This window comes from Pseudophryne corroboree, chromosome 2, assembly GCF_028390025.1.
Source record: "Pseudophryne corroboree isolate aPseCor3 chromosome 2, aPseCor3.hap2, whole genome shotgun sequence".
Classification (NCBI taxonomy): domain Eukaryota; kingdom Metazoa; phylum Chordata; class Amphibia; order Anura; family Myobatrachidae; genus Pseudophryne; species Pseudophryne corroboree.
In genome coordinates, this window is record NC_086445.1 from 386532757 (window position 1) to 386676935 (window position 144179).

The following is a 144179-nucleotide window of genomic DNA, read 5'->3' on the forward strand; positions in this document are numbered from 1 at the left end:
GTTGCTTTCACTAACTGGGACTGACGGCACCCAGCCAGATCCAGCGGCTCCATACCAATACACTGCTGTTACCGGTCTCCAGACAATATCTATCATCCACTGCAACTCAATAAAAAAGCGATTACATGCAGCTGGAGCATCCATTGCTTCTGGGATTTGCATTCCACTGCGGGATACAAAACTGGAAGCTGTCATCTGCTCCAGCTAGTGTGCACTACCTGGTGCTGCTAGCTGGGAGAAGCAGTGGTGCCAGCAGAGAGGACTGAATAGAGCTTGTGCTCCATCCTGGATTGGGGGAGCAGAGTGTGGTTATGTAAGCAGGGACAGGGGTGTACATGGCTGTAGGATGCAGTGTGTGCACGACTCAGGGGAGATATGTAGGTGTGCAGGCGCAGCAACAACTCTGTGCCTAGTAGAGTGAGCTGTTGGTAGTGCGAGACGTGTCATGCCTGTGCTGATGCAATTGCTGTGGATTCTGTATGTTGCTTCCAGCTAGTAGTGGATGGAGGAATAGGAAAAATAAGATTTTACTTACCGGTAAATCTATTTCTCGTAGTCCGTAGTGGATGCTGGGGACTCCGTAAGGACCATGGGGAAAGACGGGCTCCGCAGGAGACATGGGCACTTTAAGAAAGAATTTAGGTTCTGGTGTGCACTGGCTCCTCCCTCTATGCCCCTCCTCCAGACCTCAGTTAGAGAAACTGTGCCCAGAAGAGCCGACAGTGCAAGGAAACGATTTTGGTAATCCAGGGCAAGATTCATACCAGCCACACCAATCACACCGTATAACATGTGATAACAACCAGATAACAGTATGACAAATAACAGAGCATCAGGTCAAACCCTGATGCAACCATAACTTAACCCTTATTGAAGCAATAACTATATACAAGTATTGCAGAAGAAGTCCGCACTTGGGACGGGCGCCCAGCATCCACTACGGACTACGAGAAATAGATTTACCGGTAAGTAAAATCTTATTTTCTCTAACGTCCTAGTGGATGCTGGGGACTCCGTAAGGACCATGGGGATTATACCAAAGCTCCCAAACGGGCGGGAGAGTGCGGATGACTCTGCAGCACCGATTGAGCAAACACAAGGTCCTCCTCAGCCAGGGTATCAAACTTGTAGAACTTTGCAAAAGTGTTTGAACCTGACCAAGTAGCCGCTCGGCAAAGCTGTAATGCCGAGACCCCTCGGGCAGCCGCCCAAGAAGAGCCCACCTTCCTAGTGGAATGGGCCTTAACTGATTTTGGCAGCGGCAATCCAGCCGCAGAATGAGCCTGCTGAATCGTGTTACAGATCCAGCGAGCAATAGTCTGCTTTGAAGCAGGAGCACCCAGCTTGTTGGGTGCATACAGGATAAACAAAGACTCTGTTTTCCTGACCCTAGCCGTTCTGGCTACATAAACCTTCAAAGCCCTGACCACATCAAGTAACTCGGAATCCTCCAAGTCAGTAGTAGCCACAGGCACCACAATAGGTTGGTTTATATGAAAGGATGAAACCACTTTCAGCAGAAATTGTGGACGGGTCCGCAATTCTGCTCTATCCGCATAGAGAACCAGATAGGGGCTTTTATGTGACAAAGCCGCCAACTCTGACACACGCCTAGCCGAAGCCAAGGCTAATAGCATGACCACCTTCCACCTGAGATATTTCAACTCCACCGTTTTGAGTGGTTCAAACCAGTGGGATTTCAGGAAACTCAACACCACGTTAAGATCCCAAGGTGCCACTGGAGGCACAAAAGGGGGCTGAATATGCAGCACTCCCTTTACAAACGTCTGAACTTCAGGTAGAGAAGCCAACTCCTTTTGAAAGAAAATGGATAGGGCCGAAATCTGGACCTTAATGGAACCCAATTTTAGGCCCAAATTCACTCCGGACTGTAGGAAGTGAAGGAAACGGCCCAGCTGGAATACCTCCGTAGGAGCATTCCTGGCCTCACACCTAGCAACATATTTTCGCCATATACGGTGATAATGTTGAGATGTCACGTCCTTCCTAGCCTTTATCAGCGTAGGAATGACCTCATCTGGAATGCCTTTCTCTGCTAGGATCCGGCGTTCAACCGCCATGCCGTCAAACGCAGCCGCGGTAAGTCTTGGAACAGACAGGGCCCCTGTTGCAACAAGTCCTGTCTTAGAGGAAGAGGCCACGGGTCCTCTGTGAGCATTTCTTGCAGATCTGGATACCAAGTCCTTCGTGGCCAATCTGGAACAATGAGTATTGTTCTCACTCCTCTTTTTCTTATTATCCTCAGCACCTTGGGTATGAGAGGAAGAGGAGGAAATACATAGACCGACTGGAACACCCACGGTGTCACCAGGGCGTCTACAGCTATCGCCTGAGGGTCTCTTGACCTGGCGCAATACCTCTGTAGCTTTTTGTTGAGGCGGGATGCCATCATGTCCACCTGTGGCAGTTCCCACTGACTTGTAATCTGTGCGAAGACTTCCTAATGAAGTCCCCACTCTCCCGGGTGGAGGTCGTGTCTGCTGAGGAAGTCTGCTTCCCAGTTGTCCACTCCCGGAATGAACACTGCTGACAGTGCGCTTACGTGATTCTCCGCCCAGCGAAGAATTTTGGTGGCTTCCGCCATCGCCACTCTGCTCCTTGTGCCGCCTTGGCGGTTTACATGAGCCACTGCGGGGATGTTGTCTGACTGAATCAGAACCGGTTGGTCGCGAAGCAGGGTCTCCGCTTGACGTAGGGCGTTGTATATGGCCCTTAGTTCCAGGATGTTGATGTGAAGGCAAGTCTCTTGACTTGACCACAGACCTTGGAAATTTCTTCCCTGTGTGACTGCACCCCAACCTCGGAGGCTTGCGTCCGTGGTCACCAGGACCCAGTCCTGAATGCCGAATCTGCGGCCCTCGAGAAGGTGAGCGCTCTGCAGCCACCACAGGAGTGACACCCTGGCCCTGGGGGATAGGGTGATTAACCGATGCATCTGCAGATGTGATCCGGACCACTTGTCCAGTAAGTCCCATTGGAAAGTCCTCGCATGGAACCTGCCGAAGGGAATGGCCTCGTATGATGCCACCATCTTTCCCAGGACACGAGTGCAGTGATGCACTGACACCTGTTTTGGTATTAATAGGTTCCTGACCAGTGTCATGAGTTCCTGAGCTTTCTCCATCGGGAGATAAACCCTTTTCTGGTCTGTGTCTAGAATCATGCCCAGGAAAGGCAGACAAGTCGTAGGAACCAACTGCGACTTTGGAATATTTAGAATCCAGCCGTGTTGCCGTAACACTTCCAGAGAAAGTGCTACGCTGATCAGCAACTGCTCTCTTGATCTCGCTTTTATGAGGAGATCGTCCAAGTATGGGATAATTGTGACTCTTTGCTTCCACAGGAGTACCATCATTTCCGCCATTACCTTGGTAAATATTCTCGGTGCCGTGGAGAGACCAAACGGCAACGTCTGAAATTGGTAATGACAATCCTGTACCACAAATCTGAGGTACGCCGGATGAGGTGGATAAATGGGGACATGAAGGTATGCATCCTTTATGTCCAGAGACACCATAAAATCCCCCCCTTCCAGGCTTGCGATGACCGCTCTCAGCGATTCAATCTTGAACTTGAACCTTTTCAGGTATATGTTCAGGGATTTTAAATTCAATATGGGTCTGACCGAACCGGACCATGTTTGTGGTCCGGTTTCGGTACCACAAACATGGTCGAATAGTAACCCCTTCCATGTTGAAGGAGGGGAACCTTTTCCACCACCTGCTGAAGATACACTTTGTGAATTGCAGTTAACACTATTTCCCTCTCGTGGGGGGAAGCTGGCAGGGCCGATTTGAGGTATCGGTGAGGGGGCATCACCTCGAATTCCAGCTTGTATCCCTGAGACACAATATCTAGTGCCCAGGCTGAAATTTCAAAGACGTGCCCCCACCGGGCCTAGCTCCGCCTGTGGAGCCCCAGCGTCATGCGGTGGATTTTGTAGAGGCCGGGGAGGACTTATGTTCCTGGGAACTAGCTGTGTTGTGCAGCTTCTTTCCTCTGCCCCTGCCTCTGGCAAGAAAGGACGCACCTCGGACTTTCTTGTTTTTCTGTGATCGAAAGAACTGCATTTGATAATACGGTGCTCTCTTAGGCTGTGAGGAAACATATGGCAAAAAATTTGACTTTCCAGCAGTAGCTGTGGAGACCAGGTCCGAGAGACCCTCCCCAAACAATTCCTCACCCTTGTAAGGTAAAACCTCCATATGCCTTTTTGAGTCGGCATCACCTGTCCATTGCCGAGGCCACAGGACCCTTCTGGCAGAAATTGACATAGCATTTATTCTAGAACCCAGTAGACTAATGTCTCTTTGAGCATCTCTGATATATAGGACAGCGTCTTTAATATGCCCCAAGGTCAACAATATAGTATCCTTGTCTAAGGTATCAATTTCCTCAGACACGGTATCCGTCCATGCTGCTACAGCACTACACACCCAGGCCGACGCGATCGCCGGCCTCAGTAAGGTACCTGAATGTGTATAAATGGACTTCAGGGTAACCTCCTGTTTGCGATCCGCAGCATCTTTGAGGGTAGCCGTATCCTGTGACGGCAGGGCTACCTTCTTGGATAAGCGTGTTAAAGATTTGTCCACCTTAGGGGAGGATTCCCAGCGTAACTGTCCGTTGGCGGGAAAGGATACACCATAAGTATCCTTTTGGAAATCTGCAGTTTTTTATCTGGAGATTCCCAAGCCTTTTCACATAACTCATTTAGCTCGTGTGAGGGGGGAAAGGTTACCTCCGGCTTCTTTTCCCCATACATATGTACCCTCTTGTCAGGAACTGGGATTTTCTCTGTGATGTGCAACACATCCTTAATTGCTATAATCATATAACAGATGGATTTAGCCAATTTTGGCTGTAACTTTGCATCATCGTAATCGACACTGGAGTCAGAATCCATGTCGGTATCTGTGTCAACAATTTGGGATAGTGGGCGCTTCTGAGACCCTGACGGCCTCTGCGACATAGGATCAGGCACGGGTTGGGACCCTGACTGCCCTGAGGCTTCAGCTTTTTCTAACCTTTTATGCAAGGAATTAACATTATCATTTAAAACCTTCCACATATCCATCCAATCAGGTGTCGGCGCCATCGGCGGAGACACCACATTCATTTGCTCCCGCTCTGCTTCCACATAGCCTTCCTCATCAGACATGTCGACACAAGCGTACCGACACACCACACACACAGGGAATGTCCTTTTTGAAGACAGTTCCCCCACAAGGGGAGACAGAGAGAGAGTATGCCAGCACACACCCCAGCGCTATAAACCCAGGAATAACACAGTAACTTAATGTTAACCCAGTAGCTGCTGTTTATATATTGTTGGGTTTTTTTGCGCCTAATTATGTGCCCCCCCTCTCTTTTTACCCTCTTCTACCGTGTATCTGCAGGGGAGAGCCTGGGGAGCTTCCTCTCAGCGGAGCTGTGGAGAAAAAATGGCGCTGGTGAGTGCTGAGGAAGAAGCTCCGCCCCTTCGGTGGCGGGCTTCTGTCCCGCTTAAATATGCAATTTTTGGCGGGGGCTCATACATATATACAGTGCCCAGCTGTATATATGTTTAACTTTTGCCAAAAGAGGTCCCAAATGCTGCCCAGGGCGCCCCCCCTGCGCCCTTACAGTGACCGGAGTATGTGAGGTGTGTGGGAGCAATGGCGCACAGCTGCAGTGCTGTGCGTTACCTCAGTGAAGAACGGAGTCTTCTGCCGCCTGTGAAGTCTTCTTTGCTTCTCATACTCACCCGGCTTCTGTCTTACGGCTCTGCGAGGGGGACGGCGGCACGGCTCTGGGATCGGATGGCGAGATCCTGCGTACGATCCCTCTGGAGCTAATGGTGTCCAGTAGCCTAAGAAGCAGGACCTAGCTTCAGAGAGTAGGGCTGCTTCTCTCCCCTCAGTCCCACGACGCAGGGAGTCTGTTGCCAGCAGAGCTCCCTGAAAATAAAAAACCTAACAAAATACTTTCTCTCAGCAAACTCAGGAGAGCTCACTGAAAAGCACCCAGATCGTCTGGGCACAGTATGAAACTGAGGTCTGGAGGAAAGGCATAGAGGGAGGAGCCAGTTCACACCAGAAACTAAATTCTTTCTTAAAGTGCCCATGTCTCCTGCGGAGCCCGTCTATCCCCATGGTCCTCACGGAGTCCCCAGCATCCACTAGGACGTTAGACAAAGGCTGTATATGACAGCTTGGGATCCTAACTGAGCATCATCCCTGTTAATATAGCAACCCTTTGGATTGAGTGGTGGCAAGATACCCATGTCATCCTCCTCCGAGCTTTGCCTGAAGCTTGTGTGTGGACTCACTTGTATCATGTATTTAATTGCTACAGTGCATATGTGTATTAATGAATGTATGCTGTGTATGATTTATCATGCATGTCTTTTCTGTAGATACAAATATTTGTAAAATAATAAGATTTTACTTACCGATAAATCTATTTCTCGTAGTCCGTAGTGGATGCTGGGACTCCGTAAGGACCATGGGGAATAGCGGCTCCGCAGGAGACAGGGCACAAAATAAAAGCTTAAGGATCAGGTGGTGTGCACTGGCTCCTCCCCCTATGACCCTCCTCCAAGCCTCAGTTAGGATACTGTGCCCGGACGAGCGTACATAATAAGGAAGGATATTGAATCCCGGGTAAGACTCATACCAGCCACACCAATCACACCGTACAACTTGTGATCTGAACCCAGTTAACAGTATGATAAACGCAAAGGAGCCTCTGAAAAGATGGCTCACAACAATAATAACCCGAATCTTTGTAACAATAACTATATACAAGTATTGCAGACAATCCGCACTAGGGATGGGTGCCCAGCATCCACTACGGACTACGAGAAATAGATTTATCGGTAAGTAAAATCTTATTTTCTCTGACGTCCTAGTGGATGCTGGGACTCCGTAAGGACCATGGGGATTATACCAAAGCTCCCAAATGGGCGGGAGAGTGCGGATGACTCTGCAGCACCGAATGAGAGAACTCCAGGTCCTCCTCAGCCAGGGTATCAATTTTGTAGAATTTAGCAAACGTGTTTGCCCCTGACCAAGTAGCTGCTCGGCAAAGTTGTAAAGCCGAGACCCCTCGGGCAGCCGCCCAAGATGAGCCCACTTTCCTTGTGGAATGGGCTTTTACTGATTTTGGCTGTGGCAATCCTGCCACAGAATGTGCAAGCTGAATTGTACTACAAATCCAACGAGCAATCGTCTGCTTAGAAGCAGGAGCACCCAGCTTGTTGGGTGCATACAGGATAAACAGCGAGTCAGATTTTCTGACTCCAGCCGTCCTGGAAACATATATTTTCAAGGCCCTGACAACGTCAAGCAACTTAGAGTCCTCTAAGTCCCTGGTAGCCGCAGGTACCACAATAGGTTGGTTCATGTGAAATGCAGAAACCACCTTAGGTAGAAATTGAGGACGAGTCCTCAATTCCGCCCTGTCAGAATGAAAAATTAAGTAAGGGCTTTTATATGATAAAGCCGCCAATTCTGACACACGCCTGGCTGAAGCCAAGGCTAACAGCATCGACACCTTCCATGTGAGATATTTTAAGTCCACAGTGGAAAGTGGTTCAAACCAATGTGACTTTAGAAAACTCAACACCACATTGAGATCCCAAGGTGCCACTGGAGGCACAAAAGGAGGCTGTATGTGCAGCACCCCTTTTACAAATGTCTGAACTTCAGGTACTGAAGCCAGTTCTTTCTGGAAGAAAATCGACAGGGCCGAAATTTGAACCTTAATGGACCCTAATTTTAGGCCCATAGACAGTCCTGTTTGCAGGAAATGAAGGAAACGACCCAGTTGAAATTCCTCTGTAGGGGCCTTCTTGGCCTCACACCACGCAACATATTTACGCCAAATGCGGTGATAATGTTTTGCGGTTACGTCCTTCCTGGCTTTGACCAGAGTAGGGATGACTTCTTCTGGAATGCCTTTTTCCCTCAGGATCCGGCGTTCAACCGCCATGCCGTCAAACGCAGCCGCGGTAAGTCCTGGAACAGACAAGGCCCCTGCAGTAGCAGGTCCTTTCTTAGAGGTAGAGGCCCCGGTTCGTCCGTGAGCATCTCTTGAAGTTCCGGGTACCAAGTCCGTCTTGGCCAATCCGGAACCACGAGTATAGGCCCTCATTCCGAGTTGTTCGCTCGGTATTTTTCATCGCATCGCAGTGAAAATCCGCTTAGTACGCATGCGCAATGTTCGCACTGCGACTGCGCCAAGTAACTTTACTATGAAGAAAGTAATTTTACTCACGGCTTTTTCTTCGCTCCGGCGATCGTAATGTGATTGACAGGAAATGGGTGTTACTGGGCGGAAACACGGCGTTTCAGGGGCGTGTGGCTGAAAACGCTACCGTTTCCGGAAAAAACGCAGGAGTGGCCGGGGAAACGGTGGGAGTGCCTGGGCGAACGCTGGGTGTGTTTGTGACGTCAACCAGGAACGACAAGCACTGAACTGATCGCACAGGCAGAGTAAGTCTGGAGCTACTCTGAAACTGCTAAGTAGTTAGTAATCGCAATATTGCGCATACATCGGTCGCAATTTTAAGAAGCTAAGATTCACTCCCAGTAGGCGGCGGCTTAGCGTGTGTAACTCTGCTAAATTCGCCTTGCGACCGATCAACTCGGAATGAGGGCCATAGTTCTTACTCCTCTCCTTCTTATGATTCTCAGTACTCTTGGTATGAGAGGCAGAGGAGGAAACACATACACTGACTGGTACACCCACGGCGTTACCAGAGCGTCCACTGCTATTGCCTGAGGGTCCCTTGACCTGGCGCAATATCTGTCCAGTTTTTTGTTTAGATGTGACGCCATCATGTCCACCTTTGGTTTTTCCCAACGGTTTACAATCAGGTGGAAGACTTCTGGGTGAAGTCCCCACTCTCCCGGGTGAAGGTCGTGTCTGCTGAGGAAGTCTGCTTCCCAGTTGTCCACTCCCGGAATGAATACTGCTGACAGTGCTATCACATGATTTTCCGCCCAGCGAAGAATCCTTGCAGCTTCTGCCATTGCCCTCCTGCTTCTCGTGCCGCCCTGTCTGTTTACGTGGGCGACTGACGTGATGTTGTCCGATTGGATCAACACCGCCTGACCCTGAAGCAGAGGTTTTGCTTGACTTAGGGCATTGTAAATGGCCCTTAGTTCCAGAATGTTTATATGAAGAGACGTTTCCAAGCTTGACCACAGGCCCTGGAAATTCCTTCCCTGTGTGACTGCTCCCCAGCCTCTCAGGCTGGCATCCGTGGTTACCAGGATCCAATCCTGAATGCCAAATCTGCGGCCCTCTAGTAGATGAGCACTCTGCAGCCACCACAGGAGAGACACCCTTGTCCTTGGCGACAGGGTTATCCGCTGATGCATCTGCAGATGCGATCCGGACCATTTGTCCAGTAGATCCCACTGAAATGTTCTTGCATGGAATCTTCCGAATGGAATCGCTTCGTAAGAAGCCACCATTTTCCCCAGGACCCTCGTGCACTGATGCACTGAGACCTGTCCTGGTTTTAGGAGGTTCCTGACTAGCTCGGATAACTCCCCGGCCTTCTCCTCCGGGAGAAACACCTTCTTCTGGACTGTGTCCAGAATCATTCCTAGGAACAGTAGACGTGTCGTTGGAATCAGCTGCGATTTTGGAATATTTAGAATCCACCCGTGCTGACGTAACACTACCTGAGATAGTGCTACTCCGACTTTTAACTGTTCCCTGGATCTTGCCCTTATCAGGAGATCGTCCAAGTAAGGGATAATTAAAATGCCTTTTCTTCGTAGAAGAATCATCATTTCGGCCATTACCTTGGTAAAGACCCGAGGTGCCGTGGACAATCCAAACGGCAGCGTCTGAAACTGATAATGACAGTTTTGTACTACAAACCTGAGGTACCCTTGGTGAGAAGGGTATATCGGGACGTGGAGATAAGCATCTTTGATGTCCAGAGACACCATATAGTCCCCTTCTTCCAGGTTTGCTATCACTGCTCTGAGTGACTCCATCTTGAATTTGAACCTTTTTATGTAAGTGTTCAAGGATTTCAGATTTAAAATTGGTCTCACCGAGCCGTCCGGCTTCGGTACCACAAACAGCGTGGAATAATACCCCTTTCCTTGTTGCAGGAGGGGTACCTTGATTATCACCTGCTGGGAATACAGCTTGTGAATGGCTTCCAAAACTGCCTCCCTGTTGGAGGGAGACTTTGGTAAAGCAGACTTCAGGAAACGACGAGGGGGAAACGCCTCGAATTCCAGTTTGTACCCCTGCGATACTACCTGTAGAATCCAGGGATCCACTTGCGAGTGAGCCCACTGCGCGTTGAAATTCTTGAGACGGGCCCCCACCATATCTGAGTCTGCTTGTAAAGCCCCAGCGTCATGCTGAAGACTTGGCAGAAGCAGGGGAGGGCTTCTGCTCCTGTGAAGCGGCTGCATGGTGCAGTCTTTTTCCTCTTCCTCTGCCCCGGGGCAGAAAAGAATGGCCTTTTACTCGCTTGTACTTATGGGAACGAAAGGACTGAGTTTGAAAAGACGGTGTCTTTTTCTGCTGATGTGGAGTGACCTGGGGTAAAAAGGTGGATTTTCCAGCCGTTGCCGTGGCCACCAGGTCCGATAGACCAGCCCCAAATAACTCCTCCCCTTTATACGGCAATACTTCCATGTGCCGTTTGGAATCCGCATCCCCTGACCACTGTCGCGTCCATAACGCTCTTCTGGCAGAGATGGACATAGCACTTACTCTTGATGCCAGGGTGCAAATATCCCTCTGTGCATCACGCATATATAGTAATGCATCCTTTAAATGTTCTATAGTTAACAAAATATTGTCCCTATCCAGGGTATCAATATTCTCGGTCAGGGAATCCGACCATGCGACTCCAGCACTGCACATCCAGGCTGAGGCGATTGCTGGTCGCAGTATAACACCAGTATGTGTGTATATACTTTTTAGGATATTTTCCAGCCTTCTATCAGCTGGTTCTTTGAGGGTAGCCGTATCAGGAGACGGTAACGCTACTTGTTTTGATAAACGTGTGAGCGCCTTATCTACCCTAGGGGGTGTTTCCCAACGCGCCCTAACCTCTGGCGGGAAAGGATATAATGCTAATAATTTTTTAGAAATTAGCTGTTTTTTATCGGGGAAAACCCACGCTTTTTCACACACCTCATTTATTTCCTCTGACTCAGGAAAAAATATTGGTAGTTTTTTCTCACCCCACATAATACCCTTCTTTGTGGTACTTGTAGTGTCAGAAAGGTTCAATGCCTCTTTCATTGCCGTGATCATGTAACGTGTGGCCCTACTGGACATTACGTTTGTCTCGTCACCGTCGACACTAGACTCAGTATCTGTGTCAGGGTCTGTGTCGACCCACTGAGGTAACGGGCGTTTTAGCGCCCCTGACGGTGTCTGAGACGCCTGGACAGGCACTAATTGATTTGCCGGCTGTCTCATGTCGTCAACAGTTTTTTGCAAATTGCTGACATTATCACTTAATTGTTTAAATACAATCATCCAGTCAGGTGTCGACTCCCTAGGGGGTGACATCACCAACACAGGCAACTGCTCCGCCTCCACATAATTTTCCTCCTCATACATGTCGACACACGCGTACCGACACACAGCACACACACCGGGAATGCTCTGATAGAGGACAGGACCCCACTTAGCCCTTTGGAGAGACAGAGGGAGAGTCTGCCAGCACACACCCAGCGCTATATATATATACAGGGATAACCTTATATAAGTGTTACTCCCTTATAGCTGCTGTTAATATATTTATTTGCTGCCAAACGTGCCCCCCCTTCTCTTTTTTACCCTGATTCTGAAGCAGGACTGCAGGGGAGAGTCAGGGAGCCGTCCTTCCAGCGGAGCTGTGAGGGAAAATGGCGCTTGTGTGCTGAGGAGATAGGCTCCGCCCCTTCACGACGTCCTTATCTCCCGCTTTTTTGTGTAAAATGGCAGGGGATTAAAATACATCCATATAGCCCAGGAGCTATATGTGATGTATTCTGTTTTGCCACCTAAGGTATTCTGTTATATTGCGTCTCAGGGCGCTCCCCCCCCAGCGCCCTGCACCCTCAGTGACCGGAGTGTGAAGTGTGCTGAGAGCAATGGCGCACAGCTGCGGTGCTGTGCGCTACCTTAGTCTGAAGACAGGATGTCTTCTGCCGCCGATTTCACCGGACCTCTTCGTCTCTTCTGGCTCTGTAAGGGGGACGGCGGCGCGGCTCCGGTGACCCATCCAGGCTGAACCTGTGATCGTCCCTCTGGAGCTAGTGTCCAGTAGCCTAAGAAACCCGATCCACTCTGCACTCAGGTGAGTCCGTTTCTTCTCCCCTTAGTCCCACGATGCAGTGAGCCTGTTGCCAGCAGGACTCACTGAAAATAAAAAAACCTATTTAAACTTTTATTCTAAGCAGCTCAGGAGAGCCACCTAGATTGCACCCTTCTCGGCCGGGCACAAAAATCTAACTGAGGCTTGGAGGAGGGTCATAGGGGGAGGAGCCAGTGCACACCACCTGATCCTTAAGCTTTTATTTTGTGCCCTGTCTCCTGCGGAGCCGCTATTCCCCATGGTCCTTACGGAGTCCCAGCATCCACTAGGACGTCAGAGAAAAAACAAATATAGTAATTGCATGGCAACCAATGTGCAATTAGTGTTAATCAATGTAGAATTAGACAGCAAATGTCTGGTTACTGTACTTTTTTAGTGAACCTCCCTAAAATGTATGATTATTATTGTGTATAGGGGTGACTGAATGCTACGTTGTCAGTGGGTTGGGTGGATGTATCAGAGGAGAGTGGCCCCAGATTGGTATCTTTCCTAGGCCCCCATTGGGTTTCAACCTAGCTTTGGTGGGGGACGATAAGCTAACCAGGCCTATCCTCCGGTCTCACAGTACAGTTCCCATCCTAACCCTGACTACGGAACATACCCGTAACCCGCCCTACCCTTCCGGCCCCAGGAATATACCCTAATTCCCTGGCCCCTAGACATACAGTACCCCCACCCCCTCCTAGCACAGTTACATACATGTACTTGCTTGGGCATGTTGCTGAATGTGTTTGCATATAGATATGCTGGATCACTCACACTGTAGGTCATAATAGGGCTGGTGAAAGTTGCAATGGTGAGAACAATGGTGACATCTAAATATGCACAAAGCATGATTGCAGCATCTGTAGACACTGATAGTTAGTCCAGGCATATTTGGACGCATGGATGTACACCAGGGAAGGACACTGCAGCGGCATTAGCATAAAGTCTCAAAGACAGCTGCAGCAATAGATGAAAGAAGGCCGCTACTACATACAATGAGGCCCTATGAGAAGGGATTCTGCCCCCCTCATTAGACTCAACCCCCATTAGGGCTGCTTCCATAAATTTCCCGGGCTGGATTTCCACCCCAATCTGCCCCTGTACCAACACATACAATTGTTAATTTTGCAGAGAACTTACCTGAGCCCCATCAAATTGCCTAAATGTAGAAATGACAATGGCTCTTTATGGCACCTATTACGACAGTGATCGGTTATTCATTCTTTTTGGAGTCAGATCAAAAAATATCTTGGTGACTACTGGTATTCCCTCCGAAGTGCTCACACCCAAACTATTCTTGTTAGGGGCTGATGGGGAAGAGTCTCCTGGTGGCCCTGACTTACAGCATGTTATCAATTTATGTACCCTAGCCAAGGTTTGTATAGCCCGTTCATGGATGGCTCAGACAGGCCCTGCTCTTAAGACATGGTTAGCTTTAGTAAATTAATTTATAGACCATGAACGCTTTGTATACATGTCTCATGGGAACAGTTCTAAGTTTGAAAAAAATCTGGTCTAGATGGAACGATTCTTCTTTTCATACCCTGGATTATATTTAAAAAATGCACCACATGAGGCTGTATAATTCTTTAACATCCGTCCGCCCAGTCTTTTCTCTACTACCGTCCTATACAAGTGCACTATATTTGCGTGCTTCCGGTAATTTATTATTCTTGTTTATATGTGTCACAGATACTAACCTATATCAAGGTCATATCATATTATGTTTTGTTTTACATTAGAATTTATTAAGGAACATAAAAATGATAAAATTCAGAAATAATTACAACAGAATCAGTTTATATGCACAACATATTCTTTATTGTACTTATTTCAATGTACACAATATTAGATTGGGTGCTTTTATCTGAATATATGAATATTAATAAATTATGATACAATCTTAATACTGTGCATTGTATTCTATCGTTATGACATGTCTTCTTTATAGCATGTGATGTTGATCTGTAATGTACGATTTCTTTCTGTAATAATAAAAATACTTTATTTAAAAGATATACTGTACTAAGTTGTGGGTTTGCTTGGGTATTGAAACGGACAGCATTCACAGGGAATTGGTGGTGGAAATTCCAAGTGATCTCTATGCAATTCTGATGTGCCTCCTGGCAGTAACCATTGAGTCACATGTGCCATGCAACTAGAGTGCATGCACAGAAGTAAAACAGTTTTATTTGCATCAATCCCTGAATCATACCCTGTGTAACAGAATCCAGTCACTGGTGATCAGTCCCATCAATAGTTAGCAACCATCAATGGTTTGTTACCTGCTGCATTCATGTGCCCAATAGTAGTGATGCCCATTAATGGTTTTCCATTGATGGTTTCCAACCATTAATGTAAAGTACAAATGGCATCATCAATGGAGAACATTGATGGTAAACTATTTGATGGCATCCCTGCTGATAGACAAGTGTACACTACAAAAACGATTCCTTGGTGCCTACTGAAGAATGCAGACCTCATGCACTAGTGGTCTACACAGAGTAAAGACCAGTTCCCGACAACTCACTGTAAAATATATTGCCCAGTCTGTGGTGGCCAAATGTGTTTTACAGAGGAAGTCTTTGGTAGGCCACTGTACAATACATTCTCTGGTGGCTAGTGTCATTACTACACACATTCTCCATTGGGCTTCTTTTCCACTCCTTCACTAATCTCCAGATAGGCAATTTGAGTTCAGTATAGGACAGAAAACAGATCACTGTGAGTCACTAATACCGCTATCAGATTGCTAATGCCGGGTCGCACCTGGGAATTGGAAACGGGTCCTTCCCGGGTGCAACCCGGCATTGGACCCTGAGAACTGGTTTCCAGACCAGGCATAATCACATTAACCAAAATATTCATGCCATTACGGTAGTGTGTAGTAGATTTTGTCGCCATTCATAACCTCCCCCCGTAGCCTAAAACCCTAGTGCCTAACCCTGACCTCCCCTCCTGTAGGGTAACCCTAGTGCCTAACCCTGACCTCCCCTCCTGTAGGGTAACCCTAGTGCCTAACCCCGACCTCCCCTCCTGTAGGGTAACCCTAGTGCCTAACCCTGACCTCCCCTCCTGTAGCCTAATCCTAGGGTCTAACACTGACCTCCCCTCCCGTAGACTAACCCTCCACTGCCGGTCTGTGCAGAACAGTTGGCACTTAAGATGTTGACATTGTGAACATATTGACATTCTGTATATCCCAACATAGGCAAAGTTAACAATTCAACAATGTCGACATCATAACTGTCAACATTATAACTACATGCCCGCAGAATATATACTGTATAACATTCTGTTTTGATGCCCAGCTGTGCTCACGTAACTTGTGTGGGGATGCAGTCAATATATCGGTTGTCGGGATCCTTGCGTTCAGGATACCGACGCCGGAATTCCAACAGCCAGCCATTTACAGACAAATGGATTCCCAACACTCGCCCACTATTCCCACTTGATTGATGGGTCCACACCACCAACCAAGTGGGAACAGACCCAATCAGGCCTGATGCGTGGCGAACAGACTCGCTGCCGGGATTCCGCTGTTGGTATAGTAACAGCTAGCATCTCATCTGCCAGGATATCATATGCATCCCCTTGTGTAGGTGGGTACACACTAGGCGATGTGTCGATAAGCGACGTCGCCTAGTGTTTCCCCTCCTGGACCAGGCCGCCTGACAGCGGACATACACACTGTGCGATATCCCTAATAATATCAGTGCAGTACAGTGACATTATGCCGCGTCCGGCCAGAGCATGCAGTTTTGCACGATGAGTCCAAATTGAGCTGCATGCACGGCCGAGGGTCGTTAACGACCCGCAGTGCCGCTCTTCGGTGGCATACACACTTAGCGATAAACAACAGCGCTCAGGAAGGGTCAAAATGAGCAACGACTTTTACTTTATCGCCAAGTGTGTACCCACCTTACGTCATGTCTCTTGTTTTATTCCATTCATTTTTTGTCTGTATGGTGCAACAAAACTTTTGGTGCCTTATAAATAAACTTTGATGATGATGTTCTTCTAAAAACATAATGGTTTCAGCCAATAAAAAGCTAAGTTGCTATTGTCCAGTTACAAAAATACTGTATAAAGAAGTGGTTTAATATGTACAGTAAGTAGATAAAGCTTAGTTCTATATGTTATCTTTACAATGAGATTATCAGTGCAGGCTTATGGGTTACCTTCACCACCCCTTCAGCCACATAGCACATTCAATAAGATCTAACCTTGTGTGTATAAAAAGAGACACACAGTATAATTAGGTTGGTAAAGCATGCACATAATTTTCCTCATGTATATATTCATTAAGGTTTAATTGATTCTACATCAATGCAACCAATGCATATACTGTACAGTATACAATATATCTAAGTGAAGCATGGCAATGCTAATATGTTCTGCCTTGGATATAATTGACCAACGTCACTTAATAGAGAACGCTAAAAAAGTGAGAACCAGGGGCATTAACATGCATGCTAAGAGAATTAAAATCAAATTAACGTTAAACACATTTTGTTAGGAGCTTCTTCTGTTTCCATTCACAAGTTCAAAGCAATGGTGGCTATATTGCATTAGACAGCAGGGCCGTTGCTAGGGTAGGGCAGAAGGTACCTTGCACATATCGCAGTTTTAAAGCGGGTGCACCAAGATGGCAGCTCAAGCGCTGGTCGCTATGTGAGAGTAGGCAGCGCTGTTCGGTTAGTGTGTTTACCGGTGTGTGGTGCCAGTCTCCCCCCGGCATGTGTGGTGCAGTCCTTCCCCCTCCCAGCATGTGTGGTGCGCTCCTCCTCTGGCTAGGATGTGACGTATGTATGTTACCGGGTTGAGGAGCAGGTGAGACCCAGTGTGCTGCAGCGCTGCCTGTGGAGGAAGATGCTGTAAGTGAGAAACAATGCACACACACTCTCTCTCTCGGAATGATGTGTATAAGGGGCTCTACCTGGCATAATGAGCTTAAGGGGCTCTACCTGGCATAATGATCTTAAGGGGCTCTATCTGGCATAACATGTATAAGGAGCTCTTCCTGGAATAACGTGTATAAGGGGTTCTTTATTGTGCAGTATAATGTGAATAATGGACACTACTGTGTGGTGTAATTTTAATTGGTACTATTCTGTGGCCACGTCCCTTCCCCATGCTGCCACGCCCTTATATTTAGGCACACGCTGTCCTTTTTTAAATATGGTGAGGGGGACACCAATTCTCTTTCTTGCACAGGGCACCAAAATGTCTAGTCACGGATCTGTTGCGCAGATTTTTTTCTTTTTCTTCATTTTTATAACCAAGTCCTTCCACAACCTAAGGCCAAATGTAATTACCTCACTGAACCTAATCTTCATCCGCCCCTGCATCAATGAATATTTTGAGGTGGCGTTATTTTTCAATATGGTCAGTGTGTGCCTAAAACATCAGTTAAAGGTTTTTTATGATGACACAAAATTGTTTTACTAATTCAGACATATTCAACAGGAAAAAAACAGTCACCCCTGACTATTCTAGACAGAGGCAACTGCTTCTGAAAAACAAAAGTCACACTGTCACTCTTGTTAAATACTAAAACATGATATTTTGAGGTTATGATTTTTTTTTTTACATTTAAATTATCCCTTATTATGAGGATAATGGAGTGCTCTGATAAAGAGATGAAGTAGAAAAAGATTCCATATGGTATTTTATATATATATTGGAGGATTATGTGTTTTATGACATGCCAGGATGCAGTTGCAGATCAGCCCTCCTGATTTGCCAGCAAGCTAAGTGGATGCAATTCACTCTCCTTCTCCGAATGTACAATACAACATTACACACAAATATCCTATTTATTAAAAGTGCACTCCTATACCACAGTAATTTAAATAAATAGTTCTGTTTACCTGTCATACTGAATTAACATAATTTAATTTATCATTTCTGGGTTATCCACAGTCCAATGCAATTTTCAGGTACCTTTGTCCTATTTAAATGTTCACAGTTTTCCATTTTCTCCTGTAGTAACGGTTTGGGATACCACATATTAATAAGAGAAGACAACGAAAAGTGTTAATACAGAGTAGCTTTACATGTGTTACCTGAGTGCAAACAGAGCTTATTAGGACAAATATATTACAGTGGGAAAACCTGTCCTTTAAGCCTTATTCATATAGCAGATTGTATACCAGGATAGGCATCTGAATTTTACAGTACAAATTATATACATCCAGTATTGCTCATTCCATGTCAATAATCATTTGCAACCTGCTCTGCACAGTGAATGTTTAATAAAATATTATCATTTTTTTTAGGCCTGTTTGTTATTGGAGAGTGGAAGTTTTAAAAGAAATGCAAATCAACATAACTACTTACATTCTATTAAAGCTTCATTTGGTATCTTTGCTGGTATTAAATAATAATACATTTTTTTAAAAAGTAAATAATATTAGACAATCTCTGAATAGTGTTTGTTCCAGGACTAGTCCAATATAAATAGCATCTTAGTTGTATATTTTCCATATTGAAACCTTACTAGTTTCACTTATAATGGTGTCACTGGATCAAACATTGATAGTGATGTAATATTCAATGTGCTGTCAGTTGTAATACGTCCATACAACCACATTTGACTTGAATGATGTTTTACTGGATTGAATAAATTGTATTTATAACAAAAACTAAGGCAGGTGAAGTGTGCTACCAATTCTGTGTATTGGGAGCCTCTCTCTAATAATTACACATATACAGATACACATATATCAGAGCAGGTAAGAGTGAGCTAGGTTGCTTTGACATGGAATGGCCAATGGCCAGTCAATTTTTACTTTTTCATTCTTTCTTCTCCAGTGTCTTGTTCAGTTCCCGAAAGTTAATGTTTAACTCTTTAAACATCTGGATTAATATGACTCCAGTGGAGACCGTGATGAAACCACACAATATAGCCAAGAAGTCCACTGCTCCTACTTTGGTCCATTCTTGAAACAGTATTGCTGTTGCGAGCAGGACTGATGTTGTGAATATCACGTAATAGAGAGCACTAAATATACAAGAGTCAAAGTCTTCTAATGCCTTGTTAATATATCGAAATTGGATGAGGATGCTGCACCCCAATACTGCTAGGAGACACATGAAAATGGATGCTGCACCCGTGCTGCTTGGATTGTTGGTGAAGGCATCTTGAGCAACAAGGCCGATGCCTTTGGTGCAGGGCACAGTGAAAGTCCCTAACAGTGAGCACACCCCAATGTAAACCATGATATGTTTCTTTCCGTAAACTGGTGCTAACCAAAATATCAGCAACGTCAACATCAGTAGAACAACGCATAGGTAACTGAGGAATACTGAAAAAGAAAATAAGATATATGTTAGGATCTTAAAATGACTCCCAATAACGCTACACTGACACCTACAGTATAATTTTCCTAATGTGCTGCTCAATCCCAATTTGCGTAACATCTATATGCATCTGCTTTTTTTTCTATGATTTGCAAAAGGGGGGGGGAGTTGGTCTGCAGAGAAATTTACTTGTCTTTGTACAAAAACTCACGGGATAAGTTCCTGGATCGTTCTGTTTATTTATGTGATCGTAGCAACAACAAAAAAAAACGTCACTTACTGGGGATTATGTTTCCACTGCGCCAGGCAGGTGAAACAAAATCCCAGATAATGCCGGATAATGAGTCAATTGAATTACCCCCTTGGGGACCGAGTTAATTGAATTCCCCTAATAATCTACACACAAACGTAAAACACTATACAGGTATTTATTCAATAATCAAATACTGAACATAATTTACAAAAGTTCACAATTGTAGTGACAAAATAAATATCAAGCGCATAATTTCACGAAAAAAAAAAGTACTGTACATCAAATAAATTTTTTTTAGACATGGTTCATCCAGTCAACCTCATACATTTAAAGAATAATGTAACCCAATATCAACTACATTTAGAAATGGTTTATAAGAAAAATTAAATATAGTTAGATAATGCCATACAACATGAATTGATTACAACAGAATATTTCTGCTTTTGTCACATAACAGGTGCTATGCCCCAAATTTAAGACACCCTTGTTCCTAATAAATATAAAAAAAATAAAAAAAATGTTTTTCTGTACTACCAGTTGGTAGTATGAATGTGACCATTAAAAGGCCTTAAAACATGCTCATGACATTATTTTCTAATGTTAATAAGTAGGATTTTAATTACCTACCGGTAAATCCTTTTCTGGTAGTCCATAAGGGATATTGGGGAATCTAGTACAAAGTGTATAGACGGGGTCCAAAGGAGCCAGTGCACTTTACATTTCTTCAACTGGGTGAGCTGGCTCCTCCCCTCTATGCCCCCTCCCACAGGCAGTTATAGATAAAAACGTGATCGAAGGAGAAAGCACATATATGAGAGAAGGAAATATGATAACAAAGAGTGGTGAGATTTACATACCAGCACACCACTAACATAAAACAACCAGCAACGGCTGGTAACAACAACAGCAACAGCTGAACAGGTAACTACAGAACAAGAACCTGCAGAAAAGTCAACGCACTGAGGCGGGCGCCCAATGGGGGTCATTCCGAGTTGATCACTAGCTGCCGATGTTCGATGCGCACGCGTGGCGTACGGGTACAAAGAGCTTTGTTGTTTTGCACTGCTTATAGCGACGATTCCATTTGCACAGCCGATCGCAAGGAGATTGACAGGAAGTGGGAGTTTATGGGTGTCAACTGACCATTTTCAGGTAGTATTTGGAAAAACGCAGGCGTGTCCAGGCGTTTGTAGGGCGGGTATCTGACGTCAATTCCGTGACCTTCGTCGCTGCAATCATCGCACAGAATAAGTAACAACAGGGCTGGTCTTGTTCTGTACAAAATGTGTTTGTACCTGCTCGGCTGCACAGGCATTTGCACACTGGCAAAGTGAAAATACACTCCCACGTGGGCGGAGACTATGCGTTTGCACGGCTGCTAAAAGTAGCTAGAAAGCGATCAACTCGGAATGAGGGCCAATATCCCTTATGGACTACGAGAAAAGGATTTAAGAGTAATTAAAATCCTATTTTCTCTAGCATCCATAAGGGATATTGGGGAATCTAGTACGAAGGGGACGTCCCAAAGCTTCCAGAACAGGAGGGAACGTGTGGAGACTGCTGCAGCACCGCCTGCCCAAACTGGGTATCCTCTTTGGCCAGGGTATCAAACCTGTAAAACGTCACAAAAGTGTTACTCCCCGACCAGGTAGCAGCTCGGCAAAGTTGTAAAGCCGAGACTCCATGGGCAGCCGCCCAGGAAAAGCACACTGATCTTGTAGAGTGGGCCTTCAGAGGACTTAGGAACAGGTAAGGCTGCCGACACATAGGCCTGTTGGATAGTAAGTCTAAGCCAATGAGCAATGGACTGCTTTGAAGCAAGACAACCCTTTTTCTTTGCAGCATAGAGCACGAACAAAGAATCTGTCTTTCTGATCCGAGCCATTCTCTTGACATAGATCTTCAAGGCTCGCACATCATCCAATGCCTCCGGAGGAGCAGAAGCGCCAGAACCAGACGGATTCACAATAGGCTGATTCAAGTGAAACGCAGAGACAACCTTCAGCAGGAACTGCCGCCTAGCCCGGAGCGCTACTCTCTCCTCGTAAAAGATTAAGTATGGACTTTTACACGACGAGGCCCCCAATTCTGAGACACTTCGAGCAGAAGCCAGGGCCAGTAACATCAGCGTTTTGCACGTGAGGTACTTGTCTTCTACCATCATCAGAGGTTCAAACCAGGAGAACTGTAGAAAATCCAATACTACATTCAGATCCCAAGGTGCCGTAGGCGGCACAAAAGGAGGTTGGATATGGAGTACCCCTTGCAAGAATGTCTGAACTTCTGGCAACACTGCCAATTTCTTCTGGAAGAAAATAGAAAGGGTTGAAATCTGGACCTTAATCGAACCCAGACGTAAGCCCTTATCCACACCAGCCTGCAGGAAACGTAAGAAACGTCCCAACTGAAACTCAGCAGGCGGATACGTGCACTCCTCGCCCCAGGAGACATATCTTCTCCAGATATGATGATAGTGTTTTGACGTCACAGGTTTCCTGGCCTGAATCATGGTAGCAATAACCTTTTTGTAAAGGCCCTTATGAGCTAGGATGTTCCGCTCAACCTCCATGCCGTCAAACGAAGTCACCGTAAGTCCGGATAGATGAACAGTCCTTGTTGAAGAAAATCTCTTATTAGTGGTAGAGGCCATGGGTCTTCGACGGACACGTCCAGAAGATCCGCGTACCACACCCTCCGAGGCCAATCCGGGGCAATCAGAATTGCCTGGACACTTTGATTCCTGAAGCCATCATGTCTATCTGCGGGCAGCCCTACCGGTTGATGACCTGCTGGAACACCTGCTGGTGGAGATCGTGACAACTAAGGAAATCTGCTTCCCAGTTGTCCACACCCGGAATGAAGATTGCCGACAGAGCTCTTGCATTTCTTTCCGCCCAGAGGAGTATCTTTGACACCTCTCGCATGCAGATTCTGCTTCTTGTCCCTCCTTGTCGATTGATATACGCGACTGCCGTGGCGTTGTCCGACTGAACCTGGATTGTGTGTTTCCTGAGCAGAGGAGAGGCCTGAAGCAGAGCATTGTAGATCACCCGAAGTTCCAGAATGTTGATCTGAAGGAGGGCTTCGTGGGCTGACCACCTGCCCTGGAACTGCGCCCCCTGGGTAACAGCTCCCCATCCCCTCGCATCCGTCGTGAGGAGGGTCCAATCCTGAATCCTGAAACTCCGGCCTTCCAGGAGATTTGAGGACTGAAGCCACCACATGAGGGAAATCCTGGCCTGAGGTGACAGCCAAATCATCCTATGCATCTCTAGATGTGATCCGGACCACTTGCTTAGGAGATCCAACTGAAATGTTCTGGCATGGAACCTCCCATACTGGATCGCCTCGTATGAAACAACCATCTTTCCCAACAATCTTATGCAAAGATGGATGGATACTCGAGTAGGTCCGAGCACCGTGCGGATCATATCCTGAAGTGTTCTAGCCTTGTCCTCTGGTATGAACACCTTCTGGGCCACAGTATCCAGCAACATCCCCAGGAACCTCTGAGTTGGCTCCAGGTGGGACTTCTGTAAGTTGAGAATCCACCCATGGTCCGACAGAAGATGGATAGTGCGGTCGATATGAAGCAATAAAAGTTCCCTGGATCTTGCTTTTATCAGAAGATCGTCCAGGTAAGGGACAACATTGACCCCCTGGACCCGGAGTTGGAACATTATCTTCGCCATCACCTTCATGAATACCCTCGGGGCTGTGGACAGGTCAAAGAGCAGTGCCTGGAATTGGAAGTGATCGTCCAGCAGGGCAAACCGCAGGAACGCCTGATGAGGCGGCCAAATTGGAATATGGAGGTACTGTAGGCGTCCTTGATATCCAAGGAGACCGTGAATTCCTGTTCTTCCAGGCCTGCAATCACTGTTCGCAAGGATTCCATTTTGAACTTGAACACCTTCAAATAAGGATTCAAGGATTTTAGATTCAAAGTGGGTCTTACCGAACCGTCCGGTTTTAGTACCACAAATAGGTTGGAGTAAAACCCCTTACCGCAATGCAGTATTGGTACTGGAACAAAGACGTGAGACTGGACCAAATTTTGGATGGCCTGTTGCAACGTAACTTGCATATCCCCCAAAGCTGGAAAGCATGATTTGAAAAATCGTTGGGGAGGAGCACTGTCTAACTCCAGCTTGTAGTCCTGAGAAATGAGATTTCTGACCCATGTATCCTGGCAGGCGGTCTCCCAAACGTGGGTGAAGTGACCCACCTGGAGATCCCCTCGGGGTGGGTGGGCACCGTCATGCTAAGGCCTTAGTGGAAGCAGAACCGGTGGTTTGTTCCTGAGAGCTGGTGCTTACAGGCTTTCTGGACTTACCTCTGGTGCCTCTATTCGCAGTGGAGGCACCTCTGGCCTTAGATCGAAATCTGTGCGAGCGAAAGGACTGGACAGATGGCCCCAGGTAGGAGCGTCTCGCCGGCGGGGCCCCAGAGGGGCCCCAGAGGGGAGAAACGTGGATTTCCCAGCAGTAACTTTGGAAAACCATGTATCCAATTCAATCCCAAAGAGCCATTCCCATTCCCGGTTAGAAGTCGTGCATCTCCGTACCCTCATGCCGCCATAATGGCCGGCGCCCCGCTAACTGGGACGCCGGCTTAGTACTAGAGATGAGCGGGTTCGATTTTACTTGGATTTACCCGAATCTCCTTATTGGCTACTGGACGTCACGTGTTTTGGTTAGCGGGTCACTTGATACCGGGTCACTCGGGCCAGTATTTTCAGTAAGAAAAATCCAGAAAATAAGAAATGGCGATAATTCTGGCATAAAGAACCGAGTAAATCCGAACCCACTCATCTCTACTTAGTACTCACCACTCTTCTGGCTCTGTTAGGGGTGGCGGCATGCTGCGGGAATGTACGCTCACCATGGTCGGGCTTGCGAATAGTTCCCTCAGGAGCTCAGTGTCCTGTCAGCGGGGAACGGGACCATTAACCCTCAAGAGGTTGTGCCGTTCCCCCCCTAAGTCCCACGAAGCAGGCAGGCTGGTGCCATCCAGCCCTCCCTGAAAATAGCAAACATATAAAATAAATGCAAAAAACTCTTCAGGAGCTTCCATAAGCGTGACCGGCTCCGCACATTTTCTAAACTGAGTCTGGTAGGAGGGGCATAGAGGGGGGAGCCCATGGCTCCTAGTGGACCCGTCTATACCCCATGGTACTAAATGGGACCCCAGTATCCTCTAGGACATAAGAAAAAACTTTTACTGGCTCCCCCTTCTACAGCCCTGCCCACCCACCCACCCAGAAATGCCTCCCCAATATTAAAATATGTAATACCCCTTTCACAGTGACTGAAGCGGGTCACACCCACGAGTCTGAGGCGGGAGCTCCCAGGGTGCAACCCGCCTCAGGCACCTTTCACACCGCAGTCAGCAACTCGGCATATTGCCGGGTTGCTGACGTCAGCGGTGGCGTCGCTTGTCGATCACATGATCTCAAAGCGCCGCACGTACATAGAGAGTGGACGGGAAATGGGTCGCATCGACCCGGCTCCCGTTCACACCACACAGTGAGCCGGGTTGAACACGTGAGCAGGGTTGAAATACCGGGTCACTCGACCCGGTATTTTAACCCTGGACCCCTTTCACACTGCACATGAACACGGGTTTTGCGCGTTCATGTGCCAAAAACCCGTGTTCAGGGGTGCTGGTGTGAAAGGGGTATAAAAAAGATGCCAATTCCAAAGATATCTGTTGCCTTTCAAATTGTTTGAAAAGGGCCCTACACACTGGTAGATAAAACAGAACGATATGAACGTGCTCGTTCATTAATTAACGAGAACTCATTCATATCGTTCTGTGTGTAGGCACCAATGGTGAACGCTGCATGGCCCCGCGCTCATTCATCGTTGGTGCCCCGTCGCTTATGCATGCAGGCCAATATGGACAATCTCGTCCATATTAGCATGCAGTGCTATGGAGCCAGGTGACGGGGGAAGTGAAGAAACTTCACTCCCCCTGCCACCGAGTCGCCCGTTGGCCTGATCCGCCGCCGGGCAGCTCGGCGGTGGATCGATAAATGTGTAGGGCCCAGTAGTGTGTACACTCAATTTCGTTTGTCAGGGTTCTGGGGAGTTCAAGGGAAATTGCTCGTCTTCCACATTGTTCATCTTTCACATTGGTCATGTCTTCTAGTGTGCAGGGCCCTTTAGATTTGTCAGCATACTTTGGGACATGTAAATGCAGCTGTCTCTATTTCAATGATACTACAATAGTCAATCATATCAAACAAGATAAACCTGACAGCTTATGTTGCTGTGTTTTGCTCTGGTTTTCCCTGACATAAGTAATGGTTAGTTATTAGATTGTTTAGCCAGGTGTAAATGAAGAATAACAATTCCACAGTATTTATTGGTTCTACCTTCATTGGTTCAGCATGCCCATATATCCTTTGCCGTCGCATAAAATTGTCACCCTGGTGAGTTCAGATTGGATGCTAAATATGTTAAATCTCCTCTGTTGCATTTATTTTTACTTTTAAATTGACTGAATGTAACATTGACTCATTTTTCATTAATAGCACATATTTTCCTGATGACATAACAGGGATCTTGAGTGAAGGGACAATCATGTATTGCCACAATGAGTATTTGATTGTTTCAAATGTTGGATTTAGGATATATTGAAGAAATCATTAACTTTTGTTAAGGACTACATATTAGATGTATTTTTTTTAATCTTGAAGTTGCAAGCAAGATTTCAGCAATTATAAACTGAAAGCATGCATAATAAGGAATAGTGAAACAGAAAAAAGAAGTTAGGATTTTTAAACTACTTCCAATATCACAATAAAAAGTTGGTTAAACGTTAAAATACTTTTCATGTATAAGTAACGGACCACTAAACCTTGAATAAAAGTTGATCCAGTATGAAAAGGTATCTTGTAAAAATCCCAATTGCAACAGTTCCCGTAGCTCAGACCTGGCCAACCTGTGACTCTCCAGCTGTTGTGGAGCTATACATCCCAGGATGCCTAGCCACATTTTAGCATTCCCTAGCAGTAAAACTGTGGCAAGGCACGCTGGGACTTGTAGTTTCACAGCAGCTGGAGAGCCACAGGTTGGCCAGGTCTACTGTAGCTAAACAGCATTTGAGCTGTTTGACAGTTGAACTACTATAAATCTTTTTTTGCAGTCCATTGAGGAATACCGGATATCATGAGTCATGGAGTTAGTTGACAATAGCTTGAGTATTTTAAATTTACTGAAAATAAACTTCCCCTATATACCTCATTAGCTGCCTGGGATGGGATTCAGTGTCCTCAAATGGACTGAGAGAAAAGCACTTAAAATTAAGTACAAAAGCCCCATTTTTTTCTGGGATCCAACTGGGGGACACTGGATACAACAAGGGGAGTCCTGAAGCTGTCCTTAAGTAAAGGTAAACTCACCTTACATCCACAGGTAAACTATGATGGCCCTGACTTAAGATAGGTTTTGGAGGCAGACAACACCTAGGACTATGTTTAGGATTTCAGTGAACCAAGACCATTTTGGTCAGTCTGAGACTACCGGAATCACAGGAAGGCCCTCTATTTTAAGGACTCATGGAAACTTCGCCACCAAACAAAACAGGAAAATCAGATTGAAGCTCCAAGAAACCAATATGAAGCCTCCAGAAGAGCCAGTGAACACCCTGTCCGGGAGCAGAAGCACTTCAACTTGTGTATCAACCTAGATGGCACCATGTCAACATGTGGATAAAGGGATCACCATTCACCAGGGTGAAGGGTTTGTCTGTTGAGGAAATCGGTTTCATAGTTACATAGTTAGTGAGGTTGAAAAAAGGCAAAATGCCCATCGAGATCAACCTGTATACGTATTAAGCAGTGCATATTATAATGCACCAACCAAAATAGTGGTTTTGTACCTATTGACAACTATATTTCGTATCACTCCCATATACATAATGTCAATATGTTAAATGCTATAGCGTAGGATGCCTTTTACAGCTAGAAAACTGTCCAATCCGTTTTTAAATGCATTTACATTTTTCCAGTTAAAAATTTGTCCAGTCCGTTCTTAAATGCATTTACAGAGTCTGCCATTATTACCTTCTCCGGCAGGGAGTTCCAAATCCATATTGCCCTTACGGTGAAGAACCCTTTTTTACGTTGTGTATGGAATTTTCTCTCCTTTAGTCTCAGTGAGTGCCCACGTGTCCTATACAGAGTTCTTTTAATAAACAAATCCCCTGCTAACTCTTTGTATTGACCCTTTACATATTTGAAGATATTAATAATGTCTCCTCTTAGTCTCCTCTTTTCAAGGGGCTTCACAGTTTCCACAACCACGATTGATATTCACGGTGATAACTGGAACATTTTGCTCCAATCAAAGCATTAGGCTTCTGGTTTCTGTCATGGCCAGGGCACTTTTGGTGCCCCCTTGGTGATTTATGTAACAGTTGTGTCATTGTTGGATAGGACACTGATGGTCCTTCCTTGCAAGTACTGGTGTTGAAAATTACTCAGCGCTCCAGCACATATACTGAATTACTGAAGAGCAACGGCCCCCAGCCTGAAACACAAATCTGTTGATGCAGTTTTCCCTCCCATAATTAAAAATTTAATTATGCATCGCAGATGTTCACAGACACTCATCCTATTCTATACTGTTGAGGACTGTCCTCAAGGACACCATCTTGAACATGTCTTACCCTCAACAGAATGTTTTTTAGGTTCACAATAGATTAAAATGAACAGTCCTGTTTCTGGGCCAGAAAGAGATGTAAGTAAATATCCAAAACTTTCTGCTGTTTCAGTTAACCACTTGCCTGGCATGTCACATCAGATGCGACCACACAAGGCTGTGTTTCCCTGACATGGTTGAATCTGTTACGACATGTCAAAAAAGCTCCCTGTGCGCCTGCAGAAAGATAATCTTCCTGCAGTTGCCGCTCTCAGAGGAACCTCCAGTTCCTCTGCTTCCTTGCCCCGCCAGTACCTGCCATGCTACCGATCACTGCTAACGGTCAGCCCAGCATCACCCCCCACCCAGCAGTTGTAGACATTAGCAGCTGCTGGGAAAATATAAAAAAAAAGCAGGCCTCACCCTCCATGTGCAGCCCCCCGAGGCTGCAGAGAGGATCAAGCACCGGGGAACTGAAGCTGTGATGTTTCGACCATCGATGTTTGTATTGTATGTTTGTTTGTTTTTTAAATGGCTTTTTTTTTTTTTTTTTATAAAATTGTATTACACATACTTTACATAAATGTTCTTAACATAATACAATCATAAAGACAATTTCTGAGAGGTTTTTGGAAAAAAATATTAAGTGTTAAGGAGTAACTAAATATTAAGTGGTTAAGGAGTAACTAATCCTGTGGAAACAATGCCTCTCACTCAGGCATCTGTAGTGGAACTGAACCACTGATCCAAGAAGAATATGGGTATTCTTCCTGTCACGCTGTCTGCTTCTCCGAGGCTTGGGAGCTTGCTGCCTGGCTGTCCATACCTGCTCACTGCTCTGCAGCTCTCCATGGGGATGGGCCCTTGGAAGTCTTTCTGCTCACCTTTATGTATGGATGAAAGGAGCAAAACCATTGAGCATCGTGTCTAGGGTCTGTAGCCCGAGGCATTATACAGTTTTGGACTGGGTAGGACCACCCAGATTATGGAAAGAACTCCAGAGTACTCGTGGACTCAGCATTTGCCTGCTAAGTATAAATCCAGAGTGCACGCTGCGCAGAGACTGCCAAGTCTGAAACTCTAGCCCCAGTGAGTCTCACATCGATGGTGGAGTCCCCCAAATACTCAGAGGCATCACAGATTTGCTTCACCAGTGTTAGCACATCCAACTACTTCTCTCAACTGAAAAAAAAGGTAACAGAACTAATGCTGCAAGAATATGGGGATGGGCCCAATGCTCAGACCAAGCAATCGTATGACTCTGGCTGCAGAGGCATGCAACTAAATGTCACCATTTTAGCTGTTCTGTGCTCCCCATTCCCCATGAGGCTAAATTTGTGGGACTTGGTACACATTATCAAACGTTGGAAATCAAGTGCCATATTTTCTGCTAGTCCAGAATATCACCCAATATAGCCACAAATGGCTATATTGTGTCCATAAACAACCAAATTAGCTATACTTATCACTATATAATTGGACTGTTTAAAACAGCTGCATACTCCCACCTATCTATACTTGCAGAGATGTTTAAGCTTATGCACAGCTCCTCTCCTATCATTCCCTGATGATGAAAATCCTAGATACTGTAGTACCTGGGTTGGAAAGTTTCTCTTCAAACTCTGCTCGAGATGTTATATTTTCAGACTTCGGGGAATGGATAATCAGAATAATAGAGCCCACGCAGCTTAGTAGACATCCAAGTTTTCCTAGGAAGTTGAGCCTTTCTTTCAGTAGATACGAAGCTAAGACAGACCTTTCACATGTAAAACAAGAGAATACAGAACATCAATCTTTCACAAATAAGTGAGATGAGTTATTTTCAAATGCATGTTAATAAGAGTTTATGACCAAATGACATAATGGATTTTATGTGTACATGATTTTCAATAAAATGTTTATGACCAATGTAAATAAATATAGGTTATACACTGAACTGTATCCGGAGACTATACTTATGTCACCCAATAATGGGGCAGATGTATTAAGCCTGGAGGCAGCATAAGAAAGTCATAAACCAGTGATATGTGCAAGGTCACTGGTGCGTTTATCACCTTGCACATACACTGGTTTATCACTTCCTTATGCCTTCTCCAGGTTAATACATCTGCCCCAATATTCCTAATACTCAGTGAATATATAGTGGTTGGCCTTAGTAGTGAGAGCAGAAAGGGTTTTGTGATGGGATATATGAGCAGCAGGGTGGCATGGTGTTTGAGATTATTAGCACTGAAGCTGTGGGTTTTATTTTCGGGCACTATTGATGTGGAGTTTGTATATTCTCCATGTGTTTGCCTGAGTTTACTCTTAGCGCTATGGTTTCCTTGCACAGTCCTCCAAACATCAGCTTCTAAGTGAAACCATGTGTCTGTCTGTGTATAATGAACAGTTAAGACACTTCCTCAGTGACTGATCTGAGTGATTACATCTGCTGTGAAGTGTTACATGAAATCTGTGTGCTATATTATAAAGGTTGATCATAATAAATTGGCTTTACTAGGGAGACAGATGGCAAGTCAAGAAATTTATCATACCTATATCGTTAATCAAATCTTAATGAAATAATAAGATTTTACTTACCGGTAAATCTATTTCTCGTAGTCCGTAGTGGATGCTGGGGACTCCATAAGGACCATGGGGAATAGACGGGCTCCGCAGGAGACAGGGCACTTTAAGAAAGAATTTGGATACTGGTGTGCTCTGGCTCCTCCCTCTATGTCCCTCCTCCAGACCTCAGTTAAAGAAACTGTGCCCGGAAGAGCTGACAGTACAAGGAAAGGATTTTGGAATCCAGGGTAAGACTCATACCAGCCACACCAATCACACCTTATAACTTGTGATAAACTTACCCAGTTAACAGTATGAACAACAATAGAGCATCAGATCAACCCTGATGCAACTATAACATAACCCTTATGTAACCAATAACTATATACAAGCATTGCAGAAAAAGTCCGCACTTGGGACGGGCGCCCAGCATCCACTACGGACTACGAGAAATAGATTTACCGGTAAGTAAAATCTTATTTTCTCTAACGTCCTAGTGGATGCTGGGAACTCCGTAAGGACCATGGGGATTATACCAAAGCTCCCAAACGGGCGGGAGAGTGCGGATGACTCTGCAGCACCGAATGAGCAAACACAAGGTCCTCCTCAGCCAGGGTATCAAACTTGTAGAACTTTGCAAAAGTGTTTGAACCCGACCAGGTAGCTGCTTGGCAAAGCTGTAATGCCGAGACCCCTCGGGCAGCCGCCCAAGAAGAGCCCACCTTCCTTGTGGAATGGGCTTTTACTGATTTTGGCAGCGGCAATCCAGCCGCAGAATGAGCCTGCTGAATCGTGTTACAGATCCAGCGAGCAATAGTTTGCTTTGAAGCAGGGGCACCCAGCTTGTTGGGTGCATACAGGATAAACAGTGACTCAGTTTTCCTGACTCTAGCCGTCCTGGCTACATAAACCTTCAAAGCCCTGACCACATCTAGTAACTCGGAATCCTCCAAGTCACGAGTAGCCACAGGCACCACAATAGGTTGGTTCATATGAAAAGATAAAACCAATTTTTGGCAGAAATTGCGGACGGGTCCGCAATTCCGCCCTGTCCATATGGAAAACCAGAAAGGGGCTTTTATGTGACAAAGCCGCTAATTCTGACACACGCCTAGGTTGGACGATATGGATACCCTATTGTGAATGCACTGACTGGATTCCCTACTCAGCCTTCTAAAGACAAAAGCTTTTTGCGGTGGTGCCATCTGAACCACACTGGGAATTGATCGCTTTTTTGCTGAGAAAGCCATCTGCCCACCGCAAATTCATATAGAGGGTGAGAAATCTTTTTTGGGACTAGTGCAATATATATGTTCATTCTGTGACCCCGTCTATGCTTTCATGTTTATATTGTGTCAATAAAATTGTTTTTACACTACTCTCTCATCTTTGTTACAAAGGCGCCTATGCACACATAAACTTTTTTGTTTGCATTGTACCATAGGGATATGGTGTTCCCTTTTTCTGTGTGACGGCTGCCCACTGTAACATTTATTGCGCACTTTGGATCTACCTTTTTATCTTTGATACATGCCTAGCTGAAGCCAAGGCTAATAGCATGACCACCTACCACGTGAGAAATTTTAACTCCACGGTTTTAAGTGGCTCAAACCAGTGTGACTTCAGGAAAACCAACACCACGTTAAGATCCCAAGATGCCACTGGAGGCACAAAAGGGGGCTGAATATGCAGCACTCCCTTTACAAACGTCTGAACTTCAGGAAGAGAAGCCAGTTCTTTTTGGAAGAAAATGGATAGGGCCGAAATCTGGACCTTAATGGAACCCAATTTTAGGCCCAAAGTCACTCCCGACTGTAGGAAGTGAAGGAAACGGACCAGCTGGAATTCCTCTGTAGGGGCATTCCTGGCCTCACACCAAGCAACATATTTTCGCCATATACGGTGATAATGTTTAGCCGTCACGTCCTTCCTAGCCTTTATCAGCGTAGGAATAACCTCATCCGGAATGCCTTTTTCTGCTAGGATCCGGCGTTAAACCGCCATGCCGTCAAACGCAGCCGCGGTAAGTCTTGGAACAGACAGGGCCCCTGTTGCAACAAGTCCTGTCTTAGAGGCAGAGGCCATGGGTCCTCTGTGAGCATTTCTTGCAGCTCTGGATACCAAGTCCTTCTTGGCCAATCCGGAACAATGAGTATTGTTCTCACTCCTCTTCTTCTTATGATTCTCAGCACCTTGGGTATGAGAGGAAGGGGAGGAAATACATAGACCGACTGGAACACCCACGGTGTCACTAGTGCGTCTACAGCTATTGCCTGAGGGTCTCTTGACCTGGCGCAATACCTCTGTAGCTTTTTGTTGAGGCGGGATGCCATCATGTCTACTTGTGGCAGTTCCCACTGACTTGCAATCTGCGTGAAGACTTCTTGATGAAGTCCCCACTCTCCCGGGTGGAGGTCGTGCCTGCCGAGGAAGTCTGCTTCCCAGTTGTCCACTCCCGGAATGAACACTGCTGACAGTGCGCTTACGTGTTTCTCTGCCCAGCGAAGAATTCTGGTGGCTTCCGCCATCGCCACCCTCCTCCTTGTGCCGCCTTGGCGGTTTACATGAGCCACTGCGGTGATGTTGTCTGACTGAATCAGCACCGGTCGGTCGCGAAGCAGGGTCTCCGCTTGACGTAGGGCGTTGTATATTGCCCTTAGTTCCAGGATGTTGATGTGAAGGCAAGTCTCCTGACTTGACCACAGACCTTGGAAATTTCTTCCCTGTGTGACTGCTCCCCACCCTCGGAGGCTTGCGTCCGTGGTCACCAGGACCCAGTCCTGAATGCCGAATCTGCGGCCCTCGAGAAGGTGAGCACTCTGCAACCACCACAGGAGAGACACCCTGGCCCTGGGGGATAGGGTGATCAGCCGATGCATTTGAAGATGTGATCCGGACCACTTGTCCAACAGATCCCATTGAAAGGTCCTCGCATGGAACCTGCCGAAGGGAATGGCCTCGTATGATGCCACCATCTTTCCCAGGACTCGTGTGCAGTGATGCATCGACACCTGTTTTGGTTTTGATAGGTCTCTGACCAGTGTCATGAGCTCCTGAGCCTTCTCCATTGGGAGATAAACCCTCTTCTGGCCTGTGTCCAGAATCATGCCCAGGAAGGGCAGACGAGTCGTAGGAATCAACTGCGACTTTGGAATATTCAGAATCCAGCCGTGCTGTTGTAACACTTCCCAAGAGCGTGCCACGCTGATCAGCAACTGCTCTCTGGACCTCGCCTTTATGAGGAGATCGTCCAAGTATGGGATAATTGTGACTCCTTGCCGTCGCAGGAGCACCATCATTTCCGCCATTACCTTGGTAAATATTCTCGGTGCCGTGGAGAGACCAAACGGCAACGTCTGGAATTGGTAATGACAATCCTGTACCAAAAATCTGAGGTACTCCTGATGATGTGGATAAATGGGGACATGAAGGTAAGCATCCTTTATGTCCAGAGACACCATAAAATCCCCCTCCTCCAGGCTTGCGATGAACGCTCTGAGCGATTCCATCTTGAACTTGAACCTTTTCAGGTATATGTTCAGGGATTTTAAATTCAATATGGGTCTGACCGAACCGTCCGGTTTCGGTACCACAAACATGGTCGAATAGTAACCTGTTGAAGGAGGGGAACCTTTTCCACCACCTGCTGAAGATACAATTTGTGAATTTCAGCTAACACTATTTCCCTCTCTAAGGGGGAAGCTGGCAGGGCCGATTTGAGGTAACGGTGAGGGGGCATCTCTTCGAATTCCAGCTTGTATCCCTGAGACACAATCTCTATAGCCCAGGGATCCACCTGGGAGTGAACCCACTTGTGGCTGAAATTTCGGAGACGCGCCCCCACCGGGCCTAGCTCCGCCTGTGGAGCCCCAGCGTCATGCGGTGGATTTAGTGGAAGCCGGGGAGGACTTCTGTTCCTGGGAACTAGCTGTATTGTGCAGCTTCTTTCCTCTACCCCTGCCTCTGGCAAGAAAGGACGCACCTCGGACGTTCTTGCCTTTTTGTGATCGAAAGGACTGCATTTGGTAATACGGTGCTTTCTTAGGTTGTGAGGGAACATATGGCAAAAAATTTGACTTTCCAGCCGTAGCTGTGGAGACCAGGTCCGAGAGATCGTCCCCAAACAATTCATCACCCTTGTAAGGTAAAACCTCCATGTGCCTTTTTGAGTCGGCATCGCCTGTCCATTGCCGAGTCCACAGGACCCTTCTGGCAGAAATCGACATTGCATTTATTCTAGAGCCCAGTAGGCTAATGTCTCTTTGAGCATCTCTCATATATAGGACCGCGTCTTTTATATGCCCCAGGGTTAGTAATATAGTATCCTTGTCCAAGGTATCAAGTTCCTCAGATAAGGTATCTGTCCATGCTGCTACAGCACTACACATCCAGGCCTACGCAATCGCCGGCCTTAGTAAGGTACCTGAATGTGTATAAATGGACTTCAGGATACCCTCCTGCTTTCTATCCGCAGCATCTTTTAGGGTGGCCGTATCCTGTGACGGCAGGGCTACCCTCTTGGATAAGCGTGTTAAAGCTTTGTCTACCCTAGGGGAGGATTCCCAGCGCAACCTGTCCGTTGGCGGGAAAGGATACGCCATAAGCATCCGTTTGGAAATCTGCAGTTTTCTATCTGGAGATTCCCAAGCCTTTTCACATAACTTATTTAACTCATGTGAAGGGGGAAAGGTCACCTCTTGCCTTTTTTCCCCATACATATAAACCCTCTTGTCAGGGACTGGGGTTTCCTCTGTGATGTACAACACATCTTTCATTGCTATAATCATGTAACGGATGGCTTTAGCCATTTTAGGCTGTAACTTTGCATCATCACCATCGACCCTGGAGTCAGAATCCGTGTCGATATCTGTGTCAACAATTTGGGATAGTGGGCGCTTCTGAGACCCTGACGGCCTCTGCGACATAGGATCAGGCATGGTCCGAGACCCCGGCTGTCCCAAGGCTTCAGCTTTATCCAACCTTTTATGCAAGGAAGTAACATTATCATTTAAAACCTTCCACATATCCATCCAATCGGGTGTCGGCGGCGACCCCACATTCATTTGTTCCCGCTCTGTTTCCACATAGCCTTCCTCGTCAAACATGCCGACACAAGCGTACCGACACACCACACACACAGGGGATGCTCTATTTGAAGACAGTTCCCCCACAAGGCCTTTTGGAGAGACAGAGGGAGAGTATGCCTGCACACACCCCAGCGCTATATGTCCCAGGAATCACACAGTAACTTAGTGTTAACCCAGTAGCTGCTATATATACTGTTTTTGCGCCAAATTTATGTGCCCCCCCCTCTCTTTTTACCCTCTTCTTCCGTGATTCTGCAGGGGAGAGCCTGGGGAGCTTCCTCTCAGCGGAGATGTGGAGAGAAAATGGCGCTGGTGAGTGCTGAGGAAGAAGCCCCGCCCCCTCAGCGGCGGGCTTCTGTCCCGCGTTTCTGTGTAAAAATGTGGCGGGGGCCCATGCTTATATACAGTGCCCAACTGTATATATGCCCACTTTTGCCAAGTGGTCTCTAATTGCTGCCCAGGGCGCCCCCCCCTGCACCCTACAGTGACCGGAGTATGTGGGTTTAGTGTGGGAGCAATGGCGCACAGCTGCAGTGCTGTGCGCTACCTCATATGAAGACTGGAGTCTTCTGCCGCCGATTTCGAAGTCTTCTTGCTTCTGTCACCAGCTTCTGTCTTCCGGCTCTGCGAGGGGGATGGCGGCGCGCCTCCGGGATCGGACGACCAAGGGTGCGATCCTGTGTACGATACCTCTGGAGCTAATGGTGTCCAGTAGCCTAAGAAGCAGGACCTATCTTCAGTGAGTAGGGCTGCTTCACTCCCCTCAGTCCCACGTAGCAGAGAGTCTGTTGCCAGCAGATCTCTCTGAAAATAAAAAACCTAACAAAATACTTTCTTTTTAGCAAACTCAGGAGAGCTCACTAAGTAGCACCCAGCTCGTCCGGGCACAGATTCAAACTGAGGTCTGGAGGAGGGACATAGAGGGAGGAGCCAGAGCACACCAGTATCCAAATTCTTTCTTAAAGTGCCCTGTCTCCTGCGGAGCCCGTCTATTCCCCATGGTCCTTACGGAGTCCCCAGCATCCACTAGGACATTAGAGAAAGTACATTATAATAGACATATAATAACAAAGTATATTATTTTTATTGACAGAACAACAGCCAGACAAAATGAATAAAACAGGATTTTAATCTAACTGCATTTCTATTTTCAAGTTGCCTTTGTGCAACTTTGAGCTGAGCTGCAGTCTGTCAAAGAGCATTATAGCACACGTTATACTTGGTTTGTGTGTGAATTCAAAGTAACTATTACAGCAGACTTGCAAATACAGTAGGACAGACATGGCAATTACTGCTGCTAACTTAAGGCCCATACACACTGGGCGATTTTGAGCTCATAGTAGCTAACTTTTGGCATTTTGCGCTACTTTGAGCTCAAAATCTCCTAGTGTGTATAGGCGGGGGGTGAGCGCAGATGCACGCTCCCGCATCATCGCTGGCCGCCGCCGTCCATCGACTTGTTTTACATGCAGAGTGAACCACTTTCCATAGTCTCCTACTGTGGAAAGTGGGTCACCCCCGTGATCATCGCTGGGCCGGGGTGAAAATCGCTCAATGTGTATGCACTGAGCGATTTTCCGCCCAGCGATATTCACGTCATCGCTGTGCATACTCGCTGGGAAAAAACGCCCAGTGTGTATGCACCTTTAGAGGCTACAATAGGAGGGGATATTTATCTCATGCCTATCCACCACTGGTTTGTGTATGGCTGCCACATATATTTTTTAATTGTGTACAGTATGGTTTTTGTATACTGTGTTTCATTCAATATATTCAAATTCTATTTTATTAAAAAATATCCGGACTGCATAGTCGTCGTTTTCTATTGGTCTAATAATAACAACAACAACAACTACATAGCAATTCATATAACTGTTATACAAGCTCTGTCTCTCTTTGTTATTTGTTCAGAATCTCTTGTCTGCTTTATGTAGCTGATGGTAGGCTGCTCCTTTTGTCGAGGGGAGTTGGCCAAGATGAGGCATGGCTCCTTTACTAAATCCAAGGATCTTGGGGGATGGACAGATGCAGTTGGGATCCCTATGACGGGGTTTGGTTCAGAACCCCTTGGACACCCCCCTGAATGACTAATTAGACACTTAGAAGTTTTAATTAATTAATTCATTCATTATTTTGTCATTTTTGGGTTAAAAAAAATAAATGAAAAAGTGATGTAATTTGGGGTACAAGGTATGGGACAGGTAAATTGGGGTGCGCTATGAGTGGGACATGTGTTTTTAGACTTGCAGGTGGGCGTAATCGGTCTTTTTCCACTTTTTATTTTAAAGTCCCCTAAAATGACCCAAATATATACTTATACCAATTTTTATGTGCCCCAAATTTAATTAGACCACTTATTTTGCTGAAAAAAGCTCTTATTTTTTTCCCATTTTAAAAAAAAAATGCATATACCGTAACAGCCATTTGACCTAATTGATTACACCAAATAGTTATTTTATGGCCACTAATAGACTTCTATTATGTTTTCCTATTTTAGTTTGGCTTTTTGAGGGGGACAGGCAAATTTCCCCATTTTCTCCTATACTTATTACTGCTTTTGCCGGCTAGAATTATCATGCAAATCCCGTTTGAGCCATTTTGGAATAGGATAGGTGCGAAAAACGGAAGCACACAGTATGCGATAAGCAGATTTTTTGGGGAAGTAGGTGCCATAACATTAGTCGCGATCGAGTTATCGTGGCAAATTGGAAATTGTATTAAGATCTTTACTGTTACCCGAAGTCTGAGGGTTCATTTTTATTACTCTCAACACATTAAAAACACAAACATAAGACTAAAGCTTAAGCATGGTGACTGACTAATCGGGGCCCGTCCTCGCTGCTTGATTACCTAGTGTCTGAGGAGTTCCGGAACGCCCATTCCTAATTACATCTTGGGAGGGTAACTGCTGTGATGATGCCCCATCCACTCTAGTGGTTTTCTACATGCTTTCTATTTGTTTTTTATCATGAGCGGAATTTGAATACATTTTGTCCCTTTTTTACCTTGGTTGTATTGCACTGTGACTTTCCTTCTGTTTGAGATATTGAAAGATACTGAAAGTGTGGGTTTGATATACACCAGCAAGCATTGGAGTGCATCAAAGCCTTTGAAGGAACTATACTGCACATTGGATACTTTTACTTATAAGGATTTTTTTTGTGTGTTTGTGCCATTTATGGTATATTTTTTGTATTTGGTCTTCTGTATTGGACTGGTGAAGGGCCCATTTTTATCATAAGGGCTGCACCACAGGAGTGGTGCGATCATTTAAATCTAATTTCATTGCTATACCTGTTATTCTTTTCTAGGGGGAGGTTTTATCAAAACTTCTAAAGAGCACAGGTGGAGGTGTCATGCACAGCAACCAATGAGATTCCAGCTATCATTTTATAGACTGTACTAGATAAATGACGGCTAGAATCTGATTTGGTGTTATGAGCAACACCTACATTTGTTCTCGTAAAAAAGTGTTCTAAATCTCCTCAAGAACTTTCCAAGCAGCATCAGGGGTTGCTGGTATACACAACATATTGCAGGGGCTATTCCCAAGCCAGAAAATGCTGAGAAGCCCACAAAAACTTTTTTTTTCTGTAAGTACTTTATGCATCTATTATTGCACAGTGCCATGAGTTTGTATTTATATGCCTAAGGCAGTGGTTCCCAAACTTTTTGGAATCATGGCACCCTAGAGAATCAGCAGCTCATTCATGGCACCCCTAGGCCAAAAATTTCTTAGCGAGAAATGTTGTAATAAATATTAAATCAAAGATTGTGTTTATATGTCATCTTTAGGTTCCATTATGTGGTGAGGAACAAGATTTGCTTCTGTTTGTCCACATATTTTATGATTGGCAGCCACCAGTACTGGTTTTGCCTATCACATTGACCAGAAATAATTTTGATTGGTCCTGGACCACCAATCCAAGGCACCCCTGCAAGTGTTCTGAGGCACCCCAGGGTGCCTAGGCACACAGTTTGGGAACCACTGGCCTAAGGGTTAGCGTAGTAATATGGCGCTGATAATGGCTTTAGCATACTCTTGTATCTTAAGACTGAAGGAGCTCGGCTAACATGTATGTTCCGCACAGATTTGTGGAGAATATGTGATAACTGCACTAACGTGCCTACTTCTGTTCTCAAACAGATCATAGGACTTTCCGTTGCAATATAAAATATCCTAATAAACTTAAAAGTGGTAAATCAGATTACCATTATGTATTTTTGAGCAACATGACTTTTTTGAATTTTAGGCCATTTGCCAACATTAGCGATGTAGATTGTTATACCAACACATAGGCCTCACATGATCTGGACACAAAAGTGATCATCTTCTTCTCGGCAATGGTTATTGGGGCTAATTCAGACCTGATCAGTGCTGTCTTTAGCTAGCGATCGCCTCTGCCTGATAGACAGGGAGACGCGGTCGCTGGGCAGGACGGCGGTGTTTAGCCGCCATTTAAGGGGCGCAGTGCGGCCAAAACAGGCGTGGCTGGACTGTGTCGGGGGCAGGCCGCCACGGCAGCGACGAGTAGCTTCCTAAGGAGCTACTCCTGAAGTACAAAAGCATCGCCGCTGTGCAATGCTTTTGTCAGGGACTGACATGCGGGGTGGGCTAGCTCTGTGCTGGGCGTCCCCCCGCACGTCTGTGTTCCTGATCGTAGCTGTGGTACATTTAGCACAGCTATGATCAACCCTGAATCACCCCCTCTGACCACAATGTTTTCATTTCTAACAGTGACAGTCCTTGCCTGCCAGACGCATTAATAAGTCATGTTTTATTATCAATTGGTAAAAAGTGTAGATTAATTTTTAGTTTATACAATAACGTAAAATAAATATTTTGTAAACCACCTACCCAAAAGGAATGCCCAGAGCTCCCAAGGGAGTCACAAGTACAGCTGGAGCAGCATTATATGCTAGGAAATTTCCAATCTGCCCCAAAGCCACTAAGAAAAAGTCAAAATATCACATTGCATTTCAGTCACAGTTGTGCTACATAAATATTTAGTTTTAGATTAAAACCAAAGTATGGCCGACACAACCTATATAAAACCAGAGCCTTACATAAAAATAATATATTACTTATACACTTTGATTTGCAAACACCAAGTTTGCACAATATCATTTAATAAAAGCTACTTAGATTTTTGTAGAATAAAGAAAAATATTCATGAAGTCCTCAAAGTTCAATCAAACAAAGGCCCTCATTCCGAGTTGTTCGCTCGCAAGGCGATTTTAGCAGAGTTACACACGCTAAGCCGCCGCCTACTGGGAGTGAATCCTAGCTTCTTAAAATTGCGAACGATGTATTCGCAATATTGCGATTACAAACTACTTAGCAGTTTCAGAGTAGCTTCAGACTTACTCGGCATCTGCGATCAGTTCAGTGCTTGTCGTTCCTGGTTTGACGTCACAAACACACCCAGCGTTCGCCCAGACACTCCCCCGTTTCTCCAGCCACTCCCGCGTTTTTTCCGGAAACGGTAGCGTTTTTATCCACACGCCTATAAAACGCCGTGTTTCCGCCCAGTAACACCCATTTCCTGTCAATCACACTACGATCGCCGGAGCGAAGAAAAAGCCGTGAGTAAAAATACTATCTTCATAGCAAAATTGCTTGGCGCAGTCGCAGTGCGAACATTGCGCATGCGTACTAAGCAGAAAAACGCTGCGATGCAAAGATTATTTCCGAGCGAACGACTCGGAATGAGGGCCAATGTACATATTTTGTGTATAGGACTATGGAGTATGTGGTTTCCATTCACAAGTGTAAACTCTGATGTCTGATTATTCTTAACATATCTGGCATATCCGGAACCCTATGGTTAAACTAAAAATGTGTATGCCCAGTGTTAACGGCTACTATCCAGGTAGTCATCTGGAAGAGTGGAGAACTGTGGGATGGTTTCTCATGGCTAACCAATCACATTCTGTCTGCTACTCACTTGCTAAAATGTCTGGCTCACAATCTCTCATTGCCCATGTTTACGTGTATTCTGGTCCTATTGCCACCAAAGAGATTGTAAGTTTGTTTGGGCAGTAAAAAGTGCTTTACAAATAAAGGATAATAACAACACTATAGCAATCAGCTGTTTACACTGCCTGGTATACAACACATAAAGGGGGAGATTCAAATGTTTGAAAAGTCAGTTGGGTGTCTGTTTTTTCCTATCTAATAGACAGAAAAAAACAGACATTCAACCGACTTTTCAAACAATTAAATCGCCCCCATTATGCGTTTTACAAGAGATCCAGAGATGTAACCTTGGCCTCTTCACTCTTTTGCCAGATATATCAACTCTATCATTTACACTGGGACAAATAGGTGCATGATAAAATGAAATGATAAATCGGATTATGGATATTATTTATAAAGAATAATTAAACTTGTTACTTACTTGTGATGGTGCCAGCCCACCAAATCAAGTCTGTAAGGTAAGAAACACCTACAATAATGTAAAAAAAATTAGGATTTTAATTACCTACCGGTAAATCCTTTTCTCGTAGTCCATAAGGGATATTGGGGGAATCTAGAACGATGGGTGTAGACGAGGTCCAAAGGAGCCGGTGCACTTTAAATTTTTTCAACTGGGTGTGTTGGCTCCTCCCCCTCTATGCCCACTCCCACAGGAATTAATAGGTAAAACAGTGCCCGAAGGAGAAAGGACATACTTGAGAGAAGGAACATAACAACAAGTAGTGGTGAGATGTACACACCAGCACATCACTAACATAAAACAACCAGCAACGGCTGGTAACCAAACAGCAACAGCTGAACAGGTAACCATATAAAAGAGAACCTGCAGAAAGTCAACGCACTGAGGCGGGCATATCCCTTATGGCCTACGAAAAAAGGATTTACCGGTAGACAATTAAAATCCTATTTTCTCTAGCATCCATAAGGTATACTTGGGGAATCTAGTACGATGGGGATGTCCCAAAGCTTCCAGAACGGACGGGAACGTGCGGAGACTGCTGCAGCACCGCCTGTCCAAACTGGGAATCCTCTTTGGTCAGGGTATCAAACCTGTAAAACTTCACAAAAGCTGCTACCCGTCCAGGTAGCAGCTCGGCATAGTTGCAAGGCCGAGACTCCATGGGCAGCCGCCCACGAAGAGCCCACCGACCTTGTAGAGTGGGCCTTCAGAGACTTAGGAACAGGTAAGGCTGCCGACACATAGGCCTGTTGGATAGTAAGCCTAAGCTAACGAGCAATGGACTGCTTAGAAGCAGGGCAACCCTTTTTCTGCGCATCTTCCTGATCTGAGCCGTTCTCTTTACATAGATCTTCAAGGCTCGCACAGCATCCAGTGCCTCCGTAGGAGCAGAAGAGCCAGAACTTGACGGAACCACAATAGGCTGATTCAAGTGGAACGCAGAGACGACCTTCAGCTGGAACTGCTGCCTAGTCCTGAGCTCCGCTCTGTCCTCATAAAAGACCGAATAGGAGCTTTACACGATAAGGCCCTCAATTCTGAGACACGCCTAGCAGAAGCCAGGGCCAATAACATCACCGTCTTTCACGTGAGGTACTTGTCTTATACCGTCGACAGAGGTTCATACCAAGAGGACTGTAGAAATTTCAACACTACATTCAAGACCCAGGGTGCCGTGGGCGGCACAAAAGGAGGTTGAATGTGAAGGTCCCATTGCAAGAAGGTCTGAACTTCTGGCAATACTGCCAATTTCTTCTGGGAAAAAATGAAGAGAGCTGGAATCTGGACCTTAATGGTACCCAGACGCAAGCCCTTATCCACACCAGCCTGCAGGAAATGGAGGAACCATCCCAAGTCAAACTCCGCACCAAGAGACATATCTCCTCCAGATAGGATGATAGTGTTTTGATGTCACAGGTTTCCTGTCCTGCACCATGGAAGCAATAACCTTTTTGGAAAGGCCCTTGTGAACTAGGACGTTCCGCTCAACCTCCATGCCATCAAACGAAGCAGCTGTAAGCCCTGGTAGATGAACGGTCCTTGAGAAAATCTCTTCTCAGTGGCAGAGGCCAGGGGTCTCCAACGGACATGTCCAGAAGATCCGCGTACCAAGCACTCCGAGGCCAATCCGGGGCAATCAGAATTGCCTGGACCTCTTGATTCCTGATGTGCTTGAGCACCCGTGGGACCAATGGAATCGGAGGAAACAGGTAGACCAGCCGGTAAGGCCAAGGCGACGTCAGTGCATCTACTGCCCTTGCCTGAGGGTCCCTGGTTCATCAGCAATTGTAACGAAGCTTCTTGTTGAGTCGAGAATCCATCATGTCTGTGGGCAGCCCCATCGGTCGATGATCTGCTGAAACATCTGATGGTGAAGCCCCCAATCTCCCAGGTGGAGATGGTGACGACTCAGGAAGTCCACTTCCCAATTGTCTACCCCCGGAATGAAGATTGTGAACATTGCTCTTGCATTTCTTTCCGCCCAGAGGAGTATCTTTGACACCTCCCGCATGCAGGCCCTGCTTTTTGTCCCTCCTTGTAGATTGATGTATGCCATTGCTGTGGAGTTGTAAGACTGTAACTGGATCGCGTGATCCCTGAGCAGAGGATAGGCCTGAAGCAGAGCATTATAGATCGCCCGAAGTTCCAGAATGTTGATCGGAAGGAGGGCTTTGTGGGCTGACCACCTGCCCTGGAACTAAGTCCCCTGGGTGACAGCTCCCCATCCTCTCAGGCTCGCATAAGTCGTGAGGAGAATCCAATTCTAAATCCCGACACTTCGGCCTTCCAGTAGGTTGGAGGACTGTAGCCACCACAGGAGAGAAATCCTGGCCAGAGGTGACAGCCGAATTATCTGGTGCATCTGAAGATGTGATCCGGACCACTTGATCAGGAGATCCAATTGAAAAGTCCTGGCATGGAACCTTCCATACTGGATCGCCTCGTACGAGGCAACCATTTTCCCCAACAATCTTATGCAAAGATGTATGGATACCCAAGTAGGCCGGAGAACCATGAGGACCATCTCCTGAAGTATTCTCACCTTGTCCTCTGGGAGGAACACTTTTTCGGCCACAGTATCCAGTAACATTCCCAGGAACAGGAGCCTCTGAGTTGGCTCCAGGTGACAGAAGCTGGATAGTGTGGTGTATATATATATATATATATATATATATATATATATATATATATATATATATATATATATATATAGAGAGAGAGAGAGAGAGAGAGAGAGAGAGAGAGAGAGAGAGAGAGAGAGAGAAATAAAAGCTACCTGGATCTTGCTTTTATCAGGATATTGTCCAGGTAAGGGACAACATTGACCCCCTCGATCGTGAGTTGGAACATCATCTCCGCCATCACCTTCGTGAACACACTCGGAGCTGTGGGCAGGCCAAAGGTTAGCACCTGGAACTGGTAGTGATCGTTCAGCAGGGCAAATCTCAGGTTAGCCTGATGAGGTGGCCAAATCGGGATATGGAGATAGGCATCTCTGATATCCAGGGAGACCAGGAACTGCCATTCTTCAAGGCCAACAATCACTGCTCGCAAAGATTCCATCTTGAACTTGAAAACCTTTAGATAAGGGTCCAAGGATTTCAGATTCAAAATGGTTCTTACCGAACCATCCGGTTTCTATACCACGAACAGGTTGGAGTAGTAACCCCTTCCCTGTTGTTGCAGCGGCACCGGAAGAATGACTTGGGATTGGACCAACTTTAGACTGGCATGTTGCAGCATAACACGCGTATCCTCCAAAGCTGGTAAGCATGATTTGAAAAATCGCTGGGGAGGAGCACTGTCGAACTCCAGCTTCTAGCCCTGAGAAATTAGGTCCTTGACCCAGGTATCCTGGCAGGAATTTTCCCAGATGCGGCTGAAGTGACGCAGCCAAGCTCTCACCTCGAGATCCCCTCGGGGTGGGTGGGCACCGTCATGCTGAGGCCTTAGTGGAAGCTGTACCGGTGCTCTCCTAAGAACTGGCGATCGCTGGTTTTTCTTGTCTTACCTCTGGTGCCTCTACCTACGTTGGAGGCACCTCTGGCCCTAGATCTAAACCTGTTAGACCAAAAGGACTGAGTAGACGGCCCCAGGTATGAACGCCTAGCTGGCGAGGCCCCAGAGGGGAGAAACGTGGATTTTCCCGAAGTAACTTTAGAAATCCACGTATCCAATTCTACCCCAAAGAGCCATTCCCACGAAAAGGGAAGAGACTCGACACTGCGCTTAGATTCTGCGTCCGCTATCCATTGACGCAACAACAAAGCCCTGCGCGACACTGCCATAGCAGTGGTCCTAGCATTAATATTGCCCATCTCCTTGAGAGAGTCACACAGGACACGAGCAGTGTCCTGAATGTGTTTCAGGAGAGTCACTGTAGTGACCAGGGGCATATCCCCTGAGAGGCCCTCCTGAATCGGAGTAATCCAAGTATGAATGGCATGAGTCATCCAGTAACCTGCTATGACCGGTCTTTGAAACATACCTGCTGCTGTGTAAATAGATTTTAGTGTAGTCTCTATCTTCCTATCCCCATGGTGAAGGAGCCCGGGGCCGGCAACACCGCCTTCTTGGATAGGCGCGAGACTGAAACGTCCACAGCCGGGGGTTCTTCCCAAAATTTTCTGCCTTCAGAAGCAAATGGGAAAGTGTGTAAAAATAGCTACCGGTAAATCCTTTTCTCGTAGTCCGTAGAGGATGCTGGGGTTCCATTTAGTACCATGGGGTATAGACGGGTCCTTTGGGAGCCACTGGCACTTTAAGAGTTTAACAGTGTGGGCTGGCTCCTACCTCTATGCCCCTCCTACCAAACTCAGTCTAGAAACTGTGCCCGAGGAGACGGACATACTTTGTGAGAAGGAAATACAGATAGTGGTGAAAGTCACACCAGCTCACACCGAAATGAAAAAACCATGCCGACCAGCATGCAACATGGAGAAACCATGACAACCAGCATGCACCATGAAGAAATCATGCAAAACCGCATGAAACATGAAGAAACCATGTCAACCAGCAGGTAACATGAAGAAATCATGTTAACCAGCAGTCAACATGAAGAAATCATGTTAACCAGGATGAAACATGAAGAAATCATGCCAACCATCATGCAACACGAAGAAATCATGTTATCTAGCATGAAACAGGAAGCAACCATGCCAAACAGCATGTAACCTGAAGAAACCATGCCAACCATGCATGGAAGAGGAATTGCAACAGCTGAACCAATACTTAACCAAGTAGCAATGCAGGAAAACGAAGCATTGGGTGGGCGCCCAGCATCCTCTACGGACTACGAGAAAAGGATTTACCGGTAGGTAATTAAAATCCTATTTTCTCTTACGTCCTAGAGGATGCTGGGGTTCCATTTAGTACCATGGGGGATGTACCAAAGCTCCCAGTACGGGAGGGAGAGTGCTGAGGATCCTGCAGAACAGATTGACCAATCTTTAGGTCCTCAGATGCCAAAATTTCGAACTTGTAGAACTTCAGCAAATGTGTTCGACCCCGACCAAGCAACTGGTCGGCAAAGCTGTAAAGCCGAGACACCCCGGGCAGCTGCCCAGAAACAACCCACTGTACGAGTAGAGTGGGCTTTAACAGATCTTGGACACGGCAGGCCTGTCGTAGAATAATCATGCTGGATAGGAAACCTGATCCAGCGAGCCAATGTCTGCTTAGAAACAGGACACGCAACCATGTTGGGATCATCCAGGACAAACAGAGCGTCCGACTACCTGTGACGAGAAGTCCTTGTAACTGAAATTTTCCAAAGCCCTCACAACCTCCAAGGACTGTGAGGTAACTGAGGAGTTAGTAGCCACTGGCATCATAATAGGTTGTTGATATGAAAAACTGACACAACCTTTGAAAGAAATTGCTGACGTGTTCTGAGCTCAGCGCTAGCTTCATGGAAAAACAAATAGGGGCTCTTGCATGACAATGCACCAAATTTCGACACACGGCGATCAGATGCCAATGCCATCTTCCAAGTTAGAAACTTGACGTCCACCTCCTGTAAAAGCTCAAACTAATCCGACTGTAGGTACTGCAGCACCACATTAAGATCCCAAGGTGCAGTAGGAGGCACAAAGGGTGGCTGGATGTGCAGAACCCCTTTCAAAAAAGTCTGAACCTCAGGGAGAGCAGCCAATAGTTTCTGGAAGAAAATGGATAAGGCCGAAATCTGGACTTTATAGAGCACAAGCGTAGGCCCACATCCACACCAGCTTGCAGAGAGAGGAGAAAACCGTCCTAGTTGAAACTCCACCGTAGGAAACTTCTTGGATTCACACCAAGACCCATACTTTTTCCAAATCCGATGGTAATGTTTTGACGTTACTCCTTTCCTAGCCTGAATCATTGTAGGAATTACCTTTTTCGGAATGCCCTTCCGAGCTAAGATCTGGCGTTTAACCTCCCTGCCGCCAAACATAGCCGAAGTAAGTCTTGATAGGCGAACTGCCCCTGTTGTAGAAGGTTCTCGCGAAAAGGAAGAGGCCACTGATCCTCCAGTAGAAATCACAGAAGATTCGTGTACGAAGCCCTTCTTGGCCCGTCCGGAGCAATGAGGATCCCCTGAACTCTTGTTCTAACCATAAGTTGGAGAATCCTTGTGATGAGTGGAATATGAGGGAACACACACACCGACTGGAACATCCATGAAGTTACCGGTGCGTCTACCGCCACTGACTGTGGGTCTCTCGACCTGGAACAGTACCTCCGAAGCTTCTTGTTGAGGCGAGAGGCCATCATGTCTACTTGAGATACACTCTATCGGCTTGTCACCTCTACGAATACCTCCGGGTGGAGGTCCCATTCTCCTGGAAGGAGATCGTGTCTGTTGAGGAAGTCTGCTTCCCAGTTGTCCCTCCCGGAATGAAGATCACTGACAGCGCCCCGCCCATGCCACTCTGCACAAAGGATTATTGTTACCTCTGACATTGCAGCCCTGCTCTTCGTTCCGCCCTGCCTGTTTATGTAGGACACCGCTGTGACGTTGTCCGACTGAACCTGAACGGCTTGATCTCGCAGAAGATGTGCCGCTTGTAGAAGGTCGTTGTACACGGCCTTCAGATCCAGAATGTTTATTGGAAGAAGAGATTCCTGAACTGACCGGTTTCCTTGGAAATTTTCCCCCTGAGCGACTGCTTCCCAACCTCTGAGACTTGCATCCGTGGTTAGAAGAATCCAATTCTGAATCCCGAACCTGCACCCCCTCGAGTAGGTGAGAAATTAGCTGCCACCAGAGGAGTGAAATTCCGGCTTTCGGCGACAGGCATATCCGCTGGTGCATGTGAAGATGAGATCCTGACCATAAGACCAGGAGATCCAGTTGAAAGACCGTGCAAGGAATCTTCCGTACTGTCGAGCCTCTTAGGAGGCAACCATCTTCACCAGAAGGCGAATGCACAGATGAACCGATACCCGGGCTGGCAACAAGACATCCCGGACCATTGATTGGATCACCAACGCTTTCTCCAACTATAGCAACACTCTCTGCACTACAGTGTCGAGAATCATCTCCAAGAAGGAACGCATCCCTATCGGCTTCAAATGCAAAAGTGGAAGCTTCAGGATCCACCCAAGATCCCGGGACAGTTGATTTGAGAGAGCAACACTACGTAACAACATCTCCCTGGAGGATGTTAAGGTCACCCAGATATGAAATTATGTCCACTCCTGGTTTGTGGAGCAGGAGTATAAAGGCTGCCATGGCCCTGATGAACACCCCCGGTGCTGCGCAGAAGCCAAGTTCAGTGTTTGGAACTGGAAGTGACATAGTTGTAGTGCAACTTCAGATAGGCCTAGAGAGGCGGCCAGATTGGAATGTGAAGTACACACCCCTGATATCCCGGGAAACCAGGAATTCCTCTATATCTCGATCAGAGATCACCACTCCCAGACTCCATCCTGAATCGAACACCCACCAGTAAGGAATCAATGACCTTAAGTTTGAATAGTAACCCCTGTTACGTAAATTAGGTGGAACTGGAATAATGACATTTGTTTGACAAATGTTATGATAGATTCCAGCAGTAGTGCACTTTCTGCCTGAGAAGCTAGGAAGCCTGATTTGAATAATCTGTGAGGCGGGAATACTAGAAATTCTAGTCTGCACCCCTGGGCAACCCAACTGTTTCCAGGGGTCTAGGCAGGATATCGCCCAGATGTGTTACTGAATCTCTTTAGTCTCGCTCCCACCTGCCTGATCCCCAGGCAGTGAGGTCCGACAAACCGAAGGGTTTGAAAAAGGCCGAATCTGAAATCCGTTCCTGGGAACCTGGTGGTGCAGGTTTTCTGGATTTCCTCAACGTCCTCTAAAGGAAGTGGAGAAATATGTGGAATCATGTTTGAACTTTGCGGTTCAAAGGGATTGCAGTGTAGGTGTAGGAAGACATACCGACTTACCCGCAGTTGACATGGATAATCCCGTGCGTCCCAACAGGGTCTTACCTGTGAAGGGCGGACCTGTTATACCTTACTCGGATTCTGTATCCGCAGTCCTGTGGTGTAGCCACCGTCCCCTGCGTGTCAAAATTGCCAGAGCAGTAGTCCCTGCAATATGCAGGTCAATCTCCCTTCATGGCGTCTAGTCGTGAAGCCTGTAGAATCCTGTATGTGACATAGAAACAAGTACAATTCACTTCTACACCGGTGGTCTTCAGTATGCCGACTGACGGGATCCCGGCGCACAGTATACCGGCGCCGGGATCCCGACAGCCGGCATACCGACAATTGTTCTCCCTCGTGGGGGTCCACGACCCCCCTGGAGGGAGAATAAAATAGCGTGGCGCGCCACCGTGCCCGTAGCGTGGCGAGCGCAGCGAGCCTGCAAGGGGTACATTTGCGCTCGCCACACTGTCGGTAAGCCGGCGGTCGGGCTCCCGGCGCCGGTATGCTGGTCGCCGGGAGCCCGTCCGCCGGCATACCATAGTGAACCCCTTCTACACATACAATCTAAATCATCAAGTAAAGAGCCTGACCACGTTACAACAGCCCCAGAGATGTACGCAAAAGTGGGTCTCCGAGTCACACCTGCAGCAGTGTACAGTATTAGAGATTAGTCTCAATCTGCGATCAGCCTTTATGGAGGTTGTACCAGGTACAGGTAACACAACCCTTGACAATTTAGACACTCTTTAGGGATGTGGATAATAACTCCGGGTGTACTCAGGTTTTCCTAAATAAGGAGTTTAACGACCTTAACAGTGGGAAGGCATTTATTATAGATAAATAAAAATAATATTCCTCATCCCTAATAGCCTCAAACATATGTTGCCCCCCTCATATGTCATGCATTATATGGGTAAGTGTACACTTGTTAGGGTACGCAAGTGGGGCGAGAGGCACAGCTGTGGGATTTTAATCCACAGACTGCTCCAAAACTGCGGCTTCTTCCCAGTATAAATCAATCAAAGTACACTTTATGGAGGCCACCCCAGGGGAACTGCCGCCGAAGCCTGAGAATTTGTACAGTTTTGAGCATGGTATAGACTCCCCAGGAGAAGATATACATTCTGCAGTACAGGACAAAGGGGCAGATGTATTAACCTGGAGAAGGCATAAGGAAGTGATAAACCAGTGATAAATGCAAGGTGATAAACACACCAGCCAATCAGCTCTAATATGTAAATTAACAGTTAGAATCTGATTGGCTGCTGCCTTTATCACCTTGCACATATCACTGGTTTATCACTTCCTTATGCCTTCTCCAGGTTAATACATCTGCCCCAGAGTCCATTAAATATGGTAAATTGGTTTACACACACACACACACACACACACACACACACACACACACACACACACACACCATAGTTACCTACAACGCTGCCTCCTCCTCCGGGAGGAGGCAGCGTTGTAGGTGTATGGGGGGCGTGGCCGGCAGCAGGATGGGCGGTCCGGGGGCGTTACATCAGGGTCGCGTCATCGTGACTCTGCCCCCCGCTGTGCTGTGCCGAGAAAGGAGCCGCTGCATAGCGGGGGGCGGAGCTACGATGACGCGATTCAGCGCGAATCGCGTCATCGGACCCCCTCGGGCCGCCCGCTTGTTCTTTGCTGCGGACGGCCGAGGGGGAAAGCGGGAGGCTTGCCCACCTCTCCGGGGGGCCGGGAGGGTCACCCGATTTTCGGGAGCCTCCCGGCCATTCCGGGAGGGTAGGCAAGTATGACACACACACACACACACACACACACACACACACACACACACACACACACACGTCAGCACAGTTTCCCCCCAGAATACCTTCAGAGAGTCAGAGTATAAGGAAACCATCCACACAGCTGCCATGTGAGCAGTCACTATGGTAACAGCCCGACTCTGACTGAGTAACCTTAACAGGATAAACAGTTCATAAATTTACACTCCCCCTGTGTATAACCCTGGTACCTCAGAGGATAGCTGGAGTTATGTGTAGGGCAGCGCTCCCTGTTGCTTCTGCAGGGAGAAAATGGCACTGGTGAGTGCTGGATCCACTCTGAGGAGACGCTCCGCCCTCTGTAATGGCGCGTCTTCCCGCACTTAGAAATTATACTGGCCTGAGGTAATTTCTGCATCAAACAGTGGGTTAGACCTTGAAAGCTTTGTTTGACCAGTGTAGGGTATTGCACTGGCCCTGGACGCCCCTCACAGCGCCATACACAGTGTGCCGCTGAGCCTTCCGGAGCGCAGCCTGTCAGAGCTGCGTTCCCACACTTGTGCCGCCATTCTCGCCGGGGACCCGCATACCGGGACTCCGCCGTCAGATTCACCACTCTTCTTTCTTCTGGCTCTGTTAGGGGGTGGCGGCATGCTGCGGGAGTGAGCGGTCGCCTCGGGCGGCTAATGATCATCACAATCAGTGGCTCAGTGTCCTGTCAGCGGAGATAGGGGTCATTAACCTCAAGAGTTGGATCCTACTCCCCCCCCCTAAGTCCCACGAAGCAGGAAGGCTGTTGCCAGCAACCTTCCTGTAAAATAACAAACTCTAGAAAACAATAAAACTAAGAAAACTCCTAGTAGCTTGACTAGCTGTGGCTGGCTCCTCCGGGCATATTTTCTAAACTGAGTCTGGTAGGAGGGGCATAGAGGGAGGAGCCAGCCCACACTGTTAAACTCTTAAAGTGCCAGTGGCTCCCAAAGGACCCGTCTATACCCCATGGTACTAAATGGAACCACAGCATCCTCTAGGACGTAAGAGAAAATATGATTTTAATTACCTACCGGTAAATCCAGCTGAGGAAGTCCGCTTCCCTGTTGTTTACTCCCGAAATGAAGATTGCTGACATCGCTACAGCGTGCCTTTCTGCCCAGAGGAGGATTTTTGTCACCTCTGACATTGCAGCCCTGCTCTGCGTTCCGCCTTGTCGGTTTATGTAGGCCACTGTGGTCACGTTGTCCAACTGCACCTGAACAGCCCGATCCTGTAGAAGGTGTGCTGCTTGAAGAAGGCCGTTGTATACGGCTCTTAGCTCCAGGATGTTTATCGGAAGAAGGGACTCCTGACTCAACCACTTTCCTTGGAAGGTCTCCCCTTGAGCGACTGCTCCTCAACCTCTTAGACTTGCATCCGTGTTTAGAAGGGTCCAGTCCTGAACTCCGAACCTTCGGCCCTCCAGAAGGTGTGGTAGTTGTAGCCACCAGAGGAGCAAAATCCTGGCTTTCGGAGACAGACGTATCCTCTGGTGCATGTGTAGGTGAGATCCCGACCACTGGTCCAAGAGATCCAGTTGAAAGGATCGAGCATGAAACCTTCCGTACTGCAGAGCCTCGTTGGAGGCAACCATCTTCCCCAGAAGGCGGATGCACTGATGAACAGACATCCTGGCTGGCTTCAAGACATCCCGGACCATGGTTTGAATCACCAACTCTTTCGCCACCAGTAGAAACAACCTCTGCACCTCAGTGTCGAGGATCATCCCCAGAAAGGACAACCTCCTGGTTGGTTCCAAATGTGATTTTGGAAGATTCAGGATCTAACCATGTTCCCTGAGTAGATGGGTCGTGAGAACAATGGACTGTAACAGCTATTCGTTGGACGATTCCTTTATCAGCAGATCGTCCAGATATGGAATTATGTTCACCCAGTTTGCGGAGAAGAACCATAATTTCTGCCATCACCTCGGTGAATACCCTCGGTAATGTGGAGAGGCCGAATGGTAGGGCCTGGAATTGAAAATGACAGTCCAACAGTGCGAATCGGAGATAAGCTTGATGCGGCGGCCAAATCGGAATGTGGAGGTACGTATCCTTGATATCCTGGGATACCAGGAATTCCCCCTCCTTCAGATCTGATATCACCGCCCTTAGAGACTCCATTTTGAACTTGAACTACCTCAAGAAGGGGTTTAGTGATTTTAAGTTCAGAATGGGTCTGACCGAACCATCTGGTTTCGGTACCACGAAAAGGTTTGAATAGTAACCTTTGTTTTGCATATGGGGTGGAACTGGTACAATAACCTGTGCCTCCACCAACTTTTGGATGGCTTCAACTAGGATAGCCCTGTCTGCCAGCAAAGCTTGCAAGTCTGATTTGAAGAATCAGTGGGGAGGGAGATCTTGAAATTCCAGCCTGTACCCCTGGGACACAATATCTTGCACCCAGGGATCCAGGCCGGACGACACCCAGACGTGACTGAAATGCCTGAGTCTCGACCCCCCCTCCCCCCCCCCCCCCACCTCCAGGCCGCACTGTCCACCGTCATGCTGAGGACTTTGGAGTACTTGAAGTAGGTTTCTGTTCCTGGGAACCCGCAGCAGTAGGTAGTAGGTTTCTTGGATTTTGTCCGACCTCCTCGAAAGAAGGTGTTGGACGGCTTGGTCTTTCTTGCTTTGGCAGTCCGAAACGGCTGTGATGCAGCTGAGGAAAAGGGTTTCTTCATAGCAGGTGCAGCTGAGGGAAGAAAAGTAGACTTACCCGCTGTAGCTGTGGAAATCGACACATCCAACGCTTCCCCAAAGAGAGCCTGACCTGTGTAGGGTAGGGTCTCCACACCTCTCCTGGATTCCGCATCGGCAGACCACTGGCGCAACTAAAGTCCCCTATGAGCTGAGACAGACATTTAAGATATCCCTGCAGCCATGGAACCCAGGTCTTTCATGGATTCCACCATAAATCCTGCAGAATCCTGAATGTTACGTACAAACAATTCAACATCACTTTTATCCATTGTATCCAAATCCTCAAGTAACGTGCCTGACCGCTTTACCATAGCTTTGGAAATCCATGCACAGGCAATAGTGGGACGTAGTATCGCCCCTGAAGCCGTGTTTATGGATTTGAGCGAAGTGTCAATTTTGCAATCAGCCGGCTCTTTTAAGGCGGTAGATCCTGGAACAGGTGAAACCACCTTTTTTGAGAGTCTGGATACAGACGCGTCCACTATGGGTGGGTTTTCACATTTTTTCCTATCCTCCTCAGGGAAGGGGCTAAGCAACCAGAACCCTTCTAGGGATCTGGAATTTTTTCTCCGGGTTTTCCCATGCTTTCCCAAATATAGCATTTCATTCTTTGAACGCAGGGAAGGTTAGCGAGGCTTTCTTATTGTCCGTGAAATAAGCCATCCTCAACCTGCTCAGGTGTTGTATCAGCAATATTCAACACATCTCTAATAGCCTCTATCATCAACTGCACCCCAACTGCAAGAAATGCGGCCCCCCTCAGCACATCCCCATCACCGTCTGCCGTGTCAGAATCGGTATCCGTCTCATCTTGCATAATCTGGGCAAGAGCACATTTGTGGGAACCTACAGTGGGGGGCCCTGAGGTAACAGTACCGGACCAAACTGCCATAGAGTTCTATAAAACCTGAGTTGCAGATTCATTCTGTGCAATCCTAGTAGAAATCTGAGAAATCATAGATTTGATAGAGGATAACCATTCAGACTCCCTTGCTGGTATCTGCGCTAAAACAGTGCAATCCTGATTACATGGAATGGGATCATCCTGAGGAGGACATATCCTCTGCAGCATATGACACAGAGTCCCTGGACGTAGCTTAATGGAGACCACAGACACTCCACACACACACACACACACACACACACACACACACACACACACACACACACACACACACACACACACACACACGGGAGGACAGACAGAGTTTCACCCCCAAGAATAGCAAGAGAGACACAGAGATTGGAGCCAACCCACACACAGCGCTTTCAAGGTATAGGGAGCGCTGACTGTGCACCTTAATAGGTTACATAGTCTGTACACAGCCTCCCCCCCCTTCTACAACCCCCTGGTAGTAAGAGATAGCTGGAGTTGAATTGGAGGGACAGCTCTCACTGACAGCGCTTCTGCAGGCAGGAAAATAAACGTTATGGTAAGAACTTACCGTTGATAACGTGATTTCTCTTATGTCCACAGGTATCCACAGGATAACATTGGGATATTGTCGAGCGACAGCGAAAATGGCACCAACGCGGTCACGAGCTTTCTGGCCTCCCAGGATGCATTGGGGCCTCCACTATATAGTCCCGCCCACTGACTCAGTCAGATCAGTTCTTTCCACAGCGATTATAGGCAGGAACATTAGGTAGAGACCTGTACAGGCGATAAGAACACACATGCACACCCTTCCATACAAGAAGGAAGAGGTTTTTAGTGTTTGTCTAGATCCTCAAATCAGATGCGTCCGGGTGGGATCCCTGTGGATACCTGTGGACATAAGAGAAATCACGTTATCAACGGTAAGTTCTTACCATAACGTTTATTTCTCTGGCTGGGTCCACAGGATAACATTGGGATTCCCAAAGCCATTTTAGTGGTGGGGACGCTCCTGATTGCACAGGAGGACCTTTCGCCCGAAGTCTGCGTCATGAGAGGCAAAAGTATCCAAGGCATAATGTCTGATGAATGTGTTTATGGAAGACCATGTGGCTGCCTTACATATCTGTTCTGCTGATGCACCCTGTTGTGCTGCCCAAGAAGGACCTACCTTACGTGTAGAGTGTGCAGAGACATTAGCCGGAATAGGGAGATCTGCATGAGAATAAGCTTCAGATATTACCACTCGGAGCCATCTCGCCAGCGTCTGTTTACTAGCAGGCCAACCTCTCCTATGGAATCCGTAGAGGATGAAGAGGGAATCTGTTTTCCTGATGGCACTAGTACGATCTATATAGATTTTTAAAGACCGGACCACGTCCAGTGACGCTTCTCCCGCAGATAGCCCCGATACCTGAAAAGCTGGGACTACAATCTCTTCATTCAGGTGAAACTTTGACACCACCTTTGGAAGATAACTAGATCTCGTTCTGAGAACTGCTCTGTCTGGAAAAAAGCTTAGGAAAGGAGACTTACATGATAATGCTCCTAAATCTGACACTCTTCTGGCTGACGCCATTGCCAGTAAAAAAAGAACTTTAATCGTTAACCACTTAAGATCCGCTCTCTCAAGTGGTTCAAACAAAGGACCCTGGAGAAATTTAAGAACTAAATTCAAATCCCAGGGAGCTGCAGGAGGAACAAATGGAGGTTGAATATGTACTATTCCTTGGAAAAACGTACGTACATCCTGTAGGTCAGCAATCTTCTGCTGAAACCATACAGTCAACGCTGAGACTTGCACCCTCAAGGAAGCAACCTTCAACCCCTTATCCAATCCTGCCTGCAGAAAATCCAAAATTCTAGCTACTTTAAAGGCTCTTGGATTGTAATTTTTTCCAGAACACCAATGAATATAGGCTTGCCATATTCTATGATATACACGGGCCGAAGAAGGCTTTCTTGCTCTAAGCATGGTTTGGATTACTTGCTTTGAAAATCCTTTAGCCTCTAAAATAGAGGTTTCAACAGCCACGCCGTCAAAGACAGGCGATCCAGATGACTGTGACAACAAGGACACTGCATTAACAGATCTGGACGTTGAGGGAGCAGTATCGGTGCTTCCACGGACATTCTCCACAGATCTGTGTACCAATGCCTTCTTGGCCAAGCTGGAGCTATTAGAATGATTGCTCCTTTTGCCTGTTTTACCTTTCTCACTACTCTGGGTAACAGAGATATTGGAGGGAACAGATATGCCAGCTGAAACCTCCATTCTACTGACAGTGCGTCTACCAGGACTGCTCCTGGGTCCCTTGTTCTTGATCCGTACCTCGGAACTTTGTTGTTGAGACGAGACGCCATAAGGTCTATCTCCGGTAGACCCCATCTGTTCACCAGTGTCTGAGTGTAGTGCCCATTCGGTTTCCTGAATGGTGTGCCGACTGAGAAAATCCGCTTCCCAATTTAGTACACCCGGGACAAATACTGCTGACAATGCTGGGAGATGGAGTTCTGCCCACTTTAGAATGGGAGTTACTTCCTCCATCAGACTCTTGCTGTGAGTCCCTCCTTGATGATTTAGGTATGCTACTGCCGTCGCATTGTCTGAGCGGATCTGGACTGGTCTTCCTTGTAGATTGTCCTTTGCCTGAACTAGGGCCAAGTAAATGGCTCTTATTTCTAACAGATTTATCGGCAGGCGACTTTCCCTTGCGGTCCATTTTCCCTGGAACCATAGGCTTCCGAGTACCGCCCCCCAACCTTGCAGGCTGGCATCTGTCGTCAGGACTTGCCACTCTTTTATCCAAAAGGGTCTCCCCTTGTTTAAATGGTCTGTCTGTAGCCACCATGCTAGAGACCTTTTTACATTTACTGGAATCTTTATCATCCGCTTCTTTATTGTTTGATGATTTACGTTCCATTTTGTCAAAATGAGATGCTGCAATGGTCTGGAGTGGAATTGCGCATATTCCACCATGTCGAACGTTGATACCATCAGACCCAACAGTCGCATTGCTGCACGGACTGACATTGTCTGGGCTTGCAACGCTTCCTGAGCCATGACCTGCACCTTGACTATTTTCTTCTCTGGTAAGAGAACTCTCTGTAGGTCTGAATCCAATATGGCTCCCAAATGAACCATCCGCTGTGATGGATTCAGGGACGACTTCTCCCAATTTATGAGCCACCCGTGTCTCTGTAAACAAACTATCGTCTGTTGGAGATGGCTCAACAGTAAATCTTGCGACTGTGCTAAGATTAATAGGTCGTCTAGGTATGGGAATATCCTTATCCCTTGTTTGCGCAGACAAGCTGCCATAACCACCATGATCTTGGTAAACACCCTGGGTGCTGTAGCTAGCCCGAAGGGCAGAGCTTCTAACTGGAAGTGTTCCTTGAGGATGGCAAACCTGAGGTAACACTGATGTGATAGTGCTATAGGCACATGTAGGTAAGCATCCCGCACATCCAGAGATACCATATAGTCTCCCGGTTCCATAGCCAACATTATGGAGCGTAACGTCTCCATGTGGAACTTCGGGATCCATATGTAATTGTTCAACATCTTCAGATTTAGAATTGGTCGATATGACCCATTTGGTTTCTGGATTAGAAACAGATTGGAGTAATACCCCTGTCCCTTTTGTGATGGAGGTACTGGGACAATCACACCTGACTGCAGTAATTTTTGGACTGCTTCTTGCAGGGCATTGGCCTTCGACTCTATACGAGACGGGCTGGTGCAAAAAAATCTTTGAGGAGGCTGCCTCCTGAATGGGAACCCATACCCCTGAGATACTACCTTCTGCACCCAGGCATCTGTTGTTGACTGTTGCCATGTGGGTGCAAATTGCAGGAGTCGGCCCCCAACCCTGGAATCCTCCAGGCGGAGGCCCGTCTCTTCAGGCTGAGGACTTTTGTTCAGGTTTGGAAGCTGGCTTTTTGCTAGCCCACTGCTTCCTACCCCTGGATTTAAACTGGGGTTGTTTAGGCTCCTCTTTACCTTTCGCTTTGCTTTGCCAGCGAAATGAGCGAAATTTTAAACCCTTGGACTTAGGGTTGTAGGTAGCCGGAAATCTGACCTTCTTCGATTCAGCCTCTGACTTTAGGATATCCGATAAAGGTTTTCCAAATAATATATTACCCACGAAAGGCAATGCTTACAATTCCTTCTTGGACTCCGCATCTGCCTTCCAGGTCCGTAGCCAGACTGCTCTGCGAGCGACTACTGCCAGGGCTGAAGCTTTAGAAGCAACAGTGCCTACATCAATGGCTGCTTCTTCTAAATACTGGGCAGATTGTCTTAAACGGCAAAGACGATCCTCTTGCTCCCTAGTAGGAGAGGGGATGTCATTCTCTAGTTCCTCTATCCATTCGCCCATTGCCTTTGCTACCCAGGCCGAAGCCATAGCAGGTCTTACCACTGCACCCACAAGAGAAAAAATATTTTTCAATAGGCTCTCTACCCTCCTGTCTGTGACATCATTCAAAGAGGTAGATGACAGTGGCAAAGCAGATTTCTGCACTAGTCGCAGAACATGTGCATCTACTTTTGGAGGAACTTCTCTCTTCGAACAATCTCCAGCAGGAAATGGATAATAAGAATCCCATCTCCTAGGAATCTTATACTTTTTACCGGGCACTGCCCAAGACTCATCCATCATTTCCGTCAACTCCTCTGACGCTGGAAATTCAGCTTTCACTGACTTTGTTCGTTTGAATACAGGTGCTTTTGCTTTTAACGCTGTCTTGGCTGGTTCTTCCAGAGAAAGCACAGTTTTTACTGCATTAATGAGTTCAGCTACATCATCTGAACTAAAGCTCTGCGACTGATCATCATACGGAGTTGAATCTATTGTTTCCGCATCATCATCCGATGTATCCTCTTGTGTAGTCTGCCATACAGACGTATCTGTCTTAGTCTTACCTACCCCTTGGTTGCTTGTAGAGGCTACTGGAACCAAACCATAGGAAGGGAGCTGCATGTATGGGTTCATAGTGTAACCTAACCCTTGAGGTGGTGCTACTGGAGCTAACCTGTCCGCTATTGAAGACAGAGTCTTTGCGAACATATTCCATGGTGGCTCTACTGGAGGTTGAACTAACTCCTGTTTTTTACTTCGCTGAAAAGCGAAACAGTTTGCACACAAACCCTCATAAGTGACCAATTGAATCATATCAATTACCCCTGACTTACAAGATAAGCATGTTAGGGCTGTAGGAGTGCTTGACAAATTCTCCTCATCACTTTTGCCGCTCACAGACATTTTTTCTGATATTGACTACACAATTTTGTGACTGAACCACACCCTATAATCAGTATATAGAGGTGAAATCAATCTGACCACAGTGCACCTGATTTGAGGGTCAGAACAGGACTGACATTACACAGAAAAGTCAGCACACATACTAGCAGTCAGTCACATGTTAAAGCATTAGACATTGTCATATGAGAATACAACCTCCATAATAACTTATACATAAGTAGAAAAATTGTACTTCTGTTTAACTGGTTCTTTTTCAACAAACATGCAGAAAACACAGTAATATACAGGTCTCATATGCAATAGGTACTAAAAATTAACAGTGCACACTAAGAAGTAGAAGGAATTTTTAGTACTGTATACCCTGCCTCCAGGGAGCGGGATACAGGGAGACTCACCACACTTCCATATCCAAGCAAAGACGCTCGAAAGACGCTGAGTGGATTCAGACGCTACTGGTGTACACTGCCGCTCTTGGTAACTGATAACAGACACGGACGCTCACCAACGGACACGGACGCTGAGCGACTCCACGTGCATGCAGACACTAAAGGCCTGCGACTCGGTCTGGGCGGGTTTATATCCAGTGTACACAACCGCAGCGTCTAAGCTGCGACCGAGTACCCTCGTGGTAGCGTCTGAGCCGGAAGTGAGGTCATTCAGTTCATGAAACGAGAGACCCGCGGGAACTGGCCATGAACTCGGAGGAGGGACGGCCAGGAGAGCGTCTGAAACCCCCTGTTGACTTAAACTCCCAGGATCGCGGCCTCACCTAGTCCTGGCGCCTATGATCCCCGGAGCGTAGCGCTGTCACACTCGAGATGTTCGGCGCATCAACACGCTGTTTGTAGTCTCCACCAAATCAGCGTAGCTGTGTCCTGACCCCTCTAGTAAGAGGAAGTCCATATACTCACCGTCTCCCCATGCTCCGGCCACAGCCTGGTAACGTCTGCTGGACCTGCTAGAACATCCGACACAGACGCCCGTCGAGACAGCACTGTACCGCGAAGGTAAGCGTTGTTGCGACCAGGTGGGGAGTTGTTGGAGCGACTCTTTCTAATACACGTTTAAGACGCTGTTAAGAGAAGTCGCTCAAACCAAAACAGTAAGTCTATAAAAAATAAGATTTTACTTACCGATAAATCTATTTCTCGTAGTCCGTAGTGGATGCTGGGGACTCCGTCAGGACCATGGGGATTAGCGGCTCCGCAGGAGACAGGGCACAAAACTAAAGCTTTAGGATCAGGTGGTGTGTACTGGCTCCTCCCCCTATGACCCTCCTCCAAGCCTCAGTTAGGATACTGTGCCCGGACGAGCGTACACAATAAGGAAGGATATTGAATCCCGGGTAAGACTCATACCAGCCACACCAATCACACCGTATAACTTGTGATCTGAACCCAGTTAACAGTATGACAAACGTAGGAGCCTCTGAACAGACGGCTCACAACAATAACAACCCGATTTTTTTTGTAACAACAACTATGTACAAGTATTGCAGACAATCCGCACTTGGGATGGGCGCCCAGCATCCACTACGGACTACGAGAAATAGATTTATCGGTAAGTAAAATCTTATTTTCTCTGATGTCCTAAGTGGATGCTGGGGACTCCGTCAGGACCATGGGGATTATACCAAAGCTCCCAAACGGGCGGGAGAGTGCGGATGACTCTGCAGCACCGAGTGAGAGAACTCCAGGTCCTCCTCAGCCAGGGTGTGCCCCTGACCAAGTAGCAGCTCGGCAAAGTTGTAAAGCCGAGACCCCTCGGGCAGTCGCCCAAGATGAGCCCACCTTCCTTGTGGAATGGGCATTTATATATTTTGGCTGTGGCAGTCCTGCCACAGAATGTGCAAACTGAATTGTACTACACATTCAACTAGCAATCGTCTGCTTAGAAGCAAGAGCACCCAGTTTTTTGGGTGCATACAGGATAACAGCAAATCAGTTTTCCTGACTCCAGCCGTCCTGGAAATCTATATTTTCAGGGCCCTGACAACATCTAGCAACTTGGAGTCCTCCAAGTCTCTAGTAGCCGCAGGTACCACAATAAGCTGGTTCAGATGAAACGCTGACACCAACTTAGGGAGAAACTGGGGACGAGTCCGCAGCTCTGCCCTGTCCGAATGGACAATCAGATATGGGCTTTTGTGAGACAAAGCCGCCAATTCTGACACTCGCCTGGCCGAGGCCAGGGTCAACATCATGGTCACTTTCCATGTGAGATATTTCAAATCCACAGATTTGAGCGGTTTAAACCAACGTGATTTGAGGAATCCCAGGACTACGTTGAGATCCCACAGTGCCACTGGAGGCACAAAAGGGGTTGTATATGCAGTACTCCCTTGTCAAATTTCTGGACTCCAGGAACTGAAGCCAATTCTTTCTGGAAGAAAATCGACAGGGCCGAAATTTGAACCTTAATGGACCCCAATTTGAGGCCCATAGACACTCCTGTTTGCAGGAAATGCAGGAATCGACAGAGTTGAAATTTCTTCGTGGGGCCTTCCTGGCCTCACACCACGCAACATATTTTCGCCACATGTGGTGATAATGTTGTGCGGTCACCTCCTTCCTGGCTTTGACCAGGGTAGGAATGACCTCTTCCGGAATGCCTTTTTCCCTTAGGATCCGGCGTTCAACCGCCATGCCGTCAAACGCAGCCGCGGTAAGTCTTGGAACAGACATGGTACTTGCTGAAACAAGTCCCTTCTTATCGGCAGAGGCCCTGAGTCCTCTGTGAGCATCTCTTGAAGTTCCGGGTACCAAGTCCTTCTTGGCCCATCCGGAGCCACGAGTATAGTTCTTACTCCTCTACGTCTTATAATTCTCAGTACCTTTGGTATGAGAAGCAGAGGAGGGAACACATACACCGACTGGTACACCCCTGGTGTTACCAGAACGTCCACAGCTATTGCCTGAGGGTCTCTTGACCTGGCGCAATACCTGTCCAGTTTTTTGTTCAGGCGGGACGCCATCATGTCCACCTTTGGTCTTTCCCAACGGTGCACAATCATGTGGAAAAAACTTCTCGATGAAGTCCCCACTCTCCCGGGTGGAGGTCGTGCAGAGGAAGTCTGCTTCCCAGTTGTCCACTCCCGGAATGAAAACTGCTGACAGTGCTATCACATGATTTTCCGCCCAGCGAAGAATCCTTGCAGTTTCTGCCATTGTCCTCCTGCTTCTTGTGCCGCCCTGTCTGTTTATGTTGGCGACTGCCGTGATGTTGTCCCACTGGATCAATACCGGCTGACCTTGAAGCAGAGGTCTTGCTAAGCTTAGAGCATTGTAAATTGCTCTTAGCTCCAGTATATTTATGCGGAGAGAAGTCCCCAGACTTGATCACACTCCCTGGAAATTTTTTCCCTGTGTGACTGCTCCCCAGCCTTTCAAGCTGGAATCCGTGGTCACCAGGACCCAGTCCTGAATGCATAACTGTGGCCCTTTAGTAGATGAGCACTCTGCAGCCACCACAGAAGAGACACCCTTGTCCTTGGAGACAGGGTTATCCGCTGATGCATCTGAAGATGCGATCCGGACCATTTGTCCAGCAGATCCCACTGAAAAGTTCTTGCGTGAAATCTGCCGAATGGAATCGCTTCGTAAGAAGCCACCATTTTTCCCAGGACCCTTGTGCAATGATGCACTGACACTTTTCCTGGTTTTTGGAGGTTCCTGACTAGCTCGGATAACTCCCTGGCTTTCTCCTCCGGGAGAAACACCTTTTTCTGGACTGTGTCCAGAATCATCCCTAGGGACAGCAGACGTGTCGTCGGAGACAGCTGCGATTTTGGAATATTTAGAATCCACCCGTGCTGTCGTAGAACTACTTGAGATAGTGCTACTCAGACCTCCAACTGTTCTCTGGACCTTGCCCTTATCAGGAGATCGTCCAAGTAAGGGATAATTAAGACGCCTTTTCTTTGAAGAAGAATCATCATTTCGGCCATTACCTTGGTAAAGACCCGGGGTGCCGTGGACAATCCAAACGGCAGCGTCTGAAACTGATAGTGACAGTTTTGTACCACGAACCTGAGGTACCCTTTGTGAGAAGGGCAAATTTGGACATGGAGGTAAGCATCCTTGATGTCCAGGGACACCATATAGTCCCCTTCTTCCTGGTTCGCTATCACTGCTCTGAGTGACTCCATTTAGAATAGGTCTCACCGAGCCGTCTGGCTTCAGTACCACAATATAGTGTGGAATAATACCCCTTTACTTGTTGTAGGAGGGGTACTTTGATTATCACCTGCTGGGAATACAGCTTGTGAATTGTTTCCAATACTGCCTCCCTGTCGGAGGTAGACGTTGGTAAAGCAAACTTCAGGAACTTGCGAGGGAGAGACGTCTCGAATTTCCAATCTGTACCCCTGGGATACTACTTGTAGGATCCAGGGGTCCACTTGCGAGTGAGCCCACTGCGTGCTGAAACTCTTGAGACGACCCCCCACCGCACCTGTTTGTACGGCCCCAGCGTCATGCTGAGGACTTGGCAGAAGCGGTGGAAGGCTTCTGTTCCTGGGAATGGGCTGCCTGCTGCAGTCTTCTTCCCTTACCTCTATCCCTGGGCAGATATTATGGGGACGAAAGGACTGAGGCTGAAAAGACTATGTCTTTTTCTGCTGAGATGTGACTTGGGGTAAAAAAGGTGGATTTTCTAGCTGTTGCCGTGGCCACCAGGTCCGATGGACCGACCCCAAATAACTCCTCCCCTTTATACGGCAATACTTCCATGTGCCGTTTGGAATCTGCATCACCTGACCACTGTCGTGTCCATAAACATCGTCTGGCAGATATGGACATCGCACTTACTCTTGATGCCAGAGTTTCGCATATATAGAAATGCATCTTATAAATGCTCTATAGTCAATAAAATACTGTCCCTGTCAAGGGTATCAATATTTCCAGTCAGGGAATCCGACCAAGCCACCCCAGCGCTGCCCATCCAGGCTGAGGCGATCGCTGGTCGCAGTATAACACCAGTATGTGTGTATATACTTTTTAGGATATTTTCCAACCTCCTATCAGTTGGCTCCTTGAGGGCGTCCGTATCTGGAGACGGTAACGCCACTTTTTTTTTATAAGCGTGTGAGCACCTTATCCACCCTAAGGTGTGTTTCCCAACGCGCCATAACTTCTGGCGGGAAAGGGTATACCGCCAATAATTTTCTATCGGGGGAAACCCACGCATCATCACACACTTCATTTAATTTATCTGATTCAGGAAAAACCACATGTAGTTTTTTCACACTCCACATAATACCCTTTTTTGTGGTACTTGTAGTATCAGAAATATGTAACATCTCCTTCATTGCCCTTAACAAGTAACGTGTGGCCCTAAAGGAAAATACGTTTGTTTCTTCACCGTCGACACTGGAGTCAGTGTCCGTGTCTGTGTCGACCGACTGAGGTAAAAAGGACGTTTTAACGCCCCTGACGGTGTTTTAGACGCCTGGACAGGTACTAATTGGTTTGCCGGCCGTCTCATGTCGTCAACCGACCTTGCAGCGTGTTGACATTATCACGTAATTCCTTAAATAAGCCATCCATTCCGGTGTCGACTCCCTAGAGAGTGACATCACCATTACCGGCAATTGCTCCGCCTCCTCACCAACATCGTCCTCATACATGTCGACACACAAGTACCGACACAGCACACACACAGGGAATGCTCTGATAGAGGACAGGACCCCACTAGCCCTTTGGGGAGACAGAGGGAGAGTTTGCCAGCACACACCGAAAACGCTATATTATACAGGGACAACCTTTATATAAGTGTTTTTCCCTTATAGCATTTTAATATATATATACATATCGCCAAATAAGTGCCCCCCCTCTCTGTTTTAACCCTGTTTCTGTAGTGCAGTGCAGGGGAGAGCCTGGGAGCCTTCCCACCAGCATTTCTGTGAGGGAAAATGGCGCTGTGTGCTGAGGAGAATAGGCCCCGCCCCCTTTTCGGCGGGCTTCTTCTCCCGTTTTTCTGAGACCTGGCAGGGGTTAAATACATCCATATAGCCTCCAGGGGCTATATGTGATGTATTTTTAGCCAGAATAAGGTATTATACATTGCTGCCCAGGGCGCCCCCAGCAACGCCCTGCACCCTCCGTGACCGTTGGTGTGAAGTGTGTGACAACAATGGCGCACAGCTGCAGTGCTGTGCGCTACCTTCATGAAGACTGAAAAGCCTTCTGCCGCCGGTTTCTGGACCTTCAATCTTCAGCATCTGCAAGGGGGGTCGGCGGCGCGGCTCCGGGACGAACCCCAGGGTGAGACCTGTGTTCCGACTCCCTCTGGAGCTAATGGTGTCCAGTAGCCTAAGAAGCCAATCCATCCTGCACGCAGGTGAGTTGAACTTCTCTCCCCTAAGTCCCTCGATGCAGTGAGCCTGTTGTCAGCAAGACTCACTGAAAATAAGAAACCTAAAAACTTTTTCTAAGTAACTCTTTAAGAGAGCCACCTAGATTGCACCCTGCTCGGACGGGCACAAAAACCTAACTGAGGCTTGGAGGAGGGTCATAGGGGGAGGAGCCAGTACACACCACCTGATCCTAAAGCTTTAGTTTTGTGCCCTGTCTCCTGCGGAGCCGCTAATCCCCATGGTCCTGACGGAGTCCCCAGCATCCACTTAGGACATCAGAGAAATAAAGTAATGAAAACTTGAGGCTGCTTTCACAGCAGCCCTGTGACCATGCGGCTTCCTGCCGCACCAAGCAAAAAACTGATCTGACTGAGTCAGTGGGCGGGACTATATAGTGGAGGCCCCAATGCATCCTGGGAGGCCAGAAAGCTCGTGACCGTGTTGGTGCCATTTTCGCTGTCGCTCGACAATATCCCAATGTTATCCTGTGGATAATCCTGTGGACCCAGCCAGAGAAATGGCGCTGAACGCTGCTGGGTCCACTCTGAAGAGAAGCTCAGCCCCCTTAATGGCGCTGTCTTCCCGCTCTTCTGGAGATTATACTGGCCTGAGTAATTTTGCTGGCAGCGATCCTGGGACCCTGACAGGCTTGGAGGTCAGTGTAGGGTGTAGGAGCTGGCTCAGGGCGCCCCTCACAGCGCTGCACTATGTACCGCTGAGCCCGGTTGCAGCCAGTATATGATAGCAAGCCTGCCCTTACTGTATGTGAGAGGGAGACAGAGAAGAGACCAGCACACCCAAGCTAAACAGCCCCAGTGAGGCTGCAAGCCGATATACCACAGTGAAACACCGGTGTTTTGTCCTTTTCAGGACACAGATTAGTGTACAAAAGCATCTCTCCCCCTTTACTACACCCCTGTACCAGTTTTCCTGCATTGCCTGAGTATCTGGAGGAGCTATGTGAGCCTGCTGCTGCAAGCAGAGGAAGGCGCAAAAAAGCTGCAGGTCCCGCTCTGAGGAAGCTCCGCCTCCCTGTAAATGGCGCAAGAGTTTCTGCTATATTTATACTGGTAAAAGTATCCCCAAGAGTATAAAACATCACACAAGTGCTAATTTTACCCACTGCTGCCAGTGTACACAGGGGGGCTATAGCGGGGCCCCCGGTTTGTACTCACCACTGATGTCACCTTCAGGCTATCGTTAGGGGTGTGCGGCATGCTGTGATTGTGACCGCAAAGTCCCCACTGTACAACAACCTCTTAGGATGATGGTCCTGCGATGGGGGAGCGGCCCTGACACCTCAAAAGGCCATTGACCGCCTCCCCCCAACTCGTCCCCTGTCCAAACAGCATACCAAAAATAGCAAAGATTGAAAAGAAACTGAAAAAAACTCTCTGGAGCTTGCAGAGTGTTCATCCTCTCCTGAGGGCACTTTTTTCTAAACTGCCTGTGGGAGGGGGGCATAGAGGGGAGGAGCCAGCACACCCAGTTGAAGAAATTTAAAGTGCACTGGCTCCTTTGGACCCCGTCTATACCCATCGTACTAGATTCCCCCAATATCCATTATGGATGCTAGAAAAAAAGAAATGCTGAAGACATACACGTACAATAACATAAAAGATGAGTGAAACACTCATGTAACACTTTGTGGTCATGACTCTAAATTTAATATATGGCCGGAATGAATGTTCCTCCTTCTCATGGCAGTTAGAGAAAGCAGATCAATAGCCTCGTCTAATATTCAAAGATGCAAACGTGCATTAATAAACTTTAACTAGTAACATACACCTTACCTCCCAACATGACCCTCTCCAGGAGGGACACAATGCTCTGCTTCTGGACTTTGCTCTTAATTTATGATTGCCGGCACCTGTATTGAAACACCTTTCTTGTCCATTAACCCATTCAACACAGGTGCCGGCAATCATAAATTAAGAGAAAAGTCCAGAAGCAGAGCAGTGTGTCCCTCCTGGAGAGGGTCATGTTGGGAGGTATGATACACTAAGCTGATAAATACTATTGATGACTGGTTGCTATGACTTCAGTGCATATTTACACCTTTAAGCCATACTTGCCTACCTGACCCTCTCCATGAGGGAGAAAATAAGATTTTACTTACCGATAAATCTATTTCTCGGAGTCCGTAGTGGATGCTGGGGTTCCTGAAAGGACCATGGGGAATAGCGGCTCCGCAGGAGACAGGGCACAAAAAGTAAAGCTTTTCCAGATCAGGTGGTGTGCACTGGCTCCTCCCCCTATGACCCTCCTCCAGACTCCAGTTAGGTACTGTGCCCGGACGAGCGTACACAATAAGGGAGGATTTTGAATCCCGGGTAAGACTCATACCAGCCACACCAATCACACCGTACAACTTGTGATCTAAACCCAGGTAACAGTATGATAACAGCGGAGCCTCTGAAAGATGGCTTCCTTCAACAATAACCCGAATTAGTTAACAATAACTATGTACAATTATTGCAGATAATCCGCACTTGGGATGGGCGCCCAGCATCCACTACGGACTCCGAGAAATAGATTTATCGGTAAGTAAAATCTTATTTTCTCTATCGTCCTAGTGGATGCTGGGGTTCCTGAAAGGACCATGGGGATTATACCAAAGCTCCCAAACGGGCGGGAGAGTGCGGATGACTCTGCAGCACCGAATGAGAGAACTCCAGGTCCTCCTTAGCCAGAGTATCAAATTTGTAAAATTTTACAAACGTGTTCTCCCCTGACCACGTAGCTGCTCGGCAAAGTTGTAATGCCGAGACCCCTCGGGCAGCCGCCCAAGATGAACCCACCTTCCTTGTGGAGTGGGCCTTTACAGATTTAGGCTGTGGCAGGCCTGTCACAGAATGTGCAAGTTGGATTGTGCTACAGATCCAACGAGCAATCGTCTGCTTAGACGCAGGAGCACCCATCTTGTTGGGTGCATACAATATAAACAACGAGTCAGATTTTCTGACTCCAGCTGTCCTTGCAATATATATTTTTAATGCTCTGACAACGTCCAGTAACTTGGAGTCCTCCAAGTCACTTGTAGCCGCAGGCACTACAATAGGCTGGTTCAGATGAAATGCTGACACCACCTTAGGGAGAAAATGCGGACGAGTCCGCAGTTCTGCCCTGTCCGAATGGAAAATTAGATATGGGCTTTTGTAAGATAAAGCTGCCAGTTCTGACACTCTCCTGGCCGAAGCCAGGGCTAGAAGCATGGTCACTTTCCATGTGAGATATTTCAAATCCACCTTCTTTAGTGGTTCAAACCAATGAGATTTTAGAAAGTCCAAAACCACATTGAGATCCCACGGTGCCACTGGAGGCACCACAGGAGGCTGTATATGTAGCACTCCCTTAACAAAGGTCTGGACTTCAGGGACTGAAGCCAATTCTTTTTGAAAGAAAATCGACAGGGCCGAAATTTGAACCTTAATAGATCCCAATTTGAGACCCATAGACAATCCTGATTGCAGGAAATGTAGGAATCGACCCAGTTGAAATTCCTCCGTCGGAGCACTCCGATCTTCGCACCACGCAACATATTTTCGCCAAATTCGGTGATAATGTTGCACGGTTACTTCCTTCCTTGCTTTAATCAAAGTAGGAATGACTTCTTCCGGCATGCCTTTTTCCTTTAGGATCCGGCGTTCAACCGCCATGCCGTCAAACGCAGCCGCGGTAAGTCTTGAAACAGACAGGGACCCTGCTGAAGCAAGTCCCTCCTTAGAGGTAGAGGCCACGGATCTTCTGTGATCATCTCTTGAAGTTCCGGGTACCAAGTCCTTCTTGGCCAATCCGGAACCACTAGTATCGTCCTTACGCCTCTTTGCCGTATAATTCTCAATACTTTTGGTATGAGAGGCAGAGGAGGAAACACATACACCGACTGGTACCCCCAAGGCGTTACCAGCGCGTCCACAGCTATTGCCTGCGGATCTCTTGACCTGGCGCAATACCTGTCCAGTTTTTTGTTGAGGCGAGACGCCATCATGTCCACCATTGGTCTTTCCCAACGGGTTACCAGCAAGTGGAAGACTTCTGGATGAAGTCCCCACTCTCCCGGGTGAAGATCGTGTCTGCTGAGGAAGTCTGCCTCCCAGTTGTCCACTCCCGGGATGAACACTGCTGACAGTGCTATCACATGATTCTCTGCCCAGCGAAGAATCCTTGCAGCTTCTGCCATTGCACTCCTGCTTCTTGTGCCGCCCTGTCTGTTCACATGGGCGACTGCCGTGATGTTGTCCGACTGGATCAACACCGGTTTTCCCTGAAGCAGAGGTTCTGCCTGGCTTAGAGCATTGTATATTGCTCTTAGTTCCAGAATGTTTATGTGAAGAGACGTTTCCAGGCTCGTCCATACTCCCTGGAAGTTTCTTCCTTGTGTGACTGCTCCCCAGCCTCTCAGGCTGGCGTCCGTGGTCACCAGGATCCAATCCTGTATGCCGAATCTGCGGCCCTCCAATAGATGAGCACTCTGCAACCACCACAGAAGAGACACCCTTGTCCTTGGAGACAGGGTTATCCGCAGGTGCATCTGAAGATGCGACCCTGACCATTTGTCCAACAGATCCCTTTGGAAAATTCTTGCGTGGAATCTGCCGAATGGAATTGCTTCGTAAGAAGCCACCATTTTTCCCAGGACTCTTGTGCATTGATGTACAGACACCTTTCCTGGTTTTAGGAGGTTCCTGACAAGCTCGGATAACTCCTTGGCTTTTTCCTCCGGGAGAAAAACCTTTTTCTGAACCGTGTCCAGAATCATCCCTAGGAACAGCAGACGAGTTGTCGGCATTAACTGGGATTTTGGAATATTCAGAATCCACCCGTGCTGTTTTAGCACTTCTTGCGACAGTGCTAATCCCATCTCTAGTTGTTCTCTGGACCTTGCCCTTATTAGGAGATCGTCCAAGTATGGGATAATTAATATGCCTTTTCTTCGAAGAAGAATCATCATCTCGGCCATTACCTTTGTAAAGACCCGAGGTGCCGTGGACAATCCGAACGGCAGCGTCTGAAACTGATAGTGACAGTTTTGTACAACGAACCTGAGGTACCCCTGGTGTGAGGGGTAAATTGGAACGTGGAGATACGCATCCTTGATGTCCAAGGATACCATAAAGTCCCCCTCTTCCAGGTTCGCTATCACTGCTCTGAGTGACTCCATCTTGAACTTGAACTTCTTTATGTACAGGTTCAAGGACTTCAGATTTAGAATAGGCCTTACCGAGCCATCCGGCTTCGGTACCACAAAAAGAGTGGAATAATACCCCTTCCCTTGTTGTAGAAGAGGTACCTTGACTATCACCTGCTGAGAGTACAGCTTGTGAATGGCTTCCAAAACCGTCTCCCTTTCGGAGGGGGACGTTGGTAAAGCAGACTTCAGGAAACGGCGAGGTGGATCTGTCTCTAATTCCAACCTGTACCCCTGAGATATTATCTGCAGGATCCAGGGATCTACCTGCGAGTGAGCCCACTGCGCGCTGTAATTTTTGAGACGACCACCCACCGTCCCCGAGTCCGCTTGAGAAGCCCCAGCGTCATGCTGAGGCTTCTGTAGAAGCCGGGGAAGGCTTCTGTTCCTGGGAAGGAGCTGCCTGTTGCTGTCTCTTCCCTCGACCTCTGCCTCGTGGCAGATATGAATAGCCCTTTGCTCTCTTATTTTTAAAGGAACGAAAGGGCTGCGGTTGAAAAGTCGATGCCTTTTTCTGTTGGGGAGTGACTTGAGGTAGAAAGGTGGATTTCCCGGCTGTAGCCGTGGCCACCAAATCTGATAGACCGACTCCAAATAACTCCTCCCCTTTATACGGCAAAACTTCCATATGTCGTTTTGAATCCGCATCGCCTGTCCACTGTCGCGTCCATAAAGCTCTTCTGGCCGAAATGGACATAGCACTTACCCGTGATGCCAGTGTGCAGATATCCCTCTGTGCATCACGCATATAAAGAAATGCATCCTTTATTTGTTCTAACGACAGTAAAATATTGTCCCTGTCCAGGGTATCAATATTTTCAATCAGGGACTCTGACCAAACTACCCCAGCACTGCACATCCAGGCAGTCGCTATAGCTGGTCGTAGTATAACACCTGCATGTGTGTATATACTTTTTTGGATATTTTCCATCCTCCTATCTGATGGATCTTTAAGTGCGGCCGTCTCAGGAGAGGGTAACGCCACTTGTTTAGATAAGCGTGTTAGCGCCTTGTCCACCCTAGGAGGTGTTTCCCAGCGCTCCCTAACCTCTGGCGGGAAAGGGTATAATGCCAATAATTTCTTTGAAATTATCAGCTTTTTATCAGGGGCAACCCACGCTTCATTACACACGTCATTTAATTCTTCTGATTCAGGAAAAACTATAGGTAGTTTTTTCACACCCCACATAATACCCTGTTTAGTGGTACCTGTAGTATCAGCTAAATGTAACGCCTCCTTCATTGCCAAAATCATATAACGTGTGGCCCTACTGGAAAATACGGTTGATTCGTCACCGTCACCACTGGAGTCAGTGCCTGCGTCTGGGTCTGTGTCGACCGACTGAGGCAAAGGGCGTTTCACAGCCCCTGACGGTGTTTGAGTCGCCTGGACAGGCACTAATTGATTGTCCGGCCGTCTCATGTCGTCAAACGACTGCTTTAGCGTGTTGACACTATCCCGTAGTTCCATAAATAAAGGCATCCATTCTGGTGTCGACTCCCTAGGGGGTGACATCCTCATATTTGGCCATTGCTCCGCCTCCACACCAATATCGTCCTCATACATGTCGACACACACGTACCGACACACAGCAGACACACAGGGAATGCTCCTAACGAAGACAGGACCCACTAGCCCTTTGGGGAGACAGAGGGAGAGTTTGCCAGCACACACCAAAAGCGCTATATATAACAGGGATAGCCTTATAATAAGTGCTCCCTTATAGCTGCTTTATATATATCAAAATATCGCCATAAATTTGCCCCCCCTCTCTGTTTTACCCTGTTTCTGTAGTGCAGTGCAGGGGAGAGACCTGGGAGCCGTCCTGACCAGCGGAGCTGTGAGAGGAAATGGCGCCGTGTGCTGAGGAGATAGGCCCCGCCCCTTTTCCGGCGGGCTCGTCTCCCGCTATTTAGTGAATCCAGGCAGGGGTTAAATATCTCCATATAGCCTCTGGGGGCTATATGTGAGGTATTTTTAGCCTTTATATAGGTTACATTTGCCTCCCAGGGCGCCCCCCCCCAGCGCCCTGCACCCTCAGTGACTGCGTGTGAAGTGTGCTGAGAGGAAAATGGCGCACAGCTGCAGTGCTGTGCGCTACCTTTAGAAGACTGCAGGAGTCTTCAGCCGCCGATTCTGGACCTCTTCTGACTTCAGCATCTGCAAGGGGGCCGGCGGCGCGGCTCCGGTGACCATCCAGGCTGTACCTGTGATCGTCCCTCTGGAGCTGATGTCCAGTAGCCAAGAAGCCAATCCATCCTGCACGCAGGTGAGTTCACTTCTTCTCCCCTCAGTCCCTCGTTGCAGTGATCCTGTTGCCAGCAGGACTCACTGTAAAATAAAAAACCTAAGCTAAACTTTTTCTAAGCAGCTCTTTAGGAGAGCCACCTAGATTGCACCCTTCTCGGCCGGGCACAAAAATCTAACTGGAGTCTGGAGGAGGGTCATAGGGGGAGGAGCCAGTGCACACCACCTGATCTGGAAAAGCTTTACTTTTTGTGCCCTGTCTCCTGCGGAGCCGCTATTCCCCATGGTCCTTTCAGGAACCCCAGCATCCACTAGGACGATAGAGAAAATTCTCTGTTCCTGGACTTTCCTGGTAATGTATGATTGCCATCACCTGTGGTGAGCGAGTTAATTGATAAGAAAGGTGTTTCACCACAGGTGATGGCAATCATACATTACCAGGAAAGTCCAGGAACAGAGCATTTTCTCCCTCATGGAGAGGGTCAGGTAGGCAAGTATGCTTTAAGCAAATGCTAGAAAACAATTCTCTGTGTGTGCTTTTTTATTTATGCGGCTACAAACTGTAACTATAAACTACTGGCTGCTAGGAATTCAGTATATCCTTCTCCCAGCACTCCAGAGTTGTAATTCAGGATATACTGAGAGATTGTTTTGTAAATATAGTACAAGATGATATATGTATATATTCACAATGCACGGGAGATTGTCTTGTTTCGTGTATATAAACATATTTAAATCAAAACCAAAAATAATAAATAAATAGGGAAAACAAAACTGCAACTTTGAGGGGAGTTTCCAGCAAGTTGTTAAAGGAATGGGAGACAGCTACAGTAGTTTGGGTATCTGGATGATAGATCTACACTGTTTAGTTAGACAGTCGGGTGTGGTATGGAAGGTAGATAGTAACTAGGTCGACAGTGTCTAGGTCAGAGGTTCTCAAACTCGGCCCTCGGGGGCACACACAGTGCATGTTTTGCAGGTCTCCTCACAGAATCGCAAGTGAAATAATTAGCTCCACCTGTGGACCTTTTAAAATGTGTCAGTGAGTAATTAATACACCTGTGCACCTGCTGGGTTACCTGCAAAACATGCACTGTGTGTGCCCCCGAGGACCGAGTTTGAGAACCTCTGGTCTAGGTCGACCACTATTGGTCGACAGTAACTAGGTCGACAGGCTCTCTAGGTCGACAGGGTCTAGGTTGACATGTCAAAAGGTCGACGTGAGTTTTTTTATATATTTTTGTGTTGTTTTCTTTGTAGAGTGACCGGGAACCCTAATTAGTGCACCGTGCCCCTCGGGCAAGGTGCCTCGCTTCGCTCGGCACAGATTACCGCTCCAGTCGTAGTCCACGTGGATCGTTAAGTATGAATAGGTTAAAAAATAATTTAAAAAAAAAAAACCTCATGTCGACCTTTTGACCTGTCAACCTAGAACATGTCGACCTAGAGACCCTGTCGGCCTAGTTATTGTCGACCAATAGTGGTTGACCTATATAGTGTCGACCTAGTTACTGTCGACCTAGAGACCGGATCCCAGACAGTCAATAGGTTGATACCATATGGTCGACAGGTAAAAAAGGTTGTCAATGCTTAAGTTGACATGACAACGGTTGACACATTTTTTGGAACTGATGGGGAAAAAAAAAAACCATTCTGAACAACCTCTCCGCAGTTCTCTATCTTCCATACACCATGATCAAAATAAGAATTTACTTACCGATAATTCTATTTCTCGTAGTCCGTAGTGGATGCTGGGGACTCCGTAAGGACCATGGGGGATAGCGGCTCCGCAGGAGACAGGGCACAAAAGTAAAAGCTTTAGGATCAGGTGGTGTGCACTGGCTCCTCCCCCTATGACCCTCCTCCAAGCCTCAGTTAGGATACTGTGCCCGGACAAGCGTACACAATAAGGAAGGATTTTGAATCCCGGGTAAGACTCATACCAGCCACACCAATCACACTGTACAACCTGTGATCTGAACCCAGTTAACAGCATGATAACAGCGGAGCCTCTGAAAAGATGGCTCACAACAATAATAACCCGATTTTTGTAACAATAACTATGTACAAGTATTGCAGACAATCCGCACTTGGGATGGGCGCCCAGCATCCACTACGGACTATGAGAAATAGAATTATCGGTAAGTAAATTCTTATTTTCTCTGACGTCCTAAGTGGATGCTGGGGACTCCGTAAGGACCATGGGGATTATACCAAAGCTCCCAAACGGGCGGGAGAGTGCGGATGACTCTGCAGCACCGAATGAGAGAACTCCATGTCCTCCTCAGCCAGGGTATCAAATTTGTAGAATTTTGCAAACGTGTTTGCCCCTGACCAAGTAGCAGCTCGGCAAAGTTGTAAAGCCGAGACCCCTCGGGCAGCCGCCCAAGAAGAGCCCACCTTCCTTGTGGAATGGGCATTTACATATTTTGGCTGTGGCAGGCCTGCCACAGAATGTGCAAGCTGAATTGTACTACACATCCAAGTAGCAATCGTCTGCTTAGAAGCAAGAGCACCCCGTTTGTTGGGTGCATACAGGATAACAGCAAGTCAGTTTTCCTGACTCCAGCCGTCCTGGAAACATATATTTTCAGGGCCCTGACAACATCTAGCAACTTGGAGTCCTCCAAGTCCCTAGTAGCCGCAGGTACCACAATAAGCTGGTTAAGGTGAAACGCTGACACCACCTTAGGGAGAAACTGGGGACGAGTCCGCAGCTCTGCCCTGTCCGAATGGACAATCAGATATGGGCTTTTGTGAGACAAAGCCGCCAATTCTGACACTCGCCTGGCCGAGGCAAGGGCCAACAGCATGGTCACTTTCCATGTGAGATATTTCAAATCCACAGATTTGAGCGGTTTAAACCAATGTGATTTGAGGAATCCCAGAACTACGTTGAGATCCCACAGTGCCACTGGAGGCACAAAAGGGGGTTGTATATGCAGTACTCCCTTGACAAACTTCTGGACTTCAGGAACTGAAGCCAATTCTTTCTGGAAGAAAATCGACAGGGCCGAAATTTGAACCTTAATGGACCCTAATTTGAGGCCCATAGACAGTCCTGTTTGCAGGAAATGCAGGAATCGACCGAGTTGAAATTCCTCCGTGGGGGCCTTCCTGGCCTCACACCATGCAACATATTTTCGCCAAATGCGGTGATAATATTGTGCGGTCACCTCCTTCCTGGCTCTGACCAGGGTAGGGATGACCTCTTCCGGAATGCCTTTTTCCCTTAGGATCCGGCGTTCAACCGCGGTAAGTCTTGGAACAGACATGATCCTTGCTGAAGCAAGTCCCTTCTTAGTATCTCTTGAAGTTCCGGGTACCAAGTCCTTCTTGGCCAATCCGGAGCCACGAGTATAGTTCTTACTCCTCTCCGTCTTATAATTCTCAGTACCTTGGGTATGAGAGGCAGAGGAGGGAACACATACACCGACTGGTACACCCACGGTGTTACCAGAGCGTCCCAGCTATTGCCTGAGGGTCTCTTGACCTGGCGCAATACCTGTCCAGTTTTTTGTTCAGACGGGACGCCATCATGTCCACCTTTGGTCTTTCCCAACGGTTCACAATCATGTGGAAGACTTCCAGATGAAGTCCCCACTCTCCCGGGTGGAGGTCGTGCCTGCTGAGGAAGTCTGCTTCCCAGTTGTCCACTCCCGGAATGAACACCGCTGACAGTGTTATCACATGATTTTTCGCCCAGCGAAGAATCCTTGCTGCCATTGCCCTCCTGCTTCTTGTGCCGCCCTGTCTGTTTACGTGGGCGACTGCCGTGATGTTGTCCGACTGGATCAGCACCAGTTGACTTTGAAGCAGAGGTCTTCCTAGGCTCAGAGCATTGTAACTTGCCCTTAGCTCCAGTATATTTATGTGGAGAGAAGTCTCCAGACTTGACCACACTCCTTGGAAATTTCTTCCCTGTGTGACTGCTCCCCAGCCTCTCAGGCTGGCATCCGTGGTCACCAGGACCCAGTCCTGAATGCCGAATCTGCTGCCCTCTAGTAGATGAGCACTCTGCAGCCACCACAGAAGAGACACCCTTGTCCTTGGAGACAGGATTATCCGCTGATGCATCTGAAGATGCGATCCGGACCATTCGTCCAGCAGATCCCACTGAAAAATTCTTGCGTGAAATCTGCCGAATGGAATCGCTTCGTAAGAAGCCACCATTTTTCCCAGGACTCTTGTGCATTGATGCACTGACACTTGGCCTGGTTCTAGGAGGTTCCTAACTAGCTCGGATAACTCCCTGGCTTTCTCCTCCGGGAGAAACACCTTTTTCTGGACTGTGTCCAGAATCATCCCTAGGAACAGCAGACGTGTCGTCGGAATCAGCTGCGATTTTGGAATATTTAGAATCCATCCGTGCTGTCGTAGAACTACTTGAGATAGTGCTACTCCGACCTCCAACTGTTCTCTGGACCTTGCCCTTATCAGGAGATCGTCCAAGTAAGGGATAATTAAGACGCCTTTTCTTTGAAGAAGAATCATCATTTCGGCCATTACCTTGGTAAAGACCCGTGGTGCCGTGGACAATCCAAACGGCAGCGTCTGAAACTGATAGTGACAGTTCTGTACCACGAACCTGAGGTACCCTTGGTGAGAAGGGCAATTTGGGACATGGAGGTAAGCATCCTTGATGTCCAGGGACACCATATAGTCCCCTTCTTCCTGGTTCGCTATCACTGCTCTGAGTGACTCCATCTTGATTTGAACCTTTGTATGTAAGTGTTCAAAGATTTCAGATTTAGAATAGATCTCACCGAGCCGTCTGGCTTCAGTACCACAAATAGTGTGGAATAATACCCCTTTCCTTGTTGTAGGAGGGGTACTTTGATTATCACCTGCTGGGAATACAGCTTGTGAATTGTTTCCAATACTGCCTCCCTGTCGGAGGGAGACGTTGGTACAGCAGACTTCAGGAACCTGCGAGGGGGAGACGTCTCGAATTTCCAATCTGTACCCCTGGGATACTACTTGTAGGATCCAGGGGTCCACTTGCGAGTGAGCCCACTGCGCGCTGAAACTCTTGAGACGACCCCCCACCGCCTTTGAGTCCGCTTGTACGGCCGCAGCGTCATGCTGAGGACTTGGCAGAAGCGGTGGAGGGCTTCTGTTCCTGGGAAGGGGCTGCCTGCTGCAGTCTTCTTCCCTTTCCTCTACCCCTGGGCAGATATGACTGGCCTTTTGCCCACTTGCCCTTATGGGGACGAAAGGACTGAGGCTGAAAGACGGTGTCTTTTTCTTTATACGGCAATACTTCCATGTGCCGTTTGGAATCTGCATCACCTGACCACTGTCGTGTCCATAAACATCTTCTGGCAGACATGGACATCGCATTTACTCTTGATGCCAGAGTGCAAATATCCCTCTGTGCATCTCTCATATATAGTAATGCATCCTTTAAATGCTCTATAGTCAATAAAATACTGTCCCTGTCAAGGGTATCAATATTTTCAGTCAGGGAATCCGACCAAGCCACCCCAGCGCTGCACATCCAGGCTGAGGCGATCGCTGGTCGCAGTATAACACCAGTATGTGTGTATATACTTTTTAGGATATTTTCCAGCCTCCTATTAGCTGGCTCCTTGAGGGCGGCCGTATCTGGAGACGGTAACGCCACTTGTTTTGATAAGCGTGTGAGCGCCTTATCCACCCTAGGGGGTGTTTCCCAACGCGCCCTAACTTCTGGCGGAAAAGGGTATAACGCCAATAATTTTCTATCGGGGGAAACCCACGCATCATCACACACTTCATTTAATTTATCTGATTCAGGAAAAACTACAGGTAGTTTTTTCACACCCCACATAATACCCTTTTTTGTGGTACTTGTAGTATCAGAAATATGTAACACCTCCTTCATTGCCCTTAACATGTAACGTGTGGCCCTAATGGAAAATACGTTTGTTTCTTCACAGTCGACACTGGAGTCAGTGTCCGTGTCTGTGTCGACCGACTGAGGTAATGGGCGTTTTAAAGCCCCTGACGGTGTTTGAGACGCCTGGACAGGTACTAATTGGTTTGCCGGCCGTCTCATGTCGTCAACCGACCTTGCAGCGTGTTGACATTATCACGTAATTCCCTAAATAAGCCATCCATTCCGGTGTCGACTCCCTAGAGAGTGACATCACCATTACAGGCAATTGCTCCGCCTCCTCACCAACATCGTCCTCATACATGTCGACACACACGTACCGACACACAGCACACACACAGGGAATGCTCTGATAGAGGACAGGACCCCACTAGCCCTTTGGGGAGACAGAGGGAGAGTTTGCCAGCACACACCAAAACGCTATAATTTTACAGGGACAACCTTATATAAGTGTTTTCCCTTATAGCATCTTAATATGTAATAATATCGCCACAAAAATGCCCCCCCTCTCTGTTTTAACCCTGTTTCTGTAGTGCAGTGCAGGGGAGAGCCTGGGAGCCTTCCCACCAGCAGTTCTGTGAGGGAAAATGGCGCTGTGTGCTGAGGAGAATAGGCCCCGCCCCCTTTTCGGCGGGCTTCTTCTCCCGTTTTTCTGACAACCTGGCAGGGGTTAAATACATCCATATAGCCCCAGAGGCTATATGTGATGTATATTTAGCCAGCATAGGTACTTTCATTGCTGCCCAGGGCGCCCCCCCCCCAGCGCCCTGCACCCTCAGTGACCGTTGGTGTGAAGTGTGCTGAGAGCAATGGCGCACAGCTGCAGTGCTGTGCGCTACCTTAAGAAGACTGGGAAGTCTTCAGCCGCCGATTTCTGGACCTCTTCTCTCTTCAGCATCTGCAAGGGGGTCGGCGGCGCGGCTCCGGTGACCCATCCAGGCTGTACCTGTGATCGTCCCTCTGGAGCTAGTGTCCAGTAGCCTAAGAAGCCAATCCATCCTGCACGCAGGTGAGTTCACTTCTTCTCCCCTAAGTCCCTCGTTGCAGTGAGCCTGTTGCCAGCAGGACTCACTGAAAATAAAAAACCTAATAAAACTTTTACTCTAAGCAGCTCTTTAGGAGAGCCACCTAGATTGCACCCTTCTCGGCCGGGCACAAAAACCTAACTGAGGCTTGGAGGAGGGTCATAGGGGGAGGAGCCAGTGCACACCACCTGATCCTAAAGCTTTTACTTTTGTGCCCTGTCTCCTGCGGAGCCGCTATCCCCCATGGTCCTTACGGAGTCCCCAGCATCCACTTAGGACGTCAGAGAAATATAACTCATTTAAATAACAAGAGGCTATACATGTTGTGGAGTTATATAAATGGAGTTTGATGCAATAATCATGTGCCAAAGGGCTTTCCAGTCATCCTGATAACTTGTATGCTACCCTTACTGAAATGTGACAAAAATATGTGATAAACATACATATAAGTGTATTTAATAAATAAACATGATGTTTTTAGGACAAATGGAATGTGGATTTTTTTTTTACATCTGCAGCAGCTGTAAAAAAAAAAAAAAAAAAAGTGTTTCTAGGCAGCCGTCAGTAAACGTAACCGTTGTAGTCTATATGCAGCACTCCAGATGTTTTGGAACGACAAGGTTATGCTGGGAACTCTAGTCCACAAATTCTATAGGTTTTCACTTTAGGTATGCCTGCGCCTCATGTTAGTGGCAGATGTTAAATTAAAACAAACTGACCTTGCTTGGCCACGCACCCATGCTGCCAGCACTGCTATCTATACAGTATGTACCACAGCGCTGTACTTGTAGCAGGACAAAGGCCACAGCTGATGATTAGTCCCCGCTCAGCAATGACTGCAGATACCAAGCTGCGCAGGACGCATGACTGCTGCACCAGGCTCTCTGTGTGTGTGCCAACAGTATGCTCTGAGGGTGGCCAGCGTACCCTGAATGTCACACCTGCCCTCCTTTACCTCTTGTGCGGGCTCTCAGTATGCCTTTCTTCTGCAGCACAAACGTGGAGCCATTGAGCAGACTGGAAAAGACAGCCACACTAAGCCCCAGGAAGGGCAGCTCTGCTTGGAAGTCCATCCTGGCAATCACCCCGCAGTTGTTCTACTAGTGTTATGCCGGCAGCCGTGTCATCCTCTACTGCTGCTGCTGTCACACGCAGCCGGTCTCTCTCCTTCCGGGTGTATCCCTACCGGCCGCCTCTGTGGGTGCAGCACATTCCCCCTGTGCGCCACTAGTATAACTCACACTCGCTACATACAGAGCAATGAACTACAATACAAAACGAATTATAGTGGTTTTTTTTCCCTTGTAGAAACTTTATTGTCAAAACAAAGTGACACAATGCATAGGCATTATGTTTCCACATCTTTCTCCACATTAAATTTGCATGCTGACATTTACTGGTCTATAAAATATTGAACAAAGAAATGTAAAGAAAAAAACAGACCTCATCACTTTACCCGTTTTTATATTACAGAGGGACATTCATATATAATTTATTAATCTTTTTGTTGTAGTAGTTTGAATCGTGTCCAGGACGCATGCCCTTTTCCCCTGTGTATTGTGCCATAGCTGCCAACAGACTCTTTCAGAGAGGGGCGTATTAACAATAGGTGCCTGTACGCACTATCCCTTCTCGTGCAAGTGGGTCTCCGCTCCAATGTGGTGCATTTTCCCAGTGATAGGGGGCCATTTATCAATCATTGCATTTGCAATGCAATCTGGGCACAATGTTAGAACCAAGATCGCATTGCAATGTGCTCACTTCAGTGGCGAGACATCTGCGCAGCCATGTACGGTGCCGCTGACCACGTATGCGGGGTGCCCATTGCCATGGAGAGTACTGGGGGAACCCACTCCCAGTGATTCTTGTGAAGTGTAACCCATAGGCTAATGCCATCTTGAGCTGCATAGGCCCCATAATCGGGAAGATGGTGCGTGCACCCAAGATAACAAAGGCTTTTTGCTTTCACTGCGTGGTGCTACCTTTCTGAAGATATCACTGGGAAGACAGTGCCGTGTATGATGGGGGATCCACCTACCGCCACCAGTTAGGTATGCTCTGGCTGCAGGGTGTGCAGAGCCCCCAAAATCCACGGGCCCATGTACACTGCACAGTGCACACCCTGTACCTATTAAAGATTTTCCTGTATTCCCAGGGGGTTATCACTTCTTTGGGAGATTTAAAAACAGCTTTACCACAGAGAAATCATTGCTTTCTCCTAATCGTGTGATACAGCCACGGTAAGTGTGCAACCCATATCCTTACTCCTAACCCTGCCTTTCTGCAGCGGGGTACACTGTGTTCCACAGGGAATACATTGGGATGTAGAGATGGATCTTGATCCAGGCACCAACAGGTTAAAGCTTTAGCTGTCCCAAGATGCACTGGGGCCTCCTCTATAACCCCACCTACTTGCATTGAGAGCTCAGTTTTCAGTTGGTGTCTGCAGAAGCAGGTCACTTAACAGGTGGGCTGCACTGGGCAGCCCTGAAAAAGCTTTTTCTGACAGAAAATGTCTTAAAAACTGGGCTGTCAGCGCTGTATGTCAGCTTCAACACTTCAACACTGCAGCTCCATCACCTCCCAAGCGGCATCGCATACTCCCACTGGCTCAGTTCCCGGGTACTTGCAGCAGAGACGCTTCGGCTTAGGAACACAGTCCCAGACGCTCTCCTGGTTCGCATGGCTGCTACGGGGAGAAGGTAAGAGGGTCCACCCGGCGGGACCCGCTATTAAATCGCGTTCCGATCGCAGTCTAGGGAGATGGACTGCGGCGCTGGCGTGGACACTGTGACTGAGCAGGGTCCCCACTATATCCTCCAGGGCATAGGAGTACAGGTTGGATATACTAATGTCCACTTTTAATAAGACTCCGCAGTACCAGGTGGTGAAGTCCAGCATAGGGGAGCCGGCGCTTGACCTGTATCCCATCCCCCGGTATAGGGCGCCGTCTACTGCTGGTGTTCCAGCCCTGGAGCTGCCTCACACTCTCCCTCACTCCCTGACTGAGACTCTGGATGCCATTTTTAAAATAGATGCGGCTGGTCTCCGGGACTGCATGTCAGGCTCCGGAGCCTTACCTCCAGTGGGTGCTCCCGCGGGTTACCGTCCCTATGGTTGGCACGGCTGCGGCGGCAGGGAGCTGCTGGCGGCGGGTCCTCCTGGACGGATGTGCGGCTGCCAAGGGCCGGGGGCCGAGGGTCTGGAGAGCCGGCGCTGCGGCGGGGATCGCTGCGGTAAGGTCCTCTGGTAGCAGAGCCGGCCATAGGCATAGGCAAACTAGGCAATTGCCTAGGGCATTTGATATGCCTAGGGGCATCAGCAGCTTCTGCTGATTAAAATTATATGCGGCATGCCTATATTCTGTATGTAGCATTTCATAAGCAGATACAGCCCCAGTCTCACACAGTATATAGGCATGCTGCATATCAGTTTAATCAGCAGAATCTGCTTGTGCATCCTAGCCACATAGCAATGCAAATAAGATGCATTTTCATAAAAAAAGGTGCCCAACGTTAGCATTGAGGCAAGATTTATGAGGACACGTCTGTATCCAAGCAGAGGCAGAGGTCACAGTGTTAGTGGCAGTGTGAGTGCTGTGTGCATGTGAGTGGGTTGGTTGTGCAGTAGTGTTCGGAAAATGTGTAAGGAGCATTATGTGTGTCATGTAAAAATGCATTAATAATGTGCAACATATGTGTAAAGGGGCACTATGTGTGTCATTATGTGTATAGGGACACTAATAATGTGCAGCAAATGTGTAGGGGGCACTATGTGTGTCATTATGTGTATAAGGGCATTAATAATGTGCAGCATATGTGTAAGGGACATTATGTGTAAAAGGGCATTAATAAAGGTTGTCATAATGTGTAAGGCGCATTATGTTTATAAGGACATTAATGTGTCTCATATGTGTAACGGGCATTACTGTGTGGAATTGTATATAAAATAAATGCATTACTAATGTGTGGCATTATGTGTATAAGGTGCTCTACTATGTGCATTGTGTATAGAAAGGGCCCTACTGTGTCGTCTAATGTGAATAAAGAGCAATAGGGTGTGATGTAATGTGAATAAGGGGCTCTACTGTGAGGAGTAACGTTTATAAAGTAAAGTGATACTACTGTGGGGGATGTAATATGAATTATGGACACTATCGCATGATAAAATGTGAATAAAGTTGCAGTACTGTGTGGCGTAATTGGAATTGGGGTTACTATTGTGTGGCCATGCCCCTTGCCAGCAAAAGCACACCCATTTTTGGGCTGTGCGCCAAATGTGCGAACTGTTCCCATTTAAAATATAGGGGGTACAAACACCAAAATAAGTACTGCTATGGGTGAGGGGTGATGGTGCTGGGAAAGAGGTGCAAGGTCAGAGGCGGAACCAGCGGTGGTGCTAGGGGGCACCAGCCAAAATCTTGCCTAGGGCATCATAATGGTTAGGGCCGGCTCTGTCTGGTAGTGACACAGTATAGTGTGTCAGAGACAGAAGCTGGCTAAAGCTGTGTGCTAACAGCTAAGTATGTCTCCTGTGCTGGGGGCAGCCATGTTGGAGACCAGAGTATTACCAATGAAGTTCCCAATCTGTGTTCAGCCAATCCTGCGTGTTCTCCCCTTACAAAAGGGGGCTGGCTCAGAGGGAGAGTACCAGTGCTTCAAGTTACCTCCTTGTGAAAGGTTCTCCAGCTCTGTGCTCCCAGGTTACTTCTGGTTCCCTGGTCCTGGTTGCTCTCATCTATCGGTTACCTAAACGCTGCTGCAGTCCTGCTGTCTAAGTCCGTTGCCACTCGTGGAAGCGCTCACGGGGTTCCAGGTCGTACAGGATCTCCAGGTGCTAACGGCGGTTCCTGCAGCAGTCTTCATTTATTCAAAGTCCAAGTTCTTCAGCCTCATCTTTCAATCACAAACCACAGTCTTCATTTATTCAAAGTCCAAGTTCTTCAGCCTCATCTTTCAATCACAAACCACAGTCTTCATTTATTCAAAGTCCAAGTTTTTCAGCCTCGTCTTTAATCGTAAAACACAGTCTTCATTTCCTCTTTACCGGAGTTCTTCAGCTTCACTCTTCAAGTCATTTAACCATAGCCTCTAATTCTCCCAGTTTCTTCTATTTCTCCAATATTCGTGTACAGTTTGATTATTCATTAAAACTACAGTTATCTTCCTACGAAGTCCTCCTTTTCTTTTACGCACTCTGGCCTACATTAACACTTGGGGGGGTAATTCCAAGTTGATCGCAGCAGGACATTTTTTAGCAGTTGGGCAAAACCATGTGCACTGCAGGGGGGGGCAGATGTAACATGTGCAGAGAGAGTTAGATTTGGGTGGGTTATTTTGTTTCTGTGCAGGGTAAATACTGGCTGCTTTATTTTTACACTGCAATTTAGATTGCAGATTGAACTCACCACACCCAAATCTATCTCTCTCTGCACATGTTATATCTGCCTCCCCTGCAGTGCACATGGTTTTGCCCAACTGCTAAAAAATTTCCTGCTGCGATCAACTTGGAATTACCCCCTTAGTTTGGCTTCCACCCCATGAGGAGGAATTACATTCAGCCACCTCGTTTACTCTCCTCACAGGTAGCTGTCCCTTCAGCCAAAACTCGGTTGTCGGAGCCCCCACTTACGCCGAGCGTGACAGTAAGCACTGGCCTAATGGATCCGGCGAGTGAGCAGGCTACCGGGGGCAATGCCTCTGTGGACATTCTGTCTCGTCTAAATAAACAGGAGGCCATGCAGGCACAGATTGTACAGTTCATGCAGAATATGTCCACTCGTTTGGATTCTGTTCACACCGTTATTTCCACATCTCGGACTCCAGTTCCAGCTTCCAATCCGCCAGCACCTAATCTTCTAGTGTCGATTCCAGTTCCTCGTTTACAACTACCGCCACCCAGTAAATTTGACGGTTGTCCAAAGCAATGCCGAGGGTTCCTCAATCAAATGCGAGATTCAGTTTGAGCTTCAGTCAGCTAACTTTCCGTCTGATCAGACCAAAATCGCATACATCATTTCACTTCTAACCGGACCAGCTCTGGATTGGGCTTCACCCTTATGGGAGAGAACTGATCCCATACTCTCAAATTATCCGGAATTCGTGGCAACTTTTCATAAAATCTTTGACGAGCCAGGCTGAACCACCTCTGCCTTTTTGGAGATTCTGCGTCAGGGAACCCGTTCTGTCGCCCAGTACGTGATCCAATTCTGTACTGTCTTCCAAATGGGGCTGGAATGAAGAGGCTCTCATTGCCGCCTTTTGGAACGGTCTCTCCGACAAAATTAAAGATGACCTGGTCACTCAGTGTCAGGAATCTGCATTCTCCATTGCATTACTTACTCTGGAACTACAGGTTCCAGCAGTTCAGTTCCAGTTTTCAGTCTACTGCAGCCTGGAGTACACAGTGCTTCAGCTAACTCACAGCTGATCTGAACACCCAATCCAGCGGGGTGTGTTCTCACAGAGATGCAACATCCAATCATCACAGACCAAGGGGTATAAACTTCAGTTCCTGGCTCAGTCTCATGGCCTTGGACAACGCGTCACATCCTTTGAACAGGCGTCTCCTGTCTTCAGTCCTCTGTCTGCAGAGATTCCCCAGTGTATTGGACCTGTGGAACTACAGGTTCCAGCAGTTCCATTCCAGTTCCGCTTCCAGTTCCAGTCTGCAATCCCCTGTTTCCAGCGATCTCCTATTTCTGGCATTTCCAAGTTGTTCCCTGTTCCAGTGTTCCTGTGGAACTACAAGTGCCAGCATCCATTCCAGCTTTCCTATGAGTCACATTCGGTGTACAAGTTCTCCTGGTTCCTGTTTCCAGTGGTTTCCTTGTTGTCATTCTTCAGTCTTCAGTTTGTTATGAACTCCAGCCACAGTTTGCCACAACAACTTGCAGTAAGAAACCTTCTTCAGGTGTTCTTCCATTACTCAGCCTGTGCACCTGATTACCAGCATCTAGCATTGCATTCAGCACTTAACAACTTGCTGTGTTATAGGCCCTACACACTTGGCGATATTCTGAAAGATATGAACAATCTCGTTCATAAATGAACGAGAACTCGTTCATATCTTTCAGTGTGGAGACTTAAGCGATGAACGATGCGCGTCCCCGCGCTCGTTCATCGCTGGTCTCCCGTCGGCTGTGCATGCAGGCCAATATGGACGATCTCGTCCATATTTGCCTGCACTTCAATGCAGCCGGGTGACGGGGGGAGTGAAGAAACTTCACTCCCCCCGTCACTGCCCCCCCGCCGCCGGGTCGCTCGTCGGCCGTATCGGCCGTCGGGCACCTCGGCGGCACATCGCTAAGTGAGTAGGGCCCTTTAGAACTGTCTCCTGCTAGGGCCTTGCTTGGCTTAAAGACGTGTGCTTCTACAGAGACTGTGTGCTTTGATTGCTATTTGTTATATATCGGAGTTTCGTTTGCTGCATCTGATTTCATTATTGCCTTATCATTTATATCCAGTTACAAGTTCATCTTCATTGCTCATTTGTTACCAGTGACTTTTGAAATATTCATTTATCGGATTAAGTTATTATTCATTGTTCCTGTCATCCATTATCCCTGTGTGATAATAAATATCAAGTGCACATGTGCAGAACTTTTCGTCAGTCTCCCCGTTTCCTCTATCACTCCTACAATAACCCACTAGTGCCCCCTCCGGGGACAGACAAAGTTACAGAATCCTGACACTCAGGATGTGCCAGTTAAGCTCGATCAACTTATTTCTTTATGTAACAAGATAGATCTAAGATACAAGGAGCGCTGTCTTGAGAGAACAAGTTTCGAGCGACCCAAACCTCAGGCCTGTCCCACTCCTAGACCATCCTCACCGTCTACTGAAGAACCCATGCAGGTCAACCGCACCCGTCTCACCAATGAGGAATGTCAAAGACGCAGACAGGGCAACCTCTGCATGTATTGTGGGGCGGCCAACCACTTTGTTAAGTCTTGTATTCAACGTCCGGGAAACTCCTGCTCCTAGCTTACGCAGGAGAGGTTAAGCTAAGAGCATTCCCCAACCAATTTATCAGGAAGGAATCACTGTTGGCTGTATGTCTGGAACTTCCCTCTACCTCCCTTCATGTTACAGCACTTTTGGATTCTGGAGCTGCAGAAAGTTTAATTACTTCCGCCTTAGTCCAACAGTTTGAAGTACCAACCACTCGTTTGGAGCGAGCTATCTCTATCACCGCGGTTGACGGAAGTTATATCACTGAAGGGATCATCACCCACCGTACAGTTCCTCTGAAAGTGAAAGTTGGTATTCTCCATTCTGATGTTATCTCTTTCCTGGTAATTCCCAAAGCCTCTCAAAAAATAATCCTAGGATTCTCGTGGTTGCAGGAGCACAACCCCCGCTTGGATTGGCAAACTATGGATGTACTCGCCTGGGGGGAGTCATGTTCTCGAAGCTGTTTATCCACCGTCAAGCCACTCCTTACTCTACACTCCACTGATCTCCTAGATGCCTATCAACCCTTTCTGGACGTGTTCAGTAAGCAAGGGGCGGATACGTTGCCTCCCCACCAAAGTTGGGACTGCCCTATCGATTTACTGCCTGGTAAAACACCTCCCAGAGGCCGAACATACCATTTGTCTCTCCCGGAAACCCAAGCGATGTCTGAGTACATACAGGAAAATCTGGCCAAAGGGTTCCTTCGCCCTTCCACTTCTCCAGCCGGGGCAGGATTTTTCTTTGTTAAGAAGAAGGACGGGGGCCTACGGCCATGCATCGACTACTGGGGCCTCAACGAAATTACAGTTAAGAACAGATACCCCTTGCCCTTGATTCCCAAACTATTTGACCGTGTAAAGGTGGCTACCATTTTCATCAAATTGGACCTGCGAGAAGCTTATAACCTTATACGCATTCGCAAAGGAGACGAGTGGAAGACTGCGTTCAATACTCGCAACGGGCATAACGAATATCTGGTGATGCCCTTTGACTTATGCAATGCTCCAGCAGTCTTCCAGAATTATGTCAACGAGTTATTCCGAGATCTCCTCTATAAGTGCCTGGTTGTGTATCTGGACGATATTCTAATATTTTCCAAAGATCTGAAATTCCATCAGGAACAAGTCAGAGAAGTCTTGAGACGTCTAAGGGAATATCGACTCTTTTGTAAACTAGAGAAGTGCACATTTGAGGTTCCCTCCATCCCTTTTTTAGATTACATCATTTCCGGGAAAGAATTACAGATGGATCCTGCCAAAGTCCAAGCAATCAGAGATTGGACCCTTCCACTCTGAAGGGAATCCAGAGTTTTTTAGGATTCGACAATTTCTATAGGAAGTTTATTAAACATTATTCCTCCATCATTGCCCCGATTACAGCACTAACAAGAAAAGGGTCTAATTCTGCAGCTTGGCCACCTGAGGCACTAAAAGCCTTTTCGTTTCTAAAAGAGGCCTTCATGTCTGCTCCTATCCTTTGGCAACCTGATCTCAGTCGTCCTTTTCAGGTGGAAGTGGATGCTTCTTTAGTAGGAGTGGGGGCCTTCTTATCCCAGTACTTTGAGGATCAGAAAGCTCATCCATGCGCTTATTTTTCCCGAAGATTCTCTCCGGCAGAACAAAACTACGCCATTGGAGAACAAGAATTGCTTGCCATAAAACTTGCTTTTGAAGAGTGGAGGTACTTACTGGAAGGAGCTCAGCACCCAATCTCAGTAACCACAGATCACATAAATCTTTTATATCTTCAGACCGCCCATTGTTTAAACCCACGGCAAGCCAGGTGGGCACTGTTCTTCTCACGTTTTTCTTTCAAGCTCAGTTATCGTCCAGGGTCTCTTAATCGGAAAGCAGATGCGCTCTCGTTCATTGAGTTCAGATGAGTCCACAGATCTTCCGGACAGACAATTCATCCTAGATCCGGCCTCCTTTGCTGCAACTCGTACTACTCCGCTTTCGCCACCGGGAAAAACCTTAGTTGCACCAGAACTCTGGAAAAAACTGCTCACGTGGGCTCATACCTTACCGTGTATAGGACACGCAGGTAGCCTCAAGACTCTTAGGATCATTCAACGCTCATATTGGTGGCCTCATCTGAAGACGGATGTTTTGGAATTCATAGCTGCCTGTCCAAAGTGCGCCCAACATAAAAGTCCAAGAGGATCACCTTCGGGTCTTCTTCATCCGCTATCTGTTCCACAAAAACCCTGGACACACATCTCCATGGACTTTATAACTGACCTACCTGTCTCTAGAGGACGAAACACCATTTGGGTCATTGTGGACCGATTTTACAAATTGACGCACTTTGTCCCACTCACAGGTCTTCCAACTGCTCCACAACTATCAAAAATGTTCATATCAGACATCTTCCGGTTACATGGACTTCCACAAGAGAGAGTTTCCGATCGAGGTCCTCAGTTTGTGGCTAAATTCTGGAGAGCATTAAGTTTCTCTTCTGCATACCATCCCCAAACGGATGGCCAGACTGAGAGAGTGAACCAAGATTTAGAGACTTTCTTACGACTCTTCATGTCTTCTTCTCAGGACGATTGGCTGGACTATCTTCCATTTGCTGAATTTGCTCACAATAATCTCTACCATTACGCTACTCAGTCCACACCCTTTTATGTGAATTATGGACTTCATCCACGTGTACCTGCTTTCCAATCTCTTCCAGCTCTCGAAGTACCTGCCGAAGAGTTAGCCCTTCAGCAATTTACTAAGATGTGGAAACAAGTTCATGAGACTCTGCTTAAAACGTCCAATAAATACAAGTTTTTTGCAGACCGGAAACGGAAGGCTGTTCCTAGTCTCAAAGTGGGTGATCAAGTCTGGATTTCTACTCGAAACTTAAGACTCCAGGGCCAGTATTTACTAAAAATCCGAGTTTGGCCGATTTGTGTTTTTTTTTTTTTTTTCTAAGTCCCAATCCGGGAATTCACTAAGCACCATTCTCGGCAGTGTCTGGTCTATTCATAATGGTTTGAATGACAACGTTCCGAAATACGAATGAATAGACCATCGGTCAAACGCGGCTGTTATTTCATAGATTACGGGAATTCACTATTTATTCGTATTTGGGTGTTAGTCTCTGAGTGCTCAAATGCGGTCGTATTTTTTTGCGATTCGTAAAAAAAAGCAGCAAAAAAATAGACCTGCTTTTTTCAGTCGTGTTCACATTTGTTGCAAATAAAAAATCACTCACACCTGAATTAGGATGCCTATAAAAGGATGTTAGGCCCATTTCAATACACCTACACTCAGAAATGGCAGCAGGACTGTGGGCCAGTGATCTTTTGTGTGCTGTGGGATTCCTCAGACTCAGACATCACCCTGTAAGTAACCAGGGCCAAGAAACTGAACAAGGTCAGCAGGTTGTACAGGTTCCGCGGAGGCTGCGCAGGCCTAGTTTTTTAGGGGGCGTTTAAACTTGAACGCATTGTCCGATGATAAGGTCATACAGATGTTCCGTCTAAATCGTAACAACATTTTCAGTCTGTATGACCTTGTCAAACTGGGCCTAGACCCTGAGACAGCACGCTCTCGCCCTGTCTCAGGCCTGCACAAACTCCTGGCTGTGTTGCACTTTATGGCTACTGGCAGCTTTCAGGCTGTGTCTGGGGATGTCATAGGAATTTCACAGCCCTAACTACCTCTTCTGTTTTGTTTGTTTTAATTTCTCAGTGGCCAGTTCTGTCCTAAAATCTCATGATTATTGTTCTTTAAAATATACACACAGGTGTTGGCTGTTTTGCAGCCCCACATCGAGGCCTCAATCTGCTTCCCTACCCAGGAGTCTCAGTGGCATGCCGTCAGGGTAGATTTCTATGAGCTGGCAGGCATGCCCAATGTGCTTGGAGCCATAGATTGCACACACATTCAGCTGAGACCACCTAGGGGCAGGCAGCACATATATACAAACCGCTATTTCGAACACTCCACAAATGTGCAGGTGGTTTGTGATGCACATCTCAAAATAAAGAGTGTTGTTGCTGGTTACCCTGGGGGCTGCCATGACTCCTTCATCCTCAGTCAGTCATCCCTCTTTGATAAGTTTGAGGACGGACAAATGCCAGATGGATGGCTGCTGGGTATGTAATTTCATATGTGTAGGCCTGCGTATACTTTGTCCAAATACAGGTGCAGATGTATTAACCTGTAGAAGGCATAAGGAAGTGAGAAACCAGTGATCTGTGCAAGGTGATAAAGGCACCAGCCAATCAGCTCCAATATGTAAATGAACATTTAGGAACAGATTGTTTGCTGCCTTTATTACCTTGCACATATCACTGGTTTTTCACTTCCTTATGCCTTCTACAGGTTAATACATCTGCCCCATAGTGTGCTACTTATGTGTTGCTGTATCTTAACATGAATCACATTACTATATCTGTCTTTTAGGTGATGGAGGATATGGCTGTTTCTCTTGGCTTCTAACTCCATTGTCCCGACCTGATACCCCTGCTGAACACAATTACAATCATGCACATAAGTCCACGTGGAATGTGATAGAAAGATGTTTTGGTGTGCTGAAATCTAGGTTTCGGTGTCTGGATAAGTCTGGTGGCCTTTTGTTGTATAGTCCCTCCAAGGTGACTCAAATTGTGTTCTGCTGCTGCTTTCTTCATAACATGTGTTTGAAACAACATCTGCCACATGTTGAGGAGGAGGAAGAAAGCAGCCAGCAAGCAGAGGAATTAGAGACATCTGGTGATACTTGGAGTACTGATGTAGGGAGGCAGGTTAGGCAAGAGATCATCAATCGCTATTTCTAAGGTAAGCTTGGTTTGCTTATTTCATTTGTTGTGTAATCATAAATAGATGTTTTGCCTTTTTTTCCAAAAACCATTACTCAGAATGTGTCTGTCTCCTTGACACATACAAACGTACCCTCGCTATATGAAAAACAAATGTCGCATGTGTATTGTGTGTATTTTTATTCTCAAAACAACAGATTATGAGTGGCATGCATTAAGTCTGGATAAGTGATCGTAAACTTGCAGTGCTAATTTCTTACAAGCCCACATCATCCATTTAGTATTTCACTTTATCATTGTGTGTAAGGTTCACAAACTTGGCCCTCAGGACCACACACAGTGCATGTTTTTCACGTAACCCAGTAGAAGCACAGGTGTATGAATTACTCAGACATATGTTAAAAGGTTCACTGGTGGAGCTAATTATGTCACTTGTGATTCTGTGAGACCTGCAAAACATGCACTGTGTGGGTTCCTGAGGGCCGAGTTTGAGAACCTGTGTTCCCAAAAAACACTCCTCAACATATAATATGTTAGCCTTGAGGAATACATGTGTCCCTATGTGTGATGCACCATCATATTTAAGACACAAACTTACTGTAATCAGGAATAATTTATTTCCTAATGTTTGATGCTGTAAACTTGATGATGTGTAAGTAAATACACAGTTTGCCACACATATACATTATTATACACATTTTTTGTTTTTTGTTGTAAAAGTACATATTTATTTGTTTCAGCATCATGTGTAAAAACATTCTTACTAATTTTTAACACACACAAACATGTCCCAACAATACTGACATTCATTTGGACAATGTTTTTCAAACAAAACAAAGCCAACATATTACAAGCTTTTTACGCAACTCAATTGTGTTCTTCTTGTAATGTTGTATAGATAAGAAAGCTAAGATATGTATCAATAACATTGTAATTTGGATTGTCTGCAGGAAAAGAGAATGATTGGAATCTAGAAAGAGTAATGATTAGAAAGAAATCAAGTGGTCAGTTTACTTCCTGCTAACATGTATGTGTGGCTCCATCAACATTTCCCTCCTCCAATACCAAAAATAAATGGTAATGAATAAATGTGCGTACAAATTTTATGTTTTTGTTTGTACCACTTATAATTAATGATGTTGAAAAAAGTGTCAAGGAGCTAAGTGTTATATTTTTTTAGCAAAAAAAACACTTGCTAACTATTTTGAGTTACTTATCACAAATGTCTAACTTGTTTTTTTTTCACGTTTTTTGGGGTGGCTGCTTGTCCTGCCCTTTGCCTTTAGCACTGTCATGTTGTCGTGCTCTGGTGGAGCGTCTTGGTGGTGATGAGACTGGCGTGATATTTGGAGTAGTCGTACCAGAACTGCTGCTTGTTTGCTGTTGGTGCATGCATCTGAGTGTTTCATTCAGGTTAGTGAGGGTGGCATTGAGTTCACGTGTAGCAGCATTTTGATTTGTCTACTATTCGGAATAAACTTTCATTAATCTTTTGATTGTTTTGAAAAATGCTCATATAACTTGGTTGTTGTCTGTGCTGTTCTTCCATTATGCGCTGTAAGTTGCCCATGACCTGTGTAATGTCTGTACGCATGAGTTCCATGGTATTGCCTATTCTGGTTGTCTGTTCATTTTGTCTACTCAGATTTCTTGATATTCTTCTGAGGTGAGATGGTAGGCTTGCAAACATTTGTGTCTGCTTACGCAGGCAATCTTCATTAGTGGCCTGCTGTCTAGCCCAAATAGTCCAAAACACCTGATCAGGGCCTTGTGTTCCTGGTGGTGTTGGGCTGTGTTGTGGTGGTGGTGTGCTTTGCTGTGGTGGTGTACTCACAGGTGCTGGGGGGCTCATTCCTTGCATTAATGGCTGCATTTCTAAGATGTTTGTCTCCTCCATGTCACTGTGTTTGTGTTGCGGAGGGATGCTGTTCCCAGGACTCGAAGCTGAAATGTTAAACAAATCTCCGTTAGCTATCCATATGTTTGTGAAATGTAAACAAATCGCAACACATGTCATTCACTGTTGCTTTCAACTATTCTGCCTAGCAACATCATCACTCATAGCTTAAATACATACATATGCCTGTTTGAGGCAAATGTGTCTGGTTACTTAATTGTGAAAGCAAACACTTTAGTTTTATTGTAGCTCACACATACTCCACCATAAAAACACATTGGAATACATAATGTGTTACCTTATAGCTTTGCTCAAACATAGTAATGTTTTTATATGTATTTGGCAATGTTACCTCAAGCACACATTCAATTTGGAAAAACAACCTTACTTTTTGCAAACAAACCAACATGCTTTTCTCATACGTCCTAGGGGATGCTGGGGATTCCAAAAGGACCATGGGGTATAGACGGATCCGCAGGAGCTTGGGCACACTATAAAGACTTAAACTGGGTGTGAACTGGCTCCTCCCTCTATGCCCCTCCTCCAGACCTCAGTTGGACTTTGTGCCCAGGAGTGATGGGTCACACACTAGGGGAGCTCAACTGAGTTTCTCTAAAAGACTTTATGTTAGGTTTGTTATTTTCAGGTAGACCTGCTGGCTACAGGCTCCCTGCAGCGTGGGAGTGAGGGGAGAGAAGCAGGACCTACTTCTGTGAGTGTCAAGGCTCTGCTTCTCGGCTACTGGACACCATTAGCTCCAGAGGGTTCGATCACTTGGTGCGCCTAGCTGCTTGTTCCCGGAGCCACGCCGTCAATCCCCTCACAGAAGCCAGAAGAAAGAAGTCGGGTGAGTATTGGAAGAAAAGAAGACTTCAGACGGCAGAAGACTTCAGTAACGGAGGTACAGTGGTAGTGCTGCGCTCCATGCTCCCACACACAAACGGCACTCACAGGGTGCAGGGCGCTGGGGGGGGAGCGCCCTGGGCAGCAAGTTACTAGTCTTCTTATATGTGCAAAAGCTGTCAAAAAGCATTTCGGTGCCGAGGCACCCTAGTTCATCCCCCACCAGCATACTTTAACGATTTCCCCGCCACCGCTTATACGGGTGCAGGGCACAGGGGGGGGGGGGAGCGCCCTGGGCAGCGAGTTGGTTCTCAGCAGTTATCTTACTCTCGCTGCCGGGGGCTCCGTATACAGACCCCCGCAGGCGCATTGTACAATTGTTCCCCGTCGGCCGGTACTTGATTCAAACAGCTAAGTATTAGCAGGTTGTTTTTGTGTGCTTAAAAAAAAAGTAAAAACGCTAGGGGAGGCACGGCGGTCGGTCGATGCCCTGTCGGCATCAACGGTAATTCCTGGGTTAAAGAATTAACAGGCTGTTATTGCTTTGTACCTGTATTGGTGTGTGTGTGTATGTATATGTGTGTATATATATATATATATATATATATATATATATATATATATATATATATATATATATATATATATATATATATATATATATATATATATATATATATATATGTAGGGGGAGTGTTATTATAATTGTAGATGTATGCTTCCCTCAGACCCCTTTGGGTTACAAGATTATTATTATTATTATTATTATTATTATTATTTTTGCCCGCTTACTATTCCGTGCTGTCGACATTTACTCAGTTTCTGTCGGCCGTAAAGTTCCTGGTAGCTCCACATTGGGGGCACGTCAGTACATGGTCATACACATTCACAATACATTACTGTCACTAGGGACCTGACGGGTCTGGACAATCCACTTGCGTATAGGTTATGTCTATATGTATATATGTGTAGATATAACTTTATATATGCAGGATTACGATATGGGTGTTTTATTGTGTATTACATTATGTATATCCATGAATGCTGAAATAATGGTATTCTTCTCATGTGCTGGTCGCTCTGTTGATTAAGCTCTAGATTGGCCGGGACGAGTTGGTTTCGATCCTCTCACGGAGTCCGAATATTAGTCTCTTCACAACGCGGAGAGAAAATTATGACAATCAACTCCTGGTCGACGCAGAGCCCGGTCGCAAAGGATCATACACAGGCAGCTAAGTAAAATTTTATTTCTATACTTTGACCTTATTTGCACTTGAGGGAGTGTGGTGGTCGGGTAAGCATCCGATAGAATTATCCTACCCAGAGTGGGTAGGCTTGCCTGTGTTTATTCTTCCTTATAACATTACAGCAAACTGCCACGTGACGGCAGGTGGTGTGACCGGAAAAATGCGGAGGAGGTCTCCGGGAGAAGCTGGTGGGAGGTATACAGCTGTTTGGTGTGCCTTTCTTCAGTCAATCTCAGCGGTATCCGCTGGTAAGTCTACATTCGTGAGTTAACCTCCTTCACAACGGTTGATGACGCATTCTTTTGTGGGATGCAGTCGTTTAGCCGGTTCGATACCGTTCTTTTTCCTTTTCTGTGTAGACAGTGGAAGGTGAAAAGGTAAGTGTTCTGCAGCCTTGTTAGGTTCGCAGAAGTGGACGTAGTTTCTGTTTCCACTACATACACCACTTGTCGCTGAGTCTATCTGGCTGGTCCCCACTCCGGTGACCGCTTGTCTACTAATTTTCAGTTCGTTCAGGAATAGACTAGGACCTGTGAGTTATTTATGGAAGCCAAAGGGGAACATTCTGAGTTACGGTTGTTTCCCCTTACTGTTTTTTTTTTCTAATAGATTTTGCCTCTCCCCTATGGAAGGGGAGGTAGTACGCGACGCCATACAGAGGTGCATCAGGTTCAGGACATTGTCTGGTTGTCCCTGTAAAAAGGTGCATATACTGAACGGTTAAGGTTCTGTGTTTTTCCTGTGGAAAGAGGTCTGAGGATCCAGAGTTGGATCGGCTTTGAGGTGACACCTCATCAATAGGTTCCATTAATAAGACAGATGGATGCTGCATAAGAGGCCTTTTTTCGGGGTGCAGGTCTAATACCAGAGTGGTTTTCATGGTACCAGTTGGAAATGTGGTCCGGGTCTCACCTGCGCATGCACCGGAATATAATCAAAACGGCCAGGACATCGCTCCTGTGGTGTCATCTCGGTTCTTTCCTTCTAGAGGAATGAAGGTTAGGGGTCCAGGTTTAGATCCTGGTGTCTGTGCATATAGATCTCCGAAGCTGGGGAGCAGTCCTTTGCAAGGGACGTATTTTCAGAGGATGAGGTCAAGTTGGGAAATTTGTCTGCTGTAAGCTTTCTTGAATTAAGAGCTATTTTAGACGAATGTATTCTTTGTGTTCTGCCCGTGTTAATTCTGCCAGAAGACTTGTCAGCAATGGCGTAAGTAAGCCGCTAGGGCGGAACAAGGAAAAAGCGGAAATGGCAGAGGATGCACAGTTTGCAGTTGAGTGGGAAGTCTGGTAAACGCTAGGTTAGCAGTCTTCGTTCCGGAGGTAAACGGCGGAGAAATAGATTTCCTTTGCGGGCATGATATTCAGCCGGGAAAAATACTGTCATCATCGAGAAGCTTTCCCAGACGTGACAAGTCTTTGTGGGTTGTCACAATTGGACATGTTGGCGTCTCGCCTCAACGAGAGGTCTCGAGAAGTTTGTTCCAGGTTAAGAAACACTCAGGATATAGCAGCGGACATCCTCGTGACACCGTGGGTGTTTTTAGTCGGTCTAGGTGACCTCTCCGCTTTCACCTTGCTGACAGTGGTAAGCGCAAGATGATCGAAGGTTTCCGATGATCCTCTGAAATCCGGTCTACCCAGAGAGGGTTGGCTATCCAGTTTTTCATGGTTTACTCATAGAAATTACTGCCTTCTTCCTTTCCGTGAGGTAATGTTACAACAAGATCGGGGCGTGTATCAGGACTTACCGCGGCTGCGTCTAACGGCGGGGCGGTTGAATGTCATATCCTGAGCCGAATGGGTGTTCCCAGTGAAGTCGTTTCTTCAATTCTTCAGGCTAGGAAAGAACTGACGGCACAGTGTTACCACCGTTGTTGGAGTAATTATGTGTCTCGGTGTGTATCCAGGAAGGCTTCTATGGAGGACTTTCACCTAGGTCGTGCTTATCCATACTTTACAAGCCGATGTGGAGGCAAGCCTAATAAGTTTCTTTACGAAATTTTTCTTTTGGAAAGTGGTCAGGTTTTCGACTTTGACGTCCGCAAGGCGGGTGTCGAAAGTGGTGGTCTTGTCTCACAAGAGCCTTGTTTGATCTTTCAGGTGGATAGAGAGGAATTGAATTCTCGGTTGGTAGTTCTACCAAGAGTGGTTTCTGGGCTTCGCAGAAATCGGCCTATTTTGATGCCGGGGGTTACTTAGGCATTAGCTGGTTCAAATTCCCTTGATCTAGCCAGGGATTTGAGTATGTAGGTCATCAATTTGGCTCAGTTTGGAGAAACAGAAGCCCTGTTTGTCTGGTATGTTCCCAGCTTACTTTGGGAGACTGCGTTATGCAGTTTGTTACATGTTGAATCTGTGATGCGGTTTGGCATGTTCATTCTACGGCTGCTTTGCCGTCACCGAAGTCGGTGGAGGTTCCTTCTTTTGGAAGATGGGCTCTTCTTGGATGAATGCCCAAGGAGTCTCGGCGGTTTAACTGTTACGCACACCAGTGCTAACAGGAGTATACCGGTGTATGAACAGAGAGGGAAGCGAAGCAAACGAACTCACAGACCGTATAACATAGCATACACAGGAGGTGATGGAATAACTAATAAACACAAAGTGAACGGAGAAGCCCAAAGGCTCAGGAATTGGGTGTCTCCCTAGTGTCAGGAATGCTCAGATGGAATAGAGCGGACAATGAAGCGATGTGTAGTGATTTAACATGTGGAGCACCTGAAATGATGTTGCTAAGAGCAACATAAAAAACCCCAAAGGGTTACCAACGGGTGTGGGAATAAACTCCTTGGTCAGAGATAGAAATATAGACACAAGGAGAGTATCCACAATCCTAACCCCCACTTGCAGGGCACAGGTTCAGCTTACTGCCACTAAACTGACACCTGGACGCCCTGCACAGTGAGGGAGGATTAAGCAAGCAGGTCTGAGAGTACAGCCGCAAACCTGCTGGGTTCACAGAATAGCAAAAGAACCCCAGCAGGTTAAACAACTGACTCCAGTCTTACTGCTAGGTCCGGATTGGCAGAATGAAGTACCGAATCCCAAGGCCTATTCGCAGTAAGCAACAAGTAAATACAAAGTCACACAGTACTAGCTAACTCTCTGGAACTGACTAACAAACAAAGATTTAGCAGCATTTGAGAGGATGGTTTATATAGCAGGTGCTGTCCACGCCCCACTCAGACCTCACAGACTGTGAGCACAAAACCAGCGCCGGATTCCCTGCCGTGCACAGAGCCTGTAACCACTACACAGTAAAAACCCGGACCGGAGTATCAGCTGCGCTCAGGTTACTTCGCTAACACTTGCCTCCCGGTTGCCATGGCGACGTGGCAGCACAGAGCAGGAGATCCTAACAGGACCCCCCCTCTGATGAGGGGTCAAAGAACCCCTACCACCGGGTTTATCGGGGAACTGCGAGAAGAAAGAGTGTATCAGTCTGGGGGCATGAAGATCACAACTGCTCACCCACGACCGCTCCTCCGGACCATACCCCTTCCAGTGCACCAAAAATGACAGCCGACCCCGAACCATCTTGGAGTCAAGAACCCTTTCAACCACAAACTCCCTCTGACCCCGTATCAGAAGAGGAGAAGGTCTTCCACTGGAAGAAGGATTACTAACCGCCAGTTTTAAAAGGGAACAATGAAATGTTTTATTGATACCCAATGAACGGGGCAGATCTAACTGAAATGCCACCGGATTGATAACCCTGGTGATCTTATAAGGGCCGATGAACCGGGGGCCAAACTTATGAGATGGCTGTCTCAACTTCAAATTCTTGGTGGACAACCAGACGAAGTCTCCTAATTTGAAGCTGCAGGGTCTTCTCCGCTTATCAAAAACCCTTTTGGTCGCTAATGACACAGACACAAGGGCTTTCTTCACTTTCCTCCAAATACCCCTAAGGACCGAAACAACAGAGGAACCACCAGACGTGGAATCCAGGGGGTCAAAAGAATTGGCCTTAGGATGATGCCCATACACACAAAGGAAGGGAGAGATCCCTGTAGCAGAGTGAGCCGCGTTGTTATAGGCAAACTCCGCCATGGACAGATGAGCAACCCAGTCAGTATGACACTTGGAGACATAACACCTGAGGAACTGCTCCAAGGACTGGTTCACCCTCTCAGTCTGCCCATTAGACTGTGGATGGTAGCCTGATGACAAGCTCACAGAAATCTGGAGATCATAACAAAATGCCCTCCAGAATTTGGCCACAAACTGGGATCCACGGTCAGAGACCACATCAAGTGGCAACCCGTGGAGGCGCACAACATGCTGCATAAATAACTCAGACAGGCGTCTGGCCGATGGCAACCCAACCAGTGGAACGAAATGCGCCATCTTCGAAAACCTGTCAACGACAACCCAAATGGCTGTCATCTTTGGGCAAGTCCACCACAAAATCCATGGAAATGTGGGTCCATGGCTTAGACGAAATAGAGAGTGGATGTAATGGGCTGACAGGAACCCCTCTAGGAGTTTTATTTCGGGCACAAACGTCACATGCCCGAACCCACTGATCCACATCCCTAGCCACTGAGGGCCACCACACCGCCCTAGACAGCAACTCCCAAGTTCTGGCAATACCCGGATGCCCTGCCGACCTCTTGGCATGGAATTCCAGGAACACTCGCTGTCTTAACCTAGGAGGCACAAACAAGAGACCTACCGGAAGGTCTGGAGGAGCCTGCTCCTGTGCTCTAAGGACTAATGACAAGAGGTCCTGGGTAATGCCCACTTTAATACATGATGGGGACACAATGGGCAATGGCTCCTCGGTGGTCTCTTGAACTGGAGAAAAACTCAGCGAGAGCGCATCAGCCTTGATGTTTTTTACCCAGGGCGATATGTTATCAAAAAATTAAAGCGAGCAAAAAACAAAGCCCATCATGCCTGCCTGGCATTGAGCTGCTTCGCTGACTCTAAATATGCCAGATTCTTATGGTCGGTGAGAATTGAGACCACAAACTTAGCCCCCTCAAGCCAGTGTCTCCACTCCCCGAGTGCATCCTTTATAGCCAACAATTCCCGGTTACCCACATCATAATTCATCTCGGCAGACGAAAATTTACGGGAAAAGTAAGCACAGGGATGAAGGCGATTATCAGACACCCCCATCTGAGAGAGCACTGCCCCAATACCTATCTCAGAGGCATCCACTTCTACCACAAAAGGACGCTCTGGATCTGGGTGTCGCAGCACCTTGGCCGAGACAAATGCCCTTTTGAGACGGGCAAAGGCCGCTTTGGCCTCACAAGACCAGTGAGCAACATCCGCCCCTTTCTTAGTGAGTGCCACCAAGGGGGCCACTGTAGACGAAAATCCAGCGATAAACCGTCTATAAAAATTCGCAAAGCCCAGAAAACGCTGAAGCGCCTTCAAACTAGTGGGCTGCACCCAATCCAGGACTGCCTGTACCTTTAGAACCCTCCATTTGGAAACCTTCTGAGGAGATAATATATCCTAGAAATGCGATTTGCTGGACTTCAAACTCGCACTTCTCCAGCTTCGCCCCAAGCTGGTGGTCTCTGAGTTTCTGGAGGACTAAGCGTACATGCTTCCGATGTTCCTCCAGGGAATGAGAGAAGATTAGGATGTCATCTAGATAAACAACTAAGAATCTATCCAAATATTCCCTGAGCACATCGTTCATGAATTCCTGGAAGACTGCCGGGGCATTAGAGAGCCCAAAAGGCATCACCAAATATTCATAATGCCCTGAGTGGGTATTAAAGGCCGTCTTCCATTCATCCCCCTCTCTTATTCGGATTAGATTGTAAGCACCGCGTAGGTCAATCTTAGAAAAAATGGTGGCAGTACGAAGCTGGTCAAACAAAACCGAAATGAGAGGCAGTGGGTACGAGTTTTTAATCGTGATACGGTTCAATTCCCTGAAGTCGATGCAGGGTCGCAACGAACCGTCCTTTTTACTCACGAAAAAGAACCCCGACTCAACTGGGGACTGTGAGGGTCTGATAAATCCCTTAGCCAAGTTCTCCTGAATGTACTCTGCCATAGCCTGAGTCTCAGGACGTGACAGGGAGTACAACCTGCTCTTGGGAAGCTTAGCATCCGGCAACAAATCAATGGCACAGTCATAGGGGCGATGGGGAGGTAGTACCTCCGCAACTTTTTTGGAGAACACATCCGCAAAATCTGCATAACATCCTGGCAATCCTGGCAAACTTAGCTGCGAGAGCCTGACTGGAAGGCTCAAGCAACTCCTGAAACAATCACTACCCCAACTAAGAATCTCCCCAGAGACCCAGTCAAATTGAGGGTTATGGGCCCTTAACCAGGGTAACCCCAAAACCAATGGGGCAAAAGAACAGACAGTCACATAAAAAGACAATTTTTCAGAGTGTGTGGCTCCAATAAACAAAGGAATTTGGCTGATGCAGGAGGTAATTTTACCCTGGGACAATGGTTCCCCGTTTAACCCACAGATCTCAATCTCTGATGCCAAAGGTACTGAGGGAACAGTGTTCCAGGGCGAATTGACGGTCCATGAAAACCCCATCGGCCCCACTGTCAACAAAGGCCTCAGTCTTGACAGTTTGACCGAGGATCTCCAAAGTCACCGGAATGAGAAAAGTCTTTTTAGGAAATTCTGACTTCTGGCCTGACAGGATATTTCCCATCACCCTCAGGCCCTGAAGTTTTCCGGTTTTTCTGGGCATGATACTACAACATGACCTTTATTCCCACAGTACAAACACAAACCCTGCTGTCTCCTCCGCGTCTTCTCACGCGAGGAGAGGCGGGTAGCCCCAATCTGCATAGGCTCCTCGGAATATTCCTCAGAGTCTGAGGTTCCCTTGGGAAAAAAGGAAACTGCGGATGGATAACTGCATGAGCTGATCTAAGCTATCAGGCGAGGGATATTGTACCAGTTGGTCCTTTATCTGGTCAGGAAGGCCCCTTCGGTACTGGTTTCTCAGGGCTGGGTCATTCCACTGGGTATCATGAGCCAACCTCCGAAACTCCGTACTATAAACCTCAGCTGGCCGTCGCCCTTGCTTAAGAACCGTAATCTGAGCCTCGGCTGAAGCCATCTTGTCAGGGTCATCATACAAAATGCCCAGTGCCGTAAAAAAAACATCAACACTTTTAAGCGACGGACAGTCAGGCTGTAACCCATATGCCCAGACCTGTGGGTCTCCTTGTAGCAAGGAAATCACCATGCCCACCCGCTGAATCTCCGACCCAGAAGACTGGGGCCTAAGCCTGAAATATAGCTTACAGCTCTCCTTGAAACAAAAGAACTGCGAGCGATCTCCAGAAAAACGATCCGGGAGATTTACTTTCGGCTCCTTAACCCCTGAACTTGCCGCTGCTGCTGCGGGAGCTCCGCTAGCGGCCTGCGGGGTGTTCATTTTAATGGACATCTCATTAAATTGTCGAGTCAGGACCTGCACCTGATCGACCACCTGTTGCAAAGTATTTTGAGGGGTATGCTCCATATTCCCACAAAATTTCAACAGGAGTAGGGCTGCTGAATATGTTACGCACACCAGTACTAACAGGAGTATACCGGTGTATGAACAGAGAGGGAAGCGAAGCAAACGAACTCACAGACAGTATAACATAACATACACAGGAGGTGATGGAATAACTAATAAACACAAAGTGAACGGAGAAGCCCAAAGGCTCAGGAATTGGGTGTCTCCCTAGTGTCAGGAATGCTCAGATGGAATAGAGCGGACACTTTTCAGCAGATGGTATTCCACACGTAGCGGTTTCTTTAGACACGGCTACGTGTGGAATACCATCTGCTGAAAAGTGAGTGTGGTACGTCCTATTGAACAGAGCTTGTCTCATGTGTTATGATCAGAAGTGTAAAAGAAACCTTTATATGCATGGTGATATATAATTCTAAGTGAGTTTTGGTACGTTTACTTGTGCTTATGAAGTGGTGGTGAGGAACTATCCTTATCTACTATCAAGAAACCCACACAATATAGGGCTCCTTTCCGCCGGAGAATTCACAGAAATTGATTATATTACAAACATTACTACACATTCTGTGTCCAATTTTGTTTTTTTGCATGTAAATACCCGGCAATTACTGGAACAATAGAAAGAGACTAACAAAGGACTACGAAGAATCCATGTGATGTATATTATATTTATCTCTTTCTTTATATACAAGTTTTTTGTAAAGTAGCGCCTTTGATCTTCCCTCCATTGACGGTTTTCCATTTGTTCTTTGTGTGATCTGGATTTGGGCAGATCATAGGAGGGTTAGGATTGGGCTGCCAACTTTATTGCGCCAGAATCCACACATACTTTATTTTTATTGGGGTCATATTTTTGCTTCTGTGGACACACGGGTTGTGTTACATATTCTCTCAGCATGTGGCTGTGTTTGTTCATGCCGTTTGCTGGTATTCTACTGTATGCCACGTTCTACGGTGTGTTTTTGAGGTGTGATCTGGTATGACACTCACCGTGTTTATAACAGTAAATTCTTTCCTCAAAATTGTCCATCTCTCCTGGGCACAGTTTCTAACTGAGGTCTGGAGGAGGGGCATAGAGGGAGGAGCCAGTTCACACCCAGTTTAAGTCTTTATAGTGTGCCCAAGCTCCTGCGGATCCGTCTATACCCCATGGTCCTTTTGGAATCCCCAGCATCCTCTACGGACTAAGAGAAAAGGATTTACCGGTAGGTACCAAAATCCTATTTTTTGTTGCAGCATCTTACACACAATGTCATACTGTTTGACTCAAGTGGACATACATATCTTTACTGGATGTGGACAAGGCCATTTAGCTTGGATTCCATTTCAGCTTTTACTTACTGCGGTAAGTATTTTAGTTTTTGATGTGTTTTGACTTAATGCGGTTATGAATGATTTTGATTATGTTCTGACATTTTACACATTTCTTTCAGTTTGATACTCACAATCAAGGTGAGGGGAGTGTGGATGACGTCTTGGAGGTGTGTCCAAAATTTGGAGTGGGGGTACAGAACATACGGACGATAATCTTCGTGGCGGGGTAGCCTGCTGTGTTTGTGCCGGGACATACGACCTTGCTTTCTTTTCAGCCACAGGTTTTTTGTGGTGATGTCTTACAGAAGTGCCACTTCTGCTGCTCCATACTTCTTTTGATGGACCTTTTAATGAAAGTGCAATTTTGTTATGGCCATTCCTTTACAAGCATACCCTATACTACAATGGACACTTTACCTGCTTCCGCAGCGTCATTATCATCAGATGTGATAGGAGTTATTGGCCGACGAGTAGTACTGCTTTTTTCAAACACTGTATAAAATAAATGTAAATAAAAAATTCATGCTATTGTGTATACATCCACCCATTATGCTTATAAACATTTATTCTTTTAGAAATGCTTGGATTTTATTTAAAACAAACATAAGGACCAGAAATAAAAAATAAAAACATTGACCAAAACACATAAGCACTATGGCAACATCAACACAGGTAAACGTGTACAGGACACTGACATAGGCCACAAGTGCAAGAAAAAAAAACCAAAAAACACACAACTTCATTTTGTATTGAAAGATGCAATATATAAATTCTCCAAAGACACATTACCACTATATGAGTAAAAACAAAATGCAGCAATTTATATAAAAATTACACTGCAGTGTGGTGTCACGGTACAAATACAAGCAAAAAATAAATACAAATTTAAAATTAAATAATTAACATTCTCTAAAGATGACATTACACATGTAAGTGGTTTCCAAACCACTTTCCAGTACTCCAGCCTCTAACATGACAACCACTGTTTTAAAAACATTGCACATGGATCACTTAAATATAAAAATAGTCACTTTTTTTTTTTTTTTTTAAACTCCCAAAAGGAAAACATTATTGCAGGACAATTCAGAGACACACCAAGTCCAAACTACACATGCAAAATATCTGTCTGAAAAACACATGACATACAATAAAGTAAGATGTTACATTGGCTTTTGTATAAAACATTACCCAAAACAATGTATTTGCTGACACACACTTGAAGATGGGAGTAATATGCAACGTCACATGACACACATTTAAAAAAAACAAAAACAAAAAAACATAGAATGTAAATGCAAATACACATGCTCACCATTCTTCCTGGGCCTATCTGAATCCCGGACATGGGTTGCAGAGACAACGTCTGGAGGTATTACACTACGCATGGGCTACTCATACTCCAGATAACTTGCAATATAGGGCTGCCCACCACCGGTTTTCCGAGCCGACTTGGCCTCCTTGGCCATTTTGGACTTGACACGTCGCTTTATGTCATAGTACCGTTTGCGGCACTTGTCCTCCGTCCGCTTGACCACCCCCTCACTATTGACAGCAGCAACAACTTTCGCCCACAACACCGTCTTCCTCCGTGTTGGCACCTTGGCGGACTCAGGGCCAAATAACTGCCTCTGATACTTCATAAGCTCACGCACCAATGCCACATTTTCAGCAAAACTAAACTTTACATTCTGCCCAGTCTTAGTAGTGGTGCGTGGCTGCGGAGCACTCTGACTGTCACTATCACTTAAGGCTGCTGCAGCAACCTCACCCACCTCCTCCACCTCACTAACACTCACCTCCTCCACGTGACCAACCTCCTCCCCCTCACTCACACCCTCCACCTCTTAATCACACATAATTGTGTGTCTAAACAGTTAACACAGGAAAAAAAAAAGACAAACAACACACTCCTCCACTACCACTACACAACGCGCACACACACACACACACACACACACACACACACACACACTGACATGGGACTATAAAGAAAAATAACTTGGACTAAAAATGAGACAAAACCACAAAATACAAGACAACAAGAATGACAAGACGACTTCCAAACACAATACCACACTCAGAAATCGCTGCCAACACTCCTCACCAAACCACAAATTCACCTACCTCCACAGCACAACCTCCCTCCTCCTCACCACTAACTAAACCCACGAGGTGCGGACGGTTTGGGGCGTATTTATATGGTTGCACACAAACTCCTACCATCTGAAACACAACCAATCACGGACGGGGATGAAAATCGAAAATGAAAGTGAAAATGCGGCCGCGGGAGAAAAAAAAACCCTGCCGCGTTTAACTTAGGAAAAAAAACAGCAAATACAACAAAAACACGTACGCAAACGACAATGACGGCCGTAAATGTGCCAAAAAACACGACTGCCATCGACATCGGAAAACACGACAACCATAAAGTCGACTGCTTCGTAACTTTGCGTATATGGGTTCAAAAAGTTGCATGAAAATGCACCCGATACAAAACGAGTTTAAACACTACACAAACCGAATCAAACACGAATATTCGTAAATATTGCCCCAGGTCCCTTCCAAAAAATTTGCCCCCAGATTCACTGGACCATATCCTGTTGAAAAGATATTGAATCCAGTGGCATACAAAGTGACGTTGCCTCCGTACTTGAAGATCCCAAATGCATTTCACATCTCCTTACTGAAGCCTCTCATACTTAACCGTTTTCGGGCTGCGCTCCCTAGACCTCCCAAAGTGCAAGCTGCTCAGGTAGAAGAATTTGAAGTTCATAGGATCCTTGACTGTCGTCTCCAATATCTTATTGATTGGAAGGGATATGGACCGGAGGCAGTGCCGTTTCTAGCGGCGGGCGAGCCGTGCAACCGCACGGGGCGCCCGCCGCGGCACTTTGTGTGTCCGTAATCTCCTCTCCTCCCTCTTCCCGAGCGCTCCTGCTCGGGGGGCGGAGTTTCGCGGAATGGCGCGTTTGCGTCGTGACGTCACGACGCAAACGCGTCATTCCGTGAAGCCCCGCCCCCCGAGCAGGAGTGCTCGGGGAGAGGGAGGAGATAGCCTGGAAGGAGGAGGCGGCCGGCGCGAGGGACGTGAGGCGGCGGGACCCAAAGAGCGGGAAGATGTAAGTATTATCTCTATCTTTCTCTCTCTCCCTCTTCCCCCCCCCCCCTCCCACTTGACACCTGCCTGCCGCACTGTGTAAAATGGGGATACCTGCCTGCCGCACTGTGTAAAATGGGGATACCTGCCTGCCGCACTGTGTAAAATGGGGATACCTGCCTGCCGCAGTGTGTAAAATGGGGATACCTGCCTGCCGCAGTGTGTAAAATGGGGATACCTGCCTGCCGCACTGTGTAAAATGGGGATATCTGCCTGCCGCACTTTGTAAAATGGGGACACCTGCCTGCCGTGCTGTGTAAAATGGGGGCACGTGCCTGCCGCGCTGTGTAAAATGGGGATATCTGCCTGCCGTGCTGTGTAAAATGGGGACACCTGCCTGCCGCGCTGTGTAAAATGGGGACACCTGCCTGCCGCGCTGTGTAAAATGGGGACACTTGCCTGCTGTAATGTGTAAAATGGGGACTTTTTTTATTTTTATTTTTTTCCCCTGTGGTGGGCGTGATGATATCAGATGAGACCACACCCACTTTTATGAGACCACACCCATTTTAATCAGGCCACACACCCTTGTCGGGAGCGCGCGCGCCTTTGGCGCGTGCATGCTTTTTCTTTTTATAGCTATATGGGGGGGGGGGGGGGGGCGGGCGGGCGCATTTTTAAATCTCGCACTGGGAGCCAAATTGTCTAGAAACGGCCCTGACCGGAGGAAAGGTCCTGGGTTTCTGAAGAGGACGTCCATGCTCCAAGATTAGCCCGGGCCTTTAATACCAAGAATCTGATGAAACCACAAGGGTGTTCAGAGCCCACCCTAAAAAGGGGGGTACTGTCAGGCTCCGGAGCCTTACCTCTGGCGGGTGCTCCCGTGGGTTACCGTCCCGCTGGTTGGCATGGCTGCAGCGGCAGGGAGCTGCTGGCGGCGGGTCCTCCTGGACGGATGTGCAGCTGCCGGGGGCCGAGGGTCTGGAGAGCCGGGCGCTGCAGCTTGGATCGCTGCGGTAAGGTCCTCTGGTAGTGACACAGTATAGTGTGTCAGAGACAGAAGCTGGCTAAAGCTGTGTGCTAACAGCTATGTATGTCTCCTGTGCTGGGGGCAGCCATGTTGGAGACCAGAGTATTACCAATGAAGTTCCCAAATCTGTGTCCAGCCAATCCTGCATGTTCTCCCCTTACAAAAGGGGGCTGGCTCAGAGGGAGAGTGCCAGTGCTTCAAGTTACCTCCTTGTGAAAGGTTCTCCAGCTCTGTGCTCCTAGGTTACTTCTGGTTCCCTGGTCCTGTTTGCTCTCATCCATCGGTTGCCTAAACGCTGCTGCAGTCCTGCTGTCTAAGTCCGTTGCCACTCATGGAAGCACTCACGGGGTTCCAGGTCATAGAGGATCTCCAGGTGCTAACGGCAGTTCCCGCAGCAGTCTTCATTTATTCAAAGTCCAAGTTCTTCAGCCTCGTCTTTCAATCACAAACCACAGTCTTCATTTATTCAAAGTCCAAGTTCTTCAGCCCTGTCTTTCAATCACAAACCACAGTCTTCATTTATTCAAAGTCCAAGTTCTTTAGCCGCCTCTTTAATCATAAAACACAGTCTTCAGTTCCTCTTTATCAGAGTTCTTCAGCTTCACTCTTCAAGTCATTTAACCATAGACTCTAATTCTCCCAGTTTCTTCTATTTCTCAAATATTCGTGTACAGTTTGACTATTCATTAAAGCTACAGTTATCTTCCTACGAAGTCCTCCTTTTCTTTTACGACCTCCGGCCTACGTTAACACTTAGTTTGGCTTCCACCCCATGAGGAGGAATTACATTCAGCCACCTCGTTTACTCTCCTCACAGGTAGCTGTCCCTTCAGCCAAAACTCGGTTGTCGGAACCCCCACTTACGCCGAGCATGACACTGCAGGGCAAGGTCTCCTTTGTAAACCCGCCTGCACATCAGTGCCGTGGTTTTACAAACACTTAAGTATTCTAGTATTAAGACAGCGTTAGTTAAGAACAAGTGTACCTTATAAGTTTTGATGTAAGCAAAGCAGACAAATTATTTTTTATACTCTGAGCGCTCTATTTGGAAGAGTGCTGACGTATATGACATGTGATGTTTTTGTGTGTCCCCCCCCCCCCCCTTTTTTTTGGAAAAGTATTGCTGTAATGTTTTGTCTGCTGCTTTAATTAATAAAAAGAACAAGTGTACCTCTACCAGAATATATTGAACGAGTATTCTGATATATACATCCGGTCTCAGACCACGCATTGTTTTATATATTTATATATATATATATATATGACAAGAATTACTCTCCCACTGCGCTATTTCAAATAAAACACTAAAATTAATTAATTATATGGCTGCCTGTATCCTCTAAGTTCCCTGTTAGGAGGAACTAAATGTGTGAAAATATGAAACGAAATAGAGGAGATGGCGCCAAGGGAGTTATATCAACGCCCTACCTAAAAACGGACCCTTACAGTACTCTCCGGATAAATTACGTCAGATAACAAATACTAACATAAAAATTTATTAAAACAACATATAAACCCGACACAAATGTTCATAAGTATACAGAGTTGATACATTTACATTTGTCGCACAATTTGAACAATCAGTTTGTAGTGATGAGGAAAAAGCGTAGATATATCACTACGATTTCCTCCTTCTCCTTATTGTAGATTCGGAGGTAACATCAGATAATAGATAGATAAATAACCCAACGCGTTTCGTCTTGTTCCAAGACTTCATCAGGGGTAAAATCTATTCATTTCAGAACATATTGTCAGCACATAAAAGGTCATTCAAAGATGTATGAACAACGTTTCAATATTTCAATGGGACTTGATTGATACAGCGAGGACCATACCTCATATATCATCAGCTTGAGTCTGACATTCAGATATTCGAATATGGGGAAGATTCATATGTGTATAGAATCTAACTGGTTCGCAAGCATAAGGAACCTCGTCGGTCAGCAGCTTGAACCTGACACTCAGAGACTCAGGAGTGAAGGCAATTCAAATGGGTATAATGTCTAACCAATTTAGAACACGTGGTAGACCCTCCAGTGGTGCAGTGCTGACAGCCAAGTCTCTGTATAATATTATACAGAGACTTGGCTGTCAGCACTGCACCACTGGAGGGTCTACCACGTGTTCTAAATTGGTTAGACATTATACCCATTTGAATTGCCTTCACTCCTGAGTCTCTGAGTGTCAGGTTCAAGCTGCTGACCGACGAGGTTCCTTATGCTTGCGAACCAGTTAGATTCTATACACATATGAATCTTCCCCATATTCGAATATCTGAATGTCAGACTCAAGCTGATGATATATGAGGTATGGTCCTCGCTGTATCAATCAAGTCCCATTGAAATATTGAAACGTTGTTCATACATCTTTGAATGACCTTTTATGTGCTGACAATATGTTCTGAAATGAATAGATTTTACCCCTGATGAAGTCTTGGAACAAGACGAAACGCGTTGGGTTATTTATCTATCTATTATCTGATGTTACCTCCGAATCTACAATAAGGAGAAGGAGGAAATCGTAGTGATATATCTACGCTTTTTCCTCATCACTACAAACTGATTGTTCAAATTGTGCGACAAATGTAAATGTATCAACTCTGTATACTTATGAACATTTGTGTCGGGTTTATATGTTGTTTTAATAAATTTTTATGTTAGTATTTGTTATCTGACGTAATTTATCCGGAGAGTACTGTAAGGGTCCGTTTTTAGGTAGGGCGTTGATATAACTCCCTTGGCGCCATCTCCTCTATTTCGTTTCATATATATATATATATATATAAATGTGTATGTGTATGTTCATATAATAATCCAATGCAATTTTATTGTCATGAAAATAATTATCTGCATTGCAAACGTGACTATGTGTGCCTGTATCTGCTATGTGATTTCACTGTAGTGTATTCCAGATATATCTATCACTGTATACTGGGGGTCATTCCGACCTGATCGCTCGCTGCAATTTATCGCAGCGATCGGGTCGGATCTACGCATGCGCCAGTGCATTGGTGCATGCTGGATGACCGAAGGCCGTTGTATTGTAGCGATCGCCTCTGCCTGATTGAAAGGCAGAGACGGTCGCTGGGCGGGAGGGGGCTGGACGGCGGCGTTAAGCTTCCATTTGGGGGGCGCGGTCTGGCGAACGCAGGTGTGGACGGACCGTTGGGGGGGGGGGGGGGGCAGGCCGCGGTGGCTGTGTGACGTCACACTCAGCGGCTGCGACCCGGGGCAGCAAATAGGTTCTCCCGGCCAGCCGCAGGAGCTGCGTTGGCCGGGAGTAACTCCTGAAATGCAAAAGCATCGCTGCTGTGCGATGCTTTTGTACTTCTGCGGGGAGGGAGCAGTACTGACATGCGGGGTAGACTAGCCCTGTGCTGGGCATCCCCCCGCATCTCTGAGTGCCTGATCGTAGCTGTGCTAAATTTAGCACAGCTACGATCAACTCTGAATGACCCCCACTGTACCCTAGGGGACTACGTGCGTCCTGGTCAATGTACAGTGTGACACAGTATTTACCTATTACGTGTATTGTACTGTGTACTCAGACACATAATACCCGACTTATTCGCAGGTGTTGTGTACTGGGTACTCAGAAACATGCTAACGGATTTATTCGCAGGTATTGTACTCTGGCTTCATCGTACTAAACCGCTCTCTGTTGCATTTGTGTATAATGTTTAACATGTAGGGCAGTAATTCTGGGGATGCTCCTGCATCCTGCAGAGCATGCGCAATGGATTTACCTTAGGGGGAAGTATTGTGTGATGGTCTGTGTACTATGGGCGTCATTCCGAGTTGTTCGCTAGCAGATTTCAGTCGCAGCGCAGCGATCAGGCAAAAAATCAGCACTGCTGCGCATGCGTATGTGGCGCAATGCGCACGTGCGTAGTACTATTACAACGAAGGATGTAGTTTCACACAAGGTCTAGTGAAGCTTTTCAGTTGCACTGCTGGCCGCAGAGTGATGGACAGGAAGAGGGCGTTTCTGGGTGTCAACCGACCGTTTTATGGGAGTGTGCGGAAAAACGCAGGCGTGCCAGATAAAAACGCAGGCGTGGCTGGCCGAACGCAGGGCGTGTTCGTGACGTCAAAACAGGAACTGATTAGTCTGAAGTGATCGCAAGCTAGGAGTAGGTCTGGAGCTACTCTGAAACTGCACAAAAAAATTTTGTAGCCGCTCTGCGATCCTTTCGTTCGCACTTCTGCTAAGCTAACATACACTCCCAGAGGGCGGCGGCTTAGCGTTTGCACGGCTGCTAAAAGCAGCTAGCGAGCGAACAACTCGGAATGTGGGCCTATGTCTCATACATCTCCCAGTCAGTCCACAGCTCCTGTAATCAATCTGGAGCCAACCTGGGCTGCGTTCTCAAACCTACTGGGTACTCTAGTTGAACGCTTTATGCCCCCTATGGGACCACCTGTAACATTACAGTCACTGATGTCCCCATGGTTACTCCTCTTTGGGCGGGAAATTTTTACCTCACGGGTTGTAGCGTATGACTTATTCCTTGGCCAGGCAAAACCCTATTCCAGGTCACTCGTGTCTCTGGGTCATCTAATCGGGCTGCTTCCACCTCCCTATCTAATAATCTCTCTGATATTTTATCTGAAGAGCGGGAGATCATGTTGTCCTGTCAATCCCTATATTAGGTGTTTCTGACATGGATTTTTCATTGCTAAATAATACCACAGCACTTGTGGTTACTAGGAAACAAATCCTACAAATCACTGATAAGAGGATTCTCCTACTGTGGTTAAACAAACTGATATGTTCACACGTCAGAGGGAAAATTAAACTCTGTTACCACAATCTGACCATTAAGTGTACATCAGACAAGACCCCTGGTTTAATCCAGGGAAGACATTCCCCCTGTCTACAACGGGCATTAGCTCAATATCCACCCCCTGCAGAGTTATATAACAAGTAGGTAATTGACTGCTAGTGAACTCATGTGTCACCCATTGGGTGTCGTCCACTTTGCCTCTCACCACTGTCCCCTCACTGTAGGAACATGATAAGCATGTGGAGGGATGCCTGAAGTCTATTAGTCCCTTACAGGTGTTGTACATAGACCACATTGCGTCCTCTTGGGGCTGCAAAATAGATTGATGACTGGATCAGGCATTAGAGGACGAGCTGCCCCAGGATATATCTGACAATGCCAGACATTCCCTGTCTCACAATACCACTGCCACCTTTTTTTACACCAGGAGGCATCCCCTGAGCTGGATGTGTTGGTTGCAAAGGCATTGAATACGTCTGTCCTAGTTCGCCGTATTCTGTGGTTGAGGTCATGGAAGGTGGATATGGACTCCAAAAGTCCTTGGAGGTATTTCTCTTTACTGGGGACATCTTATTTGGGGTAGACCTAATTTAAAATTGGGTCTGATTCGGCGTCTACTATGACTGCCTTTCTCCCAAATGCTACTCCTTCTGCACAGAAGGCATAAGGACCTGCTTTTCCCTGCTTTCGGCCTTAAGGGAAAGCAAAGGTCAGGCATACCCGAGATTGTGTCGTGCTCCAACCACTAAGCCCAAGGCCTAACTATCCTGGGCTGCTCGTCAGCCTCGTTCTCATGATAAGCCTGCTGCATGACAGGACAGGCCTCTTCAGATGCATGGGTGCAAAAAGTTGTCTCTCACGGGTACGCAGTCTCTTTCAAGAGACTTCCCCCTCACCAGTTCTGCCCTTCGGATCCGTTAAAGGCGCAAGCTCTACAGATGGTTGTGCGTTCCCTCCTGGATACAGGAGTGGTAGTGCTGGTACCTCTGTCCCAGAGTGGCAGAGGATACTACTCGACCATGTTTCTAGTCCCGAAACCTGATAGGTCTTTCCGGCCTATTCTCAACCTCAAATCACTGAACAAGTTTGTGAGAGTGTCCAAGTTCTGTATGGAAACACAGCGCTCAATTGTACTGACCATGGAACCCGGATGATGTATATGGTATCCCTGGATATACAAGATGCTTACCTGCATATGCCTATTGCCATATTGCATCAGAAATATCTGCGGTTTGCTAATGGCACCCTTCACTATCAACTCCAGGCTCTGCCGTTTGGACCTGCCATGGTCCCTCAGATCTTCACCAAGGTTATGGCCGGGATGACGGCTCATCTACGTCGCCAGGGAGTCCGGATCCTGCCGTATCTGGACGATTTGTTGATTCTGCCAAACTCCCATGATGTCCTCCTCAGTCATCGACAACTGACGGTAAACTTCCTACAAGCCCACAGGTGACTCATCAACTGGAAGAAGTCCTCGCTGGTCCCTGCTCGGAGCATGGTGCACCTGGGGTCAATATTGGACACACACAGTCAACGGCTGTTTCTGTTTCCAGAGAAGGTCCTGAAACTTCAGGACAGAATCAGATACTTCCTTTCTCGCCCAAGAGTGTCGATACACTCGGCGATGCAAGTACTAGGCCTCATGGTGTCGGCTTTCGACATGGTAGAGTACACTCAATTTCATTCCCGCCCTCTACAGAGGTTAATCCTTTCCAAGTGGGATGGCCTGCCTCATCGGATTAGGTCTCATATGATCTCCTTGACTCCGGAGGTTCGTCTGTCGCTGACCTGGTGGCTACAGGACCAGCAGTTGAGCAGGGGCCGTCCCTTCTGGATCCCCAACTGGGTCCTACTGACTACAGACACCAATCTGAGGGGTAGGGGTGCGGTGTTGGAGCAACACTCTTTCCAGGGTCGGTGGACCATGGAGGAATCACTCCTCCCAATAAACATTCTGGAATTGCGGGCAGTGTTCAATGCTTTGTCTCTCGCCCTGCCTCTGATACAGAACAGACCTGTTCAAGTACAGTCAGACAACGGTGGTGTACCGACAGTCAGACATCAAGGCAGCAAGCAGCACAGCAATGACAGAAGTGTCAAAAATCCTTTGTTGGGCGGAATGCCTTCTGCCGGCAATATCGGCAGTGTTCATTCCGGGAGTCCTCAACTGGGAAGGTAATTTTCTCAGTCATCAGGAGGTGCACGCCAGAGAGTAGAGTCTTCATCAGGAAGTCTTTCAACTCCTAGTGAACAAGTGGGGCCTACCAGATGTAGACCTGATGGCGTCTTGACACAATCACAAAGTTCTGGTCTTCGGATCAAGAACCAGGGATCCTCATGTAGCGTTCGCGGACGCACTGGCAATTCCATGGAACTTTCGGCTGCCCTACGTGTTCCCTACAGTGTCACTCCTGCCCAGGGTACTACGGAAGTTCAAACAAGAAGCAGGAATACTACTTCTACTCGCTCCAGCATGGCCCAGGTGGCATTGGTTCTCAGACCTGCAGTGTCTATCGATAGAGCGTCCTCTTCTACTTCTTAAACACCCAGACCTCCTCGTTCAGGGCCCTTGTGTCTATCCAGACCTGGGCAGACTGGCTTTGACGGCGTGACTCTTGAAGCTTTACTCCTGAGGGCCAAAGGATTCTTCGAGGCGGTCATCAAAACTATGCTGAAGGCCTGCAAACCGGCATCTGCTCGGATTTATTATAGGGTCTGGAATTCTTACTTCATCTGGTGTGCTGCTAAGAATTATGAGGCTTATGAATTCAGTACTTCCAGACTTCTGGCTTTTCTGCAACAAGGCCTGGACTTAGGCCTTCGCCTGGCCTCCCTCAAGGTTCATATCCCTGCCTTGTGTCAGGCTCCGGAGCCTTACCTCCGGCGGGTGCTCCTGCGGGTTACCGTCCCGCTGGTTGACACGGCTGCGGCTGCAGCTGCAGGGAGCTGCTGGCGGCGGGTCCTCCTGGACTGATGTGCGGCTGCCAAGGGCCGGGGGCCGAGGGTCTGGAGAGCTGGGTGCTGCGGAGGGATCGCTGCGGTAAAGTCCTCTGGTGGTGACACAGTATAGTGTGTCAGAGACAGAAGCTAGCTAAAGCTGTGTGCTAACAGCTAAGTATGTCTCCTGTGCTGGGGGCAGCCATGTCGGAGACCAAGAGTATTACCAATGAAGTTCCCAATCTATGTCCAGCCAATCCTGTGTGTTCTCCCCTTACAAAAGGGGGCTGGCTCAGAGGGAGAGTACCAGTGCCTCAAGTTACCTCCTTGTGAAAGGTTCTCCAGCTCTGTGCTCCCAGGTTACTTCTGGTTCCCTGGTCCTGTTTGCTCTCATCCAACGGTTACCTAATCGCTGCTGCAGTCCTGCTGTCTAAGTCCGTTGCCACTCGTGGAAGCGCTCACGGGGTTCCAGGTCGTAGAGGATCTCCAGGTGCTAACGGCGGTTCCCGCAGCAGTCTTCATTTATTCAAAGTCCAAGTTTTTCTGCCTCGTCTTTCAATCACAAACCACAGTCTTCATTTATTCAAAGACCAAGTTCTTTAGCCCCGTCTCTCAATCACAAACCACAGTCTTCATTTATTCAAAGTCCAAGTTGGAACATTGCTGTTCATTATACTTCTGGGGCTGTTGATCTTTTGTTGCTGCAGAAAGAAAAAAAAATATGAAAAGGAAATACAACATGAAATTAGGTGAGTTTTTTTTTTTCTATATACATTTTTTAGCTTTTTTGGGGTTTTTTGCCGATTTTTTTTTTTTTTTTTTTGCGGCTTTTCTTTGGTGCAGTCAGATTGAGCCCCCACCATACTGGTTTCTGTCGGCCAGGCACCTAGGAGATGGAATTTTAAATATTGTAAGGACACCTACCCACTGGTGTTTTTTAAATGACTTTAAACCCCAAAAATGTGTCACTATTAGATTTTTAATGACTTATGCAAAATAAATAAAATGGGATACAGAAAAAGGAAAGAAAGGAGAGGGGGAGGCAAGACGTTTCCAAATATCAAGTTTACATAAAAAAAAACATAAAATAATGATGAGAAGACAGACTTATAAACAAAACAGAATACAAGCAAGTGTAAGGGGGAGCTGTAGATGTAGCATATCTAGACTTTAGTAAGGCATTTGACACTGTCCCACATCGCAGACTGCTAAATAAACTTGAAAGTGTGGGGGTGGATTATAAAACAGTTAAATGAATAAGAACCTGGTTGCAGGATAGGAAACAGACAGTTGTAGTTAATGTGCAATTTCTGGAGGGAAATGTTACCAGTGGAGTACCCCAGGGATCTGTACTTGGACCAGTTCTCTTTAATATCTTTGTTAGTGACATTGCAGTTGGTATTGAAGGAAAGGTATGCCTTTTTGCAGATGATACAAAGATATGCAACAGGGTAGACACACCGGGAGGGGTAAAACAAATGATTGATGGCCTAGGTAGGCTTAAGAAATGGTCAAGAACGTGGCAACTACAGTTTAATGCTAAAAAATGCAAAATCATGCACTTGGGTCTCAAAAACCAAAAGGCTAAATATAGTATCAAGGGTACTATAATGGAAACTACTGAGGAGGAAAGGGATTTAGGAGTCACTATTTCAAATGACTTGAAGGCAGGAAAGCAATGCAACAAAGAAATGAGAAAGGCAAGTCAGATGCTTGGTTGCATAGGGAGAGGAATCAGTAGCAGGAAAAAAGAAGTGATAATGCCACTGTATAGGTCATTGGTGCGGCCCCATCTGGAATACTGTGTCCAGTTCTGGAGACCATGGTGGTCATTCCGAGTTGTTCGCTCGGTAAATCTCTTCGCATCGCAGCGATTTTCCGCTTAGTGCGCATGCGCAATGTTCGCACTGCGACTGCGCCAAGTAAATTTGCTATGAAGTTAGGAATTTTACTCACGGCTTTTTCTTCGTTCAGGCGATCGTAATGTGATTGACAGGAAGTGGGTGTTTCTGGGCGGAAACTGGCCGTTTTATGGGTGTGTGTGAAAAAACGCTACCGTTTCTGGGAAAAACGCGGGAGTGGCTGGAGAAACGGAGGAGTGTCTGGGCGAACGCTGGGTGTGTTTGTGACGTCAAACCAGGAACGACAAGCACTGAACTGATCGCAGATGCCGAGTAAGTCTGGAGCTACTCTGAAACTGCTAAGACTTGTGTAATCGCAATACTGCGAATCTTTCGTTCGCAATTTTACTATGCTAAGATTCACTCCCAGTAGGCGGCGGCTTAGCGTGTGCAATGCTGCTAAAAACAGCTTGCGAGCGAACAACTCGGAATGAGGGCCCATATCTCCAAAAGGATATAAATACATTAGAGAGTGTACAAAGAAGGGCAACTAAAATGGTGCATGGCCTACATCACAAAACTTACCCGGAAAGGCTAAAAGATCTTAACATGTATAGTTTGGAGGAGAGAAGGGAAAGGGGGGACATGATAGAAACTTTCAAATATATCAAGGGTCTTAACAAAGTTCAGGAGGGAAACATTCTTCAAAGGAAGAGAAGTATTAGAACTCGAGGACATACACTGAGACTGGAGGGGGGGGGAGGTTCAGGGGAATTTAAGGAAAAATTACTTCACAGAAAGGGTAGTGGATAAGTGGAATAGCCTCCAATCAGTGGTGGTAGAGGCTAAGACTGTAGAGCAATGTGATCTGTCTGTTGTTCTGAATGCCCTGCAAGAGTCTCCATTTGAACCTCTTGAGTCAGTGGAACTTAAATGGCTCACGGTCAAGGTCCTGTTCCTACTGGCTATTGCCTCTGCTAGGAGGGTGTCGGACCTAGGCGCTTTGTCCTGTCGTCCACCCTTTTTGATATTTCACTGTGACCGGGCAGTTCTTAGAACTCGCCCTGGTTATTTGTCTAAGGTGGTGTTATCTTTTCACCTTCACCAAGAGATTGTGGTTCCGGCCTTCATCTCTTCTGGTTTGTCCTACAAAGAGCGGCCTTTGGATGTGGTACAGGCTCTCCTTATATACGTGGAGAGGACTGCCTTTATCGGGAGGTCAGATTCCGTTTTTGTACTTTTTGGTTTTCAGACACGTACCTGGCCTGTGACTAAGCAAACCTTGGCCAGATGGATTAGAATTGTGATTGCACAGGCTGGACCTCCAGCTCCTGCTGCTATTAAAGCCCATTCTACGCAGTCTGTTGGACCCTCTTGGACGCCCCGCCATGGCGCGTCCGCAGAACATTTGTGCAAGGCGGCTACGTGGTCCTCAGTGAACACGTTCATTAGGTTCTATGTCTTTGATACTTCCGCCGCCAAGGATGCTTCCTTTGGACGCCGGGTTCTCATACCCGCTAAGGCGCATCCCCTCCCTTGAGGAACTGCTTTGGAACATCCCTAATATATTCCCTGTGGAACACTGTGTACCCCGCTGCCGAAAAGGAGTTTTATGGTAGGCTTACCATTGTTAAATCTCTTTATGTGAGATACACTGGGTTCCACAGGGCGCCTGCCCTGACGCACCTAGCTTCTATGGGTTTCTATGGCATTAGTCGCTGGTCCCTTCTCCTGTCGTGAGAATGTGGTTCTATGTGACTATCATCTGCCTTCTCTTTTACCTGCTCCTGCATTGGACTGGTTAACGAAACTGAGCTCTCAGTGCCTGGAGGCGGGGTTATAGAGGAGGCCCCAATGCATTTTGGGACAGCTAAAGGCTTAACTTGTTGGTGCCTGGATCAAGATCCATCTCTACACCCCAATTTATTTCCTGTGGAAGCCAGTGTACCTCGCAGAGATTTAACAATGGTAAGTCTACCATAAATCTCCTTTTCACCCTAGTGCCTATGCCTAACCCTCCCACAGTATAACCCTCTCCTTCTGCAGCCTAACCCTAATGACAGCATTGTGCAAAATATTGACATTGTGAATATCAACATTCTGCAGATGCCAATATGTTCCACATCAACATTTCAACAATGTCAACATTATAATACAGACATTATGGTGTCAACATTATAACTGTCGCATTGTGATTTTCGACATGGTTACTCAGGGGCGGCTTGGGATAGAAAACCTGGATACAGCCCTGATGGAGGCGGAGTCTGTCTGTCGGGCAGGGCGGGATCCCTCCTCAAAGGGCCTGATTCTGACTTGGATGTAGTTGCAGCTTTCCTTCGATCGTTTGCAGCACTTGTGTCCATGACTATATGCTAATGCAGCTACAGATCCCTTCACTGATGCACAACCGTGGGCCCTTCCCTGGTGTACATCCATGTGTCCAAATATGCAGGACTGAGACGCCCACTGTCAAGTGTCTACAGATTCTGTAATCATGCTTTGTACCTCACTCACACCATTGACACTTGCAGCAGCCCTATGCTGTTGCAAGTGTCAATGGGTATGACTCATCCATTTGATTATGGCCTCCAATGTGAGCGATTCAGCACCTCTATATGCATCCACTTTCAGCAACATGCATGTCACTCTATTGTTACTCCAATATCACGCCCCAGTGGCGGAACTCCCGGAGATAATAAAGTCATTTGCCGCTGGGCATCAGCCATGAAGGGGGCACTTTTCTCTATTGTCCCCCATTCCAAGTCCTTGCTGCCGATGGGCGCAGACCACCTGCTGGGGGTGTGTGAACAGTGGCATTACAAGCAGCTGTCAGAGATGACACAGAGGAGAAAAGGGGCTTCCGAGCATAGACATCAGTGACTGGCAGCAAATCATTTATGAAAAGTGCAGAGCACTCCCTGCAGTTACTAATGTCATTTGTCAGAATCCCCCTTGGTGGTACCCCAGTAGTGCTTTGAGCTGTAGGCTCTGGTAGCGGTAGTCTGGACTGCTACTAGTGATGTGCTGCAGAGTCCAGTGTCCCCAGCTGGTGGACAGTATGGAGTGTCAGGTGCCGCAGAACAGTCACATCTGCGGCCGGTGGGAGGCAACATGGCAGTTGCGGCTTCAGTGTCTACAGCATCAAGTACTGAAACTGGGATGGCTGTAGGAGACAGCGGCAGTGTCAGTGCGGAGTTGCCAGGAGTAGGGGTTTCCTGTTAGCCAGTGACCCTAACAGCAGGTATAATGGGCCAGGGGGTTCTGCGGGTCCACTGGTCTCCTCTCAGTGATCTATTCTGTTGATAAAGGAGCTGCAGGGTACTGTACCATGTGTAAGGGTCTGGGGCTAGTTAGTAAAGGTAATAGCAATATGCAGTCCTTATTGAGAAAGATAAAAGGGGGAGAGTATGGTGGATATGGCTCCTGTGGGTGTGGTAATGCCTGCAAGTGACATTCAAACTGCTGGAGAGGTGGCTATGCTATGAGAAAGGAATCGTCATATAATGTGGGGACAATGTGTTAGAAATTATGGTGGTGGGGACCTCCGACTGTTTTGCCTCCAGGTGCCTTGTATAAACTTACGCACCTGTCACAGCCATACTATGTCACATCTGCATTCTAATTAGCCAGCCCCCTGTAACCGACCAGGAGCGCCCTACACATTTCTAATACCTTTCTGAGGGTAACCACCATATCTGGATATACTAGCAGCACACAATGGGTGGGGGGGACAACAAAGACTCTGTGTTGTCATTATATACATACATTAGAACCATCCTGGCTACCCCCAACATTCACTCTCCATTGTGAAGTCACTAGACTCATGAGGCCACAGGGAGGATGTAGGGAGCAGCCATTATGACCTGGCAGTGACCCCACAACTCTAATACACTGCCAGATTCACCCATTATGACCTGGCAGTGACCCCACAACTCTAATACACTGCCAGATTCACCTCATCCATGGGCCCAGCCTGTCTGCAGGAGAGTCAGTCAAAACAGAAAGCCCCCCCCCCCCCCCCCCCAAGGAAGAGCCCCAGCTTTCTCCCTCTGTGTGGGATAATGGTGTGGGTTTACCCCTCCCCCATACACAGACAGAGAGGGGTAAGCAGTGGATCAGTGACCAACCTATGAGGCAGCGGATGACAGAACAGCTCCTGTGGCTGGGACCGGGTATCATATGCCGGGTCAGTGCGGATGGTCACTGTGCTCTAGAGCTGCTGGTTTGTGGAGGTGGGGCTGGCTGGGAGGAGGGATCTCACACACACACACACTGAAGTGTCAGAGCAAGAGGCAGAACTGCAAGGGGAACGTGCAGTGGAAGTTGTTCTCCTCACACTCACACCGAGTCCACCTCTTTCACGGCAACAGCTGAGCCGAGGATATTCCTCACTCAGCTGTTGTGATAGTGGGCAGCAAACAAATTGCTACGGCTCTGTCTTGAGTTGCGGCGGCTGTAGTTACCCAGCATCGGGGGGGGCACGGCCACTAAGGAGAGAAAGGGGGCTCTGCACAGCGACAAACCTTCCTATTGGACCAATCTGCCCCTGTGGTGACTGCATCCCATTTATTGCATACGCATAGGTTCTCCAGCTCGTGCAGTAAGTCACAAATCCATGTGTCTGAAAGTGTAAGCCTATCCCACCCACTGTCGAAGCGTCCATAAACATTGTCATCACTAGTATTGGCACTTGCACTAGCCCAATGCTTGATGCTAGAGATCCATCCATCCAGGAACAAGTTGTCAGGAGGAAGGTCCAGGTGAGCAGCCAAGTGAAAGGTTTTCACTGAGTAAGTCTGCAGGAAGGTTTGGATACCGCAATGAATGAATGTTTAACCCTGTAAGGGCAGCAAAGGGGTAGCCCATGTCTTGACCCCATGAGGAGTAGCCCATGTCCAGACTCCAGGAGGGGTGTCTGATGCATCGACTCCAGAAGGGATGTCTGATGTACCGGCCCCAGGAGGGGAGTTTAATGTACCGACCACAGGAGGGGTGTCCAATGTATCGACCCCAGGAGAGGTATATGATGTTCAGACCCCAGAATGGACATCCAAGTCTCCAGTACCAGGGGGCAGTTTCATCCCCAGGAGGAGTATCTGAACTCCTAGCCCCAGTGTGAAACATGGTGCCACTGAGTTAGTTGCCAGTCTGAATACAGCTTTCTCAATGTTATCCTTATATTCCTCTGAGCTCAATCCAATTCCATCTATCAGTTCCAATAAAGAACTTTAGTTTATTGCTCCAGTCCCCATTTACTTCGATAAATAGCGTTAATTCAATTCCGTGCTTTGGCTCGAAAGCACCACACTGATATTGAGTAAGGATCGTCAATGAGTATTACTCCTGCCAATTCAGTTAAATATTTCCTTCAAGCCTTTAGAGGAAAAGCCTTGAACAGGGCTAAGCCTCTCATTGAATTCAATGACCCATTATTAAATGATCTTGCCACTTTCATAAAAGCAGTACAACAGAATTTCTCCCCAAAGTCAACCAGTTTCAGAACATCTTAAATCCAAGATTCCATCCCTTCCAATTCCAGTCAAATTATGCTTGCTCTTGTTTCAACTGACACAAGAGTCTTCGAACCTAACAGGGGCAAATGCAGGATTTCTAGACAGAGGTTTCCAAATGTTTGAATTTAGAGCAATTGTCACCAGCCACTTAACAGATTGTCCCTCTGGTGCGATGATTGAGCACTCAGATCCACATAATCTGCTGCAAGTGGGAAAGGGGTGTTTTCGGGTAACTGGAACTGCATTTGCCTATGTCTAATTTGATTATTCCTGCCTGTCCAGATGGGAAACTTCTGTCTGTTAAGTCTAAATTGAAACTCCAGTCTACAACCCCAACAAAGGATTCTCAGTCTGTTCTACCTGACCAGCACTTTGACTCCATTGTGTTTTATGGCAAATTAAACCAATTCTGCAATTTAATCCATCAGTGTCAAATTGCAGCTTCATTTCTTACCACTCCAGCCAAAACAGTATTGTATCTGCTCACAGCTTTTAGAAAGGAGGGGCTAAACCATACATGCAATCCAGGGATCCCATTCTACAAGATTTGGAGTCCTTTATTGGTGCTGTATTTAAAAGGTTTGCTGATCCTGAGGCGCTTCATTCGTGTCTACTGAGAATTTTTTCCTGGCCAAGGAACCACCTGTTGTTGAGGGAAGTCAAGCTTTCACGAACAGACACACTAAGAATCTTCAGTTTCATAAGTAGCACTTCAAAATCCATATCAAAGACACAATCCGAGAATGTGAGAATTGGGTATGTTTTGCTGACTTCCTCATTCAGTGGTTCTTCTGAGACACTGGTCCTCTGAAGTAATTGCCCAGACTGCCAGATGTTCTACTCCTAAGAAAGAAACCTGTGATCCTACTGTTGGACGTAGACTTCAATTCAGATTGCGATACAATAGCTGATGAAACTTCATTTCTTGAAGTTCCTATAGTTTCTGACAATGTCTTTTTACTTTCTTTGGTTAAACTAAGGCAATCTCATAAAAAGAAGAGGCACCATCGTAGGTCTTGAACCTGCCTGTTCCAGTGATTTTGTACAAAGATATTTTCCTTTTTGTTCCCCTATGATCTCTTTTGGTGTCTGGAGTTCACCCTGTGGGGTACTGTTATGAACCGCTACCGCAGTTCATATTTGTAGCAGGTCCCAGCCGATGCTAGGCAACTGGGAAGTTATGTCATGCCGGTAACTATAGATTGTGGTCCCATTGTTGCTTGGCAGCCAGTACGCTGCTTGTCTGTTTGCAACTGCTCAGCTGCATTAAATCCCTCATTAGGAGGCTGGACTCTCTATGGGCTGCTGATTGGCTGTGTCCTGTTAAAAGGCATTCAGTTCCATCCAGCCTTGCTGGTGATAGTTTCTAGTTTCCTGTTGGAGCCTTGTCATTTGGTCCCTGTATCTAGAACAGTTTCTGATATCCTAGCTGTGTTCCTAAATTAAACTTCTCAGCTAAGTGCCTGATGTACCTAATCGTGTTTAGTTATTTGTTTGTATTCTGTGTGTGTTCTGTACGGTTATTAACTGCTGTAAGATCTACCTGTATTTTGCTGGGATTCCTGGCTAATTAACTTTGGATTTCTGTGCAAACTCAATATATCTGTCAGCTTTAGACTACAACTGTGGTTTCTTGCTCATACTTTATTACACTGCTGCTCTAACCATAAGCGACTGTATATATTTCCAGTGCCATGGATATTTATTGTGAACAGCAGAGCCCATTTTTTATACCATTGCTACTGCATCCTAAGCTCTGGTGCAGATCTATGTATAAACTCCTCAGTAGCATTCCACCAGTGCCTAAGTATAGTTCTGCACTTCTGGATTAACATTACTCCTATGATTTAAAGTCCATGGGGGTCATTCTGAGTTGATCGCTCTCTAGCTAGTTTTAGCAGCCATGCAAACGCTATGCCGCCGCCCACTGGGGAGTGTATTTTAGCTTAGCAGAAGTGCAAACGCATGTGCAGCCGAGCTCTGCAAAAACAGTTTGTGCAGTTTCAGAGTAGCTCTGAACCTACTCAGCTCTTGCGATCACTTCAGCCTATTCGTGTCCGGATTTGACGTCATACACCCGCCCTGCAAACGCCCAGCCATGCCTGCGTTTTTTCAGACACGCCTGCGCTTTTGCAAAAACTCCCTGAAAACGGTCAGTTGACACCCAGAAACGCCCCCTTCCTGTCAATCTTCTTGCGCCCGTCAGTGCGACTGAAAACTTTGCTACAACCTGTGCACAACCACAACAGGATTTGTACCCGTACGACGCGTGTGCGCATTGCGGCCCATACGCATGAACAGAAATGCCGATTTTTAGCCTGATCGCTGTGCTGCGAACAACGGCAGCTAGCGAACAACTCAGAATGACCCCCCATATCCATTATCTGCATGTTATTACACTGAGATCCTTGATACTTCCAGCTCCAGTGTCCTGAACACTCCTAGTAGCCTAGAGTTATACTCCTGTTAACGGTCTCCTTGCCATTCTACATGTGCCTTTAGTTGCTACTGTTCCAGCCAATTATCCAGTGGTCTTTAGACAATTGTATGAGCCCCTACTGCTTGAGGCCTAAGATATGGTGGCATCCTAAGTACCAGTGTGTGCATAATACACCAAGAGAACAATGGGTGGCTGTTGTAAGTAGAAGATCCTGACAGTGTCTCTAGGGGTCTCATGCATTCCTGCGGGAGCTCCTAACAAACTGTAAACACACTACTGCCTCCTCTTCCTTGTTGTAATAATGGGTGGTCCTGTACTTACCTGGACCACCCCGTAGTTTCACCTATGGTGAGTGGATGTTGTTAGGGCAATCTCCCACCAAGGGCTTGGGGGACCATTTATGTCCACACAGAACTACTCAAGGGCAGTGCACACACAACACATTTAAATGTGGGTGGAAATGACTATAGAGCAAATACTGGCATACAGAACCGTAATAATGGACAATGATTTCTCTCTGTAATATTAAGATTATAGTAATATAGTAACATAGTAATTGAGGTTGAATAGAGGCAAAATGCCCATCGTGTTCAGCCTGTATTAAGTTGAGTTGATTATAATGTACCTGCTGAAGTAATGTTTTATGACTAGTTAACAACTATAAATCATGTTACAACCGGATTATCAACATCAATATTTTAAGTGTTATAACCTTGGATATCATTTTCAATCAGAAATTTATCCAATTCTTTATTAAATACAGTTACAGAGCCCACTATTACCACCTTCCCTGGCAGGGAATTCCAAATCCTTATTGCCCTACCAGTGACGAACCCTTTCCTCCATTGCGTACGGTATTTTCTCTCCTCCAGCCTCAGCGAGTGCCCACGTGTCCTAAACAGAGTTCTTTTAATAAATAATTCTTCTGATAACTCTTTGTAATGTCCCTTTACATATTTGAAGATATTAATAATGTCTCCTCTAAGACGCCTCTTTTCCAGTGTATACATATTCAACCTACTAGTAAGCCTTTCCTCATAATCCAGTCCCTCTAGCCCTATAATCAATTTAAACAAACTCTATAACCCCTTGCGCTAATATACTTAATTTGAGGCAACAGGACATGAATGGACTCAATATAGTAGTTTTAAGATAGTTTTAATATCTATAAAATCAATCAAATAAGAACACAAAAAAATACATCACTAAACTGAAATAATTAGTATGCACATATATATAAAACCCCAGTACTAATTGAGCATAAGAGGTGGATCATATATCTAATAGTGACCACAGTAGGCTACTTAATACTCATAAAATTGATGATGTCCTTATTTTTGTTCTCAAATAGGACAGTCCCATTAGATGTGCTTATAAATATTTCATGAATTAAATATCATATATTGTGGTATAAATGGAGCTTTTTTTACCAATTGATGAACTTATCCGGATGCTCATAAAAAACGGATGGTTCTTTACTTGTGGGAGAGATGTCCAGAAATCATGGAGGAACTGATATAACACCCGGGGCTCAGTGCACCGCAAGCACTTGTAGAAAGAAGCTCCCGTTTTCCAGTTACCACAAATGGCGTCCTCCGTCTCCCACTAAAGCTGGCTCCCATGCACACACCTTTACTGGTTTTGAGGAAACAATTAATGAAAATAAAAAAGAAACCACAAATGTTTAATATTGATAAAAATGAGGATTTGACTAAAATGTGTTATGTTTCTAAGTATAATAGTCAATCACATGAAATTAAGAAAGTAATAAAAAATAATTTTAACATTTTACAACAGGATGCTATATTACAATCAGCAATTACATTGACCCCTAGAATTATTTTTAAGAAAAATAAAAGCTTGAAAAATATACTAGCGCCAAGTATTTTGAAGAAAAGAAAAGAAAATAACTCAATGGACCCCTTTGGTAATTCATGGTTGGCAACTCCTACATTAGGATGTTTTAAATGTGGTAAAAGTAGCTGTATCACATGCGGGTTTATAGTTAATAGGGCTCTGAAAATTGAATCCAATACGACAAAAGAGAAATTCGAGATACGTGAATTTATTAATTGCGACACCACTTATTGTGTCTACGTACTGCAGTGCCCATGTGGCCTGAAGTACGTGGGTCGTACTACTCATTCGCTCAAGACTAGATTTAGGGAGCATAGATTAAACATTCTCAAACAGTTTTCCCATCACAGTGTGTCCCATCATTTTTCTAATGTCCATCAAGGTAAGACTGATGGATTAAGTGTGGTAAGGGTTCATCATGTTAAGACTACCATTCGAGGGGGAGACAGATATCGCAACCTGTGTGAGAAAGAAGCTTTCTGGATTTTTCAATTGAGAACGTTGGCTCCTGCAGGGTTGAACGATTGTATAGACTTCGAATCGTTCGCCAATTTAAGGTTGTTGGGCCCTCCATGATATGTGGCGGGAGTAGTGGTCCAGCAGATACCGGCCATTCCCAGGTTTCGCGTTCATGGGGGATATCAACAATTATGGGTAATAATTCTTTTTTGGGGGGAGCTATTAAGGTTGCGTAATTAGATATAGGTTGGTCATTTTACATCATTATAGAATATTTCAGGGTTTGAGTTATGGCCTGATAGAGTAGAGGTTTATTAACGGTTTTTCAGATCTGAGGTCACAGGATCAAGTCCTGTTGGGATTAACGAGATAAACAAATAAATAGAATGTATGTGTGGATATACTTATTGTGTATACATATATATGTTCTTTGTATTTATAATTTACAGATTATTTTTGAATTATTTAAATATAGTATTTGACATGATGGTGATTGTTTATATTAGTTTTTGAACAAAACATCCATATGGGTTTAATATATCCCTATTAAAAACGTTGTATTAAACTAGGAATGAGGATAGCTTTGATGTAGTGCTTTGGTTTACCATAGCGAGAGCTATGAGTTCGATTCCCGGAGGGTATATATATCCCCTGAGGTGATGTGAAAAGATTACTATTATATTTTATTTTTATATTTAATTTCAGTTTTATTTTGATTTAATGATTTGATTATTTTTATATGTATGTATATGGAAAGAGCTATATTGTTCTTTATGATTGTGGATCAATTATTGGACAAAAGAATGTTTTACCATTTATAGGTGTAGATCTATTTATTTATGTGTATGTGTATATACACTTTCAATATCTTTATAAAAAGGTAGTTGTATATATAGACAGGCGGGCATATGAGGAGTTAATGTGGAATGTTTAATTAAGGAATAGGTGAGCAAAGAGGTGGATCAGGAGGTGGATCTGAGACAGGTGTTATATATCTAGGTGGATGATTGCACCAATTGAGTATGAGGCTGTCATTTAAAAAGGGCAACATTGTTATAGTTTTTTACTCTATGAGGAAGCTTCAATTGGAAGTGAAACGCGTCAGAGAAAGTGCCCTACGTGTGACCCAGTTGACACCATCGGTTGGTCCGTATAGATGTGCAGTGCTGCCTGAGACTGACAAGCGGGAGACGGGAGGACGCTATATGCGGCGGCTTGAAGACGGGAGCTCAATCAGCCGTTTAGCGCCTGCGGTGCGCAGAGCTCCGGGAGCCGGACTGACATCTCTCTCTCAAAGCCAGTAAAGGTGTGTGCACGGGAGCCAGCTTTAGTGGGAGACGGAGGACGCCATTTGTGGTAATTGGAAAATGGGAGCTTCTTTCTACAAGTGCTTGCGGTGCACTGAGCCCCGGGTGTTATATCAATTCCTCCATGATTTCTGGACATCTCTCCCACAAGTAAAGAACCATCCATTTTTTATGAGCATCCGGATAAGTTCATCAATTGGTAAAAAAAGCTCCATTTATACCACAATATATGATATTTAATTCATGAAATATTTATAAGCACATCTAATGGGACTGTCCTATTTGAGAACAAAAATAAGGACATCATCAATTTTATGAGTATTAAGTAGCCTACAGTGGTCACTATTAGATATATGATCCACCTCTTAAGCTCAATTAGTATTGGGGTTTTATATATATGCGCATACTAATTATTTCAGTTTAGTGATGTATTTTTTTGTGTTCTTATTTGATTGATTTTATAGATATTAAAACTATCTTAAAACTACTATATTGAGTCCATTTATGTCCTGTTGCCTCAAATTAAGTATATTAGTGCAAGGGGTTATAGAGTTTGTTCAAGTTTACATCTGGTTTTAATCAGGTGGGACTGTGTTGGCTATATCCACAAGCCAGTATACCTTTTGCTGCTTTAAGCAATAATATTATTAAGTTATATCTTAATTATCTGTGCGGGGTAGGTGTGACTGTGGACACATGCACCCATCCGCAATTATATATTAACTAGCGCCAGACACTATTAGTGGTTCTATAATCAATTTAGTAGCTCACATTTGAACCCTTTCAAGTTCACCAATATCTTTTTTATATGGCGGTGCCCAAAACTGAACTCAATATTTCAGGTGCGGACGTACCAATGATTTGTACAGCGGCAGGATTACATCCTCATCCCTTGTCTCAATTCCCAGTTTTATGCACGCTAGCACCTTACTTGCCTTCTTTACTGCTCTATGACATTGTATATGGTTATTAAGCCTATTATCATTGAGCACCCCCATATCTTTTTCTAATACTGTTACCCCTAGACTTTCCCCATTTAATATGTAGGTTGCAAGTTTGTTTTTAGTCCCGAAATTCATAACCTTGCATTTTTCTATATTGAACCTCTTTCTACATTTAGACGCCCAGATTTCAAGTTTAGATAAATCATGCTGCAGAGACTCCACATCTACTTCCGAATTAATTAACCTACACAGTTTAGTATCATCTGCAAAGATTGACACTGTGCTTTCCAGGCCTATTTCTAGGTCATTGATAAATATGTTGTGAACTAAGCTCCATAAGAACCCTCGGGTGAAGTCCAACAGGACAAGGTGATTTATTAATCTTAATTTTGCTTAGTTTCTCCCGGACTACTTCTTCACTTAAACAAGTATCTAACCACAAATCATTACTGTCACTATCGTTATGCACTACTCCCACCATCAGTTTTTCTCTAGTGAACACTGATGAAAAACATTTGTTCAGTATTTCCGCTTTTATTCCGTCATTTATCAATACTCCAAATTCATCTTTTATTGGACCTATGTTCTCCTTGTTTAACCTTTTACTGTTTATGTATTTAAAAAACTTTTTAGGATTGGTTTTACTCTCTATAGCGATTTTCATTTTCCATTTTAGCTGCTCTTATTGCTTTTTTTGCATTTTTTATTGCAATCCTTGTAATACTTGTGATGTTAGTGTATTAGAATGCTTAATATTTGTAGACACTCCCCTACTAATATGTGTAAGCCTGAATCTTCAGTGGTGATCCCTGGGACCAGGGGGATGCTGGGAAGTGGGTGGTCCAGTGTGCAGTGTGTCTGGAGTTGGTGATGGAATAAAGCAGCACAGCAGTGAACTCACATGTCTCTGTGTCCTGATGACTGGATTTACAAACATATGAACAAAACATGGTGTCAGAAGAAGTTTAACTTGGACTGCTAGTGCTCTCAGAGTGTGAAAGAATCTTGCAGAAGTCTGTAAGGCTATGATACTCAGTGTCTGCAAAGCCTGCCATGTGCTCCTCTCTTCAAACAGTGAGTAACCATGGATAAACTGGCTCCTCCAACCGGCATGCTGATGTCCGGTAACTTGTCTGAAAACTGGAAAAGATTTAAGCAAAGGCTTAATATATATCTTGCTGCAAGTGGAGCTGATACAGAGGCTGACAAAACTAAGGCATCCATTTTCCTCCATGTGATAGGAGAGGATGTGCTGGACATTTACAATAGTTATCAGTTTGCTGAGGGGCAGAATATGGTGCTATCTTCTGTAATGCAAAAGTTTGAAGATTACTTTGTGCCAAGGAAATATGTGACATATGAAAGATATAAGTTTTTCACATGTGCTCAGAAGTCTGTAGATGGATTTGATCAGTTTGTTACAGAGCTGCAATCACTCAGTTAAACCTGTGAGTTTGGTGATTTAAAGGATTCACTGATTAGAGATCGTATTGTCTGTGGAATACCTGATAATGGACTCAGAGAGAGACTGCTGAGAGAGCAAGACCTAACACTAGACAAGGCAGTGACTATGTGTAGATCTGCAGAAATAACTAGATTTCAAGCCAAAACGTTACACAAGGAAGCTGATGTACATGTAGTGCAGAAAACAGAGCCAAGCAAACCTCCATTCTCAAGAAGGAAGCAGTCTAAGCCACAGTCTAATAAGGAAATGTGTAGTAGATATGGAAATGCTCACAATCCTAAAATGTGCCCGGCTTATGGTAAAACCTGCATGAAATGTGGTAGACTTAATCACTTTGCCAAATGCTGTAAAATGATAAGTGAAACAACCAATGTGCATGCTGTTAAACAAATAGAGGAATTCTTTGTGGATTGCATTGAACTTTGCAGTGCAGATAAGAATGGATTGTCCCTTTTAACTGTGAGCGAGATTGTCATTCCCTTTAAGCTTGATACTGGCACGCAGGTGAATTTAATATCGTTTCAGGACTATAAGACTTTTAGAGTAAAACCGAAAATTCATCCAGCCAAAGTGACAGTTACAGGGTACACTAGGGAGGAAATTCCTGTGAAAGGTACATGTTTAGTGTCACTGAAATATAAGGGACAACAGTTTAAAACATCTCTACTGATTGTGGATAAAATGTGCAACCGATTCTAGGATTAAGTTCCTGTGAGAAAATAAGCTTGCTAAAGAAAGTTTTTATGGTGACATCACAAGTAGAAGATGACTGCAAATCGATGTTTACAGACAACAGAGACTTGTTTGAAGGTCTGGGTTGTTTGCCTGGAGAGCATAAAATAATAAGATTTTACTCACTGGTAAATCTATTTCTCGTAGTCCGTAGTGGATGCTGGGTACTCTGTAAGGACCATGGGGAATAGACGGGCTCCGCAGGAGACTGGGCACTCTTTAAAGAAAGATTAGGTACTACATCTGGTGTGCACTGGCTCCTCCCTCTATGCCCCTCCTCCAGACCTCAGTTAGGGAAACTGTGCCCGGAAGAGCTGACATTACTAGGAAAGGATTTGGAATCCAGGGTAAGACTCATACCAGCCACACCAATCATACCGTACAACTCGTGATAACTATACCCAGTTAACAGTATGAACAACAACTGAGCCTCATTAAACAGATGGCTCAGAACAAAAAACCCTATAGTTAAGCAATAACTACATACAAGTATTGCAGAAGTCCGCACTTGGGACGGGCTCCCAGCATTCACTACGGACTACGAGAAATAGATTTACCGGTGAGTAAAATCTTATTTTCTCTGACGTCCTAGTGGATGCTGGGTACTCCGTAAGGACCATGGGGATTATACCAAAGCTCCCAAACGGGCGGGAGAGTGCGGATGACTCTGCAGCACCGAATGAGCAAACTCAAGGTCCTCCTCAGCCAGGATATCAAACTTGTAGAATTTTGCAAACGTGTTTGATCCCGACCAGGTAGCAGCTCGGCAAAGTTGTAAAGCCGAGACCCCTCGGGCAGCTGCCCAAGAAGAGCCCACCTTCCTCGTGGAATGGGCTTTGACTGATTTAGGATGCGGAAGTCCAGCCGCAGAATGTGCAAGTTGAATCGTGCTACAGATCCAGCGAGCAATAGTCTGCTTAGAAGCAGGAGCACCCAGCTTGTTGGGTGCATGCAGGATAAACAGCGAGTCAGTTTTTCTGACTCTAGCCGTCCTGGAAACATAGATTTTCAGGGCCCGGACTACATCCAGCAACTCCAAGTCCCGAGTAGCCGCAGGCACCACAATAGGTTGGTTCAAATGAAACGCTGATACCACCTTAGGGAGAAATTGGGGACGAGTCCTCAATTCTGCCCTATCCATATGGAAGATCAGATAGGGGCTTTTACATGACAAAGCCGCTAATTCTGACACACGCCTAGCCGAAGCCAAGGCCAAAAGCATGACCACTTTCCACGTGAGATATTTCAACTCCACAGTCTGAAGTGGCTCAAACCAATGTGATTTTAGGAAATCCAACACAACGTTGAGATCCCAAGGTGCCACTGGAGGCACAAAAGGGGGCTGAATATGCAGCACTCCCTTAACAAACGTCTGAACTTCAGGCAGTGAAGCCAGTTCTTTTTGAAAGAAAATAGACAGGCCCGAAATCTGGACTTTAATGGATCCCAATTTTAGGCCCATAGTCACTCCTGACTGTAGGAAGTGCAGAAATCGACCCAGCTGAAATTCTTCTGTTGGGGCCTTCATAGCCTCACACCAAGCAACATATTTTCGCCATATGCGGTGATAATGTTTTGCTATCACATCCTTCCTAGCTTTTATCAGCGTAGGAATTACTTCAACCGGAATGCCCTTTTCCATCAGGATCCGGCGTTCAACCGCCATGCCGTCAAACGCAGCCGCGGTAAGTCTTGGAACAGACAGGGCCCCTGCTGTAGCAGGTCCTGTCGGAGCGGCAGAGGCCAAGGGTCCTCTGAGATAATTTCTTGTAGTTCCGGGTACCAAGTCCTTCTTGGCCAATCCGGAACGATGAGTATAGTTCTTACTCCTCTCTTTCTTATTATCCTCAGTACCTTTGGTATGAGAGGAAGAGGAGGGAACACATAAACCGACTGGTACACCCACGGTGTCACTAGAGCGTCCACAGCTATCGCCTGAGGGTCCCTTGACCTGGCGCAATATCTTTTTAGCTTTTTGTTGAGGCGGGATGCCATCATGTTCACCTGTGGCCTTTCCCAACGATTTACAATCAGCTGGAAGACTTCTGGATGAAGTCCCCACTCTCCCGGGTGGAGGTCGTGCCTGCTGAGGAAGTCTGCTTCCCAGTTGTCCACTCCCGGAATGAACACTGCTGACAGTGCTATCACGTGATTTTCCGCCCATCGGAGAATCCTTGTGGCTTCTGCCATCGCCATCCTGCTCCTTGTGCCGCCCTGTCGGTTTACATGGGCGACCGCCGTGATGTTGTCTGACTGAATCAGCACCGGCTGGTTTTGAAGCAGGGGTTTTGCTTGACTTAGGGCATTGTAAATGGCCCTTAGTTCCAGAATATTTATGTGTAGGGAAGCCTCCTGACTCGACCATTGTCCTTGGAAGTTTCTTCCCTGAGTGACTGCCCCCCAACCTCGGAGGCTTGCATCCGTGGTCACCAGGACCCAGTCCTGTATGCCGAATCTGCGGCCCTCGAGAAGATGAGCACTCTGCAGCCACCACAGCAGAGACACCCTGGCCCTCGGGGACAGGGTGATCAGCCGATGCATCTGAAGATGCGATCCGGACCACTTGTCTAACAGATCCCACTGAAAGATCCTTGCATGGAACCTGCCGAAGGGAATCGCTTCGTAAGAAGCTACCATCTTTCCCAGGACTCGCGTGCAGTGATGCACCGACACCTGTTTTGGTTTCAGGAGGTCTCTGACCAGAGATGACAACTCCTTGGCCTTCTCCTCCGGGAGAAACACCTTCTTCTGTTCTGTGTCCAGAATCATACCCAAGAACAGCAGATGCGTCGTAGGAACCAGCTGCGACTTTGGGATATTCAGAATCCAGCCGTGCCATTGTAGCACTTCCTGAGATAGTGCTACTCCGACCAACAACTGCTCCATGGACCTCGCCTTTATAAGGAGATCGTCCAAGTACGGGATAATTATAACTCCCTTCTTTCGAAGGAGTATCATCATTTCGGCCATTACTTTGGTAAATACCCTCGGTGCCGTGGACAGACCAAACGGCAACGTCTGGAATTGGTAATGGCAGTCCTGTACCACAAAACGGAGGTACACCTGGTGAGGTGGGTAAATGGGGACATGTAGGTAAGCATCCTTGATGTCCAGTGATACCATATAATCCCCCTCTTCCAGGCTTGCAATAACCGCCCTGAGCGATTCCATTTTGAACTTGAACTTCCTTATATAAGTGTTCAAGGATTTCAAATTTAGAATGGGTCTCACCGAACCGTCTGGTTTCGGTACCACAAACATTGTGGAATAGTAACCCCGTCCCTGTTGAAGGAGGGGAACTTTGATTATCACCTGCTGGAGGTACAGCTTGTGAATTGCCGCCAGTACTACCTCCCTGTCAAGCTGGCAAGGTTGATTTGAGGTAACGGCGAGGGGGAGGCGTCTCGAACTCCAGCTTGTATCCCTGAGATACCACTTGTAGAACCCAGAGATCAACCTGTGAGCGAACCCACTGGTCGCTGAAGTTCCGGAGACGGGCCCCCACCGCACCTGGCTCCACCTGTGGAGCCCCAGCGTCATGCGGTGGACTTAGTGGAAGCAGGGGAGGATTTTTGTTCCTGGGAACTGGCTGTCTGGTGCAGCTTTTTCCCTCTACCCCTGCCTCTGGGCAGAAAGGACGCGCCTCTAACCCGCTTGCCTTTCTGAGGCCGAAAGGACTGTACTTGATAATACGGTGCTTTCTTAGGCTGTGAGGGAACCTGAGGTAAAAAAGTCGACTTCCCAGCTGTTGCTGTGGATACGAGGTCCGAGAGACCGTCCCCAAACAATTCCTCACCCTTATAAGGCAAAATTTCCATGTGCCTTTTAGAATCAGCATCACCTGTCCACTGCCGAGTCCATAATACTCTCCTGGCAGAAATGGACATTGCATTAATTCTAGATGCCAGCCGGCAAATGTCCCTCTGTGCATCCCTCATATATAAGACTACGTCTTTAATATGCTCTATGGTTAGCAATATAGTGTCCCTGTCAAGGGAATCAATGTTATCAGACAGGGAATCAGACCACGCTGCTGCAGCACTACACATCCATGCTGAAGCAATAGCAGGTCTCCGTATAGTACCTGAGTGTGTATACACAGACTTCAGGATAGCCTCCTGCTTTCTATCTGCAGGCTCCTTTAAGGCGGCCGTATCCTGAGAAGGCAGTGCCACCTTTTTTGATAAGCGTGTGAGCGCCTTGTCCACCTTAGGGGATGTCTCCCAGCGTAACCTATCCGTTGGCGGGAAAGGGTACGCCATTAGTAACCGCTTAGAAATCACTAGTTTCTTATCTGGGGAACCACACGCTTCTTCACACAATTCATTTAACTCATCAGATGGGGGAAAAGTCACTGGCTGCTTTTTCTCCCCAAACATAATACCCTTTTTTGTGGTAACCGGGTTAATGTCAGAAATGTGCAACACATTTTTCATTGCCGTAATCATGCATCGGATGGCCCTAGTGGATTGTACATTTGTCTCATCCTCGTCGACACTGGAGTCAGACTCCGTGTCGACATCTGTGTCTGCCATCTGAGGTAGCGGGCGTTTATGAGCCCCTGATGGCCTCTGAGATGCCTGGGCAGGCGCGGGCTGAGATGCCGGCTGTCCCAAAGCTGCGTCATCGAACCTTTTATGCAAGGAGTTGACACTGTCGGTTAATACCTTCCACATATCCATCCACTCAGGTGTCGCCGGGGCGACATCACACTTACCGGCACCTGCTCCGCCTCCACGTAAGCGTCCTCATCAAACATGTCGACACAGCCGTACCGACACACCGCACACACACACAGGGAATGCTCTGACTGACGACAGGACCCCACAAAGTCCTTTGGGGAGACAGAGAGAGAGTATGCCAGCACACACCAGAGCGCTATATAACAGAGGGATATACACTATACACAAAGTGAATTTTCCCCCAATAGCTGCTTATATCACAATTTGCGCCTAAATTTCTGTGCCCCCCCTCTCTTTTTTACCCTTTCTGTAGTGTATACTGCAGGGGAGAGCCTGGGGAGCGTCCTTCCAGCGGAGCTGTGAAGAGAAAATGGCGCTGGCTGTGCTGAGGAAGATAGCCCCGCCCCTTCAGCGGCGGGCTTCTCCCGCTTTTTTAATGAAAGTTATGGCGGGGGATTAAGCACATATACAGTTTAGAACTGTATTATGTGCAGTTTGCCATTAAGGTATACTAATTGCAGCCCAGGGCGCCCCCCCCCCCCCTAGCGCCCTGCACCCACCAGTGACCGGAGCGTGTGGTGTGCTGTGGGAGCAATGGCGCACAGCTGCAGTGCTATGCGCTACCTTATTGAAGACCGGAGTCTTCAGCCGCCGTTTTTCTCCGGTATCTTTCGTCTTCTGGCTCTGCAAGGGGGACGGCGGCGCGGCTCCGTGAACGGACGATCGAGGTCGGGCCCTGTGTTCGATCCCTCTGGAGCTAATGGTGTCCAGTAGCCTTAGAAGCACAAGCTAGCTGCAAGCAGGTGGGTTTGCTTCTCTCCCCTAAGTCCCACGTAGCAGTGAGTCTGTTGCCAGCAGATCTCACTGAAAATAAAAAACCTAACAAATACTTTCTTTTAGTGAACTCAGGAGAGCCCACTAAGTGCATCCAGCTCTGGCCGGGCACAGATTCTAACTGAGGTCTGGAGGAGGGGCATAGAGGGAGGAGCCAGTGCACACCAGATGTAGTACCTAATCTTTCTTTAAAGAGTGCCCAGTCTCCTGCGGAGCCCGTCTATTCCCCATGGTCCTTACGGAGTACCCAGCATCCACTAGGACGTCAGAGAAAAATATAGACACGCAAGTTTCTTCAGTGATACACCCCTGTAGAAAAGTGCCGTTTGCGCTGAGAGAAAAATTGAAACAAGAGTTAAATCGCATGGAAGCCTTGGGTGTGATACAGAAAGTTGATGAGCCTACTGAATGGGTAAGCTCCTTGGTAATTGTTGAAAAGAAAAATGGCAACTCAGAATATGTCTAGACCCGAGATTTAAACAAAGCTATTAAACGAGAACATTTCAAACTACCAACCAGAGATTAAATCATGTCGCAATTTGCGGGACCAAAATGGTTCAGTAAATTGGACGCATCTTCAGGATTCTGGCAAATGAAGCTAGATGAGGCCAGCTCAAAGCTTTGTACATTTAATACACCAGAAGGTCGATACAGATTTCTTCGACTACCATATGGAATATTGTCTGCTCCAGAAGTATATCCCAAAAAGATACACATGATTTTTGAACATATTCCAGGTGTTGAAACAATGATGGATGACATTATTGTCTGGGGATCTACAAAGGAAGAACATGATTCTAGATTGAGACAAGTAATGGAACTTGTAAAGAAAGTGAATCTAAAGCTAAACAAGGACAAATGTGAATTTGGCGTGAATACACTTACCTTTATGGGCGACGTGGTCTCGGATCAAGGTGTAAACCAGACCCAAGGAAAATATCAGCCATAGTGAACATGGAACGTCCTAACAACAAAGACGACGTCAGATGATTCCTAGGAATGATTACTTACTTAGGAAAGTTTATTTCTCAACTCTCTGAATGAACAGCCTCTCTTAGATGGTTGTTGGACAAAGATAACGAGTGGATGTGGTCACATGAACAAGAAGAAAGTTGGCAAAACTTGAAACAGATCATGACAGAGGAACCAGTGCTAAAATTCTTTGATCCTGCGAAAAGAATAAGAATTTCAGCAGATGCTTCGCAATTTGGCCTAGGCTTAGTGCTGTTACAAGAACATGAGGATACATGGCAACCAGTAATCTATGCATGAAGAGCACTGACAAGTGCTGAAACAAGGTATGCTCAGATAGAAAAAGAACTTCTAGCGATCACATATGCATGTGAGCGATTTCATCAGTTTGTGTATGGTCAAACATTTACAGTGGAAACTGACCACAAGCCATTGGTAGCTATCATGACTAAATCATTACATGACTATCCCATGAGAATTCAACAAATGCTTATCAGACTACAGAAATATGATGTACACTTGCTGTACTGTCCCGGCAAATACATGTACATTGCTGATACACTTTCTTGTGCTGTGGACAAAAGTGAAGGTTCCAAAAGTCTGATGGATGAAGAGATAGAAGCCTATGTTAATTTGATCGTAGCTTCTCTACCAGTGTCTCTTGCAAGACAAGAACAGTTTAGGAAAAAAACTGAGACAGATGACACAATGAAAGTGTTGAAAGATATCATTCTGAAAGGTTGGCCAGCAGAATAACATGCATGCCCGCTGTCTATCCATGATTATTGGATGTACCGCAGTGACCTTACAGTTGTCGATGGTATTATTTACAAAGGCAATAGGTTTGTCATACCTGCACGACTAAGAAAAACTATGCTGTGCAAGATACATGAAGGCCACTTAGGAGAAGAAAAATGTAAGCGGAGAGCGCGTGAAGTTATGTATTGGCCAAGAATGAACCAAGACATAGCACAGACTACAGCTACATGTGAATTATGTCTTACGTATAGACCAAAACAAGTCGAGCCACTGAGTCCTCACGCAGTGCCAGAGAGACCGTTCCAGAAAGTTGGTGCAGATTTGTTTGATTGTAATGGGAAAACGTACATTGTCATGACTGATTATTACTCTAACTACCCTGAGGTGAAGACACTACATACAACTACTAGTAAAGCCGTAATCAATTGCATGAAGTCAATCTTTGCAAGGCATGGTGTTCCTATGGAAGTGGTCACTGACAATGGTCCTCAGTTTTCCAGTGCTGAATTTAGACAATTTGCTGATGAGTGGGAATTTGTCCATACTACGTCAAGTCCCCACTATCCACGCTCAAATGGGTTGGTGGAAAGTTCAGTAAAAAATGTAAAGAGTCTCAAGAAAAAAGCTCAAGAAGATTTCTACAAAATCAGAATCAGCTTTATTGGCCAGGTATACTTGCGTATACTAGGAATTTGTCTTCGGTTTGCTATACAACAGCCAAGTAGGTAACAGATAAGCGGGGGGGGGGGGGAAAGTATAGTCACACAGATAGGTATACTATAGGGACGCAAGTTAGTTACATGTACGTCTAGTCAGTCAATGTTCAGGAGTTCAGCAGGCAAACCGCTTGGGGAAAGAAACTTTTGAGGCTTCTGGTGGACCTGGCGGGGACGGCCCTGTAACGCCTGCCTGAAGGAAGCAAGTTAAACATGGTGTGGCCGGGGTGTAGCTGGTCTTTTACTATCTTCATTGCCCGCTTTTTAGCTCTGGACAGGTACAGGTCCTGGACTGAGGAAAGGTCGGCCCCGATGATCTTCTTTGCGGTTCTGACCACCTTTTGGAGCCTGCATCTGTCCCTCGCGCTGGCGGAGCTGTACCATACAAGTATTGAGGAGCACAGTACCGACTCCACAATCGCAGAGTAGAAGAGGAGCAGAAGCTTCTGTGGGATGTTGAACTTCCT

The 144179-nt window shown here is 46.6% G+C and overlaps 1 protein-coding gene across 4 annotated transcripts; it reads right to left on the reverse strand.

The window, feature by feature from the left end:
• Nucleotides 1–14138: 14138 nt before the first annotated feature.
• Nucleotides 14139–83120, reverse strand: NIPA1 (NIPA magnesium transporter 1). 4 transcript variants are annotated; one of them, XR_010219250.1, is made up of 6 exons: nucleotides 82805–83120; nucleotides 42582–42629; nucleotides 41039–41129; nucleotides 30142–30302; nucleotides 18214–19650; nucleotides 14139–14325 (listed from the first exon to the last, which is right to left on the reverse strand). XR_010219250.1 is itself a non-coding variant. In XM_063953285.1 (5 exons), the coding sequence occupies exons 1-5, from the start codon at nucleotides 82920–82922 to the stop codon at nucleotides 19139–19141; spliced, it is 930 nt and encodes a 309-aa protein (XP_063809355.1). In that variant the 5' UTR covers nucleotides 82923–83120; the 3' UTR covers nucleotides 14139–19138. The 4 variants fall into 4 exon arrangements, 3 of the variants coding, with proteins under 3 accessions (XP_063809355.1, XP_063809357.1, XP_063809356.1); XM_063953285.1 differs by having other exon boundaries at nucleotides 14139–19650; XM_063953287.1 differs by lacking the exon at nucleotides 82805–83120 and adding an exon at nucleotides 82569–82733 and having other exon boundaries at nucleotides 14139–19650.
• Nucleotides 83121–144179: the final 61059 nt, after the last annotated feature.

Coding starts and splice junctions, on each gene's coding strand:
- NIPA1 (XM_063953285.1), bottom strand. CDS start 82,922: ATGGACTTCCAAGCAGAGCTGCCCTTCCTGGGGCTTAGTGTGGCTGTC. Junction 42,630..82,804: donor ACTGAGAGCCCGCACAAGAG/GTAAAGGAGGGC, acceptor ACATTATTGTAG/GTGTTTCTTACCTTACAGAC. Junction 41,130..42,581: donor GTGGGCTGGCACCATCACAA/GTAAGTAACAAG, acceptor ACTTTTTCTTAG/TGGCTTTGGGGCAGATTGGA.